General features: G+C 43.5%; 1 protein-coding gene across 4 annotated transcripts; it reads left to right on the top strand.

The window, feature by feature from the left end:
* The first annotated feature begins 74,332 nt into the window (after positions 1 to 74,332).
* HAO2 (hydroxyacid oxidase 2) lies at positions 74,333 to 135,506 on the top strand. 4 transcript variants are annotated; one of them, XM_030204012.1, is made up of 8 exons: positions 74,333 to 74,445; positions 81,567 to 81,720; positions 108,011 to 108,162; positions 110,615 to 110,754; positions 118,734 to 118,952; positions 122,741 to 122,899; positions 128,433 to 128,492; positions 135,159 to 135,506. In XM_030204012.1, the coding sequence occupies exons 2-8, from the start codon at positions 81,590 to 81,592 to the stop codon at positions 135,279 to 135,281; spliced, it is 984 nt and encodes a 327-aa protein (XP_030059872.1). In that variant the 5' UTR covers positions 74,333 to 74,445; positions 81,567 to 81,589; the 3' UTR covers positions 135,282 to 135,506. The 4 variants fall into 4 exon arrangements, with proteins under 4 accessions (XP_030059872.1, XP_030059870.1, XP_030059873.1 ...); XM_030204010.1 differs by having other exon boundaries at positions 74,335 to 74,445; positions 110,615 to 110,898; XM_030204011.1 differs by having other exon boundaries at positions 74,337 to 74,445; positions 110,615 to 110,898; positions 128,423 to 128,492.
* The last annotated feature ends 8,673 nt before the right edge of the window (positions 135,507 to 144,179 follow it).

Here is a 144,179-nt window from a genome sequence, read left to right as displayed (position 1 = left end):
ACTTAAAATTATAGGCATGTATTTCGCCAGCTATGCTAGTATTCTATTTTTAAAAATACACAACACACTGCTCCCCTGTTGCAGAATTGTCCTCCATGTGCAAACCTTTATGTCACTTTGGCAAAAAGGCCCTAAATGAGCTCCTGTAAACTTAGATAGGCCATGTATAGTGTGGTGAGCAAACCATACAGCTGTGGAGCTCTTTAATTGTCTAGATGGTAGATGCCCAGCCAGTCTAATGCATCATGACTTAACAATGGAGATTACAGGGGAAAAAATTAGGCATCCAGCATCAAAACCTTACAAGAAATAGACATACCCACACAACAGAAAAGCTTTGATATTAAAATATTTATGACCTAATAAGGTCAGGAAAAATGATACTGGCTATTAGCTATTAGAAAAGCCCTTTGTTGTTCAGCTTCAGTACATAACTGGAAACACATCTCTGCCTTGGAGCCAGATGCAAACATGAATAAGTAAGAACAAGGGGAAAATAGAGAACCCACATCATATTGTCTCCCCCTGCTGCTGGCTGAGAATGAGGGGTCTTGACACAAACCTGGGAAGGCTGCCACTTGCATTTATGTTTCCTTGTTGTCTTGGATTCATATTGCAGTGAGGTGCTGGTTTATTAACTGATTGCTTGGACCAGAGTTGTGTCTGAACAGATTTTTCCTTGATTGGGATTCCTTGGGAAATGTAGATATGCACCCAGATCCACTAGGAAAGTTCCATTGGATATTTCAGATTTCCTGGGGAAACTGCAGATTTCCATTAACCAATTTTTGAAATGTTTGTCCATCCCTGACTGGAACCTAGCTCGTACCCTCTTAAAAACACAGTTAGCACACAGCTTCAGTTATAGTTACTGCATTAAGGGCTGGATTCTATATAAGGCACCTAAAAAAAAACACGCAGTAAACATTTCCGCCTAAGTGTATTCTATAAGCAGCTCCCAGATTTAGGCACAGTATATAGAATACACTTAGTTGATATCCCAGTGCCTAAAACTATGCGCCTCCACTTACACCAACAAAAATGCTTAAATCCCAGCATGTAGATTTACGCGCACTGGGCCATATTCTATAACAACATGCATAAATTTGAGAACATCAATTTCCCTGCCCATAGCCATGTCCCTTTTGAACTGCATGCATTAGAATTTAGGTACAGTTCATTACAGAACATGCTTAGCAAGTTGTGCGCATAAATTCTAATTACTGCCAATTAGGCAAGGGGAAAGGGAAATGGGACTTGATATACCACCTTTCTGAGGTTTTTGCAACTACATTCAAAGCGGTTTACATATATTCAGGTACTTATGTTGTACCAGGGGCAATGGAGGGTTAAGTGACTTGCCCAGAGTCACAAGGAGCTGCAGTGGGAATTGAACTCAGTTCCCCAGGATCAAAGTCCACTACACTAACCACTAGGCTACTCTTGTTAAGAGCTGTTAAAACCGTGGATTGGCTTGTTAAGCCAATTAAGTTATGCACGTTGTTATAGAATACACCTGGAATTTGGTGCGGATCTCTAGGCTCGCTATATAGAATCCGGGAGTAAGTGCTTACAATGGAATGGAGCAGGAAATGGGTGGGTTATGAGTATAGACACTGCCTTGGAGTTAGCATGCAGTAAGATACAGTGCTGTATCACTGCTGCAGATAGTGCAGTGCAGATGCAATTACAGTGAGCTGCTGCAGCTAAAATCAGTCTTCCAACCCCCTGATTGCCACTCCTGGACTCCCCATCCTTACCTGACAGCACACAGCCCTACTATTCCTTGGCTCTTACCAGGAATTTCCCTGGTGGCTAGTGATGCCAGGATCAATCCCTTGAAGCTCCTACATTGTCAGCGTCTGTGTTTAAAATGCTAACTCTCACTTTTAGCAGTAGACTCATGGTACTACCACTAGGAGTAAAAACTGCAAAATAAGGAGTGCAAGCACTAATGTGGCACCTTTACCCTTAGTGTTAATATCATAAGACTACCACTCGGTTTCAGGGATACTGTTTTAAACTCAGGACATGAATATCCAGGGATCACTCCTGCTCATCGCTTGCCACTCAGTAACAGCCAGGGTTTTGGGGACTATATTGGAGATGTCACGGGGGGTGTCAGGGGTGGGAGATTTTAAAAGCAGCAATTGGGGATGGGGGGTTCTTTTAAACTGTAGCAGCCCATTGTACGTGCATTGTACATGAAGGGCAATTCTATAAGCTGAACACCCACATTTATTCCTGTTTTACCCTTGTAAATGTTTACAATAAAAACACCTTTGTGCATATGTGCAACATATCCACTTAAGTGCTAGCAGGACGCATCAGCACTATTGTGCAAATACTTGCTTAACTTACAGAGTGAGTTTGTGCAAGGGAGCATACACAGAAGCATAGCCAGGTTTCAGTGGCATTCCTTGGTCTGCTGCCACCCGGGGCGGATCGTCGCTGTGCACCCTTCCTCCAGATGCAGCATCATCTGTCCCCCCTGGGTGCAGCATGACACACACCCCGGGGCATCACCACCACCCCCCAGCGCAATATATCAGGGCTGCAGAGAGACATAGCCAGGAAGCCACAACCCGCCGCTCCCCCCACTCGCATTGCCGCCGCCCCTACCCCCTCACACACAGCCACTCCCACCTGTCCCCTTACCCTTCTGTGTTTGCCTCCAAGGGCCCAGGCCCAGCTCCGGCAAGCCACTTCCTGTGTGCCTGCTCCCACGGTCTGTCCTCTTCTGCTCCTTTCCGTGCAGGGAGTCAGGACCTGGATGATTGCATTAACGCGCTAATGCAATCATCCGGGTCGTGGGCGGCATGCAGGAGCAGAGGAGGACAGACCGGAAGCAAGCAGCAAGAAGAACCTTGCCGGCGCTGGGCCCGGGGTATTTTGCTCCCCGTTCCCCCCCCCCCCCTTTTGGCAGCCCTGTGGTATCAAATCAAAACATCAAATCAAATTTATAGAATAGTGTCTAAGTGTTACCACATGGATATGCAAAGGAGGTGTAATGATGGGAAGGACAGAGGCAGGTTAGGGACGTTCCCTTAAGATGTATGCAGTGTTATAGAATAATGCGGATCTGGGCCCAACTTGCACACTGAGATTTGCATCTGGTTTCAATTGGTGTAACTCATCATGCCCAAAATTGAGTGTGGATATCAGCACTATGTGCTGTTCTATAAAGGGTGCCCATCCCAGAACACCCTTTTTGCTCTCCTACTTTACCTGCTAACTTAAGCAGTTAGTGGACTGAATATTCCAAGTGACCGGTTAAATTCTGTCTCCACCCTGGACTGCCCTGGCACTAACCAGACAGGGCCCAGGGCAGACACAGTCAATATTCAGTGCCACTAACTGCTTAAGAGGGTCTTATACTAAGCCACAGTAGTATTTTTTAGTTTACGGGGCATCTCGACGTTTACCGCCAGCTGATTTCTACTGTGAACTAAAAACGCCACTGTGGCTTAGTGAAAGACCCCCCTAAGCGCTGCTGAATGTTGCCAGATGGCCAGTTCAGCAGAGTTTAACCGGGCAGGAGCCACTCTTACCTGATTAAACCTTTTTAAATATCAGGCCCATTTTTTTTGTTTCATTATTGTGTTTTGTTTTGTTGTTTGTTTGTTTGTTTTTTAATTTGTGTCTTGTTTTCTTCTACAGAAACAAAACATAAACAGCAAAGGAAAGCAAATGAATGAAAAAGTAAAATAAATCTTCAATGCACATCCCTAAGAGTATAAAGCCTTGCTGGATGGCTGTTAGATATCCATTAAATAGACCTGGATATATTGTTGCAACATGAGACAATGGCCGTAGCTGAATATGTCCAGAGATAGGTCTGTTACTTTTTAAAAGAACTTAAGTAAAAAGTAAAAGTACTGGCTTCAAAAGTAGGGCCCTGTTTACTAAGGCATGTTAGCATTTTTTAAAGTGCCTACAATTAGCACGTGTGCTGTGTAGGCACCTATAGGGATATTGTAGGCGCGTACACAGTTAGCACACGTACATGGTTAACGCGTGTTAAAAATGTTAATGTGCCTATAACGCATCTTAGTAAACAGGGCCCATAGTGAAGTAAAGTACAGCTCTTAAAACTACTTTTTTACTACAAAGTATTCTTAACAGATTAGGGGTATGTTTACTAAGGTGCGTTGGCGTTTTTAGCACACCTGTAAATTTAAGGCACGTTAAACGCTAATGCACCTATATATTTCTATGGGCGCATTAGCACTTAATGCATGTAAACCATTTACGCATGTTAAAAATGCTAACGCACTCATAGCGCCACTTGGTATACCTAGCCCTTGACTACAGAATTTACTATGTTTACAAGCAAGCTTCCAGGTCCTTCCTAGAAAAAAAACAACACCCTGAGCATTGCTGTGGGCAGAAGAACATTTCTTTCTCACTCTCTCCTGCATGCCATGTCTGACATCACTTGGAAAGCCTGTAGAGGAGGAGAAGCAGAGGGATGAAAAATACTTTTTTTAACTACTTTCCAAATTTTGTGCTTTGTTACTAAGTTCAAAAGTACAGCTTAAATGCAACTCATTCAGAATAAAAAGTATTGCACAAAAAAAATGTAACTCGTTACAAGTAAAAGTACTGCCAATTGCACTTAAGTACTGTAAGAACGTACAAGTACTACCCATCTCTGAATATTTCCAGAGAGTTGTCCATTTACACAGCTCTGGAATGTTGCAAAATGGAGAAATGGTGAGCGTCTGTTTCATATATTGTATAGGAGTAGCCTAATGGTTAGTGCAGCAGCCCAAGTACAGCAGGAACTGCATTCAATTCTCAAAGGCAGATCCTTGTATCTCTGACCAAGTCACTTAACTTTCCATTGCCCCAGGTAAAAAGTATCTGTATATAACATGTAAACTGCTTTGATTGTCTGTGCCCTGAAAAAGACAGGTACAAATCAAGTAAGGTATACACAAAAATGGCACATGTGAGTTTATCTTGTTGGGCAGACTGGGTGGACCATGCAGGTCTTTTTCTGCCATCATCTACTATGTTACTATGTTACTATGTAACCACAGAACGGTGATATATCAAATCCCATCCCCTTTTCCTTTCCTTATATATATTCCTCCTGATTCTGTAAAGGTCACCAAAAACTGTGCGTGCAAATTTAGGTGCATTCCTGATTTGTGTGTGCAATTTAATTGAATAACAAGCCAATTAGAATCAATAATTGACTTTTTTTAACAATCTAATTGTTGGCATTAATTAGATTTAATTGAGACCAACGCACATAAAGTTAGGCGTGGGATCCACACTTAAAATTTACGCACATTTAAAAAAAAGGGGTCATGGAAATGGAAGGGTCATGGTTGTTTCAGGGTGGAACAGGGGCATGGCTTCGAGTTACATACGTAATTACAGAATAATGGTGCACCGCACATAAATTTAGGCATGGGCATTCATACCACATTTTTGTGGATGCAAATGGCCACACCTAAATTTATGTATGACTTTCCTCGTAAGCGTGTATTCTATAAACTATGCCAAACCTGATTTTTAGGCGCCATTTATAGAATTTACCCCATTATGCCAGAGTCATACTCGTCTGTTATTATTCATTTTATCAAGGCCAGCGTAAACATTATGCAAATTAGGCAGACACCTAAGATGGTAGCTTCTGATGTGGGGCCAGCAAAGAGCAGAAGCAGTTAAAGCAAAACAATAGATCATGAGATCCAGACAACTTAGCAGTATGTACTTTTACGCACAAGGAAGGTGGTTCATTATCAAATAATCTATTGACCTGGATAAATAGCCATTAACGTAGATTTACACATAACGAAGACAGGGCATGCAAATCTATCTCATGCATATCCATTCTTGATATCCTGAAATGCTGACTGTCAAGGTGAATCCTGAAGAATGAGTGAGAAAGACCGCTTTAAGGAACAGGGAAGTGCTTCGTTTCAATTTCAGAATGAGGTAAGGAGAGGAATGAGAGAAACCTGAAATCAGAAACAATGCTTAAGCTAAAAATAAACATAAAAAATGTTATGGAATTTGAATAAAAAACAGCTGCAGTACTGACAAATTCCTAAAAAATGAGCACTATTTTAATGACCCAAACCAAATGACGTTTAGTTTAATGTATTTATGATTAGGAAATCATCAAACTCTGTGGGTCTGCACTGAAATATAAGTTATCATCCAATTAGACAGGACTAATCTGATTTTTTTCTCTTAATTTTCCATTTAAAGAAAAAGAGAAAAAAGACAGCAAACTAATGAAGAGTGAATGGTAAAGGATGGTACTGTAATTGAAAGCAGATTGGAAGTGCAGAATCTATGAATCCTGGCTGCACCAGATGCAAACACGGCAATGCTTTAATCATTGGAGCTGAAGATCCAGCCAAGCTGTCCACTTCAGAGAGCGCTCAGCTCTGTTATTTAATTACAAAGGAAATAGCTCACGTGGACACAAGGCTATGTGATGGTTCTGAGGACAAAGCCAAGACGTCAGCAGAGCTTTGAAAAGCTTCAATATGTAGGACAGGGCGTTTAGTAACGTGAGTAACATAGTAGATGATGGCAGAAAAAGACCTGCATGGTCCATCCAGTCTGCCCAACAAGATAAACTCATATGTGCTAATTTTTGTGTATACCTTACCTTGATTTATATCTGCCATTTTCAGGGCACAGACCATAGAAGTCTGCCCAGCACTAGCTCCGCCTCCCAACCACCAGCCCCACCTCCCACCACCAGCTCTGCCACCCAATCTCGGCTAAGCTTCTGAGGATCCTTTCCTTCTGAACAGGATTCCTTTATGTTTATCCCACTCATGTTTGAATTTCGTTATCGGTTTCATCTCCACCACTTCCCGCGGGAAGGCATTCCAAGTATCCACCACTCTATCTGTGAAAAAATACATCCTGACATTTTTCTTGAGTCTGCCCCCCTTCAATCTCATTTCATGTCCTCTAGTTCTACCGCCTTCCCATCTACGGAAAAGGTTCGTTTGCGGATTAATACCTTTCAAATATTTGAACGTCTGTATCATATCACCCCTGTTTCTCCTTTCCTCCAGGGTATACATGTTCAGATCAGCAAGTCTCTCCTCATATGTCTTGTATCACAAATCCCATACCATTCTCATAGCTTTTCTTTTCACCGCTTCCAAGGTCCTTATTCAAATATCTGCCAAAACAGGACATCAAATTTTAGGAGCCAAATTTCCATGGGCTGTGAGGCTATCCTATAAGAATATTTATGTGCACATGTGTTCTTATAAAATATTGTTGGTATGCCTACGTGTAGGCATGCACATTTACGCCAGGTCTGCCAAATGGTTGTAAATGGTTGTGCCAAAATGTGGCATTTAGGCATGTGGCTTACAGTATTCTGAGTAGCAACACCTAGGACATACTCATACCCCTCACCTATGACTGCCCCCTTGCATTTACACACAGTCCCCCTGAATCTATAAAAGGCGCCAAAAATTGTGTGCACAAATTTGGGCAAGTGCCCAATTGGCACGTGCAATTTAATAGAATAACGAGCCAATTTGTGCCAATAATTGGCTTTTTACTACTACTACTACTATTTATCATTTCTATAGCGCTACAAGGCATACGCAGCACTGTACACCATACACAAAAAAGACAGTCCCTGCTCAAAGAGCTTACAATCTAGATAAGACAGGTAAACAGACAGAACAATTAAGGGGAAGGGAATAAATAGGTGAGGTTAAAGGACAGGGCAAGTGAGTAGTGGTTAGGAGTCAAAAGCAGTGGTAAAGAGGTGGGCTTTAAGTTTGGACTTGAAAACGTCCAAAGACAGGGCTGGACGCACAGGCTCGGGAAGTCTATTCCAGGCGTGGGGTGCAGCAAGACAAAAGGAATGGAGTCTAGAATTAGTAGTAGAGGAGAAGGGGACGGATAAGAGAGATTTATCTATAGAACGGAGTACTCGAGGGGGGGGCTTAGTGAGAGACGAGAGTGGAGAGGTACTGGGGAGCAGCAGAGTGAATACACTTATAGGTCAATAAGAGAAGCTTGAACTGAATACGGAAGCGGAAAGGGAGTCAGTGAAGTGACTTAAGGAGGGGGCTAATGTGAGCGTAGCGACTTTGGCGAAAAATGAGTTGCGCAGCAGAATTTTGGACTGATTGAAGAAGAGAGAGATGGCTAAGAGGGAGGCCGGTGAGAAGCAGGTTACAATAATCAAGACGAGATGTGATGAGAGTGTGGATAAGGGTTCTGGTAGAGTGCTCAGAGATGCACTAATTACATTTAATCGGAGCATGTGCATAAATTTAGGTACAGGATCCACGCATGGCCTGAAAAGGAGGCGTGGAAATGGGAGGGTCATGGGTGTTTCAGGGCAGATTGAGGGTGTGGTTTTGAGTTACACACATAATTATAGAATATGGGGGCTCCAAGCGTAAATAGAGGCATATTTTTGGTGGTCCAAATGGCGGCACCTAAATTTACATGCAACCCCTCCGCTTAAGTGTTATTCTATAAACCACACCAAATTTTAGGCATGGCTCATGGAATACCGCTTAAGCAGGGGGGGGGGGGGGGGTTCAGTGCCAATTTTTCAGGCACTATTTATAGAATCTAGTCCTATGGGGTAATTCAGTAAATGATGTCCAAAGATAGGTGTCAGGATGATGTGCACTAAGCATGAATTTTAGAAAGGCTCCGTGTGAAATGCAAGTATTCTAGAACCCTGCCTAAATCCTAGGAACGCCCATGCCGCTCCCTTGATAACACCCCTTTTGGAATGAGGGTGGCCAGTGTAACACCGATTTTTTAAAAAGGTGATCCAGGAAATTATAAACCGGTAAGCCTGATGTTGGTGCCAGGCAAAATGGTAGAGACTATTATAAAGAAAAACATTACAGAGCACATACATAAGCATGGATTAATAAGACAAAGCCAATTTGTCTACTTTTTTCTGCTTTTAAGACTTCAAAACCCTTTATTCAAGAATCAGCATGTAAATATGAAAAACTTTTTTAAGGTAAATTAGCTTCTAGGCTGATCAGGCTGCTGAACACCCGATACCATAACTCCTGACGGGGACCCATTTCACCCACCGACTTTCTCAAGGGAGGTGTCACCAGTGGCGTAGCCAGACCTGAGATTTTGGGTGGGCCCACAGCTAATATGTGTGGGCATGCACTGTCTATATAAGTTTGAGCAGTGTCTCTTGGGATCCTACAAAATAATGCCTTAGAATTCACTTGATGCCCAACAGTTGCCCTGCATCAGTATAACCACATACATACTTAATGGAAAAATTGATATTTTTAAATATAATTACATTATCCCACAATCTCTCCACTGCAAAATGCTATACACAAACTTGTGCAAAAACACACTCATATCCTTACTAAATCATAACAGCACTAATTCCAAGGACAGGACGAGCTACAACCTTATGCTTGAAAAGGCAGAACTGTAATTACACTAGGCTCTAAAACACTAATATACTACCTCGTGAAAAAAAAAAGCAAAACCAAAAGGGCTGCAAATACTACATGCTAGCAGAATACTGCACCTTGATCACACATGAAAAACACATGACAACAGACATGACACAAGGAACTAGAAAACAAAAAATATGAAGGCAAAATACTGAACTGGAAAGTTAACTCAAGAAGTCAGACTCAGCATGCAGCAATACCAGAAAAATTTAAACTTACATGCAAAATATCACAGATTCACATTTCCAAAAGCTGACATATTCCAATTAATAAATTCTGAATAAAATACTTTTTTCTACCTTTGTTGTCTGATCTATTCGCTTTGGTCCCAGTGTCTTCTGTTTTATGCAGTGTCTTCTTTCCATCTGATATTTTTTCTCTCACCATGTCCACCATCCTCCTGTGTCCTTATGTGTCCTGTCTACCATCTGTAGCCCTGTCCCTATCCTTCCTCGAGTTTCAGTATCTGCCCTCAACGTGTTCCAAACCAGCCCTTAAACTCAGCAGTTTTCCCTCCATCCATATCCAGCATTTCTCCTCACTCCCCTCCATCCATGTGCTTCTACTTCCTCTGTCTTCCCTCCCCTCCATCCTTGTCCAACATTTTTCCTTCTCTTCCTTGCCCTCCACTCCATCCATGTCCAGCATTCCTCCTCTCTTCCCTCCCCTCCATCCATGCACATCTCCTCCCTGACTTCTCTCCCCTCCCTCCATCCATCCATCAACTCTCCATTCTCCCCTGCCCTCTCCTTCATCCATCCATACCCAGCAAATTTCCTCTCTCCCCTTTCCCCTCCCTCCATCCATCCATGTCCAGCAATTTTCCTCCTTCTCCTGCCCTCCGCGCCATGTCCAGCAATTTCTATTCTCTCCCCTGCCCTCCTCTCCATCCATACATGTCCAGCAACTCTCCATTCTCCCCTGCCTTCTCCTCCATCCATCCATACCCAGCAAATTTCCTCTCTCCCCTCCCTCCATCCATCCATGTCCAGCAATTTTCATCCTTCCCCTGCCCTCCGCGCCATGTCCAGCAATTTCTATTCTCTTCCCTGCCCTCCTCTCCATCCATCCATGTCCAGCAACTCTCCATTCTCCCCTGCCCTCTCCTCCATCCATCCATACCCAGCAAATTTCCTCTCTCCCCTTTCCCCTCCCTCCATCCATCCATGTCCAGCAATTTTCCTCCTTCCCCTGCCCTCCGCGCCATGTCCAGCAATTTCTATTCTCTCCCCTGCCCTCCTCTCCATCCATACATGTCGAGCAACTCTCCATTCTCCCCTGCCTTCTTCTCCATCCATCTCCAGCAAATTTCCTCTCTCCCCTGCCCCCTCCATCAATCCTTGTTGTCCAGCAATTCTCCTCTCTCCCCTGCCCATCCTGTTTATTTCAATTCCCTTCCCCATTCTATCCGGCATCTTCCCCACCCCCCCCCCCCTCAAAAGAACGAGAACGTGAATGCAGCAGCTCACAGGTTTGCTTGCCCTGTGTTTTGAGTGAACGGCGACGGCTGCGCGGAGGAGTGGAAACTAAATCGCTTCTTTCCTTACAATGGACTACATGGGCGGGCGGGCTGGCTGGCTCTCTTCCACTCCACTCCCAAAGTTGCAGCGTAAAAGCAGCGAGCCAGTCTCGACTCCGTCCTTCGCTTCCTGCCCTCTCTCTGTGCCGTCCCGCCTTCCTCTGATGTTATTTCCTTTTGGGTGGGTGGGCGCTGAGAGGGCAGGAAGCGAAGGACGGAGTCGAGACTGGCTCGCTGCTTGCTGCTTTTACGGCCGCTCGCCGCTGCGGACAACAAAATAAGTCGTCGTCGTCGTGGAACTTGGTGAGGGTCGCAAAAGACTGGGCGGGCCTGGGCCGAGATTGGGTGCACCCGTAGCTACGCCCCTGGGTGTCACAGGCATTTTGTCATATTCTTCTGACCTAAGATGGTTTGAAGAATATGAGAAAACACCTGTGACACCTTCTGTAGAAGAGTTTTGTATCTGTGAAAGTGATCATAGGTAAATTGTTCCAGACATATGCAGGTAGATATGCGAATAAAGAATTAAATAGTCGCTTATAATGCAGACCTTTAATCAGGGGATATAATAATAAAAGTCAGTCATGTAAACAAGAAAAATGTCTAGATAATGGTCTAACAAATTAACCACATATTCAAATGTGCAGCCCTACAAATTTGAAAAACAATAAATAATTCTATGTTGTTAATGAGCAGGAAAAAAAACAATCTGTGTTTTTTTATTTGCCAATCATACTGCACGCTATCTCCCAGATTCTATATATGGCACAGTGAGAAGCGCGCTTTAAATTAGGTGCGCAGCTAATTTATGCATGCTACTTAATTAAGTAGCGAGCCAATCAGTGATGATAATTGGCTGATAACCAATTATCATCACTCACTGGTAATAATTGGAATTTACACACACTTCTTTTTAGGCATATTCTAAAAAGAGGTATGTGTAAATTCTAACACATGTAACTGAAAAGGGATCGTAGCCACAAGAGGAGTGTGGGCATGTTGGGGGCGTTCTTCAAATTTACGCGTGTGGTTATAGACTTTAGGGGAACCGCGCCTAATTTAGGTGCAAGTATTTACACCAGATTTTCAATGGCATAAATGGCCACCACGCTTAAAATATGGTGCATTCCCCGGCCCTATGCGCTATTCTATACAACACGCCTAACTTTAGGCACATTAAATAGAATAGTGCTAAGTGCTTTTTTCAGATGCATCAAGATTTTAGACGCCATTTACAGAATCTGGCCCTAGTTGCAGAGAGAGTACACTCTTTCAGAAAGTGTGCGCATTCTTTCCCAATAATGCGCAAATCATCATGCATGTGTGAATTACCACACACATGCACACACTATCAGGAAAGAGTGCGCAGTCTTTCCAAGAATGCACTCTCCTTGCAAAGAGGGTGCACTCTTAACGACATGGCCATCGAAATGAAAATGAAGACCAACCAAAACAAAACAATGCTTCAAACAACACAGGAGCTGCTCACCAGAAGCACAGCCAGGTTGTGATGCCAGGAGGAGCGGAGAGTGGATTACGTAGGCGCACATGTGCACTGTGTAGGTGCGACAGACTGCCTGAAAAATAGTTGCTGTTAGAAGTCCGTTTGGGAGAGCGGTTGATCCCCTGGCACCTCACCTAGCTATGCCTCTGCGTCTCACCTCAACTGAAAACTGCGAAAACAAACAAAATTGGATCATCAGATCAGTTGCGTTCTGGTTTGTAAACAAGCCACAATTCACAGTTAAAGCTACAAAATTGTGAAGCAGATCAAAAAAGGGATATTTCAGCAGAAGAAAATATTTTGGGAAAGAAAACCATGCTAGTTTAGAATTTTTTTTTTAGATAGATAGATATTCTTTATTCAGGTAAACACAGTATTGCCCTTAAATGGCACTTAGCTGGCTACTCGCCAATTTTCAGAGCACATTTGGCATCTACATATGGCAGTGCGAATACCTGGAATATCTTTGGCAGGTTCCAACTTAACCGGCCAGTGCTGATTATCGGCTTGGCCAGTTAAGTTGGAACTGGCCAAAAATAAACCGGATATTTAATGCTGGTCACTGGAAATGGCCCAGCATTGAATATCTGGGCTCCCTGCTGACTGTGGTCTGAATATCAGGGTCTAGGTTTTTATCTGAGGCAGTAGAAGCTTGAGGGGCCGTTTTACAAAGGTGCGCTGAAATATGGCCTGCGGTAGTGTAGACGCTTGTTTGGGCACGCGCAGAATCATTTTTCAGTGCACCTGTAAAAAATGCCTTTTTAAAATTTTTGCCGAAAATGACATGCAGCAAAAATGAAAATTGCCATGTGTCCATTTTGGGACTGAGACCTTACCGCCAGCCATTGACCTAGTAGTAAGGTTGCATGCGGTAGCTGGGTGGTAATGATCTACGTGCATAAAATGCCGATTACCACCTGCTTACCGCCTGCGTGCCAGAAAATAAAAATATTTTCCGCCATGTGTAGCGGACACACGTCAAAAATGAAATTATCACAAGGACCACACGATAGCCGGGTGGTAACTCAAAATTGACGCTTGTTGGGCGTGCATAGGCACCTATGCAGCTTAGTAAAAGGGCTCCTAAGTGACTTGCTGAAGGCAGTGGGATTTGAACCAAGCTTTACTGGTTTCCAGTCTGGTGCTATAACCACTAGGCTACTTTTCTATGCGCTTTTAAGATTTGGAAATTCTTTACTTCATCATGAAAATCGTCAGGTATACTTATCTATCTATGATAGCATGAGCAGGTATGGGTTGAGGGACCCTCACAAACACAGCTAGGACATGGTTTAAAGTAAACTGAACAAAAAATACTTTTAATGGTGTGGTTCAAACAGAAATCATATAGCAGCCTGTTCCTTTCAAGGACTGCTAGCTCAATATTGCACCAAAAGAGGGTTCACAGTGTACAAAGAAAATAGCATTTAAATGTACTTGAAACAAACAGGTGAAATGGTTGACTTCCACCAAGCTATCAAGATCCAGAGTTCCAGTGTTCAAACAAGAATTTTGTTCTATTTTGGGCCATCTTCTAGTACTTTACCCTGAGTGGTGACTAAATACTCTGAGGTCTCTTTCTTTCTTCCCTGGACTTCTCTGACTTGTCTCCCTTCTGTGGTTTTAACTGCCCTGAGTGCAACATACCCTCCCTGCTAAGTACTTCAATGTCCAGCCTTTTAAGATGGTGAGAGAGTATTGTTAAAGGTAACTGGCAACTTCCTAGCGCTCCATCAAACTATCCATTTAGGGAGCAATTGTATAAGTGACTTTGGCCATTAATTTAGAAACCCTGTGTGTGATTTCCACATGAAAATGCCAGCATTCACAATTGTAAGCGGCATTCATTAAAACAGTACAATTTATAATATCAAAAGCTGCCAAAAGGTCAAACTGGAAAACTATAGCCTAATATCCAATACTCCATAAACAACAGCATGAACCTATAAGCCAAGCAGAGTTTTTAAACCCAAACTGTAATGAATGTAATTATGTTATGAAATTCCAAATATTCAGTCAGTTGAGTGGTCACTATTTCCTGTAAGATCTTCACAAATATCAGTATATTTGCCAATGGCTATAATTTGCAAGTTCCTCTTTACTCCCTGATTGATTTTTTAATAAATGGGTTAACATTGTATCCTACATACTATGGGTGGAAGAAAATCATTTTAATAAAGTAGAAGCTTCTTCCATATGTATCTTTCTAAAATTAGACCATATTCTATCAGTTGGAATTTGATTAAGATTATACCCAGTATCAGTAACAGCTTCCATAGCTGGATTTTCACCTTCCTGCAAAGAGTATACATGATTTTTTTATTTTTAATAATGTATTTTGAAAGTAATCAGCAAGTGAATTTGCTGTATGTAATTGAAGAGTAGAACTATCGAAGGAATTAAGTTCACCAACATTTGTAAGTTTATGAACTAGATGAATAATATTAATATTTCGCCAAAGTCGCTATGCCCATATCACCCCTCTTCTGAAGTCACTTCACTGGCTCCCTATCCATTTCCGTATACAGTTCAAGCTCCTCTTATTAACCTATAAGTGCATTCACTCTGCTGCTCCTCACTACCTCTCCAACCTCATTTCTCCCTACACTCCTTCCCAGGAACTCCGTTCACTAGGCAAATCTCTCCTAATTGTACCCTTCTCCTCCATCGCTAACTCCAGACTCCATTCCTTTTATCTTGCCGCACCTTATGCCTGGAATAGACTCCCTGAGCCATTACGTCAAGCTCCATCCCTGGCCGCCTTTAAATCCGAGCTAAAGGCCTACCTGTTTGATGCTGCTTTTAATTCCTAACCTGTCACCTGCTCGTAACCTTATCTTGTCTTCCTTTCTTTAATAATCCCTTTCCCCATATGTCCTATCTGTCTGTCCTACCGTTATCCCTTATTTGTCCTGTCTGTCTGACCTGATTTAGATTGTAAGCTCTTTTGAGCAGGGACTGTCTTTCTTCTTGTTAAAATTGTGAAGCGCTGCATACGACTGGTAGCGCTATAGAAATGATTTATAGTAGTAGTAGATGAAATAATTTTTTTTGGATCTAGATGATAACTACCTACCAAATCTGAATAATACATTTTTTTAGCCTCAAGTAATTGAGTTTTGTATGATTTAAGTGCCATTTTCTACACTGTTCTCAATTCAGTGGTGTTTCATTTTTATTCCCTCCAATGTTGTTCTAAACATCTACAGTTTTTTTATATAACAATACATTTTTATTGAACCGTGGGGAAGACCTTTGACTTTTAGTGGAAAAAAATATTTTATAGGGACAACAAGACCTAAAGTTTCTTGTACAGTTTCTTGCCGTTTGTTCAACATTCCTTGGGTAGCACCTTTAATTCCCTGCAATTGAGGAGCGATATGATTCCAAAATTGGTCAGAATTGATTTTACCTCTTGATTTATAATATATACTTTGATGATTAAGTTTGGTACTTGCAAATCCAATTGATGGCATTCTGACTCCAAGGGCCCTTTTACTAAGCTGCATAAGGCTCTACACGTGCCCAATGCATGCCAAAATGGAGTTACCGCCCGGCTACTGCTTGGCTTTTGCAGTAATTTCATTTTTGGTGCACGTCCGATATGCACGGCTGAAAAATAATTTTTATTTTAGGACACATGTATCGGATACGCGCCAAGTGGTATTTGGCATGCGTAGGTCATTACCGCCCAGTTACCACGTGAGACTTTACCGCTAGGTGAATGGCTGGCAGTACAGTCACAGACTCAAAATGGACATGCGGCAATTTTGATTTTGCCACATGTCCATTTTATGCAAAAAAAATTTTAAATGCATTTTTTATAGGTACGTTGAAAAATGATTCTGTGTGCACCCAAAACACGCATCTACACTACCGCAGGCCATTTTTCAGCACACCTTTGTAAAAGGGCCCCCAAGACTCATCAGAATAGGAAACATCAGATAGTGATTTATCTAAGTAGGTGACTAAATCCAATGGATGACCCTTCTCATGTTTAACAGTAATCTGTGCCAAATGGTACCCTGATGAAACTAAGAAATTACATAGGTCTGCTACATTTGAATCTGCATGATCTTCACGAAGTAAGTTAACATCACCTAAAAGAAAGCAATTATTAAAATTAAGAGTGGTTGTATTTCTGCCCATGAACTGAGGGGACAATAAAATAATATCTTGACAAAGAACTGCTAGTAATTTCACAACAGAATATTTTTATATTTATTGAAATTTTTTAGACAAGTTGTACTTTAATCCCTTTCCATGAAATGTACTTAATAATGAGACTTTTTAAAAAATCCTTATAAAACAAGCATATCCTCCCCCCCCCCCCCCCCCCCCCCATTTTCCTTCTTGTGGAAAATATAAGATTGTGTACTCTAATGGGCAAATATCAAACAGAATAGGATCATCTACTGTTTGTAACCATGTTTCAGTAATCAAAACCAAACCAGGTTGTTGATCTCCTATCCAATCATTGGACAATAGTAGTCTTATTACAAAATGAGGGTGCATTAATAGGTTGTCCAGGTATAGGAAGATAAGGAGAAGCGGTGCAAGTATCTGAAACAGACTGTGCAGAAGTTGGAAGGGGGTTGATAACCTATGGGTTTTGCTTCTACCATGCCTACGTTTATAACCAGTAATTACTTCAATAGAAACAGAGAAGCAGAAAAATAATGTAGGCAAATAAAGACCATTAGGCCTATCTTGTCTGTCTGTCCATGCATGTCATCTACTCTAGCTCACGATGCTGGAACTGAAAATTGGATTTTATCTGCCTATAAAATGTATAAATCACTGGGATAGGTCTAAAAATTAGTGGACAATTGAATTCACCACATTCCTCTAGGCCCCTTAATAGCAATATACTGTATGTGGAGGGGTATTTTTGATATGATGTCTAAGTATGGCTTTGGACCTTTTGCACAAAACATCCATATTCCGAAAAGGAAAGAAGGTCATTTTTGAAAAAGAAAAACATCTTTTTTTTCTTTTTTTTTTTCAAAAATACTGTTTTGAACAAGATTTTGTGCTTTGTATGTGTTTTTATTTCACCATTTAAAAAAAAAGTCCAAGTGAAAAACATACAAAATGAAGCCATTGGGATGTAGGAGGAGCCAGCATTTTTAGTAGACTGGTCCCCCAGACATCCCAGAACAGCAATAGGGCACCCTAGGGGGCACTGCAGTGAACTTCACAAAAATGCTCCCAGGTACACATTTCACCATTGCTCCCTCATCTTGTCTGCTGAGCCCCCAAAACCCACTACTCCCAACTGTACACCACTACAATAGCCCTTATGGGTAAAGGAAGAACCTATATGTGGGTACAGTGGGTTTCTGGTGAGTTTTGGAGGGCTCACAGTTCCTACCACAAGTGTAACAGGTAGGAGGCGGTAGGGCCTGGGTCCACCTGTTTGCAGTGTACTGCACCCACCACTAGACTATTTTAGGAACCTGCATGCTGCTCTAATGGACCTGGGTATAACATTTGAGGCTGGCATAGAGGTTGGCAAGTAATGTTTTTTAATCACATTTGGGGAGGGGGGGTGAAAGAGGGTCAGTGGCAACTATGGGTGTAAGAGGAGGTCATTCCCGATTCCCTCCAGTAGTTTTCTGGTCATTTAGGACACCTTTTTGTGCCTTATTCATTATAAAAAACAGGTCTAGCTCAAAACGTCTTAGTTTTAGTCATGGATGGTTTTGTTTTGTTCAATTATGGCTGAAAAATGTCCAAGTTCCTAAGTCTTAGGAACACCCAAATCCCACCCTTAACATGCCCCTGACACTCCCCCTTGAGATTTGGACGCACTGCTGAAGAACAGCATAGAAAAACATCTGAAAATAGGTTTCAAAAATACTGATTTGGATGTTTTTGTGAGAAAAACATCCAAATGCTGCTTTTTGCCACTTTTTAGATGTTTTTCTCTTTTGAAAATGAGCCCATAATAACCAGTAAATGACAGCAGATAAAGAAACACATGGTTCATCCAATCTGCAAAACAAAGGCAACGCTGCACCCCTCACTCTGTATAGGTTATAGTCATTCATACTTAAACACTAGTTGGCAATTTGCCATCCTGCCAACCATATATTTATTTATTTGATACTTGTATCCCACTTATCCATTTTTCAGCTCTATGTGGCTTATATAAGTAATAAACAGTACAAGGTAATGTATAATACATGTTATGAAAACTGTAAGAATTAAAGTTCTTGAAAAAGTACTGGCGAGGAGAAGGGTAGTTTTAATATAATGCAGTCCTGGGACAGTGTTTTATAACCAGAAGTATTGCTAACTGTATTTAACTTGCTAATCTCAACATTCAAATGTTTCACTATTACATTTTCAATAGTGAGGCATAGCATAGGTAAGTTTCGCAGTACTCCAGGGAACCTGCCTGTCCCTAGCCACTGAAAACACAATATTGAAGCAGCACCACCCACTGGTTGGAGGACTCCCGCTCAGTTTAGAGGGAACAGTGATCTGCTTCTTCCAACCTTTTGTGATCAATACAAGGAATCTGGAACCCACCTTTGGCTTGAGCCGTGTTTCGTCTTTAGGCTGAATCAAGGAAGCCCCCAGAAAATATTTCTTCTCAGCAGCATCCAAATGAAACTGCATTTTTGTTTGCTATCCATACAGCTAAAAAGTTAGAAACACTGTCCTTTGCTTAGTTACAGTGACTACAGCTTGTCATTTGGGAAGCAAAGGGATTTTGGATTTAGCTCCTGCCTTAAAGTGAGTTACAGTAGATATTTTCTTACAATCTAAGGGGTCCTTTAACTAAGCTACGGTAAAAATTGTCCTTAGCTCATCCTTACATGGGACTTTCCAGCGCAATAAGGTCATTTTAACCACAGCCGTAAAACCCTGATTTGTGCTAATGTTGCAAAACGTATCCTCTCTAGCTATTAGCACGTGGCCATTTTTAAAAATTACTGTGAGAGCACTTACTGCTACCTATTAAGGAGGTGGTAAGGGCTCCCGTGTTACCCCGTGTGCTAACTAGTTAGCACATCTACATTACTGCACGCTAACTGGTTAGTGCAGGAATGCCCACTCTCCACCCCTAACATGCCCCCCTCCAAATAAATAAAAAAAATAATAATTACCACACGGTTAGTACATACACATGGCAGAACTAATGCAGAACACTGTAGACCATTTTTGCTGTTTTAGGTGTATGTTAGTGGCTAATGCGGCATAGTAAAAAGGCCCCTAAGTTTGTTCCTAAGGGCTAAGTGACCAGTCCAAGATCAAAAGGAGCCATAGTGGGAGTTGACCAAGCTTTGCTGGTTCTCTGCCTGCTGATCTAGCCATTAGGCTACTCTTCCACTGGGTATGGGAACTGCCAGCTATCAGTTGATTTTCAAACACTGTTGTTCAAAAATGTGTGTTTTCATATTTTAAAAAAAGCTGTTCCTTTAAATTTTCTGGTAGTACAGCTCTTAGATGTGGAGGTGTTTTAATTTTTTCATCATATGTTGCATTGAGAAAGGCAGCATTATTAGCTAGGAGCATATGACAAGCTGTACTGAGTTACGATGAGGGTCCATCAAGCTGAGCATCCAGTCTTCATCGGTTGTAAATATGAGTTACATGTACCTGATAAATCCCAAAAAGTAGATCTCTTTCTTATAGCTCACTTCCAGCGATAGGTGATGGCTACCTGGCTAATCATTTTTTATGACCACTTCACTCATTGCTCCTTTTTCCAGATCACTTATGCCTATGTTAAACAGCTCAGGTTTCAGTTCAGATCCCAGAACCTTTCTACTATTGACCTTTCCTTTTGGAAAAACTGACCATTCAATCCTACTGTTTTCGGTCTTTTAACCAATTACCTATCCACAATAGGACATGGTTATTTACGGTTTCATCCATTTTGTAGTTTATACAGTTGGTAGGCCAAAAAAATTTGGTTCTTTTTCAGATTTTCTGAATTTTGTTTCCAACTTTCAGGGTTTGATTTCCCCCAATTCATTTTACACATTTCAAAGAGCTCAGAATTGAGATGTCCAGGTCAGAATGAGCTCAGTTTTGGTGGTATTTTAGAAAAGAATCTGCTGACACACAGCCTTTTCTAAAATACCTACAGGAATACAAATCAACAAGTAAAAAATAAATGGAGGAAACTTAGCAACTTACACCTAAACAGAGAGAGGATGGAAACAAAACTTGGCTGTTGAGGTGTTACGTTGGGCAAGACTAAAGGAACTAAGGCCAATGCAGGACAGATTTCTATAGTCTGTGTCGTGCAAATGGTAAAAGACAGATGTAGATTCGGCAACTATAGTATTTGGGAACTAAGGCCAATGTGGACAGACTTCTACAGTCCATGACCTGCAAATGGCAAAAGACAGATGAAGATCAAGTCTGTGTATTGCAGGGGCGTAGCCCCCACCCAGTTTTGGTTCAGGCCCACCCAGCAGTGGAGGCAGCGGAGCGGAGGGAGCAGGCTGAGCTCCGATCCCGCATCTGCCTCCCCAGCCCGCCACTGCCCCGCCCCCCGCCGTACCTTTAAATATTACAGTTTTGCTGGAGTCGCGGGCAGCCGGCATTGAAGACATCGGCAGGCTTACGCCGGTTCTAGCAGCCTTCCCTCTTCCCTCGTTGCAAGTCGGATGATGGCTCCGCCCTCTTCTGACGTATTTCCTGTTTCTACGAGGGCGGAGCCATCATCCGACTTGCAATGAGGGAAGAGGGAAGGCTGCTGGAACCGGCGTAAGCCTGCCGATGTCTTCAATGCCGGCTGCCCGCGACTCCAGCAAAACTATAATATTTAAAGGTACGGCCGGGGGGGGGGGGGGCAGGAAGGAAACAGGGCAGACGGGAGAGGAGGGTTGCTGCACATGGTGGAAGAAGGGGAGAGGAGGGTTGCTGGATGGAGGGAAGAGGAGGGTTGCTGGACATGGGTGGAAGAAGGGGAGAGGAGGGTTGCTGGATGGAGGGAAGAGGAGGGTTGCTGGACATGGTGGAAGAAGGGGAGAGGAGAGGGCAGGGGAGAGGAGGGTTGCTGGATGGAGGGAAGGGGAGAGGAGGGTTGCTGGACATGGTGGAAGAAGGGGAGAGGAGGTTGCTGGATGGAGGGAAGGGGAGAGGAGGATTGCTGGACATGGTGGAAGAAGGGGAGAGGAGGGTTGCTGGACATGGTGGAAGAAGGGGAGAGGAGGGTTGCTGGATGGAGGGAAGGGGAGAGGAGGGTTGCTGGACATGGTGGAAGAAGGGGAGAGGAGAGGGCAGGGGAGAGGAGGGTTGCTGGATGGAGGGAAGGGGAGAGGAGGGTTGCTGGACATGGTGGAAGAAGGGGAGAGGAGAGGGCAGAGGGAGAGGAGGGTTTGCTGGATGGAGGGAAGGGGAGTGGAGGGTTGCTGGACATGGTGGAAGAAGGAGAGAGGAGGGTTGCTGGATGGAGGGAAGGGGAGAGGAGGGTTGCTGGACATGGATGGAAGAGAGGGAAGGGAGAGAGAAGAAATGCTGGACATGGATGGAGGGAATGGAAGAATGAGGAAGGAGATGAGATGAGGGAAAAGGAAGAGAGAGGAGAAAAACTGCACATGGATGAAGAAAATAGGCAGAAGCTGGATCCACTAGACAGTCAGTCTGCAGAGGACCCAGCTTTTACTTATGGATATAGAGCAAGAAATGAAAAAGAAAGGAGGAAAGTAAAGAAATAAATGGAAAGGAAGCCCTGGAAACGGAGTTAAGAGGATAGATAGCAGCAGAATCGGATACTGGGCCAGCATGATCAGAAAAACAGTCACCAGACAACAAAGGTAGAAAAAAATCATTTTATTTTCATTATAGTGTTAGAATATGTCCACTTTGAGAATCAGGTGCTCAACATTAAAAGTTTATATTTATTTACTTATTTATGGCATTTTAATCCCACATTAAACATGAATTAAATTGGAACCTGGGATCATTAATTTTTTTTTTCCTGGAGACAGTAATGCATTGCCCCCCCCCCCCCCCCCCCCAGGCTCTCTCCCCGGCTATAGCCAGCTCTGCAATTTTGAGGGGAAGTGGACGGGGAGGGGGGGGGGGGAGATGGACGGGCGCAGCGGTGGACCGGGGAGAGAGCCTGTTGTTAAACATTTACCAGCACACCACTGTCTAGTGCCCACCCATCCAACCTGTTGGCCCCCCCAAAAATTGACTTCTGGCTACGCCACTGGTGTATTGTATATTACGTCATTAGAATGTGCTACAAGTGAGGGTGCTGTGCATCTCAAGGAGGAGGGGAAGACATCTTAATGTTGAAATTAGCAAGTTAACCAAAAGTTTTGTCCCAAGACTGCATCATATTTAACTGCCTACAGGTGTTTGGCATGATGGCAAATTGCCAACCAGTGTTTAAGCATGAATGACAATTACCTGCACAGAGTAATGAGTGTGACTCTGGCTGCCTTGTTGGCAGACTGGATGGACTGTGCAGGTCTTTATCTACCGTCATTTACTGTGTTACACATGATGTAAGTGCCAACATCTACAGATCTATATCAACCATTTTGTAAACCTATACATGTGAATGCTGCTAATTAAATACAGAGACCACAATCTATTGATTATCAACTAGGCGGGGGAAATAAACAATTGGGTTTAAGGAGCATAACTCCCTTAATCTCTCTGTAAAGGGCTGGCCAAAGTCATCACTTTTTAAAAATATTAGGTCCTACAGAAGCATTCTCTTTGTGAAATGAAAAATTCAAGTGTAGCTTTTTGGCGGGCCCAGGCCACAGCCAAACTATGCCCTGAACACACCCCCTTGCAATTTCTACATACTATGGACATCCATATGGAAATTGAATCCTTTATAAAATTGCCATTTATATGTGGATGAAATTCAAAAAGAAGACAAAGGGTCCAATATTTAGCCGGCAACTGACCACTGCTGGCGTTAAACCTGGAAATTCAACGGCAAGCCTTGTCTGGCATTGAATGTCCGGGTACAGGGAACCAGCTAAAACATAGCAGGTTAAGTACAATACTTGGCATTTAACCAGTTATGAAGAATCGCATAATGATAAGACTACATTTTATGCAGTCCTACTGATGTGGTCAACTTAACTGGCAAAGTGCTGACTCCACATCCAGAATGCCCCCAAAGTAGCGGTTTCCGGCATAAGCACTAACCATGCATTTCAGTGGCCCTATCTGGTTAAGTGCCGCTGAAGACACCTGGTTATCCCCGAAGAGGTGATTTAAACGGCCAGGAGCTGTTGTAATGGCAATTTGTGATATTTACCTTACGTGTTTCGTTTTCTTCATTAGCACACTGCTGGTATGTATGTCTTTGGGTCCCTTGTACTAAAGGGCGTTAAGCCCTGAACACACAGTTAGCGTGTGAAAACAGGCTACTGAACAACAATAAAGTGTTTTGTGGTATTTGTCTGGTTTTCTGCGTGCTAAAGTGTGCTCTAGTGAATTATCAAAAACATTTTTTAGAGGAAGGATGGTATGGGTAGAGAATGAACACAGACATGTCAGCCAGGAAACACGTTATACTTAAGGGCTAGATTCTATATATGGCGCCTGAAAATTCCACACAGAAAAAAAAATACGCCTGGAACACATTCTCTATAGTATGCCTAAATTTTATAGAATAGGCTTAAATTTCCACACGGTATATAGAATTATGCTGAGGCACCTATCCACATGACCACATTTAGTCATAGCCACTCACGCCATGTTTTACTTGGTGTAAATCCCAATGCCTAAATTAAGTGCACAGCAGGTGTATAGATTTTAGAAATGCCCATGTCCTGCTCATGGCCATGCCCCTTTTTCAACTAGGTGACTTAGGATTTACACACATCACGTTACAGTATATGCTTAGCGAGTTGTGCATGTAAATCCTAATACCAATTAGTGCTGATAATTGCTTGTTAATATCCAATTAACAGCACTGATTAGCTAGTTTAAACAATGAAGTTACATGCATTGTAAAATACGCTTCAATTTCCGCAAGATATATAGATTTCCAGAGTTACTGGCTAACATAGAGTTAACTCTAGGCAGGTACCACACACTGACAACATTAACACATGACTTGCACATTAAAATGATATAAAATGCTAAAAAGTGCCGCATTAGATTTGCCACATTAACTGTAAATCTTAACATATGTTAAAAAGGGCCCGTTTGATTTGAGATGAAATCATACCTATCCAGTGGTCCAATCTGAGCTTGCACTAGCAATATATAAGCAATGCTAACTTGTGTGACTCAACTTCACGACCGGATTAAGACATGCTGAAGCCCTAAACTAAGCCAAGTGTAAGAGATCCATTACTAAAAAATATAAATATAAAATAAAAATTAATTAATAAATTATAGATAGATAGATAGATAGATAGATAGATAGATAGATAGATAGATAGATAGATAGATAGACATTATTCCAACAATTTAGAAATGAGGTCTGGCAAGTAACTCAAACAAATTTAAGGTAGGTACACTGGTAACATATGCAGTTTTGATGTTCAAATCCAAGGCAATCAAAGTACCCCTGAAAAAAGAAAACACAATGCTACTGGATATACTGCTTTCAATTGCTACTCAAAGTGTTGGGATGCTGGAAAGACCATATTGAGTCACAGATACATTTTTGGTGTAATTCAGTTTGTATGATGTGGAAATGTGAAGCTGTAATAGCAGAAAGGATTAAATGCATCCTCCAATTCTTTAAATTATGGTTTCCTACCCAGGAATATCTTGCTCAGCCTGAGGAATAACATGGGATGGTAGCCTATTGGGGGAGGAACTATAACTGGGTGTAACAATGTAGGTGCCTAAACTATGCAGGCTGTGAGTCTATTCTGTAAGAGCACTTATGCATGCAAGCCTCTTATAGATTATGTCACAAACTCAGGGGAAGGTGAGGCCTTGGGCCATGCAGGAACCAGATAGTGGCAGGCAAGTTATTCGGGCTAGGCACAGCACTAGGCAAAGTACTAGGCAAGGCACATTTGGTCTGGAAATAGGCAGAGCAGATAAAGATTGGCAGAAGATATGGCAGACAGGACTTGACCTGAAGACAAGGCAGATGGGGCTTGAACTGGAGACAAAGTAGGCAGGACCTGGGCTGAAGACAAGGCAAACAGGACTAGGCAGGACAAGGTAGATAGGGCAAGACTGGACAAGGCAAGAAATGGATCCAGACGAGGCATGGCAAAACAAGGCAAGCAGGGCAAAGAATTGGATCAAGGCAAAGCAGGACTAGATCCAGACAAGGAAAGGCAGAGCAAGACAGGCAAAGCAAGAACTGGATCCAGCCAGCCCAAGAAGGACAAGGGAGGACTGGGAGACAAAGCAGGGCTGGAGCAGGAGACTGTCACGTTTTCAAAGCTGGAACTGGGTTTGTGAGCCCTTGGACCACTGCCGAGGAGCGGCAGTGGCAGGCAAAACCACCCCAGGCTAGAGACAGGGCAGAATCTCTGACAAACAGTTAGGCTTCACCTGCACCTGGCCACTTTTCATCAAGAGTTGAGCTCCAGGCTTCAGGTGGCCGGCAGGACTTAATGGACAGGGCAGGACTGGAAAACAGCTAGGCAGCACAGGGACAGCAAGCAGGGTAAGGATAGGCTAAAGGACAGGACTGAAAGCTGCGAGCAGCCACTGAAACAGGGAACAAACACAGCTAGACAGGAGACTGACTGAAAGCTGCAAGCAGCCACTGAAGCAGGGAACAAACACAGGTAAACCCAGAACTAGACAAAGACATACAAACAAGACACAAGACTGGGAAACAAGCAATACAGTAAACAATCAATACCCTAAACTAAACATAGACTAACTAGAACAGGCAAGACTTCAGGCAAGAACAAGAGCAAGGAAACAAACTCAGGCTGAAGTGCAACAAGCACCAACATACCAGGGCCTTAGACGCAATGCAAAGGCAAAGCAGAAAGGTTTCAAAATGGCTAATAAGCCCAGCAGCAGCTGAGACTCACTGCAACAATCACCAGGCAACTAAGGGTGCTGTGCAGGTTAACCAAAACAAGCAGGTCTGGAAGATCCGGACTGCACTAGGCTGAAATCTGGAACGGGTGACAACACGCAGACAATCTAATGCAGCCAGCACACAGAGACAGAGACAGAACTAACTTACAAAGAACAGACAGAAGCCAGCTCAGAAGCTGACCACAGGAAATAAGGTGAGTCTGAGAGGGGGCATGGCCACAGACGTGACAAAGACAAGGCAGGGCTGAAACAGGCAAGGCTGGAACTAGAAAACAAGGCAGGGCTGAAACAGGCAAGGCTGGAACTAGAAGACAAGGCAGGCAAGGCTGGAACTAAGAGACAAGGCAGGCTAGACTGGGACTTGGAGACAAGACAGGCTAGACTGGGACTTGGAGGCAAGGCTGGGACTTGGAGACAAGGCAGGCAAGACTGGAACTTGGAGACACATGAGGCAAAGCTTCTGGAAACCTGCTGCGAAGGCACTGAAGGGAACCAGAAATCCCCCTCAAATAGTCCCAAGACCAGAAGTAGAGTTTCCCCGACATCCTGGAGCTACTGCCGCACTGCCCCATAAGAATAGATCTTCAATGCACGTGCCTGCAGTAGGAGACCAGCACCCAGAAGCACCATGGTGCCCCTTGACCCCTGCAAGACGCTAGAGGTGGCCATGCCGGCATCCTGCCACAGGGAGAACCAAGGAATCCGACAGGGAAAAAGAGGCGCATCAGGGTGGGAGGCACGGCAGAGCCGTGACAAATTACAATCATAAATTTAGGCACACTTATGCCATGTAAATAGCAGGCATAAATGCTTGCACCTAAATGCGACTGTTATACACGTAATTTACGGTATTCTGTAGGTTAAGTGCATAAATGTTGGCCCTGCCCATGGTTTTCCCCCTGTAAACACTCCTTTGCATTTACATGCTAAGGCAATTGCGTGCATATGTTATAGAATACTGTTAAGCATGTGGCTTGTGCTTTACGTGCATAACTGTAACAGTTATGTACCTAAGTGCTAGTATTCTACAACTTACCTGTGCAATAGGCACCTAACTTTAGACAGCTGTTACAAAATGAGGAGGTTGGTTGTCTCATTTTCTTCTAATTGAGTCATTCTGATGCCCTCAACATTTTAACAATTGGATATTAAACATCCCATTATGTTTTCATGTTAAATATAGTTCATTTTTTATTGTATTATTGTATTATTTGTACACATCATGAGGTAAATTCTGCAATATGGTACCAAATGTTAGTTTGCTACTTCGGTGCCGAACTTCATCACGGAAAAGCATTCTAACAGGAGCAAGGTGCCAAAACGGGGCAGGAAGTGGCAGATCTGCGTAAAAAACACACTTTAACACCGATTTATAGAATAGCACCTAAGTGCTTCCGTGTGGATCTGCAAAGGGAGCAATGTCCATGGGAAGGGCAAGGTGGGACAGGGGCATTCCTTTAAAAATGTGCAGTGTTATAGAATTTGGAGGATCCACGCCCAATATGCACACTGGGATTATACCTTGGGTCGGTTGGTTTAACTCCTCATGCCCAAAGCTGAGCATGGATCCCGGCGTTATGCACTATTCTATAAAGGACACTCATCCTGGGATGCCTAGACTGCTGTTCAGTGCTGATTTTTTTCGAGACCAAATTTTGAGCACCATTTATAAACATTTTCCCATGTGTGTATGCTTAAACCTCAAACAATGTGAACTTTTAAAAATTGAAAGTTAATAATTGCTTTGTAGAGGTCCCTCAGAATCTGAGGATCCAAGCTGTAGCTTAGATAGCTTGTGCCTAAATATGCCACTGCTCACCTTATCAAACGAGTCCTCCACCCTCTCCTACTGAGCCTTATTCACTAGTCCTCCCACATGCAACCAATTTCATGTACTGTGTACCCATATGCATGCGTCTGTTTACTGTCCATTATTTCAACAGTCCCATTTACATTACCTCATCCAATGACTTTACTCCTATTGCAAAATCTGCTAAGTATTAGCATGAATTAATACCATCCACATCTGCAGCTGTCACCCGATTGAGCATTTCTGTTGTTGCCATTAGGCATAATGGTGTCCACTGGAGAAATCCTGTGCCACCAGCAGCTGGAGACCTTCAACAACTTCATTGATCTCTATGGCTGCAACAAGCCACAAACTTCTACAGTCATTACTCATTTCAGATTTTAAATGGCGCTGTAGCGGGGACCCCTTGGACATCGCCGCAGGGGGAGAGGGAAGATAAAGAAACCTAAATTGCAGTGATAACATTATCTCCATTTCTTTCCTTTGGTTTTTAATGGCTTTCATTTCTTTTATTTGAATTTTATTTGTAAATCATTTTGCTGTTTTATCGAAAGATGGTATAGGAAAAGAATGAATAAACAAACATAATTGAAATCCAAATTTCTCTCAGTACAGGGCATTGTTTTTGGCAATAAGTTTGAATTTTCAATATGTCTGTGGTACTGAGAAGAAACAGATTTGTTAACTGCATTTTTCTTTATATTTTACATCATTTTGATCCCATTTTAATAGATTGGCTATCTTTTCAGAAAAGAATTTATAATCAAAACTGAAACAAATATTTCTACAGTATTATTAGATACAGTTACATCCAGTTTCTCAAATGTACTCTATACATATTTTTTCAAGGTCTGAAGGCCATGCATATTGCACCGAGAATGCAGACAGTGTATAAATCAGAAAAATGAAACTAGATGCAATATATTCCAGTCAAAATTTATCCCAAATCTATCTCTCAAAAGCAACAACTCCAATGTAGTGTTCCCCAAGGCTCAATTCTTTCCCCGCTTTTATTCAATTTGTTTCTAAGTCCTCTGGCAGCTCTTATGCACTCTTTTGTCATCTCAGCTTATCTCTATGCAGAAAACATTCTTCTCATCTTCCCTACAAATTAATCTCTCTCAATTGCCCTATTACAGACCTGTCTTGGTGCAGAAGCAAATTGGCTCTTTGAACATCAACTTATTCTTAATAAGGATATAAACTGACATATGCTGGTTCTCTGGTTCACTGTCCCTCCCTCCCTCCATCTTCTCCTATCATTCTTTTTGGGTCTCATTTCCAAACAGTGTCATCATTTTGTTATTTAGGAGTTCTTTTGGACTCCTCCCTTTCATTTATACCTCAGATTTCCCACATATCAAAATTCTGCTTCTTTATGTTCCAACAACTGCGGACTGTTCACTGCTATTTTGATCATGACAACTTTCATACACTCATTCTCTTGCTTTTTACTTCGCGTCTCAACTATTCTAGTATAGTTTACACAGGTTTACCGCAGGTCACACTAAAAAGGCTATACAACCTTTACAAAATTTTGTAATAAGACTTTTACACCATGCTCGTCATACTGATCATATCACTCCTTTGCTTAAACGTCAACACTAGCTGCCCGTCAAGTTCTGGATCACTTACAAAATAGCACTTCTAACCTTTAAAGCTTTTCGAATTAGCATCCTTGACTATCTCTCTCGCCTCAGCATACCCTATTCTCCAATACTTTATTCAATAATGATCACCGTTTGGTCCTGCCCAGTCCCAAATTCGCTCACCTTAAAACCCACCAGACACTGTGTCTTTTTCTTCCTTTCTCCTCACATCTGGAACACGCTACTCCTTTCTCTCCGTAGTGACCTCTCGCTTAAATTCTTTAAGGCTAATTTGAAGACCTGGCTTTTTAGGCTTTCGGGGGACTGATAGGTCCCACAGGTTTCCTTAGTGTGCGATGGTTGAGACCGTTAAATGTATCTCAGTTTTAACCTTCTGCTCTCCTATTCTCTTATTTTATCGGTGTGAATGTTCACCTTTCTTGTCATTAATGGAGTTCCTTTCCTTTCTGTGATTTTAGATTGTATACCACTCTGCTCTGTCATGCCACCTGGAGTGGAATAGCAAGTTTTAATAAACCATAAACCATATTTGACCAAATTTTATGAGTGCAAAACTAACATTTATACCTGTACAAAAAAGCATAGACGCATGTGGCTTTAAACATTTTTTCAGGTGGAATAAACAGAAAATATTACACAATGTGTCATATAGAGACTTGCTGCATTCATTTCTATCAGAACAGAGAACAAGAGGGGGTGGGAAGGAGGGGGGTTCCTGGCAACTTCCTTCTGAAGAACAGGGAAAAAAACCATCAGTGCCATACAGACAGCTGTGCAGAGTGAAATGTAGCAAGACAAGAGGATTTTCCATCACTGGCTCATCAGCAGAGTGGAATTCCATCTGGGTTCTGCTGCTGTCTTCACATTTGACACAGCTTGATAAATGGACGAGGGCTTTCCAAAAAGCTATCCATTGCAGCCGTGCTGCCTGGGCAGTGCTCTCAGTGTCGACACTGTTTTGACATCATTCTCCTGAATGGCTCAGGCACGTGCACATAACCAGTTGGCAACATTATCGGCCCAAAGGACATGGAGGTCACTGCTCCTCTGCAACTACAGGAAAGTATTTAGGGTTTTTTTTTTTTTCAGTTACTACCATTTTCTGGGTCAATTTTCCTTCCTAACCCCTGTTTAGCATATAGCAGAGTATTGTCCTGGTCAATGAGCAGGAAGATATCAGGGTTGTGTTGTTCAGAAGGCAGCTCTGCTTTTCAGGCCTCTCAATGTGCATGCTAAGTAGCTCTGTGCCAATATGCAACAGTTTTCAATGTCAGTAACATGGTGAGAGTTGTTCACAGATTTTTGACGGATAAAGAGTATCTGGAAAATATATCCTGAACGTACAAAGATAAAGAATGAGGTCTGGTTCCCAGGTACTAAAACTATGCAAATTAAGCTGATTCTTAGACCCAGTGTATACAATATTCTTTCTGGATAATCTGAAAATCAGGCCCATTTGTAGGGAAAGTAGATGGGGGAAAGAGCCGCATGCTTGAAGGACAAGGCATTTCTCAATAGGCAAGACAGAATGCATTTGGCAATGCTCACAACCTTGAGGATAACAACCCCCCTCCCCAAGATGCTTGAAGGTGAGCTGGTGGGGATGGATGCATCTGACAATGTGTCGTGGTCCTGCATGGGAAGCTATTTGGTAGCTCTCCTTCAGCTCATGGCCCCAGCTTAAAAATTAATAAAGACCACTGTCCTAAACAAATCATCTTTTTTTTCCAAAGATGACAGGGTTATCTTTGGGAAAAATGGACAGGGGCACCAGAGCTATATCTACTAACTTCTGCCCCACATGCAACTAGGAAGCTTTAGGGGATGGGGGTTAAAGGTTGTTTTATGGCAAAAGGTGTTCTGCTGCCACTGTGGTAAACAGTCCCTGCTTGAACTATTTTTCAACATATACAAGGCCCCTGTGTTATTAGCTTGATGGCTCACCATGTACATTGCAAATATTTTGACATCTTATTTTAAGTTTTTCTGCTGGATAGTGTTAGCAAAGTCTGTAACAAGGGCAGCACTGGGCACAAGGTAGGTAAAAGTTTGTCCTGTCCATTGACTCCCTTGCTTGTCCAGCATGAGCCAATCCCTTTCTATCTCCTCATCAGGACTCTGCAGGCTCACCCAGGCAGGTTTGTGGCTCATCTCACTGTGCACACCTAATCCCATTTCTATATGTCCATTGGAACTTTGCAGGCTCACCCATGCAGGTTTGTGGCTTACCCCTCTGTGTACACTTAGTCCTCTTTCTATCTCCTCATCGGGACTCTGTCACTTCAACTTACCTGGTAATCTATCAACTAACAGCAGATGTAAGTATTACAATTCAGTTTCTATTAAAAGAAGCCCAGCGAACGTGAAAAGGCTTGCTATGTATTGTCTCAAAACATGAATACACACTACTGTATTTGTAGATTTTATTTTTAGCTCACACCTTCAGTAATAGTTCAAGACAAGTCTAAGCTTATAAATGAGGCAATAGAAGGTTAAGTGACTTGTTCAAGGTCAGAAGGAGTATCAGTGGGATTTACATGCTGACTTCCCTGGTTCTGAGCCCATTCATTAGAAACATAGAAGGTCTTAACAGATAAAGATTACTCAGTCAACCCATTGTGTCTACTATGCTGCCTCTGTCTTATTCAATCAGTGGTTGTCTTCCCCTTCTCATCACCACCCTCTTCTCCTCACTAATCTCCATGTGAAAACTTCTGCATACATAGAGATGCTCAGTAGAAGTATTCACCTCTGTCTGTACTATCTGCTTATTTATGGTTGATGTTTTATTCTTTGTTGCTGCACTTATCTTAACAGCATCTATTTAAAGAGCAAAGTAAAATTTACAAGACCCTACTTTGATCTCAGCAAGTGTTTTCAGCAAGTCACAGGTGGGAACATATGAGCAGGTGAAAAAAACCCTGACAGAAGTCAGCATTGATTACCTATATCCATAATGCTCAAGCTACACTTATCCATATGTTAGATATTTCTTTAATGTTTAGCAGTAGTTGTGGAGTAAGTGGACCAGATGGTCCAGTGTAAAGGAGAATGGTTTGTTTTACAGAGTCCAGTTTGGGTGTCCATGTTAGAATCCCCCATGTTGATGTATGTTGATACATTTTGGTGTGTAATCTTGCAAGACTAGAGAGATCAGAATACATTGAGAATGATCATATGGGTCAATTCTATAAATGGCCACCTATAAAAGGGCGCCAAGAGGGTACCTGGTAGCAACCTATTCTTTATAGTAACATCGGCACCTGATTTCCTTTATAGAATATTAATGTAACCACAAAAATACATTCTTTATATATTCTATAAGTTAGGCATGCAAGTGTGAGTGTTGACCATGCCTTACCATAATCCCACCCCTACTGGTGATGGTGATCTCTAGTGGTAGTGTCACAGTACCACAGGTAGAGGGGTCAAGCTTTATATGCCAGCTTGACCCCCTATCAGTAGTACCATAAGAATACCACTAGGGGTTGCCTGCACCATTTTGAATCCAATACTGACAGGGGCAAGAGCAATTGGGGATCGCCACTGACCTAGAACCTCCTAGACATCAGGGATTGCAAGAAGATAGTCCCGGAAGGAGAGGGCTACAGGAAAAAGGGATCTTTGGTAGGAGGTCCTCTAAGGGAAGGGGGGACTCTACGGGATGTGTTTGTTCAGGTGGGCTCTTTCATGGGGGAATTCAGGAGGACCCCTTGGGCAGAAGGGGGAGGGATAGCAGTTCAATGTTCTCAGAAAAGATGAATAAAGCAGCTCAGAAGTTTGATTGCAAGCTGCATTATTCATGTGCCACAGGGGTCACTAACCAGTAGCTGTCACGCCCTGCACCTGATTCAGGAAGCCACTAGAGTCCTGCAGCATGCTGTGCCAAGATCTTGTGAGTATTTACACCTGATTGCTGCACTTCCCTTTTATACCCCTAGATGGGGCACTGACAGATGACCTCACTTCCTAGCTAGGGATATATACAGGGTTGCCAACTTTTTGACAAGAAAAGCCTAGCACCCTGCAGTGCTCCATGCCCTACCCATGCCTCTCCATTTTCCAACCCCCATGCCCCGCTGTGCCCCATCCCTTGCCACACCTACTGCTGTACCCTTCTCCTGCCCTCCCCCTGTACAGCCAACTAGCTGCACCCTCTGCTCTCTTCCTCCCCCTAGGTCTAGCATCCCTCCTCTCCACTCCACAGGTTAGGCATCAATCCATTCCTCCTCACTCCCCACCATGCATATCTGAAATCAATTCTCTCCCTCAATCCCCTCTCCCCCACCTCCGTGCAGATTCCTATCCTCCAGTTACCCCCATAAGCACTCACATTTTCTGCACAAATTGGACTCTCTCCCTCTTCTTCTCATGCCCGCAGTTCTTCAAATAGTGAGTCGGCCGGCAGCAAGAGAGCACACTACTTCTGCTAGCCTCAGCGCTTCTCACTGCTGCGCTTCTGCTCACAGGAAGTTGCAGCACAGGAGGTAGGAAGCAGCAGAGAGAAAGCCTCGGGGCACCAGAAGTAGTGCATCTTCCCTCAAGCTGGTGGATTGCTGCCATGGGGAAGAAGAAGGGGAAGAGATATTACTAGATACTAGTTGAATTACCCTGGGAGCAGACGCGAGGCCAAATGGCAGAACACGATACTATTGATAGTGATGTTTCTCTATTTGGAATCGGAGATATTTCCTGTGACTAGGAAGTATCAAAATGTGGGTATAGGCATCCTTTAAGGTCCAGAAAGCATAGCCAATTTTGGTTTCTGGATCATGGGGAGAAGGGTGCCCAGGGAAATCATCCTGAACTTTTCTTTGACCAGGAATTTGTTCAGGGCCCTTAGGTGTAGGATGGGACGAATCCTCCTGTTTTCATGGGCATAAGGAAGTACGGGAATAGAATCCTTTCCCTCTTCCCCTGGTAGCACAGATTCAATCACATTGGCCTGTACAAGGGCAGAGATTTCCTCTACAAGTACGTGCTTGTGCGAGAGCTGAAGATGATGCTCTCGGTGGGCAATTTGGTGGTCTTTGACACCAATGCAGGGTTGTAACCAGACAGACTATTTGAAGAACCCACCAGTGGGAGTTTACAAGGGGCCACCTGTATTGGAAAATATACAGCCCCCCCCCCCCCCACCCCTACTGGTAGGTCGTCTGGGAAGATTACTTTGAGTGCAGCTATGCTCTCCTGGAGCCAGTCAAAAGCTTGTCCCTTGTTTGACTGGGGAGTTGGCTGAGGCTTCTGAGTTCGGGATAGTGAGACTGAGAGCCTGGGGGTTCTAGGCATGGCAAGAAAGTTGTCAGAAACCTACGCCTTTGAGAATAATAGGGTTGCCACCTAGGCCCATTCAAAAACCTAGACGAAGAGGCTGCTGGAGGTTGCCGAGACAGGATGGGGTTGGTATCAGTATGTTTATGAGGTCAGCCACCTCATCCACCTTGTCCCCAAAAAGATCATCTCCTTGGAAGATATGCCCACCAACCTCCTTTGAACCGCTGGTCTAGGTCAGAGACACACAGCCATGAAAGTCTGTGCATCCCCACACTCATGGCAGAGAGTCTGGATGCAATATCAAAAGAATCATAAGCACCCCCTGGCCAGATACTTCCTGCATTCTAGCTTCTGATTGGTCAACTGGTAAAGCTCTGTGGCCTGCTTCTGTGAGAGAGAGTTCACAACACTAAGAGGCATATTTTCAAAGCACTTAGCCTCCCAAAGTTCCATAGAAACCTATGGAACTTAGCCTCCCAAAGTGCTTTGAAAATATGCCTCTAAGTGTACTGCATATCAAAATTGCAAGTAAAGGCTTTTGTAGAGCTGGTAGGACTGGAGGCAGGTAATAAGCATCGAGGCCTGAAATGTATTTCTCCCAAACGAGTGTAGTTTCTGAGCCTCTCTACGGCAATGATGCCGGCAGGGATGAAATGTGCCCCCCCCCCCCCTCAGACCACGGTCTGGCATCTCCCCTTCCTCAAGTTTACCTTATTTCCCACTTCAAAGGTGGGTAGCAGCAGCAATCTGCGGCCCACCTCTGAGGGAAACAGGAAGAGTTACATCAGAGGAGACGGGCCACAGTAAAGAGAAGAGGCTGGTGCTGGCAGCAGGGCAGCATATGGGAATTGCTGCTGCTGCTGCCTTTTGAAAAATGGAAAAAGAAAGTGTGAAAGAACAGTGTGTTTTAAGCATGTAAACTGCCTAAATTAATTCTGAAGTGTATTTCTCTAGTTTGGCCAGCAGGTGGTGCATGTTTATGCTTAAAGCTGTTACAGAGGACTGACCTCTCTTTCTTTTAGTTAGCAGACAGATAATAGGAAGTGCCTTGCTTGGGTGTAACCAGATTTTTTCAAAAGTTGCTGTTCTGGGTTCTCATTGGCCTGGAGTTTGAAATTACCCAGCAATTGCTGGCTGTTGCTTCAGTTTCAGCCTGGGAGAAGAGAGAGAGAAAGCTCTTTGCTGAAGCCCTGTAAAAAACTGTTATATTTGATAACTGGTGAGCAGCTATATGTCCTGATCTCCCCTGGACTTTTAAGGAAGTAAACAAATGTTTAGTTAGTGTTATAATAGATCCATATTTCAGTTACCTGTTATTGTTCATTGTTCAATATATTTTTAAGACAATAAACAATTGTTTATTGCCTCTGCCTGTCTGGACTGATAAAGACTCCTGGTGGTTTGTGTGTTGGGTCTGTGAGGTCATCCTGGGAACTGTGGGGCCACTGAGAGTGAGGCCCCATTAACCTAGAAATCACTGGGGATAATTTGAGATTGGGAGACTCGCCCAGAGGCGGCCGTGACCCAGTCAGTGGGAGGAGGGTGCTACTGTAGAACACATGTGGCAGGTGCAGCAGGTGACCTGAGCTGTGCTGGGGATAGACCCTCTAAGTGGCCGTGGGTAACCCCAGGCGGGTGGCTAGGCATTTCGTGACAGAAGGTAAACTCGGGGAAAGGGGTGGAGGAAGGAAGGGAGCAATGCTGCTCCAGAAAAAGTGCCGCCTGAGGCCTCCGCCTCAGGTGGCCTAATGATAGGGCTGCCACCGAGCTGAGGCATGAGTCCTGGAGCTCCTAGCTCATTTGAGGGCGGATTTGACAACCAGAGAGTGGTGAAGCAATTGTGCCCTCTCAAATCCAGGAGTCTTCTGACTATGATACTGCATATCCACCTTCTTAGGCACTATCTGCACTGAGAGAGAAGATTCCCATTTTTTTGTCAGTGCATCTTTAAGGATAGGGTATAATGGTACTGTGACACCTTCCTTAGGAGATGACTTATTGTCCACAACAGATAATATCTCTGCCCTGTGTTCCTCCTCTGTTCCCAGCTTAAATGGGATGACTGAAGCCATCTCCTTAACAAAACCAGTGAAAGAAAGACCCTCAGGTGAAGATTTATGTCTCTCTTGAGGTGGGGAGGCATGAGAAAATACCCCATAACACTCCTCCTCTGAGAAGTAATGAAGGTCCTCTTCTGAGTCCCATGAGTGGTCCCAGTCAGACTCCTCACCATAATCAGCCCGGACTGAGTAAGTCTGTGCCTGCCCCAGCTCAGTGGAACCACGTCCATGCCCCAAAGAGCACTGAGGTACAGCCCTCCCTCAGACACCGGGGAAGCTTCCTTCCCTGATGTCAAGAGCAGTACTGCATGAATCAATGTCAAAGTCAACACCCTTCGAGACACCGGCACCGAGGATCTCTCCACAGGCATGTATGGAGCCTCGGGAACAATTTGGGCCTGATCTGCAGTTAGTGCATGCGCCCTTGATGCCTAAGTGGATTGAAGCTGCAGTATCTGCACCAGCTCCTCCCTAAGCATGACTCGGAGCTGCTCATTGAATGAAGGCATCAGCAAAGGCAGGGGAGCCAGGAGAGAGGCAGCCTGAGAAGGTGTCAGTGCCGAATCGGAAGCAGGAACCTAGCTGCTTGGAGACTTGCGCACCGTCACCTTTATCAAAGAGGGGAAGCACTCCTCCTGGTGCCAGTGCTTCTCAGGTACCGGCGATGCCAATGCCCTGGAGCTCCCAGCACTGTGCGTCAAAAGGATGAATGCTTATGCTTCTTGGGCTTCCCCCTGACGCTCAGCATCGTGGTCCTTTGGTGCTGAGGACAACATTGAACTCATACATGCCCTCAGTGTCAGCTCCGATGCTGACTAGTCCTGGGACCTACGTTCAGTGCCTGATGTTGAGAGGAGTGAAGACCTCCTCGATGCCAGTTCACTCCCAGTGGCAGTTGAAGTCTTAGCAGCCATCGAGGTCAATGCTTCCGGTGCCGTTGTTAATAAATCGACCTTCGAGGAGCAAAAATTCTCTCCTGCTGGATCTGCCATGCCCTCTGTGTCCTCAACCGCATTTGTAAACAGAGAGAACAAGAGTTAGGCTAATGGTCAGGCCCAAGGCACATGATGTGGGTCCATCACGAAAATCACCTGATTACACTGGGCACACCTTTTAAAGTCATTGGTGGTCTTCATGGACACTGAGAAAAGAATTGCGGCCAAATTAAACTCCTTAACTGTGAACTGTAAAAAGGAGCAGCATTCAAATTGAGGTCAGTGTTCTCGCCGAAGCGGGTGTAGCAACTCACAAAAAAGAAAGGAAACTTGAAGACCTGAAAATACTGAAAAACTTAAAAGATATAATAATTACGAAAGGGACAAAAATACTCGCACATGATAGCAATGTTAAAGCAGAGAAAAAATGCACTGAGAGGAGAACATGATGACACATTCTCCTTGCTTCATGGAAAAACAAAGACTGAGGGACCTGAACTCATACGTCAGGTGGGAAGACACCAGCACATGTACGATGGGATGCTGCTAGAAATTTCTACATTCATTTCGCTAGTCAGCATCCGCACCAGGCTCTATTGGATGATGCCATCCAGCTGTGAGAATACAACCAGCCTGCTTGTCCCTGGAGAAAAAAGTTTTCATGAAAATTATCTTAGCACTAGGCAGTCTACAGCAAAATCTAAGGCCTTCTTCCATATGATTGCCAGGGAAAGAGTTTAGATAAGCAAGGAAGTGTTGGACACATTTTATTTATCCCAACATTTCACTGGTAGCTTGTGAAAATAATCAGATTATTTTTGGATTCATCGGCAGTCACACTTGCTGCATCTGGTTTACATTTCTCTGATTTTAACCGGAAAGTGAAGGGCTCAAATTTTGGCTGGACTTGGAAATTTTTTCAGAACCCTGCAGCAACAGGAGCCAAGAGTCTGCAGTTTGCAAGTTCCTTAAATGATACTGACATCTAGTGGGGCAAAATTTCTGTAAAAGCAAAGGACCCATCATAAACACATAGAAATAATTAGATAAAGATCAGACTAACTGGAAAGAACTACAGAAATTAGGCCAAGTGGTTTCCTCTATTATTCCTGTCTTATGCAAGAGAAACCGTATTGAATAACCAGCGCAATCTAATGGGTCAGTTTAATTTCACTTTAATCATAGTACAAACAGATAAGAAAGTCTCTGCATCAGTTTAAAAAGGGTTAATCATGAGGGACTGTCATGTCTGCCAGCACTTACACATGGAGATGGAATACAACCTATTTTTTTCTCAGCCTTGGTTTTGAACCACCATCCCAATGCATTCTGGGATTGGTAGTCCCTGCTTCTTCCATTTGTCATCAGTAATACAGGGAAGAAGGGTTGATGTGTGGCTGAGTCTCCTTTCACAACCTGCCTTCACATCACATCCCTGGCCTGTGCATAATTGACCTTTGCTAACAAACGGGATGTGGCTGACCTATGAGAGAGGCAGGTATAAGATTAAAATTCTGAAGAGGCAGAGGGAGGGTGTGGGGGAAGGGCACTGGAAGGAGAGTGAGGGGGAAGATGAACTATGGGGAGGAGAAACTGTATTGGGTGGGGACAAGCTGAGGAAGCAAGAGACAGAGAGAGAGTGGGAGCAGATATTGGTCACACTGAGGCACATCATTGAAGGACTCTGTTCTCAGCTAGCTCTATCATCAAAAGGGTCTCCATTTGCCCAGGATGCTGGCTGCTTTCTCCATTGATAGTCCTGGCTTTCACACTGAAGTTTCAATGCCACAATGAGTGACTCCTGCTTGTAAAATAATGAAGCTCACTGGTCTAAGTGGTATTCCCAGGAATAAATATTCAATTCAATCACATTAATTAGAACACAGAATTATATTCTATGTCATATATCATTGCAAGTTGCCCACCTTCCCCAAACTATCCACAGCCCCTGCACAAATAAAAACAGATTTCAGAATGGAAACACCTTTGATCTGATATCCTCACTCATTCCTTTTTTTCTGTTTGAAGATGTTTCATGCCTTTTAAAATGTGCAAAGAATTAGAAATCTGGTTCCTTCCTCTCAACATCTCCCACCTCTTGCACCAAACCTTAGGAAGCAAGTATGGTTGCTGTCAAGCAACAGCTCAAATAAATTTGACTTAACAAGGCAATCTTAGAAACTAATGGTAAATGGTGATCAGAAAAGTTCAGCTAACCACAGAGGAATGCTTGGTAAGAATCCTAAAAGGAACTTTAAAACAATACAGGAACGTAAGACCTTTGAAGTCAGAATGATTAAATATTTTGACACCCACCAGACAGGACTTAACAAAGATCTGGGTTTTCTAGCCCATTATAAACCATAACATTCTAGTGCTTTGTCACCCTCTTATCACCATGCATATCTCCCTGTCCCTCATCCACCCGGCTCTCCCTGTCTCTCACCTAACCCACCCTCATCCTGTTAGACTGTCACTGAAATGCTTTGATGTTTCACTTATATATACTGTCATCTACCAACATTTGCTTATTTCCGATCTGATGAAGAAGGGATACCTTCGAAAGCTAATCAAAAAATGTATTATGTCCAATAAAAAAGGTATAATCTTATTTTCTTTTCCGTGTTTTAATTTTGTTTTATTTCTATTGATTATTCCCACAGAAACCGTCAGGCATGTCACAAAAATAAAAGAACTGTTCAGTGGGCAGTGTTAAAGCTCAGTGCTGAATGGACAAGGGAAAGGTACAGTGCAAGCAAGAGTATCCGAGCAATCTATGTGTACAAGGATGCAAAATTAATCCCTAAGGGACCCTTTTACAAAGGCGTGTAAGGGGCTAGGTGCATCCAGCGCATGCCAAATCAGCATTACTGCCTGGCTACTGTGTGACCCGGACAGCAATTCTGAATTTGGAGTGTGCCAAAAACACGCGGTAGAAAATATTATCTAGTTTCTACTGCATGGCGCTTACCCGGCAGTAAACGGCAGTGGATGTGAACTGCAAGCTTACTGACCTGGTAGCCATTTGAGACCTTACCGCTAAGTCAGTGGGGTGGCGGTAAGGTCTCAGGCTGAAAATGGACATACACTGGTTTTTATTTTGCCGCACGTCCATTTTCTGGCCCCTTAAAAAAGGCTGTTTTTCCAGGAGGTGGCAAAAACTGGCTCGACGAGCACCCAAAAGATGCGCTCTCACTGCTGCAGGCCACTTTTTGCCATGGCTTAGTAAAAGGGCCTCTTAGTTTCCTGCACAATCGTTTTGAGGTTTGGCCTAACAAATCCATGTGGTGCAGGTCTCTAATTGCTATATTGGCTCTGGGGGAAAAAACAAAATTCTTTGCAAGTTGTGATACTAGAGCTGCTACTACACCAATGTAGGGATCTTGCCAGGTATTTATGACCTGGATTGGCCACTGTTGGAAACAGGATGCTGGGCTTGATGGACCTTTGGTCCTTCCCAGTATGGCAATACTTATGTACTTATGTAATGTAAGAATTATCCAAAAATGTTCTTAAGAAGGATCCTTATAGCAGGGTTTCTCAACCCAGTGCTCGGGGCACACCAAGTCACATTGGGTTTTCAGGATATACGGAAATAATATGCATGAGACAGATCTGCACACTAACAAGCTTATTTTCGAAAGAGAAGGGCGCCCATCTTTCGACACAAATCGGGAGATGGGCGTCCTTCTCCCAGGGTCACCCAAATCGGCATAATCGAAAGCCGATTTTGGGTGTCCTCAACTGCTTTCTGTCGGGAGGATGACCAAAGTTCATGGGGGCATGTCGGTAACATAGCGAAGGCGGGACTGGGGCGTGCCTAACACATGGGCGTCCTCGACCGATAATGGAAAAAAGAAGGGCATCCCTGACGAGCACTTGGGCAGCTTTACATGGTCCATTTTTTGTTACGACCAAGCCTCAAAAGGTGCCCGAACTGACCAGATCGCCACCAGAGGGAATCGGGGATGACCTCCCCTTACTCCCCCAGTGTTCACCAACCCCCTCCCACCCTAAAAAAAAAATTTTTTTAATATTTTTTGCCAGCCTCAAATGTCATACCCAGCTCCATGACAGCAGTATGCAGGTCCCTGGAGCAGTTTTAGTGGGTGCAGTGCATGTCAGGCAGGCAGACCCAGGCCCATCCCCCCCACCTGTTAAACTTGTGGTGGTAAATGTGAGCCCTCCAAAACCCATCAGAAACCCATTGTACCCACATGTAGGTGCCCCCCTTCACCCCTTAGGGCTATGGTAGTGGTGTACAGCTGTGGGGAGGGGGTTTGGGGGGCTCAGCACACAAGGCAAGGGAGTTATGCACCTGGGAGCAATTTCTGAAATTCACTGCAGTGCCCCCTAGGGTGCCCGGTTGGTGTCCTGGCATGTCAGGGGGACCAGTGCACTACAAATGTTGACTCCTCCCACGACCAAATGGCTTGCATTTGGTCGTTTCTGAGATGAGCGTCCTCGGTTTCCATTATCGCCGAAAATCGAGGACAACCATCTCTAAGGACAGTCATCTCTCAGGTCGACCTAAATTTCACGATTTGGGCGTCCCCAACCATATTATTGAAATGAAAGATGGATACTCATCTTGTTTCGATAATACGGGTTTCCCGCCCCTTCACTGGGACGTGCTGCGAGGACGTGCTCAGGAAAACTTGGGCGCCCCTTTCGATTATGCCCCTCCACATCTCATTGGGTTTTCAGGATATCCACAATGAATATGCATGAAATAAATTGGCGTGCAGTTCCTTCTTGGTATGCAAATCTTCTTTGTGGATATCCTGGAAACCCAATGGGACTTGGTGTGCCCAGAGGACTGGGTTGAGAAGGCCTGCCTTATAGTCTCTAAGTTCATATTCAACATGGACTTGGAGCAGACTCCCCTGGACCTTTTCTTATTGGTGATATCGACAGATGACAGTTTGTGGAAGGGGAGAACTCTATCCTACCTTCTGGGTCCTGGGGAACTTAACCCTCCTTTGCCTCAGGTGCAAACAGACTGTGAGCCTTCCAGGGACAGAGAAATACCCAGTGTACCTGAATGTAACTCACCTTGAGCTACTGTTGAAAAAGGTGTGAGCAAAATCCAAATAAATAAATAAATATCACATGTAGTGATGTGTACCCATAAGGAGCACGGGAGTATGGCTGTTCCTGATCTCAAATCTTACTATTTGGCAGCTCAGGTCAGGCATTTATGGGACTGGAAGGGTGATGTCCAGTTGAAACCATATGTGCAAATATAACGATATTATCTTCATCCTCTTCCAGAGGGGGGAGTTCCTTGTGGGTCTTGGGCTTTAGCATGGTATCATGGCATTGTAATCCCATTCTTGAGCATGTATTGAAAATGTGGAGGCTGATGACTTGCAGTGTGCTGGGGGATTGGTGGTGGTCTTCACTGACTCCCTCTTCTTGCTCCTGGGAGGCGATGTGCCTCAATTTGATGTGGTTGTGGCTTCTTAGGAGGTAAAGGGGCTGATACTCCCCATGCAACTGTATGCCAATAGCCATCTCAAATCTTTTGAATTCCTCTGTTTTCTTTGCCCAAGACTGCCTTTACTTGTATTTGCACATTAGACACTGTGTCTTCAGATTTATATAAGGCTGTTATATCTCGCAAACTGCATTCATTAGAAAATTTGTGGTCACAGTCTGGACTCTCTAGAGGTTTAATCTCTGAGCTTTATAAAATAATTTGGGAGTATGGCTTCAAGTTGCTCCCATATATGCAAGTGTGGGCATCAGAGCTCTCTCTTACCTTTACTGACCGCCAATGAGAGGATATTTTGTGGACCTCTAACTCTTTTCAGTCTCAGCTCGATTTAAAGAGAATTCTTTGACACTCTTGTTGTGTTAGTACGTTACTCCCTTACAGGAGTCTGGTGGTAACCCTGAACTGCTGGAGGAATTGTGGTGCATCTGGCTCTTTGCCTCACATGTGGTGGTCCTGCCTGGTGGTATCAGCATTCTGGAATTCTGTTCAGGCGGCATTTTCAGGTATCCTGGGCATCTCAGTCCCTTTTACTCTGGAGGTATTTTATTTATTTATTTATATTTTGCTCACACCTTTTTCAGTAGTAGCTCAAGGTGAGTTACATTCAGGTACACTGGATATTTCTCTGTCCCAGGAGAGCTCACAATCTAAGTTTGTACCTGAGGCAATGGAGGGTTAAGTGACTTGCCCAAGATCACAAGGAGCAGCAGTGGGATTTGAACTGGCCACCTCTGGATTGCGAGACCAGTGCTCTAATCACTAAGCCACTCCTCCACTAAATAGTTATCCTCCTAATCTGGACCCCGCTGTCGGTAAGATTTTGAAATGTGACATTTCTGCTGCTCGTTTTGGGACAGCTGCTGACTGGAAGTCCTGTGGACCTTTATCTATGGGACAATGGCATCAGAGACTACACTTTGTGTTTATAATGAAACACCTGACAGCTGTTAAGCGGAATCAAGTGGACAAACCTGGCCACATGTGGACACTTTTTCAGAGTTATTTAGATTCCTAATCGTGTGGTATTTAGCTCTAAGGGAGAGTGTAGGGGGAGTGGGGATTTTGCTGTACTGTTATATGTATTGTTGCAGGATTATTTGTTTGTTTACTTTTCTCAATAAAAATTAAGATGAAAATGCTTCAGTTGCATTCCAAGTAGCTAAGTGTTGGAATGGCCTCCCCTCTTTTGTTATATCAGAGATGTGCTATTTAAAGCTTAGAAGACTTCTGGAAATTGGTAGATTTTAAATTAAATGTTAATGGGAACATTTTATCAGCATTCGTTGGAACTGGCTGGCATGTTTCCTCATATTGTTATCAGACAGAGATTCATGGTTTGCAGCAGAATACAAATATTTTTATTTATTAAAACAAAAATTATACCCCCCACCTCTCCTTAGGCAGTTTACGTGAAAAAAATACATAAAAATATGCACTTTAAAAAGCTATCTAGACTTGAAAGATCCCTTGAAAAATGTAAAAATGGACTTAAAACATTTTTATTCCAAAAAGCATTTGATTTATAAACAGATATGTGAGGTTAGAGCGAGGGTATTGGTCAACATTCTATAATGATCGGCAGAAAAACACATTCTGTTCTTTTTGGTCTTCTATTTTTATCATGGTGTAATTTTAGTTTTATTTTTCTTTTCTCTTAATTCTCTTTATGATTTATAATAATATGTAAACTGCTCAGATGTCATGCGATGGATGGTATATCAAAGCTAAATGAATTGTAACTGTAACAGGCTTCACCATGATAGCAAAATCAAAAACAAAAAACAGTCAGTTAATTCTCCCAGGACTCTCCAATCCCAAGACACTTTTCTGTTGAATACCTCGAGCAGAGGTACTTAACAGGCTTTTTACTAAGCCACGTAAGTGCCTATGTGTGCCCGTGCATCAATTCCAAGTTGCCGCCTGGTTACCACGTGGCCCGGGCAGTAATTTCATTTTTTATTCACGTTCACTATGTGCATCAGAAAATATTTTTATATTCTGGCATGTGGATGGTAATCGCCATTTGAACGTGAGTTGACCATTACCGCCCAGTTAACGCATGAGACCTTACTACTAAGTCAATGGCTGGCGGTAAGGTTTCAGACCTAAAATGGATGCACGTCAATTTTCATTTTGCAGCATGTCCATTTTCGACTCCCCCTCCCCCAAAAAAGGTATTTTTTATAGGTGCGCTGAAAAATTATTCTGCGCACAGCCAAAACATGTACCTACACTACCGCAGGCCATTTTTCAGTGCACCTTAGTAAAAGGACCCCTAAAACTGTCCGGGAGGATCCCTGCCAGTAAAGGTTTCAGAATATCCACAATAAATACATAAGAGATAGATTTGAATGTAGTGGAAGCAATGCATGCAGATCTATTCATTATGGATATCCTGAAAACCTGACTGCCTGGTGAACCCCCCCCCCCCCCCCCCCCCCCCCCCCCCCCCCCCCCCCCCCCCCCCCCCCCCCCCCACCAAGACTGTTCCTTCAGCTCAGCCTGGTTTGATTCCAAATGTGATCTGTGTTCACACCTCTAAACCTGATGCATCTGAAAGTTTGTAATCATGTACCCAGTCCAAAGAGCAATTTTTAATGTTTAGATATGCATGATTACAAAATTTGTGATCTGTTTCTCTATCTAAATGTTCACTAGTTTTCTGATATGCTTCAAGAAAATTTGGAAGCAAGCTTTTAAAGAAATTAATGTAAGAAATAAAAGTATATTTTCTGAGTTTAAAGTGAAATAAGTGACATTGAAAAAGGGTATTTTGATATTGAAAATGAGCTGAGGTGAGTGTGAAGGGTGTTTCAGAGATAGAATTGGGTTCCAAGAGATAAAAAGTGGGTTACAATTGAGAGTCTGTATGCTAAGGTATTAAGTAGACACATGGCTGCCTACTGTTTTTAGAATAGGGAAAAACAGTTGAGACTCATGTTGAGAGAGACTGGTAGAAGTGTGAGAGACTGTCATTTCTGCTGGTAGTTATTCTAAGTGAGAGAAACTATAAGGGTGTCAGGGAAAGAAATGTGCTAGAATTTAAAGGGGATTTAAGGGGAAATTGAAGGTGAATCTATTATTTGGAGAAAGAAACTTTTAGGCTGTGTCTGTGGAAAAGGTCTGTTATTTGTGAGAGTTCTGAGTTCAGTGCAAGGTTTGGAATCTGACTTCAGAATAAAGAAAATCCAGCACTGCCTGTGTATGAGTGTGCTGTATTCTCAAGATAGATCTGATAGCTGTGCAGGGAAATGTTATGTTTTTATGGGAAGTCTGTGAGATGGAATGTTGAATCACCATTTGAATATGGAATGGGTTACTGTGTGAGATCCCTGAATGCAGTGCAAAAGTCTTCTTCTGCAACAGTTTAGACTAGGGAAACAACAGTGAGAAATAGATTTTGTAGTGAGAAAACCTTTAACTTATTTTATTTCAATTAGAGAGTGTGGCCACAGTATAGAGAACTGATTAATTGTCACCAGAGTAGAGTTCGTTCCTGATCCAGCTCAGGCAGTTCTAAGGTTTTGCTTCCCAAATTATTTTCTTTATAAGTGAGGTTTAGGGAGAAGAGATCGGTGAATTGTCCCCTTAAGTGTTCCGGATGAGCTCCAACGCAAGAAAGACATCATCTAATTAAATTCAACTACAGCTAAGTGACATTTGCAAAGGGTGTTGAAGGACATATAGTTTTTTTTTTTGTTTACAACATTTTAAGGGAAAACTAAAGAACAGAACAACATCAAATATAAAAAATCCATGTTTTCCTGACTTGCCTAAGTGTTCTGGGTTCAAGTGAGATCCTTGCATAAACATCCATAATACCCATAAAGACTCAAATTCTGACATCAATAGCAAGGAAAGAGTATTGAAACAAATATCTGATTTTGATAAAAGACAATTTAAATAGTTATCTGAAAAGGTTCTTTTCTGCCTTTTTAGGTGATTTTGTTGAAAGAAACAGAAAAAGTTAAGGGTATACATGTAAAACTACATTTGAATGTTGAATATGTTATTGCAGTTCTATTAAGCCACACACTAATTGTGAATTTGAGTTTATTTGAATGAAAATTTGTTTGCATTTGTATTCAATAAAGAAAAAGATAATTTGCAAATCTGAAGGTGCGGTTCTTCCAGTTCAGGAACAAATCCTAAATTTAGCTTCTTTTCCTCCTTTATTCTTTGAGAGTAAAGGACAAGGTTAGTTTATTTGTTCCACTCCCTCGGCTGTGAGTGTGTGTTCCCTGGATATTCGCCACGACTACAACCATCAGGTATCTGGGAGCACATTACAGTCCAGCCGAGAGGGGTGGAAACAGATTTTGGCATAGTCGGCAGGATTTTTCCTGATTTGGGGGTACCTGTTGGATAAATTTTGGGGTTTATTGAAGTGAACTTTAGTCCTGCAGGTCTGGTACAAGCGGCTAAAGATTTGGAAGAATTCTGCCATTGGTAAATTTGGAAAAAAAAAAAATTTTCTCAGTGGTTGTGTATTATTTTGGGTAAGTGTTCTGAGTTTTTGTTCTTCTGGACATCTCTGTTTCTGAGGCAACCCCAGTCTTCATAGAAGAAAGAAGATGGAGGGTGAAGGAAGTCGTGCTGTTCCCCAAATTTTGACACATACAGTGGTTATCCCGCAAAATCGAACAGTACCGGATTTCTATGGATTCCCACGAGGTCCTGAGTAAAGGACGAGGTTAGTTTATTTGTTCCACTCCCTCGGCTGTGAGTGTGTGTTCCCTGGATATTCGCCACGACTACAACCATCAGGTATCTGGAAGCACATCACTACAGTCCAGCCGAGAGGGGTGGAAACATTAAGATGCATGTAAAGCATTTTTTAAAATCACCTTGCCATTTTTATGCAAGTTTTGGTTAATTTAGATTAATGTATCTTTTTTTGTTTTGTTATATTATTACATCTGCTAAAATATCAGCGCTATCAGATGAAAGTAGATGCTTCAGATTCCCATTTGAGCAAGATATGGTTTTGAAATAACTTTGTCAGTATTCGCCAATTGACCTTGCCAACAGAGATATTGAATTGAACTGCATTAAACAACCAGACAGACAGAAAAGGGAAAAGTGCCAACTTCTGTGGGTGCTGCAGCATTTGTGTCAAATGAGGTTAATGGAAGCCCTGCAAACACTGTTTTTCCTATGTTCCTTCACAAGACAATCAGTTACCTGCAAATGTACTTAAAGAAAGAGAAGTGGGAGGATAATTTAGACCTAGGCCACATGCAAGTAAGCCCGTGACAGCAAACACAGAACCACAGTAACATTTAAAGGAATGTTATTTTTCTAATTTCTCATATATTCAGAGGAGGCAAGAAACTGATTCAAGTCTCAGGAAACTGAGGGCCCCTTTTACTAAACCACGTAGGCGCCTACACGCGCCCAACGCATGCCAGAATGGACTTACCGCCCGACTACCGCATGGAACTTGTAGTAATTTCATTTTTGGCGTGCGTCCGCTATGCGCATCTGGAAAATAATTTTTATTTTCAGATGCGCGTAGCGGACACGCGCCAAGTGGCATCTTAAGCGTGTAGGTCCAGGTCCTTACCACCCAAATTCTTTACCGCTAGGTCTATGGCTGGTGGTAAGGTCAGAGACCCAAAGTGGACACATGGCAATTTTGATTTTGCCGCATGTCCATTTTTTGGAAGAAAAAAAGAGGCCATTTTTACAGGCACACTGAAAAATAATTCTGTGTGCACCCAAAACCCACGCCTACACTACCACAAGCCACTTTTCAGCACGCCTTTGTTATATTATGTTATGCCAGTTCTTGTATTCTGCCTGTACCTGTTCAGTTCAAGGATGGATTATGTTAATCAAGTGTTGAACTAGTCTATCCAGGAGCTACAAATTAACAAACTAGTAATTCCGCTCACTGGGCAAATCTCTCTTATCTGCACCCTTCTCCTCCACTGCTAATGCCAGACTCAGTTCCTTCTATCTTGCTGCACCTTATGCCTGGAATAAACTTCCTGAGCCGGTACGCCAAGCCTCATCTCTGGCCATCTTCAAATCTAAGCTAAAAACCCACCTCTTCGATGCTGCTTTTAACTCCTAAACCTAACCCTTCAACTGTCCCCTATCCAGGGCTTTTTTTGAGGGGGTACTCGGGGGTACTGAGTACCGGCACCTTTTCCAGTATCTTCTAAAATTGACCCATGGACCACAAGTTTTAATGAAAGAGCTCAGGCTCAAGACACCAATTCTGCCTTGTCATAGATTCTGTGACTGGTTGCAGGGGGCCTGGCTATTGTGGGGTGGGTCCCTCAGTGATCATCTCACCCCTGAAGGGTGGCCTGGCATTTGAGTACCGGCACCTTTTTTGCTAGAAAAATTGCACTGCCCCTATCCCTGATATGTCCTGTCTGTCCTAACCCTTATCCCTTACTTGTCCTGTCTGTCTGTCATAATTACATTTTAAGCTCTATCGAGCAGGGACTGTCTCTCCATGTTCAAGTGTGAAGCGCTGCGTACGTCCGGTAGCGCTATAGAAATGATAAGTGGTAGTAGTAGTAATATACTAAGCAGTGGATAAACCCGCCTTGCAGAATAAAAGAGCTTTTAAATGATTTCTAAATTGAAGATAATGAGTACAAGACCTCAAAAACAACGGAAGCTGGTTCCATAAGTTAGAAACTAAAGGGCCCTTTTACTAAGCCACGTAGGCGCCTACGTGCATCCAACATGCGCCAATTTTGAACTACCGCCCGGCTACCGCGTGGTCCGGGCGGTAATTTTATTTTTTACATGCGTCGGAAAATATATTTTATTTTCCGGTGCACAGCGCTAACTGGGCAGTAATCAGCATTATATGTGCGTTGACAGTTACCTCCCGGTGAACACGTGAAACCTTACCGCTAAGTGAATGATTGGCAGTAAGGTCTCAGATTCAAAATGGACGCACGCCAATTTTCATTTTGCCGCACATCCATTTTCAGCCAAAAAAAGGTATTTTTTACAGGTGCTGAAAAATGGATCTGCGCGCATCCAAAACACGCGCCTACACTAGCGCAGGCCATTTTTTCAGTGCACCTTAGTAAAAGGACCTCTGATATTGAATAGACAATGTGAGCTGTTTAATTGATTTTAAATTGTTATGTGTTGGACATCTTAGTTGAAAAAGATGATGGGCCCCTTTTACTAAACCGTGGTAGGCTCTATGCGCACCTAACGCAAGCCAAAATAGACTTACTGCCCAACTACCATGTGCCTTTTGTGGTAATTTCCATGCAGATTCTTTACCGCTAGGTCTATGGCTGGCGGTAAGGTCAGACACCCAAAATGGATGCGCGGCAATTTTGATTTTGCCGCATGTCCATTTTGGGCAAAAATTTAAAAAGGCATTTTTTGTACATGCGCTGAAAAATATTCCTGCGCATGCCCAAAACCCGCTCCCACACTACCGCAAGCCACTTTTTACCGTGGCTTAGTAAAAGGACCCCTATGAGTACTGTATCTAGTAGAGGACCCGTGTAACAAGGCTACTAGATTCATCATATAGTCAGGAATTTCCCCAGTAAGAATTTTAAAGATGGCAATGCCTAATTTAATCTGAATTCTCTCAGCAACAGTTAACCAATGAAAAGGTCCTTTTACTAAGGTGCACTGAAAATTGGCCTGCGGTAGTGTAGGCGTGTGCTTTGGACGCACGCAGATCCATTTTTCAGCGCACCTGTAAAAATGACTTTTAAGTATTTGGACCAAAAATGGACGTGCGTCAAATAGAAAATTGACGTACATCCATTTTGGGTCCGAGACCTTTACCGCCAGCCATTGACTTAGCGGTAAGGTCTCACGCGTTAACCGGGCAGTAGTGGTCTATGCACTTCAAATGCTTTTTACCGCCCGGTAGCGCCATGCGCCAGAAAATAAAAATTATTTTCTGGCGTGCATAGCGGACGCACGTCAAAAATGAAATTACCACCCGGGCCACATGGTAGCTAGGCGGTAACTCAGAATTGACGTGCATTGGGCACGCGTAGGCGCTTACGTGGCTTAGTAAAAGGGCCCGAAGTTTGGAGTAGTACGACTGAACTCAAATCGAGAAAATCCAAAAATCAATCTAAAAGCAGAATTTTGAACCAATTGTAAGTGGTGGATAAGTGATTTAGAACAGATAGCTAACATAAGATTGCAATAATCCAATTTAGGTAAAATTAAAGACAACCAAAATCCTGTAAATCTGCTCTTCATTTTGTACCCATTAATGCTTTGGTTGAAAGGAACTGTAGATTTCCCTTTTATTTTGCCATCATTAGGGTTTCTATCTCTTTCAACAGGAAAAATGTCACCTGGGCCAAGGACACTGGGAAACCGCTTATGCAACAGCATGGGTACTAGCAGTAACTTGATGGGGCTAAAGGCAGAGGTATCAGGTGCCCTAAGCAAACTTTCAGCCTTGGGTCCCCTCAATTAAGTTTCTGATTCCTAGGGGTTAAGTGCAGCTGCGGTTTCAGCTGCCACAGCCAGCCACTCCTCCATTCCACTCCTGTCATGACCTGCTTCTACTTGCATTAAGCAGCTAGTGCATGGTTTTGTTTTTGTTTTAGTTGTTTTTTTGGGTTTTTTTTTTAACCTTGATCTCTGGTTTTAATTGCAAATTAGGAAAAGAGACCTTATATCTACAGTATCTATTCATATATCTCTATCTATCTATCTATCTATCTATCTATCTATCTATCTATCTATCTGTCTAGATGGATTCAGAGATAGGTACATAAACACACACACACATAATGAGGGTAATCCAAAAGCAATTTGTCCACTCTCCCTGTAGGCAAAGGTAAGCACCGAAATGCGCGTAAGGGCCTATTCGCATCCAGAATGCGCCAAATCGGCATTACCGCCCGGCTACTGCGTGCCCCGGGCAGTAATTCCGAATTTGCCGTGCACCAAAAACACGCAATAGAAAATGTTTTCTATTTTCTACTGTGAGGCGTTTACCCAGCGGTAAACGGCAGTTGATGAGCGCTGCATGCTTACCACCCGGGTAGTGTGGGAGACCTTACCGCTACATCAATGGGTAGTGGTAAGGTTTCAGGCCGAAAATGAATGTGCGCTGGTTTTCATTTTGCCGCATGTCCATTTTTCTGACCCCTTTAAAAAAGACCCTTTTTCCCGGACACAGTAAAAAATGGCCCGATGCGCACCCAAAAGATACTCTCGCACTGCCGCAGGACACTTTTTGCTACAGATTAGTAAAAGGGCCCCTAAGTTTGTGTGCCCCTTGCTTCCCCCACAACCTGCCACCCTGGGCAACTGCTTAGTCTGCCTAGTGGTTATGCTGGCCTTGACTAAAGGCAGGAGCCCTCTCTGCAGAGCAGCTGGTGGATTTACACAGCTGCTTGGCAACATCTTTCGAACAATTCTCCAATTCATGCATTTCTCTTTATATTGCACAGTTTTATTTTGTTTGTTTTTTTGTTGTTGTTTTTTCAAAATATGTTTATTGATTTTTGATATGTAAAGATAAAAAATATATTGCACAGTTTTTATGCAGGTGAAATTTTAATCTATATGTTCAACAAAACAGTATAGGCCTGCATATAGGCAACAAATTTATGCTGTTTTTCTTCTTGTCTTGCTGATCTGTGTACAGCTGAGGTTCCCTAACTCAGCAATATATAGGGAAAAAAAAGATAAGGAATGAAAATAGAAATAAACATGGAACATGACAATAGATGAGGAACCTAAGGTCTATCTCTTCTTCCTAATTTCATTCCTAGTGCTGATCAGCTGGAGGACTGCATGTTTCTTTCAAGCTGATCTTAAACTTATTTGTGAAATCAAATAAAATAGTTGACAATTGAAAAATCAACCATTAGGAAAACATGCAAGACCATCTGATGACAAGTAATCCTGGATCCGCAGCATAGGAAGAAAAGAAACCCAGCCTCCTCCTTTGTAAAGTAGTGTATTGCTCTTCTAAAATATGGATTATAGTTATGCTTTGAAAGCCCAACCCAAAGTACCCATACAACACACCTCTTTGAAATTTTCTAAAACCGCTGCTTACACGTGTATCCTACCCCTTCTAAAATCTCCTAGGTCTATTGGTTTTGTGCCTCTCTAGTTCCATTACACCTTTGTGTAAAGATTCATGCAGGTCCCTCACTAGCCCCGTATGTTCCTGCCCCCAAGTTAGAGTAGATAGGAGCTGTATGACATCTGATTACCAAACACAGTGTGGAGATGGAGTCACTTTATGGAACCAGCAATCTTTATCCCTACCAGCAGACACAGTAAAATGCTGATGACCCGACATGGCTATGTTTCGGCAGAAAGATAGCCTGCATCAGGGGTTTGATGACATGAACAGCTGGTGAGAAAAGACAACAATCACATACGGACAATGCTCCAAATAACTACCTTTCAATGTTGGAATGACTGCACTTTTGCATTACTGTGAAGTGTTAGTTAGTCTCAACTAGCAGTGTTGAGCATTGATCAGTTTTGATCAGTAAAGGGCTCGGAAATTTCTAGCGCATGCCCACAAGAGCTGTGCAGTAGACGCAGCTCTTGTGCACATGTCCATTAAAGGGGGGAAAGCAAGAAAACTTTTTGGCGGTGGCTGGAAGTAGGAAGCAATAGGGTAAGCGTGTGGGGGAGAGAAAAAGCTGCTGCTGCCGCCTCAGTAGAAGTTAGGAAGCAAGTGTGGCTGTAAAAGTCACCCTGCCTCTAACAACTAAAACCTACCAACCGGTCACTAGGTTTTAGTCATTAGGGCAGAGAGTTTCCATGGACCATTGTTCTGAGAATTGCACAGAATTGCTAATGAGCTCATTTTAATACAAGCAAGCTCATTAGCTTAAGATTTTCTGTCACTGCTTCTGTGCACAATAAAGCAGTGTCTGAAAACCTCTGTGCATTAGCAGCAAAAAAAAAATGTTTCATTAGGTTGGCTAAAACCAGTCTAAATGAAATGTTACAAGCCCAGTTTGCTTTGAGCATTGGACCCTGAGAGCAAAGCAGAAAGAGGACAAGAAAGAAATATGAGTTCTGTGGGGTCCTGGGGTGCAGTCTAGCACTGGACCACCCCATGTCCAAGACACCTCATTTTCACCAATGCCAAAGGTAGAATGGAAATGAAGGGGTATATAACATAGGTATAGGAGAAAGTGGGATGTTTGACCACGGCAAAACAAAGCCTGGAGAGATGAATCTCAAGAACACTTGTTTATTGATGAAAAAAAGACTCGACACAAACGTTGTGTTTCGGCCGTAAAGCCTGCATCAGGAGTCTCGCTCAACGGTGTTCCGTAGGTCTCAAACGCCGACAAACAGCTGATGCTTGCGCTAGGGGACACGTAATGTGTTAGCCTGTGAAGTGGGTCTTTAGAAAGACCTTTTGCAAAGGAACTTGCTCGTAGACGAATAGATTGTTCGCATGAAGCATGAAATGGGGGTATATAACATACACATATTATAAAAAGATCCTCTAAGGTGAGGTTGGATATAAGCAGCACATTTTGAGTATCAGCAGAAAAGGTGCTGATACTCAAATGCCAGGCCACCCTTCAGGGGTGGGGTGATCACTGAGGGATCCACCCCACAATAGTCAGGCCCCCTAGAACCAGTCACAGAATCTATGACAAGGCAGAATTGGTGTGTAGAGCCTCAGCTTGATCATTAAAACCTGAGGACCATGGGTCAATTTTAACAGTGGAAAAGGTGCTGGTACTCAGTACCCCCAAGTACCTCCTCAAAAAAAGCCCCCGATATAGGAATGTGATGTTTTGTGCCTGATACATGAACTGCTTCATGACTTTTTTGAATGGAGTTTTTTTTTTTTTTTAAAGAACATCTCTGAATAGCTCATTTGGGTGAAGCTGCCTTGAGAGGTTGGTTTATCAAAGAAAGGGCCTGATATTCAAAGAGGTTGTTCTAGAAGCCTTATTCACAATTTCCATGGGGAATTCTGACATGTATACGTGGAAATCCATAATAGCAGAAATTGCAAGGGAGCATATTGGGGGCGTAGTTTGGTCATGGACAGGACAGGTCAGAAAACAACAAGCCCGATACTCAGGTTTCCTGACCGTCACTAGTGTTAAACCCAGAAATTCAATGTTGGGCCATGTCCAGGCTCTGGCATTGAATTTCTGGGTAGAGTGAGCCGGCTAAAACAGCCAGTTCAGTGTGATAATCTGCACTTAGGGCCCTTTTACTAAGCCGCATAGAGGGGAATAATTGAACGGCGCCGGCGATGTATTTTGGTGGCGCCGCAAACAGCTGGCCAGACCCGTATTTTCGAAAAAGATGGCCAGCCATCTTTTGTTTCGATAATACGGTTCCAGCCAGCCAAATGCCTTGGATTTGGCCGGGGTTTGAGATGGCCGGCTTCGTTTTTTAGCGATAATGGAAAGTTATGTCGGCCATCTCAAACCCCAGCCAAATTCAAGACATTTGGCCGTGGGAGGAGCCAGCGTTTTTAGTGCACTGGCCCCCCTGACATGCCAGGACACCAACCGGGCTCCCTAGGGGTCACTGCGGTGGACTTCAGAAAAGCTCCCACATGCATAGCTCCCATACTTTGGGAGCTGAGCCCCCAACCCCCCCCCCCCCAAAACCCACTACCCAGAAATGTACTGCACCCACTAAAACTGCTCCAGGGACCTGCATACAGCCTCTAGGACTTATTGCTGCTGTATAACTTTGGCACACCAGTTCACACCTGAAGACTAATCTCTCTGAAAAAGTCCTTTCTTGAAATAACCACATTTACTCACAGTTAACTGCAGATCAGAGGTTGTGCCCCACTGGCAAAGAGTCCCCTGGTACTAAGATGAGCAGTAGGTCAGAGCTGGCACAATGGTGTACAATGCCCTCTTTCAGCACCATTCAAGGTAAGAACTATGTTCTGTAATGTGGGTAACACAGGAAAGGGAACTAAAACGGGCTTACAAAAATGGCCACTACAGCATGGACTACAACAGGAAACAAAACAGGGCACACTCTGACCCAGTTAGCAGAGGGAAAAGCACCATGGGAGTAGAGCTCACTACCCTACACCCACCACAATGCATTGCTGATGTGACTCTGCAGTGCACCTAACAGAAAAGGTGTCACACTCACCCGAGAGCCAAATCACAACCAGGGAAAGGCTGTCAGAGGATAGAACACATTCTGCTGTCATGGAGGTGGGTACGGCATTTGAGGCTGGCATACAGGCTGGCAAAAAAGGTTTTTAGTTTTATTTTTTTAGTATGGGAGGGGGTTTCTGACCACTGGGGGAGTATGGGGAGGTCATCCCCCATTCCCTCCAGTGGTCATCTGGTGAGTTGGGGCACCTTTTTGAGGCTTGGTCGTGAAAATAAAAGGACTAAGTAAACCCGGCGAAATACTGCTTAACGCCGTTTTTTTTCCATTATCGGCGAAAGCCGGCTATCTGGTAGCCACACCCATACCTGCCCATGTCCCGCCTTCGCTTCGCCGCAGACACACCCCTTTGAACTTTCGCCACCGAGGCGACTGGAAAGCAGTGATGCTGTCAAAAAAAGCAGCTTTCGATTATACTAATTTGGCCGCTTTTCCGAGATCGCCGCCCATCTCCCGATTTGTGTCGGGAAATGGCCGGCGATCACTTTTGATTATGAGCTGGATAGGCGCTTACGCACGCCCAATGCGCACCAAAATGGCTTTACTGCCCAACTACCGCGTGGCTCTTACGGTAATTTCATTTTTTGTGCATATCCACTACACATGTCTGAAAAACAATTTTTATTTTTGGACGCCCGTAGCCGATGCGCGTAGGTCCTTACCACCCAAATTCTTTACCGCTAGGTCTATGGCTGGCGGTAAGGTTAGAGACCCAAAATGGACACATGGCAATTTTGATTTTTCCACACATCCATTTTCGGGGGGGAAAAAAAGAGGCCTTTTTTACAGGTGTGCTGAAAAATAATTCAGCGCACGCCCAAAACTCATGCCTACACTACCGCAGGCCACTTTTTACCACGGCTTAGTAAAAGGACCCCTTAGCTGGCTATGAAGAACTGCATAAAGATAGGTATGCGGTCCTATTTATGTGATTATCTTAACCAGTTAAGTGCATTGAATATCTGGGGTTAATTCAGCCCATGGCTGTCTGCAGCTTAAAAAACACTGACTGTCTCAGGCTACATATCTGCCCCTTAAATTCTAGCCACATCCCAAATATCACCAGAAGTCATAAAGTTAATCAGTTGCTTGGAAAGATTCAAGGTTTTCAGAGATCTAGAGATGGGAATAACTGGTGAGGTAATTAAATTTGCTGATGACACGTGGTTATTCAAAGTTGTTAAATCGCACGAGCATTGTAAAAAACTGCAAGAGGACCTTATTAGACTGGGAGATTGGGCTAATGTGAGCAAGTGCAAAGTGACACATGGAGGAAGGAAGAGTCTAAACTATAGCTACGTGATGCAAGGTTCCACATTAGGAGTCACCGCCCAGGAAAAGGATCTAGGTGTCATCATTGATGATACGTAAAAACCCTATGCTCACTGTGCAGCAGCAGCTAAGAAAGCAAATAGAATGTTAGGAATTATTAGGAAAGCAATAGAAAACAAAAATGAGAATGCTATAATGCCTTTGTATCCCTCCATGGAAGCCCGCACCTCGAATACTGTGTGCAATTCTGTTCACCGCATCTCAAAAAAGATATAGCAGAATTAGAAAAGGTACAGAGAAGGGCGAAGAAAATGATAAAGGGGATGGGATGACTTCCCTATGACGAAAGGCTAAAGCATTAGGGCTCTTCAGCTTGGAGAAGAGACGGCTGAGAGGAGATAATAATAGAGGTCTATAAAATACTGAGTGGAGTGGAATGGGTAGAAGTGAATTGCTTGTTTACTCTTTCCAAAAAATAATAGAACTAGGGGGCATGAAATGAAGCTACTAAGTAGTAAATTTAAGACAAACTAGAGAAAATATTTATTTATTTATTTATTTATTTGTAACATTTGTATCCCACATTTTCCCACCCTTTAGCTGGCTCAATGTGGCTTACAAAATACCGTAAAGGCGAACGCCAAGTCCGGTAGGGGTAAACAAATATAGATTGAAATAGGGGTCAGGCAAGGTTAGGGTATAAGGTACAATAAGGGTCAGGGCCGTGCCTAGGGTCTCTGGCGCCCCCTGCAGACTATCAGTTGGCGCCCCCCCCCCCCCCCCCATGTGGCACAAGATGCAAAAGAAATAGGAGCTGAAAGATGGAGCATCTTTGTGGGATTGCTCAACAAATAGATCACAAATAATTTTTTATGATTTTTAACCATGAAAATGATCGCTCACCACTTGCCACACTGAAAAGAATTGTCAGCAATATTCTTAGAAACAAATTGCTATACATTGCAAAATAAGATAGCAGATGTAAATTCTCAAAGTGGACATATTCCAAACGCTAAAATGAAAATAAAATGATTTTTTTTTTACCTTTGTTGTCTGGTGACTTTCTTTTTCCGATCATGCTGGCCCAGTATCTGATTCTGCTGCTATCTGTCCTCTTAACACCATTTCCAGGGCTTCCTTTCCATTTATTTCTTTACTTTCCTCCTTTCTTCTTCATTTCTTGCTCTATATCCATTTCCAGCAATTTCTCCTCTCTCCCTGGGTCCTGCCCTCCCATTCATGTCCATCCATGTCCATCCTTGTCCCTCTCTGCCCTTCCCTCCTCCATCCATAGCCAGCAATCCTCCTCTCTCCCCTCCCCTCCATTTCCAGCAATTTGTCCTCTCCCTGGGCCCTGCCCTCCCATCCATGTCCATCCTTGTCCCTCTCTGCCCTTCCCTCCTCCATCCATAGCCAGCAATCCTCCTCTCTCCCCTCCCCTCCCCTCCATTTCCAGCAATTTGTCCTCTCCCTGGGCCCTGCCCTCCCATCCATGCCTCTCTGCCCTCCCATCCATGCCTCCCATCCAGTGAGCCCTTCCCTTACCTCAGCTCCGCGCCCTGGGGCCTTTAAATCTTTTACCTCCGGTCGCAGCAGCGTCAGTGAAAGCACGCTGACGTCTCCCTTCCCTTCGTGCTCGTTGGTTCCCTCAGTGTCCCGCCTTCTTCTGACGTCAGAAGAAGGTGGGACACTGAGGGAACCAACGAGCCCGAAGGGAAGGGAGACGTCGGCAGCGCTTTCACTGACGCTGCTGCGACCGGAGGTAAAAGATTTAAAGGCCTCGGCAGTGCGGAGCTCAGGTAAGCGGCAAGGGTAAGCACCGCGGTGGCGCCCTCCAGAGGTCTGCGCCCCCCTGCGGTGCTTACCCCGCTTACCGTATCGGCACGGCCCTGATAAGGGTCAACGATAATAAGGAATATATAATGTCCAATACGATCTAAGGTTATGCTGTGTTGCAGAGTTGAAGCATTTAAGTAGGGTCAGTGGGATAGGCCTTGCAAAACAGCAGTGGCGTAGCAAGGGCGGGGCGGTGGGGGCAGTCTGCCCCGGGTGCACGCTGCTGGAGGGTGCAGAGAGCAGCTGCGCGCCTGTCGGCTCCACTGGTTCCCTGCTCCCTCTGCCCTGGAACAGGTTACTTCCTGTCCCAGTATAGCAACACTTATGTTCTTATGTTATGTTCTCAATTCTTTAGAGTCAAAGAAAACATGTGTGTTAGTAGAAAACGGCCATGCAGTTTTTAAATAGCTGATTTTGCTAGTTAATGTCCATGAACCCCTCTACAGATGAAAACAGTTAAGAACTCTCTACTCTTGTTATAAGAAATTCTACCCACTTCTCCAGCAATTAATATGTTGGAAGAAATGATTTATTTTGGGGAAAATAGCTCGAGAGCAACTCGCTACTGTTTATAATTTAAGAGCAAGCGCTGTATTTATAAGTTTTAGGATATTAATTTCTCCACCAATCACCAAAGGTGATAATTGCAATAAATTAAATATATTAAGTATATATATATTCAGAACACAAAGAGACCATATTTTTAGCTTCAAAAAGATTGATTTAATATACAATTGCACACGAGAGGTAGGTTTTAAGAGGAATCTTTACAGGTAATCTGTGCATAAAAATAGAACAAAGTAGCAGGTAGATCAAAAGTTATGTTACTTACAAGTCCTTGTTACACAGTATGAACAGTATTAGGTAAGCACATGTTTTAGGAGCAAGGCATCAGCGGACCCCAAAGAGAGCAGCAGTTTCCAAGAGAGGCAGGTTTCCAGAGGAGGCAGGTCCCAAGAGGAGCAGGTTCCAAGAGGAGCAGGTTCCAAGAGAGGCAGGTTCCAAGAGAGCGAGCTGGGCTGTTTCCAGGCCTTTTATAATGTTAGCAGAGAAGCAAGGTGTGTGCATGTCTTGGATATTTTGCAAGGCATTATGGTTAATGTAGTCTCATGTCTGCACACGACCCCTGAGTCCTGGTATGACATCACGAGACTTACAGTCTGGATTTTGCTGGCAAGTGTCTTTTGATGTCCTGTTCAGTCTCTTGGGCAGATACACATTACAAGTCCTTCCTTTCTGCACATGTCTGGAAGCTGATGGGAGGGGCAGATATACCTTTGACAAGCAAATGTCCTGTTTATGCTTCCTCTGAGTCCTTTGTTTTATTCAGGTGCCCACCTTAGTCCATCTTTTGTTAGGTGGGAGGGCAGAGGAAGCTCTTTTGTGTTTGTTAAGTGTGTGTAGTTAAAAAGGAATGGAGAGAGAGAGGCTTGAAATGAAACTATTCTCCAAAAGCTGCACAAACATATATCTTCAAAAGATACACAAATATATTGGTGTATATATAATCCAGCAAACATGCTACGTATTTCAGTAATAAACTGATACCATTACACTCTCAGTGTAAGAGGACTGTCGATTTTAAGCATATATTTTCCTGCTCTTCTGGTTTGTCTCTGTTTTACAATTCTGTGGCTGTTCTTTGAGTTATTGAATTATCCACAAATTGTGCAATGCCATAACTAATCAGTCACTAACAGTTCATGACCAACCAGTAGACAACATTCTTCGTCAGTGAGCTCTGTCTACAATTCTGTAATGCAAGATTTAATGTCCTTGAGACATTCTAAAGAAATTTGGAAAAATCCAAAGCAGCCACTTGAGATTATTCAAACATCTGAATTAAAATTTTCAATTTTTTTTTAATTTTCACCCAATTTGACTAATAAATATCTAACAGATTCCCCTTCATAAACTTGATTATGTCCAGTTATAGAAGTGCCCTGCTCATGTATAATTCTCATTTTTCAATGGAATTACATACAAATTTTTTAAAATGTATCCATCAACATTTATACTTGCTCCAAGGCATGCATGTCAGCTACTTGTCCATTTGGACTGAGGTCTCTATCGGTGATTGAGGGGGCTACCTCAAAAATGTCGATAATTCACACAGCTCCTTAACTGGTTCCTCTTGTATATGTAGTTTTTTACAATCCAGAACTTACACCTGTAAGTGACAGCAAATACAAGTGTCTGCCACAAGATCAGCACATACCCCCTAATTCAATAAGGAGCCCTTTTACTAAGGCGCGTAGGCGCCTAGGCGTGTCCAACACGCATCAATTTGGAACTATTGCCCAGCTACCGCGTACCCCAGGCAGTAATTCCAATTTTTAAGCGCGTCCGATACATGCGGCAGAAAATATTTTTTATTTTCTACTGCGTGGCACTAACCAGGCGGTAATCGGCAGTGTAGGCATGCAGACGATTACTACCCAGTTAACGCGTTAGACCTTACTGCAAAGTCAATGGGTGGCAGTAAGGTCTCAGGGCCAAAATGGACACACCCCAATTTTTATTTTGCTGCACATCCATTTTCAGACATAAAAAAAGGGCCTTGCAGGTGCACTAAAAAATGGACCTGCGCGTCTACAACAGCACAGGCCATTTTTCGGCGCACTTTAGTAAAAGGACCCCTAAAAGTGGCCAAAAATTCTGCATGCAAAGTTGGGCATGCACCCAATTTGCACATGTAATGTAATTGAATAAAGAGCCAATTAGTGAAAATAATTGGTTTTTTAACAAGCAATTATTGGCACTAAATTAAATCAATTAAAATGTACGCATATAAACTCAAGAACGTGATCCGCGCCTAAATTTTATGCATGTCCTGGAAAGGGGGACGTGTAAATGGGAGGGTCATGGGCATTTCAGGGCAGAGTTACATGTGCAATTATAGAATTTATGCGCAACCCCTGCATTTAAGCGCTATTCTATAAACCACGACTAACTGTAGGCATGGTTTATAGAACAAGCAGGTTTTATTCTGTGCCAATTTTTTAGGCACAATTCATAGAATTCACCCCATAGGGGCAGCTCTCTAAAGCACTTAGATGGAGACCCCCCCCCCCCCCCCCCCCAATGCAATACGGGGTACACCTTTTCTATAATGGCAATAACAAGCCAATCAGGTGCTGGCATGTGGAATGTTTACTTTCCCTGCCTCATGGAACCTTTAAAAAAATCTCTATTTTTAAAACCGGTTTTCCCATTGATTTCAATGGGTAAAATACATTTTTTATAATACACAGTAAAAATTACACAGAATTTCCATAAAACTTTTCCAGACACCCAAGCCATGTCAAGTACAATCCAGACCATATTTTAAAATTTAAAAATCATGCTGCATTTCCGCTTTACACATTTTCATTAAAAATTAAACCCCAAATTCAACAAAACTTTCCCAAACTCAAAAAAAAAAGGGTTAAAATACATGTGTGCTTGTGGACACCTCTGACAGAATTTAAAAATTTGCATTTTTGGCAATGCTAGACCCTCCATGTATAAACCTTCAAAAATATCAATTACAACTTTTTTTTGTTACGAAAACAGCCCCTATGACCCACCAAAATTACATCTCAGGAACCCATAATTATAAGAATTACAATTTTAAAATTAATCCCTGTGTCCCCAGCTATAAGCCACCAAATATGATCCAAATAAAATCAAATAAATTAAAGCCAAGGTCCGTAGACCTCCTACTTACATCCAGGGATGCCCCTCTGGCTACCTCTGCATCTTGTTCGGGTCCAGATGGACTCTCAATGCTGCCGGTGCTCCGGCGCAATTGTCTGCAGGAACCTGCTAGGTAAGCTTAAAAGTTTAGGCCTCGGCTTTACTTTGGGCCTACTGGAGCTCCCAGGTACTCATTTGCGCATGCACAGGAGCTCCAGCAGACAGGCCTGAAGCCGGCCATTTTCTTGCCGGCCTCCTATCTCTGCTCCTTATTTGAAGCAACGCACCTACTTGTGCCTGCTACATTCTGGCTCCCTCCTGTCCCCAGAAATGACCCATAACGGGTCCCTGCAAGGGTGAAGCTAGCCAGATCCAGCCCTGGAACGGCCCAGGAGAGCCCCGGACCAAACCAGGACCACCCAGCATCAGTTCAGAGCCCAGGTAAGCCCTTTCTTGTAAAAATAAACTTTTTTTTAACCCTTTGCACTGGAACAGGACCAGAACCAGAGCAGAAACCAGGATCCAACTGCAGGTAAGTATGTGCCTACTACCTTCTCATAAAAATCAATAAAGGATGCTTTCTACCTGAATGGTGGAGTCTCTATGTAACCTTATCTCTTTTGCAGGAACCTATTTGTTTCTAGATGACCCATGAAAAACAAAAGATGAATGAGTGACCCTGTCCCTGACTAAAATCCCAAACTCAGTTCCAGCACTGGGGTACTCCTTCACAGAGGCAGGTCAATTTCTCCCAGCCAAATGCTATCACCTACACTGCCAGCACCAATCTTTTCCTTCAGTCTCAGCTGCCTGAAAAGAAAAGGCCTGTCCCTGGCCTCTCTTCCTGTGACCTGATCTCCCAGGTACAGGTCACACAGGATGAGGTTTTACTCTGTCCCAGGCTCTTATCTGGTCATCCTGTCCAGCAGCCCTGACCAAACAAACACACTTTCAGCGCTGCTTCAAAATCTAGAATCTTGGGTCAAATATTTCCGCCTTGGTTGTGCTCCCTTATGGAGCTGTGCTTGGCAGCTTATAGGTAGGCTCTCCAGTGCCATGCAGCACTACCCAATAACCGGTGATTCAAAAATCCCTCTTGCAGAAAAGCTCAGAGAAACTCAATGAAAAGTAGGGAAAATAAAATCAAACCTGCTTTAAAGAGAAGGAGCTCAGCTCCAGTCAGCTTGCAGTGCTTAGCTCCTACTCCTGTAGTGGAACAGACTTTTCTCTCACAAAGCCTTAAAATTTACACTTAAAGTTCCCAAAGCATATATTAAATGGACTTTGGCAACAAAGTAAAAATAAAGAAATCCTTTTCCTAATCATTGTTTACCCCTAAGTCTTCCTTCAGCTCAGCTCTTTCAAAAAAATGTTACCACATTTGCTTATTTCCGATCTGACGAAGAAGGGCAACCTTCGAAAGCTAATCAAGAAATGTATTAAGTTATGTCCAATAAAAAAGGTATCATCTTATTTTCTTTTCCATGTTTTATTTTGTTTGATTTCTATTGATAAAAAAAAAACTACAGGAGAAAATGTTAAAAAAACACATCTTTCACACTCCACGAGCCCTCTCATACAAGGTTCAGTCACACAACGTCCAACCCAACTGTTTCCAGTGAGTGTGGACTCAAAAGAACCCTCTTCAGGGCTTACCCGTAAAGCAGCACTCTCCTCTCACTAGTGCTGTCCCTTAACTGCCTGCCACAGAACCTAGCCTCAGCGGAAACAACAATGTCACAGGATTCCCTGTATCTTCTGCAACCACATGGCTGCCTGAGGCCAGCACGAGCCCTGTTCAGCAACACAGGCAAAGCTCCAGCATTAGGAGACATTCTTCACCCGGGAGTCCGGGTGAGTTTTAAATTGTCTTTTTGTTGTTGTTGTAATCTGCTTTGATGCAATTAATTTTGCTAAAGCAGATTATAAAGTGGAATAATATCAAATCAAATGGAGCACATATGCATTCTGCACCTGATACTGACTGTATCAGTGCTTTTAAATATCAAGTCCACTGCTTTTGAGTCTCTCCACTCCCAGCAGGAAGACCAGGAACACACACTTCAGAGACCACAAGCTCATGGCTGCTGATCCAAGTATTGGAAAAAGGACCAGATAAGGCTGGGGGATCCTGCTGTCTTCCTACAGACTACTCCAGATTGTGTTCCAAAGTGAAAAAGTTTACTGAGAGTCCAGCAACATCAAATAGGTTGGAAAAACTATGAAAAGGGTGCACAGTACAAATTATTAAAAACTAGTAAAAAAGGCCCGTTTCTGTTTGAAAGGAAATGGGCGCTAGCAAGGTTTTCCTCTGAGTGTGTATGTTTGAGAGAGTGTATGTGAGAGTATTTTCAGAGTAACTGTGTGAGAGAGGCTTCTGTTCCTGCTGCTGTGCTGATTCGCTGCTCCCTGTATCATGGCTCCGCCCCTCTCCCTTCTACTGGCCAATCTGGTGTGGGTTGTGTGGCGTCACTATTATCTACTACATGAGGGACACCACCTCCGGTGGAAACAATGGCTCCAGGCAGCCTCAGAATGTTGGAGGTGAGAATTATTATATAGGATTACAACTACAGCTGCAGCAGTGATTCATTACCGAGATAGGTAATAAGAACATAAGGATCAGAACATAAGCATTGCCATACTGGGACAGACCAAAGGTCCATCAAGCCCAGTATCTGGTTTCCAACAGTGGCCAACCCAGGTCACAATTACCTGGCAAGATCCGAGAACAGTAAAACAGATTTTATGCTGCTTATCCTTGAAATAAGCAGTGGGTTTTCCCAAGTCCATCTTAATAACAGCTTTTGGCCTTTTTTTTTAGGAGATTATCCAAACCTTTTTAAAACCCTGCTAAGCTAATTGCTTTTACTACATTCTCTTGCAATGAATTCCAGAGTTTAATTACTCATTGCGTGAAGAAATATTTTCTCCAATTTGTTTTAAATTTACTACTTAGTAGCTTCATTACGCGTCCCTTAGACCTAGTATTTTTGGAAGGAATAAACAAGTGATTCATGTCTACCCGTTCCACTCCATTCAGTATTTTATAGACCCCCTATCATATCTCCCCTGAGCCGTCTCTTCTCCAGGCTGAAGAGCCCTAGCCACTTTAACCTTTCCTCATAGGGAAGTAGTCCCATCCCCTTAATCATTTTCTTTGCCCTCCAAACACAGGGGCCCTTTCACTAAAGTGCATATACGCATCCTACATGCATCAATTTTGAACTACCGCCCGGCTACCGTGTGGCCTGAGTGGTAATTTCATTTTTTACGCATGTCCACTAAGCACGACGGAAATTTTCCTATGCGTGGCGCTAACTGGCATTATATGTGCATAGACCATTACTGCTCGGTTAACACATGAGACCTTACTGCTGGGTCAATGGGTGGCGGTAAGGTCTCAGGCCCAAAATGGACGCGCTGTACGCCCATTTTCAGAAAAAAAAGGCCTTTTTTGCAGGCACGCTGAAAAATGGATCTGCGAGCATCCAATACATGCGTCTACACCAGTGCATGTCATTTTTCGATGCACCTTAGTAAAAGGACCCCACAATCTTCTTCAAACTTTTTGGATACTGTCACAAGATCTTAGGCCTTCCCAATGCTTTCCCTAAGAATTGTCACTCTTTTCCAATTGCTAAAATTTCTATCTCCTTTCTTCTTCACAGAAGAAACTCACACATACTTTTAGATTGGACAAATTTCTAGACCAGGTTTTTCTTCCTGGAGCTCTGGGATCCCCGCCTTCTTCTTGATGCTTCCTTCTGGGTCCTCACTATCTCTACTAAGGGCCAGGAGAGCTCCTTTTCCCTCAGGCCTCCTCTAGCCTCTGACTTCTTCACTCAGTGACACTGTGGTGCAGTGCCAGTGGCTTAGCCAAAACAAAAGCTGTGTCCTGGACTGCTCTACAGAATCACCGTTCCCTCCTTTTTTTGTGGGGATGCCTCCTACTCTTAACCCACTTGTGGGAACGCCTCCTACTCTTAACTCACTCCACTACACCCTCCATGGCACTGGCAGAAGTTCAAATGAAGGGCCCCCAAGCAGAGTGGTCCAACTTAGAACCACCTCCTTCTGCTTGGGCAGATTTTATCACTGCTCCCCAGGTCTGGAAAGTTCCCTGTTTTAAGAAAAGAAAATGTCAGACTGGGCCCTAGGGGTCTCTATATTAATTCTATCTATATATATTTTAGCTTGTAATCTACTGTACTGTGAGCTACCATGATATAGCGAGATATACCATTGAAATATATAACTATCAAAAGGCCAGTTTTGTAACAGTACATTTCTGCATGCAAAATACTGCTTTACCCATGGAAATGCCTTTTAAAATGACCCTCTTTGTGTCACCAGTGAACTTTAAGAGGATAATAGTCTTCTTTTCACCTCCCACCCTGGGACTTAAATTTGAGGGCATACAGAGCCCCACTGAGCAGGAAACTCAAACCCTAGTCTCTTGCAAAGACTTAATTTTCTTTTATTTCCCACCTGATCATCCTTGCCGTGGAATAATGTTGATTTATAGCTTGCTAAATCTGTTTTTTATTTTAAATGAATTGTGGAATCTAAGATATTGAAAGTTTTAGAGAAGCCAGAAAAACTATTTAACCCTTGCCAAGCTAGATGCACTGCTCTTCATTTTCTAGTGAGAGCTTAAAATGGATGTGGTGAGGTGGTCCTTGTTTATGAGTAAAGAAACCAAGAGTTTGTCAAGCATTAAGAATGGCTTTTGGACAGCCAATCGCAATCAGGCATGATAAAAGAGTTACTCCGTGAACATCTGGCAAACATCTGGAAGCACATCTGGTTTTCTACCACCACACGTCCCAGCAGAAATTTTCAACTCTTTTTTTCAGGACATCAACATTGTTTGGCTAATATAAATATGAGGCCTTCACCCATTACTGTATTTTTGGGGGCAGAAGTAAAATAATCGCCATGTAGGACCTATGTCTAGGAATTCTAGACATATAATTGCTATTTTTTTTATAATAGCATAAATGTTTTATGTTCTTGGGAATGAGTCCCAAACTACAAAATTACCCCCAAATTCTGGATAGGTCACCTGAAGTTAGGTGTGCAGTTTTGGGTTCAGATCGCAGGTACGTACTAAAGTAATTGACTAAATTGGTGATAACGCTCAATTGGTCTTAACAGCTAATTGGCACTAATTACTGGTTACACATGTATCTGCTCTGCACCACATTCTATCATTTGCATGCCTAATTCACCTCATGCACAACTCCAAAGGGGGTGTGGCCAAGGGAGCGCACAGATGTTCTCAGGATTTAGACACATTCCATTTCCACACTTAACTGACAGTAATTAGGTGTGAACATTTACACCAGCCTTTGACAGATATAAATGCTTGTGCCTAAAGTTAGGAGTGAAAATGACTTAAACTAGTATTCTATAAAGACAGTTCCACAGAATTCTATAAAGAGAATTCCATAGAATTCACGCTTAGCATTCATCATCCTGGTGCCTAACTGTGGGCGCCATTTACTGAATCTACCCCTAATGGTCAGATTGTTGGCTTAGCTTTTGGGGGGGGGGGTGTTGTTGTTGTTGTTCCAGTTGTTCAAATAAAGTGAAATGAATTATATCAGTCATTGCTCAGCTGCAGGGCTGCTGTGTCACTGCAACCTGAAGGTTCTTATCCTCCCTTAAATTTATCCCAAAAGCCATTTACCTCACTAAGAAGCAGCCCTTGTGGTATCACTATGTTCTCTCACTGTGGTTCTCAGATGTAATATTGTGATAAAGGAAAATTTCTATAGGGACAATTATTGATATGGATTGTGGTCCTTCATATAGGGCATCCAATACCCTTGGGATGGCCCTGCTAACAAGATGGAAAATATGTAAACCAATTCCTGCAGTCCCCTTCAACCACATCTGAAACATGCTGCAGGAAAAATCTTGCTGTAAGGAGGTGAGATGTGATCATTCTATTAATAACTTACTTGCCCCTTGCCGTCTGACTGCATTCGTTAATTATCCTAGGATGCAGCTGAATACCAGAGGTCATGTCCTCAAAAAAAACTAGAACTGAGATTTTCCCAGAACTGCCAACTCACTGCAGGCCCTGGGAGATGTCAGGTGAACCATTCTATCTGACAGCATTAAGCATGCTGGACTTTGTTGTCTTGCTCTTGCTAATTTACAATTCAAAAACAGATGTGAATAAAATAGGGCCAGCTCAAAACATCCTAAATGACCTAGAATTGTTCAGCAGGGTTATCTGTTCGCTAGGAATGTAGTGTTATGGAGTAGGGAAAACAAGCAGGAATCTCCAGTGTTAGATACAGAGTGTGGCAAAAAAGACAAAGGAGGACGACAACTGGAAAGCAAGTAGAGGCTGATGTGACATTATTGACACAGAAGAAACACAACTAAATAGATTCATTTGTTAGTTTGCTAAAATGGTTGTCTGCCAGAACTACTATAATATTAAAGCATTTTTCAGTCTAATGGGTCTTCTCTGCTATCCTGCTATCTCTCTTCATCTTTTCTTAAAATATTTACCAGGCACTTTGCTGTATTCTGTACTTGGCCACAAGAGGTTAGTGCGGGACTTGGCCTCTACTGTTGAGATGACCTGAGAGAAACCAGATTAATTCAAACAAGAAAGGCCCTGTAGATGGTGCTCTAGTCTAAAGCATAGGAAACAACTTTTAAAAACAATTGGAGGTGTTAAACTCAAGCCATATTATCTCTCCCTGAACACAGTAAAGGATCTTTTCCCCCAATTTTAGAGCACACTGCTCAGGCGCCCGCCCACCCCCCACTGTAAAACTTCAGACAGAGCCGACTTAAGGCATAGGCAGGCTCAAAAGTTATTGGGGGAGCCCTATCAGATGTGCTGAGGATTCAGGAGCCTTGGGTTGCCAACTGTCTTGGGGGTTTTTTAGGGTTATACAAATGTGTAAATTCCTGAGCTCGAAGTCAAAATTGGCTAAAGTGGATATTTTTCACAGTTTACCCCTCTGTAGCTCTCCACCCTCCCCTCTTCCAGTGTAGAGACTGTGGTAGGATCCAGCCAGTGGGAAGGCCTCTCTAGTCACAGGGAGGAGGGGTTGAGCTACACCAGCCAAGGGGCCAGATGCACTAAACTTTTTATTTGGCTGCTTCCATTTGTGAAACTTTTCTGACATGTAAAATTTTGTAAATATATATTCCACAGACACATCGTCCCTTGGCACCTCTGGTTTGTACCAGAGGCAAGGGAGGGTGAAAATGACTTGCACAACTTCTTTCGCTCTTAGCTCACTGCTGCAGAGCTGCCAAGTTACCCAGCTCCAGCAGGGAAACTTTTTGAACAGTCTGGTAGTTGAACTTACATGCCAATTCAATATGTTATTTGTAGTCTCTGATACTACCAAATTAAATCAGTGCATCAGGTCCTATAATGTACCAGGATAGGGTTGCAGAAATCCAGGACTAGTTCAGAAAGTGGTGTACCTAGGGTATTTGATACCCATTATTTAACACCCCCTCCAAAATCCAGTATTAGACATACCGAGAATACAAAACACTCAGGACCTATAGATCAATTCTACCATACCATAAGCAGTAATTTCTATGAGTCACACAAGGGTGTACCTAGGAAAAGAAAGCATCTTAAACACTACAGTGAGCACTAGAACATCAATTCACCTATTGTAAAACGAAGATCGTCAATCCTGCACAGTCAATGCCAACTGAAAGCCATGTCTTTTTCACAGACACAGTTACACCCTAATCCACTATAGAATAAGTAACCAAAAATTAAACTGAACCCCCCCAGAAGCCAGATTCTACATACAATTCAACACCACAGAAACAGAAAATGTCCCCTAGTACTGTGCAAAATATAAAGATAGCAGATGTAAATTTCACCACTTTACAAATTAACAAATAGAAATAAAACAAATATGGAAAATAAAATAATACCATTTAATGGACTAATACATTTAGCTTTCAGAGGCCAAAACCTCCTTCCTCAGGTCATAACAGTATACTGTTGACCTGAGGAGGGGGTTTTGTTCTCCGAAAATTAGTCAAAATGTATTAAAATTAGTCCAATAAAAAGATTGTCTCTGGTTTCTGCTTTCCTCATCTTCTCTTCACTCTCTTCTTTCACAGGCAGATGTGAGGTGCTGCATGCTGGAGCTGCGCTGCCGATTCAGATGTTTTTAAAATGCATTGCAGGGGGCCGGGTGGCAGAGAAAATGGGGCTGTCGAGGGAGCTGAGGGTAGGCAGGTGGAGACTGGGGACTGTGGCACCAGCTGCATGAATTACAAAACAGGACAGGGTGGGAGCGGAGCACCCCCCCCCCCCCCTTTATGCTTTCACCTGGGGTGGACCGCCCCCACTGCCCCGCCCTTGGTACACCACTGGTTCAGAATTTCTTTCCTTGAACTGGGGAACTTGGCAGCTCTCCAGCTCTAACCATGCAGGACCTGATGCACAAAACTTACCAGGCCAGCACTGTGTATTTTTGACAGGCTTCAGCCAGTTTAGCGAGCATAGTGTTCAGTGGGTGATGCACAAAGGGGTTCTGCAGGCTTTTTTCCATTCACGGCAGAAAACAGTGGGAATAGTATGCAAATGCATTTAAATAAGCTGATCAGTATTCAAATGTGCATTCAGAGGGATGCACAGCCGATTCCAAACGATGCACTGCAAGGACCGCCTACCTTTAGTGATCAAAATATAATGGGAGGTCTAGAGCAGCCATAATTTCTTCCGAGGCATGTCTTCTTCTCCTGCCCACAATAGAAGCACACCAAGGTGGCCTCAATTATTGCCACAAATAAAGAGAAGAGGCCACTTCAGCCATTTTAAGGAGGACAGCCCAGTGCTGCTGCGGGATAAACGATCCCTTTACACACAGTTACCTTGCACTGGAAGCAGCAATCTCTTCAGCAGCGGTGCAGGCTTTCTCCTCCTTTTTGCTTGATCCAAGGAAACCGCTGCTTGACTTCTGTTACAGGAGAGATTATTTGCAGAGCTTCAATGGGAAAAGCCCTTTGCTGACCAGGAGAAATCTGATTACGGGAGAGTGGACCTGGGGCTTGAAGGCAGAGAGGGGTTTGTTAAAGGGGAAGGGGGAGGTGCTTTAAATGCACCCCATAGCACCTTGCACAGAATCTGGGGAGGACAGGGGAGCTGTGGTGGTGATCAAAAAAGTTTTTTAAAAGAAAGCTACATACGGCTTCATACACACGGCTTGTATGCGTTTATGCATGTGCAGAGCAGCCATGCTTAGCGCTTGACTGTTCTGTACATGCGCAGCTTTGTGATTGGCTTTCCACTTACTGAGCTGCTTGCTGATTTTTGTGAGCAGCTCATTTGCATCCAATTTTTTTTTTTAGCACCACTTACTATTTCTACCTCGATAATTTTGACCGAGGTGGAAATGGCAAGCAGTTCCTTCCAAGGACTTTTGTGCATCAGCCCCTAAGCCTCTCCATTTGAGGCATGTGCACTGGGGCTCCCCCCCCCCCCCCCCCCCCCCCTCTTAGGCCTCTACTTACTAAGCTTCTTAGCTGCTTTATGTGGGAATTATCACATGCTAACAGCACAGGCCCACACTCATGGCCCACACTTTTTTGAATGTATACACTAGAGAATGACACAGGGACAAAGTTTGCCCCTGTCCCCGCCCCGTTCCCATGGGTTCTGTCTCTATCCCCACCCCATCCCCTCCGGTCTCTGTCTCTGTCCCTACCCTGCCCCATCCCCATGGGCTTTGACCTCATCTACAGAAGCAATGAACACTTATGATTTTATATTTAAATCTTTTTATTAAAGTATAAAAAGGAACAATATACTGTGCAACTGTTTATAAATCACAAACAGAAAACACTAAAAACAAGCAACTTGTCTTCTTAGAAGATGTGCTGGTAGCAGGAATGTACAGGATCCCCCATGCAAATTTTGCTAGTTATGAAAAGCATTTTTGCTTGTTTTTCCAAAAAGTCAAAATATCGTAGAAAATGACATGGGGACAAAGTAGAAAGAAGCGTTTTCCCGCCAGCTGAGATATTTTTTGGTGGTGATGGGGGGGTGGAGAACACTTGGTGACCACCCATTTCTTGCCTAGGCCCACCCAAAATCTGTTGTCTGACTCTGGCTAAGCCCCTGGATAATAAGTAAAATAACACTTCATAATGGTAGCCCAGATTGATAATTCCCCCCCCCCCCCCCCCAACACACTTGAATCATAGCTGCCAAACTGTAGATCATTGTTCAAGCTCTGCAAATGATTGGTCTAAAGTAAACTAAAGCTTAAGATTCATTGTCCCAAGTGCAAAATAAATACCTGTATATAATATGTAAACTGCTTTAGTTGTAAGCACAGAAAGGCAGTATATCAAATTCCATCCCCTTTCCAACCCATCCCCAAAGCCTCATATAAAGTTTATATATCAAATAGATTACTATTTAACATGGAGAAAACAAACAATCCTTCCCTTTCTTCTTATGCTATAAAACGACCAGTCTGATGTCAAATGCAAATAATGTTTCATGTTTCTAGGAAGTGGAAGTGACATGCATTGTTAAAAATTTAGGAAAAGTGCTGACTGTTCCCCTCTCAGCACCATTTATACCACACAAATGCCTTTTGCTTTTGTAATTTTGTCACTAAGGTAAGTTGTGCAATGGAGAAAGACCTTTGCAGTACCCGCTATCAACAAAAATTCCAAAACAAGCAATACATAGGTCACTGCCGGGTTAAGCTTTAATCCCTTCTGGCCCTTCACCTCAAAGCAAAAAAAAACAGAATGTAGTTCTGTGGTTAAAAAAAGAGTCATGTGCTGAGGCTGGCCCAGGCACTCAGCAGGTTTGTGTTTCAGTAGCTGGAGGGATCTTTCCAGGATCTGCAATTTTCGGGTGACAGCCAGGTGAGTCTTGCTGTTTAAATATCATGTTAAGGAAAAGGGCCAGGCAGTTGGTTTTGCAGCCCCTATGTCACCAATACTTGCTAGTTTTGTTGGCTGAGTGGGCTGGTTTTTTCTAGTTGTGAAAAGGAAGTGAGGCTCCCTGGCACAGTGTGGCAGCACTAACAAGGCTGAATTTAAGCATATGCAACTGAAAGCAGCCCAAAACTTGGGCCCTCCCCACTGCTTTCTGATTTTGGGTGGAGGGCGCAATCATCAGGATTAGATTAACCATTATGCAAACTAGGCAGTTGCCTAGAGCAGCAGCTTCTTGGGGAGTGGCAAAGAGCAGCTGCAGTCAGAACAAAATAACAGACCTGACAACCACAGAAACTTAAAGAGCAATCAGCAAATACATTACTTTCAAACAGCCCATTTACTTGGATAAATAGTCATTTGTCCATGTAAAGCTTTTGGAAATTGCCTTCATTATGTCTATTAAATATTAAACTTAATTTTCCATGTAAAGTCTGATGTTTACAGGATTGTTTTGGGATGGCTGATGTTGGGATAATCATGATTGTTGACTTTTATTATGAAAACCTCAGGGTGAGTGGCATAAAAGACAGTTGAGATGGAGCGGGAGGCTGAAGGTTTGCCTCGATTATCTAGGGCTAGATTCTATATATTGCGTCTGAAAATCCACATGTAATACATTTCCACCTAAGCATATTCTATAAGTGGCACCTAGATTTAAGTGCGGTATATAGAATATGCTTAGTTGACATCCCAGCGCCTAAAACTACAAGCATCCATTTACACCAAGGAAAACATGGTGTAAATACCAGCACATAGATTTAGTCGCAGAGGGGCATATTCTAAAACAATGCGTGTAAATTTTGGAACACCCATTTCCCTGCCCATAACCATGCCCCTTTTTGGCTGCACACATTAAAATTTAAATGCTGTGCATTGCAGAATACACTTAGCGAGTTGTGCACGTAAATTCTTGCCAATTATTGCTTGTTAAGTGTTGTTAAAAATGCTGATTAGAATGTTTAGCCAATTAATTTACGCATGTTGTTATAGAGTACGCTTGGATTTTGGCACAGAACGCTAGGTGCGATATAAGGAATCCGCTGGCTAATACCTTGCATTAGCCCTGGGAATCTGTGCCCCTTGTCTTGTCTATAGGCAATATAATCTTACATCTGGTTACGTATACTAAGGAGGCATGTTGTAGATACCCTTCATCACTGTGAGAATAAAGGAGGACATTAGCATATAATACCCTACCTCTCATATGCACTCAATGGAATTACTTGATATACATAAGCAGAAACCCCCAGATCCTATATACAGTGCTAAAAATCATGTGTGCAAATTAATTGAGTAATGAGCCAATTAGCACTGGGCACTAACAATCGATTATTGGCACTAATTGACAATTTGGATTTACACGCTTATCATACTAAGTGCTATTCTATAAAGATATGCGCATACATAAGTATTGCCATACTGGGACAGACCAAAGGTCCATCAAGCCCAGCATCCTGTTTCCAACAGTGCCCAATCCAGGTCACAAATACCTGGCAAGATCCCAAAAGTACAAAACATTTAATGCTGCTTATCCCAGAAATAAGCAGAGGAGTTTCCCCAAGTCCATTTTAATAATGGTCTATGGACTTTTCCTTTAGGAAGCCATCCAAACCTTTTTTAAACCCCAGTTGTATTTACCATACATGTACCTTATTCTACCATAATATCACCTTGTAATTGTTCATATCTTGTATTTGTTCATACCGGAATTGGTTAACGCCGTTTACGGTACTATGTAAGCCACATTGAGGCTGCAAAAAGGTGGGAAAATGTGGGATACAAATGTAACAAATAAATAAATAACCGCCTTTACCACATTCTCTGGCAATGAATTCCAAAGTTTAATTACACATTCAGTGAAGAAAACTCTTCTCAGATTTCTTTTAAATTTACTACTTTGTAGCTTCATCGACTGCCCCCTAGTCCTAGTATTTTTGGAAAGAGTAAACAGACGCTTCACGTCTACCCTTTCCACTCCACTCATTATTTTATATACCTCTATCATATCTCCCCTCAGCTGTCTTTTCTCCAAGCTGAAGCGCCCTAGCCGCTTTAGCCTTTCCTCATAGGGAAGTCGTTCCAACCTCTTTATCATTTTCGTCACCCTTCTCTGCCCCTTTTCTAATTCCACTATATCTTTTTTTGAGATGCGGCAACCAGAATTGAACACAATATTTGAGGTGCAACTGAAAGGGGGCATGGCCATGGGAGGAGCATGAGCGGGTCGGGTTGTTCACTAAATATGCGCACAGTATTATAGAATTCAGGGAATTTGCACCTAATTTATGCACAAGGATTTACACCAGGTTTCAGTTGATGTAAACCCTCACACCCAAAATTGGGCGAGGATCCCGTCACTACACGCTATTCTAAAAACATTGTCCAACTCGAAGCGCCATATATAGAATAGTGCTCAGTGCTCATTTTTTTTTCCATGCCCAGATTTGGGCTCCATTTATAGAATCTAGCCCAAAGTGTTTTATTTTTTTACTAGTAAAAAAGGCCCGTTTCTGACACAAATGAAACAGGCGCTAGCAAGGTTTTCCTCGGAGTGTGTATGTTTGAGAGAGTGTATGTGAGAGTGACTGTGTGTGAGAGAGAGAGTGAATGTGCGAGTGTGTGTGTGTGAGAGAGAGAGTGAGTCTGGGTGCGAGTGTGTCTGTGAGAGAGTGTGTGTATGAGAATGAGAGTGTGTGCAAGTGCGTATGTGAGACACAGTGAGAGAGAGAGAGAGTGTGTTTCACACAGATACAGTGTGTGCGAGAGAGAGAGTGTGTGTGTGAGAAACAGACTCTCTGTGAGACTGAGTGTATGAGACCAAGAGAGTGTGTGAGTGACTGTGTGACACATAGAGAGTGAATGTGATACAGTGTGAGACATGGAGTGTGTGAGAGACAGTGTGTGAGAGTGAGAGAAAGACATTGACTGTGAGAGAGAGAGTGTGTGACAAAGATACCTCCCCCCCTCTGGTGTCAGCCCCCCCCCCCCCCTCTCTGGTGTCTGAGTGTTACTGTGCAGGACGCTGAGCTCTGGCTGTGCTTCAAGGAACTGACCAATCCTATTTAATAGAATGCAACTCCAACATTCTGAAGCCGAGAAACCTCGTGTGGTTGGTCACTTCTGCTTGTGACGAACCCGGAAGTACATGATGTCAATTCAGGAGATGGATACAGAGAGCAGGAATGCCTCAGCCGTGCAGTCAACTTCAGAATGTTGGAGGTGCGTTTTATTATATAGGATGTGTAAAAGCTGTTCAGTGCCTTCTTGTGTCCTGGCTATGCATATCTCTCCTTCAAGTTGATGATAAGGGATGATTTGGACTTTCTGGTGTCATTTTGATAATTAAAGTCTATAGATGGAGAAACATGTTGGCAACAAGGTCAATACAAAGGCAAACTGACAGATGTGGGGGAGGAGTAATTTTGACTGTCTCCTCGTTTAATTCAGAGGTCATTTAGCAGAGCCCTTTATCTGGATAAATATTAATTGATGCAGGTATATTGGTTGACTGAAAATGGCCCTCCAGAATACACATACTTCTAATCACATTTGAGGGAGGTATTCCCAAGGACATGTTTTCTTTAGGATTAGAAAATAACTTCCATTTGTATTTTTAAAGCTACTATATAAGAATCCTTGCAGGACCCTCACTAGACCAATATACACCTGCATTCAGGACCATAGCAAGTCATAGTAAAGAAATGGTATATACCATCTGGTTACAACATTCCCCCTACCTGGGATAGCTACAGTAGTACTCCTGCCCTTATATGAGTCATGCCACCTAGTAAGTAGAGAGTTGCACGGGGACAAAAATTCCACCCGTCCCCACTGGAATCTCCTCCATCTCCACCCGTCCCCTCTACTAAAATAGCCTGACTTGTGAATAACCCAACTTAACAGTAGCCCATGTTGATAACTTTCACTCTCAGTGCTTATGGGGATTTCAATGCTATCAACCATATCCATAAATTTTTTTTAGTGCTATTATAATTGCTAAGCTAGCTTAGAAACACAAGGAAAGGATAGGTAGGCTGGCCTGACACTACACTTCTGCGGGAACTCTGCAGAACTTGTGTCTAACCCTGCGGACCTGAAGGGAATCCCTGCAGGAGTCCCGTGGACCTGGAGAGGATTCCCGCTAACCCTGTTCCCATGCAGCTCTCTACTAGTGAGTGTGTGGTATGATGTGATGAAAGCAGTGTGTGTTTATAGCTCATTTCTTAAGTACATAAGTAATGCCACACTGGGAAAAGACCAAGGGTCCATCGAGCCCAGCATCCTGTCCACGACAGCGGCCAATCCAGGCCAAGGGCACCTGGCAAGCTTCCCAAACGTACAAACATCCTATACATGTTATTCCTGGAATTGTGGATTTTCCCAAGTCCATTTAGTAGTGGTTTATGGACTTGTCCTTTAGGAAACCATCTAACCTTTTTTTAAACTCTGTCAAGCTAACCGCCTTCACCGCATTTTTCGGCAACAAATTCCAGAGTTTAGTTATGCGTTCGGTGAAGAAAAATTTTCTCCGATTTGTTTTAAATTTACTACACTGTAGTTTCATCGCATGCCCCCTAGTCCTAGTATTTTTGGAAAGCGTGAACAGACGCTTCACATCCACCTGTTCCACTCCACTCATTATTTTATATACCTCTATCATGTCTCCCCTCAGCCATCTCTTCTCAAGCTGAAAAGCCCTAGCCTCCTTAGTCTTTCTTCATAGGGAAGTCGTCTCATCCCCGCTATCATTTTAGTCGCCCTTCGCTGCACCTTTTCCAATTCTGCTATATCTTTCTTGAGATGCAGCGACCAGAATTGAACACAATACTCAAGTTGCGGTTGCACCATGGAGCGATACAACGGAATTATGACATCCTCACACCTGTTTTCCATACCTTTCCTAATAATACCCAACATTCTATTCGCTTTCCTAGCTGCAGCAGCACACTGAGCAGAAGGTTTCAGTGTATTATCGACGACGACACCCAGATCCCTTTCTTGGTCCGTAACTCCTAACGTGGAACCTTGCATGACATAGCTATAATTCGGGTTCTTTTTTCCCACATGCATCACCTTGCACTTGCTCACATTAAACGTCATCTGCCATTTAGCCGCCCAGTCTCCCAGTCTCGTAAGGTCCTTCTGTAATTTTTCACAATCCTGTCACAAGTTAACAACTTTGAATAACTTTGTGTCATCAGCAAATTTAATTACCTCGCTAGTTACTCCCATCTCTAAATCATTTATAAATATATTAAAAAGCAGTGGTCCTAGCACAGACCCCTGAGGAACCCCACTAACTACCCTTCTCCATTGTGAATACTGCCCATTTAACCCCACTCTCTGTTTCCTATCCTTCAACCAGTTTTTCATCCACAATAGGACTTTTCCTCCTATCCCATGACCTTCCAATTTCCTCTGTAGCCTTTCATGAGGTACCTTGTGAAATGCCTTTTGAAAATCCAGATACACAATATCAACCAGTTCCCCTTTGTCCACATGTTTGTTTACTCCTTCAAAGAATTGAAGTAAATTGGTCAGGCAAGATTTCCCCACACAAACGCCGTGCTGACTTGGTCTCAGTAATCCATGTCCTCAGATGTGCTCTGTAATTTTGTTTTTAATAATAGCCTCTACCATTTTCCCCGGCACCGACGTCAGACTCACCGGTCTATAATTTCCCTGATCTCCCCTGGAACCTTTTTAAAAAATCGGCGTTACATTGGAATCTTCCGTTACCACGCTCGATTTTAAAGATAAATTGCATATCACTAGCAATAGCTCCGCAAGCTCATTTTTCAGTTCTATCCGTACTCTAGGATGAATACCATCCGATCCAGGAGATTTGCTACTCTTCAGTTTGCTGAACTGCCCCATTACGTCCTCCAGGTTTACCGTGAAGTCAGAAAGTTTCTCTGACTCGTCCGCTTGAAATACCATTTCCGACACTGGTATCCCACCCAAATCTTCCTCAGTGAAGACCGAAGCAAAGAATTTATTCAATCTCTCCGCTACGTCATTGTCTTCCTTGATCGCCCCTTTTACCCCTCGGTCATCCAGCGGCCCAACCGATTCTTTTGCCAGCTTCCTGCTTTTAATATACCAAAAAATGTTTTTGCTATGTTTTTTTGCCTCTAATGCTATCTTTTCTTCGTAATCCCTTTTGGTCTTCTTTATGTGCGCCTTGCATTTGCTTTGACACTCCTTGTGCTGCTTCTTGTTATTTTCAGACGGTTCCTTCTTGAGTCTTTTTTAGTTGTGTCTTGAGTGAAGATCCCTCGACTCTTTGAGTTGTATCCAGTGTGAAGTGAATGTGACAGCACAGAGGTTTTACCTACCCCTTTGCCTGCCATTCATTCAAGGAGTGGAGCATCAGTTGAGTTAGGCCCTCAGTCCAAAAGGTACCAGGATAAAGAAGCCCCACTCAGGATTGCCACAGGAGGTTCTATGTACAAGATTATTTCTATTGGGAAGAGTCTGTGTAGAAGTGAATCACAGAAAGAAGAGATGTGGTTGACACTGTGCTGTTCCCACATGTATCCATGCATTATTAAATAGCTAGCTAAACCAGAAAAAGACTAGTTTTTCCTAATTTCCAACTGTTTATTGCAAATAAGTACAACAGATGGCTTAAAGCATGTAGATAGTTGAAAAACAAAAGTTCTACCCAGGCAGGAGGAGTCCCTGAGATTGGATGCTGATCAATTGGTTGGCAGACTGCCAGACTGAAGGGATTGATGTTGAGTGACTGGGGAGGTGGAAGCTAAACTTTGGTGGAAAAGGGATGTCTTTCTATTGACTGGATAGATGCAGAGTTCAATGCAGGAAAGACATGGTGGAAAAGAGAATAGTTGTCCAGAAGACAGAGACAGAGGTATCTGTTTGTCTTCCTTGGACTATTCTGTACTACTGTATTAGTTCTAATTATGTAGCATTAATTTTCAAGCATGGTATCAGCAGGAGCAGCATCTTAGCGCAATCTCTGATGCAGTGATAGAAAACAAAGCAATTAGGGAGCAAAAGTCACAACATCTTTTTCTTTATAGGCTCTTGATGGGGAGGTTCTGATATGTCCTTAATATGCTTGTCCGACTTTGAAGCATATGCCAGAGACCATCTGCCCAAGGCCACATGGGACTTCATCGCGGCAGGAGCTGATGACTCTTACACCAGAGATGATAATATCCTGGCTTTTAAAAGGTAAAGTTAATACTGCACAATGAAAAGAAAACTGTTCTCCCCCTGTGCAATAGCAATAGAACATAATGAGAGTCTGATTCTTAGATAGAGAATGGCAGTGGTTAGGGTAGTAGTGGACTCTGGTCCTGGGGAACTGAGAAAGTGAGTTCGATTCCCACTTCAGGCACAGGCAGCTCCTTGTGACTCTGGGCAAGTCACTTAACCCTCCATTGCCCCAGGTACAAATAAGTACCTGTATATAATATGTAAGCCCCATTGAGCCTGCCATGAGTGGGAAAGCGCGGGGTACAAATGTAACAAGAAAAAAAGAAGTAAGTCTTACTGAATGTAGCAATACTACCCTTTGGATGTCATCTTAGAAGCCTTGTACAGCAACCTATGTGATTTTTCCTCCTCCGGTGTCGCCTCAGGACAGACTGATGAGGATGAGGATCCTCCCTTAAACATACATTGTTTGGAGGGTGCTGTGTACGGCGAAGGGGGCTGCACGGCCTGGTCATAAACAGGTTTCACTATGGTGTCCAATAGTTTCCACAAATTCAAATGCTTCTCCCTGCTACGCTTTTTTGTTTTAGTGCTTTCTATCTATAGCTTCAAAGCTATCAGTTCCTCCTTATCAAAACTTCCTTGCTTGGGCCATTTAACACTCAAGACCCTAGTGCCTCTAACCCATTTCTTGTGAAAAATCAAAACTTCTTTTTTGCAAGAGGGGGCTTCCTCAGAGACCTGCAACAGCAGAAAGGAAATACAAGTAAATCAATTCCAAACACTTACCAATGTCGTTGTCTCACTCTATGTCCTGAGAACCTTGTCCATGTTCAGTTGCAAAAATAGGTCAGGAAATCTAGGATTCGCCGCTCCGGACATGTGCACCTGATCCGGTGCCCGGTGACCCAATTTCCTGGGTTTCGGCACAAAAGTTGTGTGGGTCACAACCAGAACCAGGATCACCTGGACCACACCCCAAATGTCCTACCTCAACTGATACCTCTTGGGGCACTTTCTGACCTGATCAGTTGGATCACAAAGAAAACTACAAACAAGAAAATCTGTTTATTCTTCAGAGGCATTCCAACCTGTTCTTGAGAGGTGCCTTATCTCATACATTGTTCTTGAGTGTGCCTTATCTCATACATTGTTCTTTAACGTTACTACTCAATCAAGGGTTAAAATACTCCTTCGCTTGGTCAATTATTACATTAACATCAAATACATATGACCTTTTCTCAATCGCAAATATCTTTATACAATTATTCACACTTCATAAACTCAATAAGTTACATTTCATTTATTCCTGCTTTAGAAACAAGAACAGATTAAACCTTGTATACAATTCAACTAATCTACATCCAATCAAAACTTCTCGACTAAAAATCAAACAAGATCACCCAATAATTGAATGTTTGTTCCAATCACAATCCGCTTACTGACAGCAGATGCCAAATCTTTATTCACTATGGACTCTCCAAGCGATACTCCAATTCTTCTACCACATTCGTGGTTAACTGTCAGTTTTTAGTCGAGAAGTGTGAATAATTGTATAAAGATATTTGCGATTCAGAAAAGGTCATATGTATTTGATGATACATTGTTCTTTGAGATATACTAGGAAAGTCACTTTTGGGTCAAAGATAGGGGATTTAAAAAATGTATTATCGATTAAAGCAAGGCTGAAAAGCAATTTTTAATATTTTCCATCACATTCGGTTCTTTGCATTTCAATTTTGCTTATACGGTAATGGTATAATAGAATAACTATGAGATATTTTTCGCATATAATGAGTAAGATAACAATTCCTTATAGTCAAAATAATGATTATGCAAAGTATGATTAAGATAGGATGAAACAGCAAATTTAATGCTTTGGTAGCTGAAGGTGAATGTCCAGAGAAAATGTCCCACCAATTATGGGCGGTAGCTTTTTGCAAGCATGAAGAAATGTCCACAAGTGTATCTCCAGTGAGAATTGTATCAATCTGGTGTTGAATCAGTTTTATTGCGCTTCTGCAAATATTGTTGTAAAAGTTCAGTATTTTGTATAGCATCTCTCAAAGGCTGTAAATGAAATGTCGGCTAGATTCAGTACTTGTGGATACCAATATAGGGTCAATTGTTGCTCCATATCAGGGGCGTATCTGCCTGGGGTCTCAGGGGCCTGGGCCCCCGCAGATTTTGCCCTGGACCCCCCTACCTCCAGCAACCCTCTCCCGCTGCCGTTGCTTACTTTTGCTGGCGGGGGACCCCAACCCCCGCCAGCCGAGGTCCGCTTCCACCTGCCGCTGCCTTAAAAACTACTTCTTCAGCCGGCGGGGGACCCCAAACCCCCGCCAGCCGCCCCGAGGTGTTTAAAATTCATCTTCGGCCTCCGTGGCCGTGCTGCTGTTGATAGGAGCTGTTGAATCCACTTCGGAGTCTGACGTCGTTGTACGTTGTACGTGCTGCCCTCCCTCTGTATGTGCCCCCTCCCTCTGGCTCTGGCCCCCCCTACTGCCGGAGTCCAGATACGCCCCTGCTCCATATCCGGTACAAAGGAATATAATTATCCATGCCACCATAAATGAGTGATGTTGGTAAAACAACCAGAAAAAGGATAAGATAAATTATATAAATGGGTTACATTGACATCATAAGAAGCTAAACAAATGTATTGAGCATTAATTTCAATAAACATACTAAATTAGCAGGGAGTATGGTCCAAGGGCAAACATTAATAGAATGCTGTAATAAACACGGTTCATATAAAGGAGAATGTTGTCCACAAATAGCCCCATTAATGGTATGTTGGCAAAATTCTAAGTTATCAGTAATATTACCTGTCCCAATATAATTTCCAGAAAAATGTGGTAACCAAAATTCATTAGCAAAAACAATGGGCAAAATTATAAATTTACACAAAACACGTTGCTTGGTTACATTGAAATGCACAATTTGCCCAGAACAAAAGAGGTCAGTACATATTACAGTATTTGGAATTATTAAAATCCAATTTGCGGAAGGAATCCACCGGTGAAAGATTCGCCTCCACAAATATTCAGAATTAGTCATTAAGTCATCCTGAGCCTTATTCCTTTGTATGAGGGCAAATAAATGCTACAACGCGCATGTAGTCCAATTCATAAAATATGTTATATTGACATCTACTTGTAAATGGGCTATTTGAGTATAATTGAAAAGGTTTAGAAAACTTTTATCATATTGTAAAGTCATCTGTTGTGGTTCAAACACCATTGGCATCCACTGAGCTTGCAAAGTAATAAGCTGATTAATATCAGTTCCAATACGCTTAGCTTTATACGCTAAAGTCTCAGAATCAATAGTATTTATTACTCCTGCACTTGCAGCAAAAGCTCCCAATAATGTATCATACCAAACTCGTTTAACTCTACATTTGGGCAGCTGAGGAAAAGTAATATTGAAATGAATAACATTCTTCTGATGATTTATAGCAGTATTTATACAGGTAGAAGGTACACAGACTAGGTTGTTAGTGTGTACCCTTGGATTTGAGTCAAGTATAGTAACATAATCAACCTACCAAGTACGGTTCTTGATAGGTGTAGCATTTACACAAAAAGGTGTATAGACATTTGCTAATGATACATTAGTAGTATAAATGTCCAGAATGCTTGCAATTTTAGGACAGCACTGTTGTATTGTCTGTCTGTGGTTTGAGCGAAACTTAGCAGTGAGAGTCATATTAAATTGACAACACCGGATCTGGGTGTTATTAGTAACCAGAGCAGAAAGTAATTGTTTATCTTGTGGTTGAACATAAGCTCGTTCATATGGCTGAACTCCTTTCCATAATCGTATGGATGGACTGTACAGGTCTTTCTCTGCCGTCATCTACTATGTAACTATCTAGCTCATTTTTGAAAGTGATCGCCGGCCATCTTCCGACAGAAATCGGGAGATGGCCGGTGATCTCCTGAACCCAGCCAAATCGGTATAATCGAAAGCCAATTTTGGCCGGGTTCAACTGCTTTCCGTCGCGGAGCCAGCAAAACATCAAGGGGGCGTGTCGGTAGGGTAGTGAAGGCGGGACGGGGGTGGCATGGGGGCCTGCTCATGAGATGGCTGGCTTTGCCCAATAATTTTTTTTAAAAAGCCAGGCTTGTAGAGCATTTCACCAGCTGTACTTGGTCCCTTTTTTTTCACAACCAAGCTTCAAAAAGGAGCCCCAACTCACCAAATGACCACCGGAGGGAATCGGGGATGACCTCCCCTTACTCCCCCAGTGGTCACCAACCCTCTCCCACACACACAAAAAAACTTTTTTACCAGCCTCTATGCCAGCCTCAAATGTCATACCCAGCTCCCTGATAGCAGTATGCAAGTCCCTGGAGCAGTTTTTAGTGGGTGCAGTGCACTTCAGACAGGTGGACACAGGCCCATCCCCCCCTACCTGTTACACTTGTGGTGGTAAATAGGAGCCCTCCAAAAAACCCCAAAACCCATTTTACCCTCATGTAGGTGACCCCTTCACCCATAAGGGCAATGGTAATGGTGTAGAGTTGTGGGGAGTGGGTTTTGGGGGGATTTGGGGGGCTCAGCACCCAAGGTAAGGGAGCTATGCACCTGGGAGCTATTTTTTTTTTAATTTTTAGAAGTGCCCCCTAGGGTACCCGGTTGGTGTCCTGGCATGTCAGGGGGACTAGTGCACTACAAATGCTGGCTCCTCCCATGACCAAATGCCTTGGATTTGGCCGAGTTTGAGATCGCCGGCATTATTTTCCATTATGGCTGAAAACCGATGCCAGCCATCTCAAACCCGGCGAACTCTGACATTTGGCCGGGCCTAATCGTATTAGCGAAAAAAAAAGTTGGCTGGCCATCTTTTTCGAAAATACGGTTGGCTCCGCCAACTTACAGCATCGACCCCGACGATGGCTGGCCAGCTATTTGGCCGGCGCCGTTCGATTATGCCCCATGTATGTATCTTTGTTCTTGTGAAAACCATAGTTACCACAGAGCATGCTCGATAAGCCGTGCATGTGTAATTGTCTTGTTTTCGGATTTCACTCTGATTCTTCTATTGCCAATCAGCTTGCCTTGTCTTTCGGTGGTAAGATGTAATCGTCCACCCGGGATAATGGCAATACCCAAAGACACCATAAGAAGGAGGATCATACTGACTCTTACAAGCAGGGGCGTAGCTACTGGTGGGCCTGGATGGGCCCAGGCCCATCCAATCACAGCTCAGGCCCACCCATTCTTTCTGGCCCTCCAATCAGCTGGCACAGCGGCAGTGAATAACAGCAGCCCTCTGTCCTAATCTGTCTAATTTTTCTTGCCTGAAGTGGAGCATGTAGTCTGCTTGAGCCTGTTTGCACCGGATCATGAAGACCTGCAGGCAGTAGCGATTTCATCATCTGAAGGTAGCACGGGGCCTCCTAGCTACATGCACGCTGACGAATCTGCAGCGTCCCGCCCCTTAGAACACAAACTTCCTGTTTCCATAATAAGGTCAGGATCCTGGAGGAGTCAGGATGGTGATCCGAGCTTGAGAGGGCGTCGGAGGAGTGCGCTGTAATTCTCCGATTTTTCTTTGAATTCTCTCACAATATGCCTCATACTAAGAGAAAGGGGGTGGTTAAGGGTTTCCAATCGTCAGCCCTCATACCTACCCCCACTCAGCAAACGCTGCGATGCTTTTTATCGCGCACCCCAGTTGGAACCGGCGAGAGGGACCCCGCAGTTGGAACGTCCGGAGGAGCGGCGTCTCCATTAGGGGCTGAAACATCGCTATCCCCGCCGGAACTTAGTCAACCGCTTTGTCCTGCTAATCTTCGGGCCATGCAGGAGGTCTCAACGGAATCGGAAGTCGGTGACCGAAGGGCCTCTGACGGTGGTGCACAGCCCCAAGCAGCAGAAGAGACGATCATGGAGCTCGCTGCTCCCCAAGCGGTAACCTTACAAACCATCTGGGCAGCGATACAAAATTTAACCAAGGCAGTTGCTAAAACATCCCAAGACACTGCTTTATTAATAAATAAAGTAGATTCTTTATCGCTGGCTTTGGAGACTGTTAAACAAGAAGCGAAAACTCAAAACATTCAGATACAAACTGATATGACATCTCTTGTTACAGATATGTTAATAGTGGATAAAATGAAAGTTGCTTCAAAGCTGGAACAGCTAGAGAACTATAATAGACGACTAAATCTTAGGATTTTAAATTTTCCTATTTCTATTGGAATTTCACCAATGGATTTTCTTAAGAAATATCTTCTTGAAATTCTGGCATACCCTCAGTCTGCTATTCCGCCAATTAATAGAATTTATTACCTTCCAGAATCTAAACAGTCTGAGGTGAATCCAATAGTTAATGATCAAAATCCTGAATTAAATCTTCAAGATATTTCAGCTTTATTGGAGGAATCTATTTCAGAAGTGTCTACTCGAAGGACTTTACTGATATCGTTTGTTTTTGAACAAGACTTGAAGGCTCTTTTGAAATTATACTTCAAAAATTCACAAAAAATATTTTGTGGACAAAAAGTGTGGATCTTTCCTGATGTGATGAGAACTACGCAGCATCGAAGAAGAACTTTCCTAGCTTATAGAGAAGAAGTTAGATCTTTAGGAGCTACCTTCTTGTTAGCATACCCTTGCAAATGTTGTATAAAGTACATGGGGAATAAATATATTTTCTTTGATCCAGATCAGCTTAAAAAGTTCATAGAAAATAAGAAATTGCCCAGATAGTTGGTGTAAAGGTTCTAAGGGAAATATAAAGATACAGAGGATTTGTGGATCAGGCCATTTTTCCTTTTACCTATATGTCATTAGACTCCTTATTTGAGTACTCCTCCCAAACTGATGGTGGTCTAAGGAAGCTGACTATTTGCCTTTAGTATATATTTTTTTTATTTCTTTACAATTGATACAAAGATTTTGTTGTTAATAATTCTGGCTATTACTACTTACTTTTGTAATTACTGCTGTGTTGCAACTTATACGTTTATTTTGTAAACTGTAAGAAACTAATAAAGAATAATTTAAAAAAAATAAAAAAAAATAAGGTCAGGATCCTGCACAATGTCCTTCTGATTCCTGCAACGTTCAGTGCCCGGCAACAATGTCTGGCTTTGCTAGATTGCGGTGCTGACCCTTTCAACAGCTACTTTGTAATGTAGGGTTGTTTCTTTAACCTTTTCTGGTGTAAATATTAGCGCTGATTGTGTGCTTTGTTTAATTCCCTATAATCCACGGTCATACGCCAGGAACCATCACTTTTTCGGACTGGCCAGACCGGATTATTCCAATCTGTGGTGGTAGTTTTAATCACCTCCTTCTCCATTAACTCTTTTATAGTTTTACAGATCTCAAGGTGCCCCCCTGGTATTCTATACTGTTTTAAATGAATAGTTCATGTGGCTGGGGGAATCTCTATTGGGGTCATTTTCACCTTTCCCACAGTAATTGGACGAGGTTGGATATAAGGTTTAACTCCAAATTGATACCTCCCATCTTCTAACGTTAATGACAATCCCTTTAATATATCTATGCCCAGTATATACTCAGGCACAGAGACAATCATAACTTTGTATTCCCTTTTAGGTAAATTTTCAATTTTTAATTCCACCCAGGTCTGTACAGCTTCAATTTGTTTTCCCCCCAATCCGGTAATGACAGCTTTCTGACCCTTAAATTTACGTGGATTCCCATATAATAAAGTGGCTTTTCCAACAAATTTCTATATTTACACGGGGCCACAAATCTAAACACGCTAAGTGGGTGGAAGCCTGGTCATTCTGTCAATCATATTTTCCTGTTTTTTCTTTTTAAAGATGCTGCACTTCTTTCCAGGGATACAAATCCTCATACCCCTGCCATTCCTATTCCTCTTTTGGGGGAGCGCTAGTACTAATTCTAGCAGTAGGGGTTCCGGCTTCAAGTGGAGGAGGAACTGATCTGTCGACATTTACCTGAGCTCGCTGACTGTGTACCACCTTGTCCCCATTTAATCCCAGCTTTTTAACTTTCCCTTTCCGCTTTTTTTATTTATACTGTGCCACCCTTACTGCGGCACGCTCTGCAATGGTCTGATATGTATCCAGCTTATCAGCTAACAATTTATTTTGACAATTAAGCATTACATTTTGACTACGCAAGTCACACATTTGTCGCTCTAATTCTGCAATTTTCCTATGCTGTTCATCAAGGTTCTGATGGATTTTCTGATAAGCGGTTAACAGAATCCATCTACGCCTTCCGACAGAATATTGTTCCTTCCCCCGTTCTTTCTTAAGTTTTTTGCATACATCTAACCACACCTAAGGGTTCTGACCCCTTTAAACAGGAGTCCCACTCCTCACACAAACCTGCACATTTTGACCACTCAGTGGCTATTATATCATATGGTACTACATCCCATCCTGGGATCTTAATAACACTCTCCACTTTATTCTTTCCAATTTTTTGCTTAAAAAATTCCATTCCCCTCTACGAATCCTGTTCACAGTGCCAACTACTGTATTGTTTCAGTATTGCAGCCTGCTCACTTGATCACCACAGACAGCTCAAAGACTAAAACACTACAGATTTTTTTAGATTCGTATTGGGTAAATGAAACTCTTTATTTGCACTTTAATTGGAGAGTGTATAAGTCATTATTGTTACTGCATCACAATGATTAAGAAATACACACGCTAATCGAGTACATTATTAAAGGAAGGCTATAGAAAAGTGAAATAAGAAAGATATATATACACACACACACACACACACACACATACATCATCACTGGTCAGGAATTACATCATTCAGGCCCTTAACTCATCAGCTGGGGTCCCGTTGCAGCAAAAAGCCCAAAGTCTCCAGACCAGGAACAAGTCTTTTCTGCACGATGCGTCCATCCACAGAATGAGCCCCAAGGCTCTGCTGCAAAAAACCCCCTTTTTATTAAAACTTATCTAGGTACGTGAGGATTCAGTCATATGCTCTCAGTTCAGGTAAACAAACCACTGGCCAGGTGGCTTATCTACCGAACCTCAAACATACCCTGCCTCCCTCCTGCACAAGCTGGCTTCAGAGGCATTCCAACCTGTTCTTGAGAGGTGCCTTATCTCATACATTGTTCTCGAGTGTGCCTTATCTCATACATTGTTCTTTGAGATATACCAGGAAAGTCACTTTTGGGTCAAAGACAGGGAATTTTAAAAACGTATTATCGATTAAAGCAAGACTGAAAAGCAATTTTTAATATTTTCCATCACACATGGCTTCAATCAGTTTTCCTCTGTTCCTCTTGGACAGGCTCTCCTTCGTCCCTCTAGGACAGACTCTCACTCTCCTCCGTCCCTCTCGGACAGGCTCCCCTCCGTCACAACCCGTGTGACAGGTTCCACAGTGGAATCACTTCGGAGTCACAAATTATTTAAACCCCTGAGGTCCTCACCTGACTCCTAAGATTACCTTAGGAGGATAAACCTTGGGCTTATCCCCAGTTAGTCAGTCTAATATGGCCATGAGCAGTCAGAGTAGGGTAAGTTCCTATACTGAAAACTCCGGTCTTCTACACAAAGAACTACAAAGGAAAGCAAGTGTATTTGTAAGTAATCACAAGAAGTTTTATTCCAAATTATAAATCTAATTAAAATTTATATCAGATACAAGCAATGAATTTGCTTGTATCTGATATAAATCGAGCATTATACCAGAAGATTGGAGGGTGGCCAATGTAACGCCGATTTTTAAAAAAGGTTCCAGAGGAGATCCGGGAAATTATAGACCGGTGAGTCTGACATCAGTGCCGGGCAAAATGGTAGAGACTATTATTAAGAACAAAATTACAGAGCATATTCAAAAGCATGGATTAATGAGCCAAAGTCAACATGGATTTAGTGAAGGGAAATCTTGCCTACTACTACTACTACTACTAACTAGCATTTCTAAAGCGCTACTAGGGTTACGCAGCGCTGTACAATTTAAACATAGAAGGACGGTCCCTGCTCAAAGAGCTTACAATCTAAAGACAAGAGAACAATCTAAAGACAAGTGAACAATCTAGAGGACGAGTGAACAGTTAATCTGATAGGGTGGATAGATTGGGGCATTCTATCTATCTCGAGTGGTTAGGCGCCGAAGGCAGCATTGAAGAGGTGAGTTTTAAGCAGAGATTTGAAGATGGGTAGGGAGGGGGTATGGCGTATGGGTAAAGGAAGATTGTTCCAGGCATAGGGTGAAGCAAGGCAGAATGAGCGGAGCCTGGAGTTGGCAGTGGTGGAGAAGGGTACTGAGAGAAGGGCTTTGTCCTTTGAGCGGAGGTTATGGGCGGGAACATAGGGGGAGATGAGGGTGGAGAGGTAGTGAGGAGCCGCAGACTGAGTGCACTTGTAGGTAAGGAGGAGGAGCTTGAATTGTATGCGATATCTGATCGGAAGCCAATGAAGTGATTTGAGGAGAGGGGTGATATGAGTATATCGGTTTTGGCGGAATATAAGACGTGCCGCAGCGTTCTGAACTGATTGAAGGGGGGATAGATGGCTGAGTGGGAGGCCGGTGAGGAGTAAATTGCAGTAATCAAGGCGAGAGGTAATGAGAGCGTGGACGAGAGTTCTGGTGGTGTGCTCAGAGAGGAAAGGGCAAATTTTGCTGATGTTGAAGAGGAAGAAGCGACAGGTTTTGGCAGTCTGTTGGATATGCGCAGAGAAGGAGAGGGAGGAGTCGAAGATGACTCCGAGGTTGCGGGCAGATGGGACAGGGAGGATGAGGGTGTTATCAACAGAGATAGAGAGTGGAGGAAGAGGAGAAGTGGGTTTGGGAGGAAAGACGAGGAGCTCGGTCTTGGACATGTTCAGCTTCAGGTGGCAGTTGGACATCCATGCCGCGATGTCGGATAAACAGGCCGATACCTTGGCCTGGGTCACCGCGGTGATGTCAGGTGTGGAGAGGTATAGCTGGGTGTCATTAGCATAAAGATGATACTGAAAACCATGAGACGAGATCAGCGAGCCCAGGGAAGAGGTGTAGATTGAGAAGAGAAGGGGTCCAAGGACAGATCCCTGGGGAACTCCAACAGATAGTGGGATGGGAGTGGAGGAAGATCCATGGGAGTGTACCCTGAAGGTGCGGTGGGAGAGATAAGAGGAGAACCAGGAGAGGACAGGGCCTTGGAACCCAAAAGAGGATAGCGTGGCAAGAAGTAAATCATGGTTGACAGTATCAAACGCGGCGGAAAGATCGAGGAGGATGAGGATGGAGTAATGACCTCTGGATTTGGCCAGGAGCAGGTCATTGCAAACTTTAGAGAGTGCTCTTTCTGTCGAGTGCAGAGGGTGAAAACCGGATTGAAGTGGATCGAGGATGTCATGAGAGGAGAGAAAATCAAGGCAGCGGCTGTGAACGGCGCGCTCAAGTAATTTGGAAAGGAAGGGTAAAAGAGAGATGGGGCGGTAGTTGGAGGGGCAGGTAGGGTCAAGTGAAGGTTTTTTGAGGAGAGGTGTGACAACGGCGTGCTTGAAGGTGTCAGGGACATTTGCAGTGGAGAGAGAGAGGTTGAGGATGCGACAGATGGCGGGGGTGACAGTATGGGAGATAGTGTTGAGTAGGTTGGTGGGGATGGGATCAGAGGAACAGGTGGTGCATTTCGAGGAGGAAAGAAGGCGGGAAGTTTCATCCTCGGTGATCTCAGGAAAGGAGGAGAAGGAGACCTGGGTAGGTTGGTTGAGGGAGAGGGTTAAAGGGTGAAGGGGAGGTGGTGGTTTGGTCGTGAACTCAAGGTTGATCTTTTGCACTTTGTCGCGGAAATAGTCGGCCAGTGATTGAGGAGAGAGAGAAGGGGGAGTAGGAGCGGGGGGCACTTTAGGAGGGAGTTAAGGGTGGTGAAGAGACGACGAGGGTTGGAGCTGAGCGAATTGGTCAATTGGGTGTAATAGTCCTGTTTTGCATGGAATAGGGAGGAGTGGAGGGAGGATAGCATGAATTTGTAGTGGAGGAAGTCTGAAAGGGTACGAGATTTCCTCCAGAGGCGCTCAGCGGATCGGGTGCAGGAGCGAAGGTAACGGATGCAAGGAGTCAGCCAGGGCTGGGGATTGGTGCGCTTTGTGGGACGGGAGATGGATGGCGCGAGGGTGTCCAAAGCAGAGGAGAGAGCGGTATTGTAAGCGGAGACCGCTTTGTCGACAGTTACGAAGGACGTGATGGAGGGGAGGAGATTAGAGATAGTAGATGATAGGGTGGAGGGGTCAATAGCCTGGAGGTTCCTGGAGGTGGTGGTTAAAGTTGGATGGGGTGGAGGGGGGGGGGGTGAAGAAGTGTGAATGTGATCAGGTGATGGTCGGAGAGAGGAAGAGCTGAGACGTGGAAATTGGAGGGTGAGCCGGAGGAGGAGAGGACGAGGTCAAGACAATGTCCGTCACGGTGAGTAGGGGTGGTGGAGCACAGCTGGAGGTTGAAGGAGGATGTTAGGGTGAGGAACTTAGAAGTTTGGGGGTCGGATAGGTCATCAGCATGTACGTTAAAGTCTCCGAGAATGAGGGACGGAGATGAGGGGTCAAGAAAGACAGAGAGCCAAGCATCAAAGTCGGTAAGGAAGGAAGGGAAGGATTTATCCGGGGGGCAGTAAATGACTGCCACTCTGAGTGGTAGCGGGTAGAATAGCCGGATGGAATGGGCTTCAAAGGATGGGAAGCAGTGAGATTGCGGTAGGTGGAGGGGTTGGAAACTACAGGAGGGTGATAGTAGTAGCCCAACGCCTCCGCCGTGGCCGATTGGGCGGGGCGTGTGGGAGAAGAGATAGCATCCATGGCAGAGGGCTGCAACTGAGGCAGAGTCTTCCGGGGAGATCCAGGTTTCGGTTAGGGCGAGCAGTTGAAGGGAGCGAGAGATAAAGAGATCGTGGGTGAGAGGCAGTTTGTTGCAGACTGAGTGGGCATTCCACAAGGCGCATGAGAAGGGGAGGGAGGAGGGGGGAAGGAGGGGAATAGAGACGAGATTGGAGACATCCCGGGATCGTTCACAAGGATAGGATGGGGACAGGTGGGGGGGACCCGGATTAGGGTTAATGTCTCCTGCGGATAGCAGGAGGAGGAGCAAGAGAGTGCGGAGGAGGGTGGGGGAGGTCGGGCGACGAAGGCGATGAAGACGGGGTGTACTTAGGAGGAAAGGGGATGGGTTAATGGCAGGAAGGAAGTGCCGAAGGTTGAGAGCCAGGAAGGAGGAGGGGAACGAGGGATGGTGAGGTGAGGGATGGAGGTGAATAGGGTATTGCGGTGGCGGGCAGGGTGGGAGGGCAGCGGGTAGTTCTAATGGTAGACAGTGGGAGTGGGGGGGAAAGAAGATTAGGAAGGGACAGGGCAAGGAAGAGAACATGGACAGGGGCCATAGGTAGTGACTGAGGTGTAACAGGTGACTATATAGTGACTGAGGTGTTAAGCAGTTAACAGGTGTTAATGGGTGAGTATGTAATGACTGAGGTATTAAGCAGATAGATAGGGCTTGAAGCAAGGTTTTGGGTTGGCGATTAGGTAAGTCAATGGCTGAAAAGCTAGCAGGCAGGTAGGTAAGTCAATGGCTGAGCAGGCAGGTTGATTGGCTAGCAGGCAGGCAGGAACAGGTGATTGGCTAGCAGGCAGGTTGATTGGCTAGGGGCTGGATCAGGCGGATTGAAACATGGTGGAGCAGATGGACTGGAACATGGTGGAGCAGATGGACTGGAACAAGCAGGCTGGAGCATATGGACTGGAGCGAGCAGGGGGATGCAGGGTCTGGCAGACTGGAACACGTTGGAGCAGCTGGACTGGAACACGCTAGAGCAGCTGGATCAGGCAGACTGGAACACGCTGGAGCTGATGGACTGGAACAAGCAGGCTGGAGCAGATGGATTGGAGGGAGCAGGGAGAAGCTGGGTCAGGCGGACTGGAACAAGTTGGAGCAGACAGACTGGAAGAGGCTGGGAGAAGCTGGAGTAGACGGACTGGAACAAGCTGGAGCCGATGGACTGGAGCAGCCAGGGAGAAGCAGGATCGGGCAGGCTGGAGTAGATGAACCAGCAGGAAGAAGCTGGATCAGGTGCACCGGAACAAGCCGGAGCCGATGGACTGGAGCAGCCAAGGAGAAGCAGGATCAGGCAGGCTGGAATAGACGAACAAGCAGGAAGTAGCTGGATCAGATGAACTGGAACAAGCTGGAGCCGATGGAACAAGCTGGAGCCGATGGACTGGAGCAGCCAGGGAGAAGCAGGATCAGGCAGGCTGGAGAAGATGAACAAGTAGGAAGAAGCTGGATCAGATGAACTGGAACAAGCTGGAGCCGATGGAACAAGCTGGAGCCGATGGACTGGAGCAGCCAGGGAGAAGCAGGATCAGGCAAGCTGGAGTAGACGAACAAGCTGGAGGAAGTTGGATCAGGTGAACTGGATCAAGCTGGAGCCGATGGACTGGAGCAGCCAGGGAGAAGCAGGATCAGGCAAGCTGGAGTAGACGAACAAGCAGGAGGAAGTTGGATCAGGTGAACTGGATCAAGCTGTAGCTGATGGACTGGAGCAGGCAGGGAGAGGCAGGATCGGGCAGGCTGGAGCAAGCTGGGGTAGATGGACCGGGGCAGGCAAGCAGGGAGAAGCTGGATCGCGCGGATCGGAGCAAGCTGGAGCAGCTGGACTGCCACACTCGCTGCCCTCAGAGCAACAGAGCAGATAGAGCGCTCGTGGAAATCTGCGCCACAGAGACTGAAGGATTCAGTCACTCACTGCCATGCGGATGCGGGCAGGCCGCGACCACGCGGCTGGTCGGGTAGTGTGGGGGTCGGGCCACTGGGCAGGTCGTGCCGCGAGGTCGGTGGACGAGCTCTCCCTTGTTTTATCCACCTGGGTCGGCAGCACTGGCCTGAAACGGTCCCGGGCAATTCCTGCCGGGGAGCGCGGTGGCTGTGGGCGAGCACACAGATCCGGCAGACTCGGCGACCGGCACTGCAAGGCCGCCTCGCACCCTGGGCCCCCACACCGCAGCGGGAGCGATGGAGAGCCGATCCTCGGATCCGGGTTCGCAGCGCGGCTCCCGGGGTCAGCGAACTCGGCCCTTGAGCAGCAGCGGTCGCAGCGTCAAGCCGAGCCGTATCTCCGTTCTCTCGGGGGATCGCACTGCAGTGGGAGCGCTGGAGGATCGATCCACGGACGGGTTCACAGCGGAGCTCCCCACAGTGCGTCCTACTAGTCGGCCATCTTGCTTTACTATCCTCACCAATCTACTACATTTCTTTGCAGGGGTGAACAAACATGTGGATAACGGTGAGCCGGTTGGTATTGTGTATCTTAAATGGTCAGTATTCTCAATGGAGAAGGGTAGTTAGTGGGTTCCCCAGGGGTCTGTGCTGGGACCGCTGCTTTTTAACATATTTATAAATGACCTAGAGATGGGAGTAACTAGTGAGGTAATTAAATTTGCTGATGACACAAAGTTATTCAAAGTCATTAAATCACGGGAGGATTGCAAAAAATTACAAGAGGACCTTACGAGACTGGGCGTCTAAATGGCAGATGACATTTAATGTGAGCAAGTGCAAAGTGATGCATGTGGGAAAGAGGAGCCCGAAATATAGGTACGTCATCCAAAGTTACACGTTAGGAGTCACGGACCAAGAAAGGGATCTAGGTGTCGTCGTTGATGATACGTTGAAACCTTCTGCTCAGTGTGCTGCTGTAGCTAAGAAAGCAAATAGAATGTTAAGTATTATTAGGAAAGGAATGGAAAACAAAAACGAGGATGTTATAATGCGAACGCACCTCGAATATTGTGTTCATTTCTGGTCGCCGCATCTCAAAAAAGATATAGTGGAATTAGAAAAGGTGCAGAGAAGGGCGATGAAAACGATAAAGGGGATGGGACGACTTCCCTATGAGGAAAGGCTAAAGCGGCTAGGGCTCTTCGGCTTGGAGAAAAGGCGGCTGAGGGGAGATATGATAGAGGTCTATAAAATAATGAGTAGACTTGAATGGGTAGATGTGAAGCGTCTGTTTATGCTTTCCAAAAATACTAGGACTAGGGGGCATGCGATGAAGCTACAAGGTAGTAAATTTAAAACGAATCTGAGAAAAATTTTCTTCACTCAGCATGTAATTAAACTCTGGAATTCGTTGCCAGAGAATGTGGTAAAGGCGGTTAGCTTAGCGGAGTTTTAAAAAGGTTTGGACAGCTTCCTAAAGGAAAAGTCCATAGACCATTATTAAACGAACTTGGGGAAAATCCACTATTTCTGGGATAAGCAGTATAAAATGTTTTGTACTTTTTTGGGATCTTGCCAGGTACTTGTGACCTGGATTGGCTACTGTTGGAAACAGGATGCTGGGCTTGATGGACCTTTGGTCTTTCCCAGTATGGCAATACTTATGTACTTATGTAAATGAATATCAGAAAGAGCTTTCATGTGGAGGAAGTTGTGCACAGCAGAGCACTGAGCTTCAAGTTTCTGTCTGTCTTGATTCTCTCACAGCCTTTTATAATGCATTTCCAGACATCTTACCAGCCTGTAATTTGTCCATTCTTTCTGTCTCCCCTTAATGCTATTTCACAAATATCCCTCCACACACCTTTTATTGCATATTTGTTTCAACCGCAATAAGTCACTTCTGCCATGTTTACATTCTTTAGTCCTCCGTAGCTCTTTTTTTACTCACCATCCTTTATCTGCACGTTTTCCCTAGAGGCCAAACCCTGTCTGTGGAATGTCCACTGTTTACACAGCATTCTATGGTTCACACACAGTTCACATCACCTCTTGTACTGGGACCGTTCCCTGCAGCTGTATAGCCTAGCAGTGACCATAGACTCTTTTTTTTCCTCAGAATTCTGCATATTCTCAATATAATATTTTGTTAGGGGATGTTAATTTACATCTTTAAAACTTGATAGATTCTAAATGTTACCAGTTTAAATTCTTTTGGGGGGCATTGAATTATGCTCTGCAACAGTCACAGTCCACTCATAATGAAGGACACCAATTGGATCTGTTAGCTTACACTGATATAGCTATACATAACTCTCCATTTGGTCTCTCATGTTTCTCTTGGTGGTCTGTTATTTGCACAGGGAGCTGCCCAGTTATCGGGAATCAAAGCCTAAAGAGAAATATATTACTGGAGGGGAAATAAATGCAGATTAATATGGGCTAAATTTCATCAATTTCAATTCCCAGACATTTATGAGGATTTTGATCTTAATTGGAAGGATTTTTATGAAAAGACTCTTAATGAAGGTGCCCCTGAATGTACTAAGTTTAAAATTGCCCTTAAGAGCAATGAATGGTTTGATTCAGAATTATTATGTCTTAAGCAAATTTGTAGGAGATTGGAAAGGAAATGGAAGAAAACTTTGGTTTTGGGTGTAAAGGCAATTTCTAAATATAAGGAAGTTTTGAATACTAAAAGGAAACTGATATTCTAGATTGATAGGCACAGATGTTTCTCACGTTAAAGCCCTATTTTGGTTAGTTTCTAGACTGACAGGCACCTCTCAAATCTCTCGGACGGCCATAGATATGGTTCCAACTGCAGAAGATTCGGCATTGTTTTTTCAGTCTAAAATTGTTAATGCTAGAACTTCTTTTCCTAATGTAGTCCAAGAGGTAGTTTGTGTCACTGATAGCAACCCAATTGAGATAGGAGGCAACAGGACGTGGTCAGACTTTCTATCTATTGACTGGTCCTTATTTACATCTCTGTTTCACAAATACTCTAAAGCTTATTGTATGCTGGATCCTTGTCCAGTGTCTTTGTTTGTGTCTCCTCCATTTGAATGTATGGTTCTTTTGTATTCATGGATTCAGCATTTATTATCTGTAGGTCTATTTCCAGGGAAAGTGGGTGGTGATATTGTTACACCTATTACAAAAGGTTCTAGAGAATCTAGTAGCTTGGTTTCTAATCATAGACCTGTGGCTTCCATTTCTTTTTGTCAAACTTATGGAAGGGCTGTTTTGTTTTCAATTGAATGAATATCTGTTAAAAACATAACATATTGCATTTTTACTCTGTCGGGTTTTAGATCCTGGCATAGCACAGAGACTGACCACCAAAAAGCAGGAAGGACAATTATTAAAGATAGATGAGAAAGGTGACAAGCCTCCAAAAATATGAAATTCCCATCTAAATATCGGAACCTAATAGCATCTTATCAATTTCTTCTAATAGCTTTTCCCCTATACACATACCAGTATACGTAGGGGCGTGCTCATCAGGCTTATTTTCGAAAGAGATCGCCGGCGATCTTCCGACACAAATCGGGAGATGGCCGGCCATCTCCTAAAACCGGCCAAATCGGTATAATCGAAAGCCGATTTTTGTACACACTCGCCGGCATTCCATTGTGGAGGCAGCTAAACTTCAAGGGGGCGTGTCGGCAGGGTAGTGAAGGCGGGATGTGGGCGTGCTTACGAGATGGCCGGCTTCAGCTGATAATGGAAAAAAGAAAACCGGTGATGACAAGCATTTGGCCGGTTTTACTTGGTCTATTTATTTTCACGACCAAGTCTCAAAAAGATGCCCAAACTGACCAGATGACCACCGGAAGAAATCGGGGATGACCTCCCCATACTCCTCCAGTGGTCACCAACCCCCTCCCACCCAAAAAAAAAAACTTTAAAACATTTCCTTCCTAGGAGGGGAAGCCAGTCGGCCAGCTCGTAAAAAAAAAAAAAAGGATCTTGCTGATCAGTTATGTTATGACTTACTTGTTCTGGAGTGCTGTATTTTGTGATACTGTTTTGAGAAATGTTCAAGAAAGACTTCATACAAATTTTAAAAAGTCCCTGCTGTTCATTTTTCCTTGATGGCAGTCCCTGACGTGCACTTCCCTTAATAGCCGTCTTTCTCTCCAAAAGTGCACTTCTCTCAATAGCCGTCTTTCTCCCCAAACAGGGAAATCAAAACAGTTTTTTTAGTAGTAACAGTGGGATTTGAACCAGCCACCTCTGCATTACAAGAGCCATGATGTAACCACTTGGCCACAGCTCCACTTACTTGGCTGTCCCTCCTTTTTGATTATACCCCTTCAGGTCTCTCTCAGCCAATCACAGTGCGTCAAGCTGTCTGTGAGTGGCTGAGAGAGACCTGGAGGGGTATAATCAAAAGGGAGGGACACCCAAGTAAGTGCAGCTGTGGCCAAGTGGTTGCATCACTGGTCTTGTAATGCAGAGATGGCTGGTTCAAATCCCACTGTTACTACAAAAAAAGCAGTGTGCAAAAACTTTTGATTTCCCTCTTCAGGGAGAAAGATGGCCATTAAGAGAAGTACACTTCTGGAGAGAAAGACGGCCATCAAGATAAAGACGGCTATTAAGGGAAGTGCATGTCAGGGACGGCCATCGAGGGAAAATGCACGGCAGGGACTTTTTTCATTTGTATGAAGTCTTTCTTGAACATTTCTCAAAACGGTATCACAAAATACAGCACTCCTGAACAAGTAAGTCATAACATAACTGATCAGCAAGATCTAAACATCCAGAAGTACCAGTGCACTACGAATGCTGGCCCCTCCCACAGCCAAATGCCTTGGATTTGGCCGGGTTTGAGATGGCCGGTTCCAGTTTCCATTATCGCTGAAAAACAAAGTCGGCCATCTCAAACCCGGCGATCTGTGGCATGTGGCCGGCCCCAACCGTATTATCGAAACAAAAGTTGGCCGGCCATCTTTTTCGATAATACGGTTCCGGCCAGCTGTTGCGGCGCCGCCAAAATAGATCGCCGGCGATCGATTTCGCCAGCGCCGTTTGATTATGCCCCTCCATATGTTTTCTTAGGACAATCACTGATTCAAAATCTTCAAAAAGACTGTCCAAATATATAATTATAGCATGTTTCTCATGTAGTGCAAAAAATGCCTCCAAGTGCTTTATAATATCCTTTGTGCAAAAAAGTTCTTCTTAAACTTTTAGAGAAAACTTTAAGAGTTAAAAACGGGACTCGACACAGTCCATGTTTCACCGAGGCTGTTTCAAAACACCCGCCAGTGAACCTTGTGAGTTGTTCAACAGTGACAAGCACCGTTGAAAACAGAGTCAATCTTAAAATTACTTATAAATCCAAGCAAAAGGAATACAAGTTGTTTATAAAACAGCTACTCAATTTGGCAGGTCCCAATAAATTCGTTTTGACTCTCTTATTCCTGTTTGGGCTGTCATTTGTACTTGATAAGCTCTTGGAGGCATTTTATGTTTAAATCTTTTTTATTGAAGGTAACACATATAACTAGTACAGTTCTCAAATAGAAACACAAGTACAGCATGTCCACATACTAACTGAGGTCACCATACAATTTTGCATTTTCTCCTCACCCCCCTCCCCCTCCCTCCATCAACTCAAACCTCATACATATTCAGCAATTTCATCTTTCCTACTCCAGCATTGTATTATCATCACCGTTTACAATCTTCCCCCCCATCCCCCTCCTTCCTCCCAACCCAACCCCCATTTCTACCCCTTTTTTCCCTTTCTCTCCCTTCTATCCCCTTGGGACTTGTGCTCTTATAGTCCAAGAACCCCCCCCCCCCCCCCCTCCCGGGGATGTCCATTAAATAAACATTCTGTACCTTAGGCAACCCAAAGGCTGCTCCAAGGATCATTTGATATGTCTAGTTAAGGAGCAAACTACGCCCTCTGGGGCTCAGGACCCTCAGATAGGGATCCCAGATCTGTGTGAAATATGTGAGTTGTTTCAGGGAACCCTTCGCCGCCTTCGCCTCCCACCTTGCCAGCAAGTGTACCTGGTTCCTCCAATGCCAATAAGCTGGTGGTTCCGAAACTGTCCAATACTGTAATATTGTTTTACGAGCCACCAAGCTTATCTTACGACACAAGAAACGCGCACTCCTTGATTGAGTGCAAAAAGCCCTTTCCGTATCCAGAACATACTGATCCCATGTTCCCGTCACCGGTGTCCCCAACAATTTAACCAGAAATCTCCTTATTCTCTCCCAGAAGTCTCTCACTCCTGGACAGGCCCAGAAGGCATGAAAAAGTGAATGGGGAGAATGACCGCATTTAACACATTTGGCCCCCTGCAACGAGCCCGTGTGGGACAACTGCTGTCCAGACATATAAGCACGCATGACCACCCTGTATCCACATTCCCATAATCTCTCATCTGATATGAGGGCCGGGATGCCCCGCAATGTAGACCCAACATTCTTGGAGGCATTTTTTTCACTATATGAGAAACATGCTATGATTATATATTTGGACAGTCTTTTGACGATTTTGAATCTTTTGAATCAGTGATTGTCCTAAAAAAACATATCTTACCACAACATCACTTTGTTCACACCGGAGTCTGCAAATGCCTCTCCGGTACTATTGTAAGCCACATTGAGCCTGCAAATAGGTGGAAAATGTGGGATACAAATGTAACAAATAAATAAATAAATATGAGCACGTCCCTGCACATACTGTTATGTGTATAGGGGAAAAGCTATTAAAAGAAATTGATAAGATGCTATTAGGTTCCTATATTTAGATGGGAATTTAATATTTTGGGGCGTATAGCACAGAGATTGTTGAGATTTCAATTCTTGATAAAGCTTAGCACATAATGAGTGCTTAATGGTAGTGAACCGGTACTCTCATATCACCCCTCTCCTCAAGTCGCTTCACTGGCTCCTGATCCGCTACCGTATACAGTTCAAGCTTCTCCTAATGACCTTCAAATGCACTCAATCTGCAGCCCCCCATTACCTCTCTTCCCTCCTCTCCCCCTATGTCCCCACCCGTAACCTCCGCTCTCAGGACAAATCACTCCTATCTGTACCCTTCTCCACCACCACTAACTCCAGACTCCACCCCTTCTGCCTCGCATCACCTTATGCCTGGAACAGACTCCCCAAGCCCATACGCCATGCGCCCTCCCTGCCCATCTTCAAGTCCTTACTCAAAGCACATCTCTTCTCCCTTGCTTTTGGCGCCTAACCACCTTCCCCATTCATGATACCTACACTGACTACATAGCTTGTAACCTTTAGATTGTAAGCTCTCTTGAGCAGGGACTGTCCTTCCCCATGTTTTAACTTGTACAGCACTGCGTAACCCTTGTAGCGCTATAGAAATGCTAAGTAGTAGTAGTAAAGCTCTTGTATTACAATTTGATCTCTCTTCAGCATTTGATTTAGTGCACCACAATATTTTTCTCTTTGAACTTAATTGTATTGGGATTGTAGGACTAATACTACAATCCTAATGAAGGTTTGCATGTTGGTTTTCTAAGTGAGAGAGAATATAGATTTCTGAATTATGCGAATTTTAAAATCTTTATCTTTTATTTATTGCCTAAGATACAAAAGAATGAGCAACGTCATCTGGGTCGCCCCATAGTTTCAGAGAGAGATTCTTTGTTATAGAGATCTTGTAAGTTTATTGATAAATGCCTATAGCCCTCCCTAGTGGATGTGAAATCTTTTGTTAAGGATTCCACACATTTTCTGCAGATACTGAAAGCTAAAGAGGAGACATTGTTATCTACTTGTCTCCTAGTGACTTTTGATGTGTGTTCTTTATACACAAATATACTGTAAGAAAAAGGGCTGATAGTTATATCTGATTGTCTACAACAGCAGCAACAGCGTCCTCATCAGATTCATATAGAAACTGAGTGAGATTGCTATGAGTAGAAATTATTTTATTTTTAGAGTTACCTTTTATCAGCAGGTATCGGGAATGTCAATGGGTGCTTCTTTTGCATCTATGGTGGCCAATTTATTTATGGCTGCCTTTGAAGAATGATAGGTATATTCCTCTGTATTTTTTGAGTGCATTTATTGGTTGATTTGATTCATGGACGACATTTTTTGTCTATGGAAGGAGTCCATTGAGTCTTTACAATCTTTTTTTTTTTTACTTATTTTAATAATTGTCATTAAACTATTAAATTTTGAAATGCAATTTGATGCGGAGAAAATCACATTTTTGGATGTACACGTGCAGAAGTTTTCTGCTGGTTTTCATACGATTGTTTTATCTTTAAAAAAAAACTATAAGAATCCATTGCTTCACTTCTCTAGCATGCATCCTGCTTATTTGAGAGTTAATATCCCGTTTCCTCAGTTCTTCCAGTATTGGAGATTTGTGGATCTAATGAAGATTATAAGCTGAAGGCACAAGATCTAGGTCATAAACTATTTCAGAGAGGTTATCCTTAGAAGATGATTAAACATGTTTCTACACAAGCTTATTTTAATCCTCGAGAATCTCTGCTGCAATATCGTGTTAAAACATCATGATGAAGATATTCTGCCTTTTGTGATGAGATATACTACGGCTTCACAGAGATTTAGTAAAGTGATTAAGAGGCACTTTCCAGTACTAAAAGCATATAGCTGTTTTAAACATGTGAAATTCCTGTTGTCCTATCAATGCAATATGAATTTGGGGGACAGGTTGTGTCTGAATGAAGTCTGGTTGAGGACGGGTCAAACGGTTAGGAGGGGCCATTGAAAATGTGGCCACGGCTCTCTGTATGCTCGATTATGTTGGAAAGGACAGTTTTTGAATCTAGTCGAGCTTGTAAAAGATGTGTTGTAAGGAGTGTTGTGGGTCTACTGCCATGATTTATTTGATCCAGTGCCCATGTGATCTCCTCTATATTGGTCAAACCTCCAGAGCTTTGAAGACAAGATTAATTAAACACAGGTCTTGCCTACGATTGGGTAAGATGGAAGCCCCACTTGTACCAGACTTTAACATCTGCTGCATGACTTTAATTCCTTACGATGTACTGTTTTGGAGCAATTGCCTAAATCACAATGTCGAGGTGATTTCAAATAGAGAGGTGTGGTAGCCATGTTAGTCCACTCTTAAAGGTTATCAATAGAAATCAAACAAAATAAAACATGGAAAAGAAAATAAGATGATACCTTTTTTATTGGACATAACTTAATACATTTCTTGATTAGCTTTCGAAGATTGCCCTTCTTCCTCAGATCGGAAATAAGCAAATGAGGTAGCAGATAGTATATATGAGAGAAACATCAAAGCATTACTTTGACTGTCTGACAGAGTGGGAGGGTGGGGGTATGCATGGGGACATCAAAGCATTTCATTGATATTCTAACAGAATGGGTGTTGGTAGGTGAGAGGAGGGTACTAAACAGAGAAATAAACAGAGAATTACTTATGTTTTATAATGAGTTAGAAAACCCAGATCCTTATTAAGTCCTGTTTGTTGGGTGTCAAAATATTCAATCATTCTTATTTCAAAGGTCTTATGTTCCTGTATTGTTTTAAAATTACCTTTCAGTATTCTTACTGTGAAATCACTGGTGCAGTGTTCTGGTCTAGTGAAGTGTTGGCCCACAGGGGTGGGGGCCTGACTGGCACCAGCTATTTTCATGTGATGTCTGTGTAGATTGAATCTTGTCTTAAGCATCTGGCCTGTTTCTCCAATATAGCATCCTTCGTTACATTTCTTACACTGAATGATATATACCACATTGGAAGATGAGCATGTAAAATAGTCATGTAAAATAGAGGTGATTTTAGAAAGTGTCTGAAATAGAGAGAACAATGCTGGATATATTTTTTTGATTCAGTAGAACCTAAAGGTTTGAATATTTGCATTGAGTGGTCTGCCTTCTTCTGATGAACATAACATCTGGCAAAGATGTTATGTGAGTTGCCTATCAGAGTTTGTTACGTATGAACATTTGGTCTTCTGGGAGTTTTTAATTTTTTGTGGCTGGGAGGCTTGGAGGGGCATAATCGAACGGGGCCGGCCATCTATAAGGGCGGCCATCTCTAATGACGGCCCCATTAAGCGGCGTACCCGACTGTATTATCGAAACAAGATGGCCGGCCATCTTTCGTTTCAATAATACGGTCGGGCCGGCCAAATCTCAACATTTGGGCCACCCTTAGAGATCGCCAGCGTTAGAGATGGCCGCCATTGGTTTTCGCTGATAATGGAAACTATTGGCGGCCATCTGAAACCCGGCCAATTCCAAGCCATTTGGTTGTTGGAGGAGCCAGCATTTGTAGTGCACTGGTCCCCCTCACATGCCAGGACACCAACCGAGCACCCTAGGGGTCACTGCAGTGGACTTCACAAAATGATCCCAGGTGCATAGCTCCCTTACCTTGGGTGCTGAGCCCCCCAACCTCCCCCCCCAAAACCCACTCCCCACAACTGTACAACACTACCATAGCCCTTAGGGATGAAGGGGGCACCTAGATATAGGTATAGTGGGTTTCGGGTGGGTTTTGGAGGGCTCCCATTTATCAACACAAGTGTAACAGGGTTGAACAGTGTATTGTTATGTCTGATAGTTGGAGTAACCCATTCAGAGTTCTGCAGGGTTCTCCGCTCTCGCCCACACAGTTTAAATGTTTTTCTTCATTTACTAGGTTCAGTATTGACAAGAGGTTATTTTACTCATTTATGCAGATGATATCACTTTGATGATTCTGGTTTACTTTACCTTAGTTCAGGCAGCCCCAGTATTACAGAAATGTACAGCATTGATAATTTCCTGGATGTTACAATATAAATTGATAAAACTACGTTTTTATTTTTTGATAATTAGGATCTATTATTAGATCATATGATGATAGATCAGACCAGGTATTCACTTTTTTTCTTTAATTAAGTTTCTGGGTATTTATTTAGATCAAACTTTGAATTTCATACTAGTACTTTGGTTGAAAATTAATTTGTTCTTTTAAGAAATCTGAGACATGTTAGAAAATTCTTTGAATTTGAGCAGTTTAGATAGCTGGTACAATTACTTCTACTGTCTAAATTGGATTATTGAAATCTCATATACTTTTGTGCTTCAAAACAAGTTGTTCGAAAATTGCAGACTGTCCAGAACACTGCTGTAAGATTAGTTTTTTCCTTGCAGAAATATGATAAAAATTTCAATGTATTTTGTAGAGCTCCATTGGCTACCCGAAGAAGCAAGGATTTTGTTCAAATTTTCATGTGTACTGTATAGGATCATAAATGGTTAATGCCCAGAGTATTTATTACATCATTTGTTGTTCACAACTTCTATTATATCTAGAAGAGCATTACATAATTCTCCCTTTGTTTTTCCTAATTCATGAGGTGTTAAAAGATTGAAACTGTATGAAAAATTGCTTGCTTATCAGGCTCCCAGAACTTGGAAAGAATTGCAGCCATGTTTTAATATTTTATCTAATTTGAAGACAATGCTTTTTAAGAAGTTTGTTTTGATGTGACTCCCAAGTGTATGACTCAGTTACTCTTTCTAGTTTTGTAAACCGCTTTGAACATTACGGTATTAGCTGTATAGAAATACAATATAGTGTAATGTAAAACCTAAATGAAATGTGGCCTTCTTCTCATTACAGAATCCGTTTGAGACCTCGGATGCTGTGTGATGTATCTGTGATTGACACAAGCACCACTGTCCAGGGCATGGAGATCCCCTTCCCCGTAGGGATTGCCCCAACTGGTTTACACTGTCTAGCCTGGCCGGATGGGGAGTTGAGTACATCCAGGGGTAAAATATTCTAGAACTCTTCTTATTAATTTAGTGAAGCTTGGAGCAGTGCCCTTTGTCAGTTTGGGTTGAAATGTCAATTTCTTTGTCTTTATGGGGATAATTGTATAAAGGCATTTTTACACATCTGTAGCCATGTATGTCTTTTAAGAGGCCTTTTATAAAGTACTAACTATAAATGTATGTGCCTTGTCAAGAAGGTGCATACTGTGCTGGTAGGCATAGCTGGGGACACAGTCTTGGTGGAGCACAGGCAGTGTTCACAATTATGCGCATTGATTCTGAAATAATTTAATCAATGTACGTAGTTGTGAACTTTGCTCATGAATATTTACAGCTGCTCATGTGTGCTGTTCAAAGGCCCGTAGCTGACAGTAACATTAAAAGGCTGTCTGTACTGACTGTTCAAACGCCAAGTGCCACCCCTCCCCACCTCACCCCCTCCCAAAGCTTGCCGCCCAATTTCGGGTGCCGAAAAAAAATCTGCACAGAGCATTATTCTATTAACGGCACTCCGAGTTGTGCGCCATGTATATAATACCACTTAGAGCTGATTTCCGTGCCAAACTTTGGGCGCGAGGATTTACACCAACTGAAACCTGTAAATCCCGGCACATAAGTTAAGCATTGATCCCTGGTATTATCTAATACCGCATGCATCTTTAGTGAACGTTCCCAACCCCCTGGGCCAAGCCCCCTTTTGAGTTGCGCTCTATAAGATTTGCGTGCAGATTTTTATAGAATAGCGCCAAGATGTGCACGCAAATCCAAATTGTTGCCAATTAATGCCAGTAATTGATAGTGTCCAATTATTGGTGATAATTGGCTTGTTAGCCAATTTAGTTACGTTCACATCTCAGAATAACATGCAATTTTGCACACATGTATTTGCACACCATTTGTAGAATCTGGGGTTAGCTTTCAGAATTGCACACACAGGTTATAGAATATTGCCAGTTGATCACGTAGCTTAAATGGCTACTTAGATGTGAATTAACACTAAAAACCAATAATCTGTGATTACTGGAGTTAATTGGCCTTAAATTGCAGTGACATTACACATACGCACTATTCTATAATGTTTAGCTTCCAAATGCTATAGGACCAAATTCCCTACTGTATATGGCGTTGAAAAAAGAGGGCTAAGCGTTATTCTGTAAATGGTGCTCCAAGTTGGGTGCTGTTTACAGGATATCACATAGCACTGGGATCCGCAACTAATTTTTAAGTGCGAGGATTTACACCAGCTGAAACCTGATGTAAATCTTCGCGCCTAAATTAGGTGCAGATCCCCCAAATTCTATTAACATTATCCGCATTTTTAATGAATGCCCCTGACCCACCCACCCACCCATGGTCCTCCCATGGCCATGCCCTCTTTTTGGATCCACATGTAAAATTTTACTTATCTTTATAGAATGGTACCTAGGAAGATGTGCATGTAAATTCTATTTTTTACCAATTAGTTCTAATAATTCATTATTAGTGCCCAATTATTGGTACCAATTAGCTCATTAGTAAATTAAATTATGTGCACAAATTGGGCTTAGCACGCATCATCCTAGCACCTAACTTTACATAAGAACAACCATACTGGGTCAGATCAATGGTCCATCTAGCCGAGTATCCTGCTTCCAGCTGTGGCCAATCCAGGTCACAAGTACCTGGTAGAAGCCCAGTTAGAAGCACCATTCCATGCTACCAATCCCAGGGCAAGCAGTGGCTTCCCTCACGCCCATTTCAATAGCAGACTATGCACTTTTCCTCCAGGAACTTGTCCAAACCTTTTTTAAACCAGATACACTAACCGCTGTTACCATATCCTCTGGCAGCGAGTTCCAGAGCTTAACTATTCTTTGAGTGACAAAATATTTCTCCTATTTGTTTTAAAAGTACTTCCATGCAATTTCATTGAGTGTCCCCTGATCTTTGTACTTTTTTTGAATGAGTGAAAAATCGATTCACCTCCCCCCGCTCCACACCATCCAGGATTTTGTAGCCCTCAATCATATCCCCCTTCAGTCATTTCTTTTCCAAGCTGAAGAGCCCTGACCTCTTTAGCCTTACCATATATAAGAGCAGTTCCATCCCCTTTATCATTTTGGTTGCTCATCTTTGAACCTTTTCTAATTCAGCTGTATCTTTTTTGAGATATGGCAACTTTAGCCAACCTTTATAGAATTTCCTCTTAAATGTGCACTTTCAGTTTATTCATGTATGTTTGTGTGCTTTGTCTTTGTGTCTTGACTAGACTGTCTCTTCAGAGGTAATTTTTATAATCACACGCATTAGCAAAAGTTAAGGCAGGTCTATGAGATAGTTAAAGTGAAAGTGTGCACATATTTTCACTTTGAAAATTACCCCAAGATATAATACATTGATTCTTGAATGAAGATTTGAAGATGTGTTAAATAATAATCTGTACAGTTTTCATTCTTTCTTCCTCTTGCAGCATCTGATGCTATGAACACATGTTACATTGCCAGTACCTACTCTACCTGCTCGGTAGAAGAGATTGCGGCTGCTGCTCCCAAGGGATTGCGTTGGTTCCAGCTCTACATCTATCGTAACAGGAAGCTTTCAGAGCAGCTGGTGCGCCGGGTGGAGGCTCTGGATTACAAGGCTCTAGTTCTCACCGTTGATTTACCATATACTGGAAAGAGACGGAATGACATTCGAAACAACTTCCATTTGCCAAAATACCTCACAATTAAGAACTTTGAAGGCGCCTTTGAGGTTTGGCAGCATGAGAATGGGAGGCCATCCAGATAAGACCTGTTAAGGGCAATTCTATAACTGGGCACTTAGTTATGCGCCATTTGCATGCATAAGTGTACATTAAACAGGGACTGTGTAAGTAGCAGCAAATTGATTAAGTGCTGTTCTATAAGGGTGAACATAAGTGGCATAGCGTATAAATGCAAGGGGTGTTCAAATGGATGTTGCATAGGAGGGACAAGGGCGGTGCTGCAACTTATGCACATGACTTACAAAATACAGTAAATTACGTGTGCCGTTGTCATGTTTAGGCACCTGCTTTTATGGACCTTTACAGCTGTTGTAAGTGTGGATGCCTAAATGTTTGGCGCACCAACGTTGAGTTATGCTTGTATTATATAAAAGCATCAGGGTGCCCAGCTGCAATTATAAAATAGGCTCTTACCACAGCATTGGGGGCAATAAATGGGGGGTGCCCACTTATAGAATTGCTCCATTGTATGTTGGTGCTCATTTTCAAAGCACACAGACTTACAAAGTTACATGGAGAGGCATTTTCGATACGATGTCTAAGTCGGACTTTGGATGTTTTGTGCTAAACGTCCAAAATCCGAATAGAAAACATGACCATTTTCAAAACCTCAAAACATCTATCTTTTTTTTTTTATACCATTTGTAGCAAGGTTTTGTGCTCTGTGCATTTATCTTTTCAGGCCATTTTTGGGGGAAAAAACATTCAAGTTAAAAAAGTAGAGAGTTAAGCTACTGGGATGTAGGAGGGACCAGCATTTTTAGCAGACTGGTCCCCCAGACATCCCAGGAGAGCAATGGGGCACCTTAGGGGGCACTGCTGTGGACTTCATATAAATGATCTCAGGTACATATCTCACTGTTGCTCCCTTATCTTGTCTGTTGAGCCCTCCAAAACCCACTACCCCCAACTGTACACCACTGCAATAGCCCTTATGGGTTTAGGGGGCACCTATAAGTGAGTAAGGTGGGTTTTGGGGGGCTATGTTTCCACCACAAATGTAGCTGGTAGGGGGAGGTATGGGCCTGGGTCCAACTGTCTACAGTTCACTGCACTGACCACTAGACTGCTCCAGAGACCTGCTCTAATAGACCTGGCTGTAACATCTGAGGTTAGTACGTACTATTTTTATTCACATTTTTGGGGGGTGCGATGGGGTCAGTGACCACTGGGGGAGTGAGCAGGTCATCCCTGATTCCCTCCAGTAGTCATCTGTTCATTTAGGGCACTTTGTATGCCTTATTCATTCTGAAAACAGCTCTAGACGTTTTCATTTTGTTCCATTATAGCTGTAAAACATCCAAGTATTAAGCATGTCCTAAACCCATCCTAATCCCATTTTCGAAATGCCCCCAACACGCCCCTTTGTGATTTGGACGCACTGCAGACAAAATGTATAGATAGATGTCTAGAAAACAGGTTTTGAAAATACCATTTAGAAGTTAATAATTAAACTCTGGAATTCGTTGCCGGAGAAAGTGGTGAAGGCGGTTAGCTTAGCAGAGTTTAAAAAGGGGTTGGACGGTTTCCTAAAGGACAATTCCATAATTCGCTACTAAATAGACTTGGGAAAAATCCACAATTCCAGGAATAACATGTATAGAATGTTTGTACGTTTGGGAAGCTTGCCAGGTGCCCTTGGATTGGCCACTGTCGTGGACAGGATGCTGGGCTCGATGGACCCTTGGTCTTTTCCCAGTATGGCATTACTTATGTACTTATGTTATCCATCCAAATGATTTTTTTTATGTTTTTCTCTTTTGAAAATGAGCCCCGTGGAGGGGCATAATTGAATGGGGCGCCCAAGTTTTCATGAGATCGTCCTCGCAGGACGGGCCCCGCGAAGGGGCGGGGAAACCCGTATTATCGAAACAAGATGGGGGTCCATCATTCGTTACAATAATACGGTCGGAGACGCCCAAATCTCAACATTTAGGTCGACCTTAGAGATGGTCTTCCCCAGTTTTCAGCCATAATGGGAACCGAGGATGCCCATCTCAAAAACGACCAAATCCACACCCTTTGCTCGAGGGAGGAGCCAGAATTCATAGTGCACTGGTCCCCCTGACATGCCAGGACACCAACCGGGTACCCTAGGGGGCACTGCAGTGGATTTCACAAATTGCTCCCAGGTGCATAGCTCCCTTACCTTGGGTGCTGAGCCCCCCAAACCCCGCTCCCCACAACTGTACACCACTACCATAGCCCTAAGGAGTGAAGGAGAGAACCTACATGTGGGTACAGTGGATTTCGGGTGGGTTTTGGAGGGTTCACATTTACCACCACAAACGTAACAGGTAGGGGGGGATGGGCCTGGGTCCGCCTGGCTGAAGTGCACTGCACCCACTAAAACTGCTCCAGGGACCTGCATACTGCTGTCATGGAGCTGGGTATGACATTTGAGGCTGGCATAGAGGCTGGCAAAAAAAAATCTAAGTTTTTTTTTAGGGTGGGAGGGGGTTGGTGACCACTGGGGGAGTAAGGGGAGGTGATCTCCAATACCCTCCGGTGGTCATCTGGTCAGTTTAGGCACCTTTTCACGGCTTGGTCACAAGAAAAAATGGACCAAGTAAAGTCGGCCAAGTGCTCGTCACAGACACCCTTCTTTTTTCCATTATCAGCCCAGGACGCCTATCTCTTAATCACGCCCCAGTCCCACCTTCGCTATGGTGCCAACACACCCCCCAGGAACTTTGGTTATCCCCGTGACAGGAAGCAGTTGAGGATGCCCAAAAACGGCTTTCGATTATGCCGATTTGGGCGACCCTGAGAGAAGGATGCCCATCTCCCGATTTGTGTCGGAAGATGGGTACCCTTCTTTTTTGAAAATAAGCCTGATAGTGACCTATGCAACCTTGTAAGTCTGTGTGCTTTGAAAATAAACCTCTAAATGTTTCTTTAGCTTTGCAAATTACTCAAAACACTAGGTGGTGCCAAAGAAATTCCTAGGAACTATAGGGTTAAAAAAAAAGGCAGATCTCATCCTGTGATGAGTTCTTTATAGGTTTGAAAAGGGAAGCTATGCAGTAGGGATGTGCATTGATTTGTTGTTTCGTGTTATTTTTATCCCAAAACAGCAGGGAAAAAAAACCTCAAATTTTGAGGTATGTGAAGAGTGTAAGCTCTTTGCGAAGAGTACGCACTATTTTCAATATTGAATCTGCTAGCCACATAAGTGCTAATATTTGAATTTTGCAAGGTGCTCATCATATAGATTTTGTCATAAATGTGATATATGTGATATACAGCCAAAGATGTATCCATATGTCATGAGTAGGTGCCAGTTGTATTCCAGGAACAGGGCCTAAGTTATACACATAAAAATGATTTTCAGCTGGTCTACATATGACTTTTCCTGATATGTCAAACTGAAGAAATAGAAAGCCTGATCACCGTATCTTAACAAAGACATAGCAGAATTAGTAAAGGTTCAAAGAAGAGCAACCAAAATGATTAAGGCATGGAACTCCTCTCATATGAGGAAAGGCTTAAGAGGTTAGGGCTCTTCAGCTTGTAAAAGAGACATCTGAGGGGGGATATGATAAAGGACTACAAAATCCTGAGTGGTGTACAATGGATTAACGTGAATCAATTGTTTATTCTTTCAAAAAGTACTAAGACTAGGGAACACTGAAAGAAGTTACATGGCTAGCGTATCTGGTTTAAAAAAATGTTTGGACAAGTTCCTGGAGGAAAAGTCCACAGTCTGCTAGTGAGATAGACATTGGGGAAGCCACTGCTGTCCCTGGGATTGGTAGCATGAAATTTTGCTACTCTTTGGGATTCTGCCAGGTACTTGTAACCTGGATTGGCCACTGCTGGAAGCAAGAAACTGGGCTAGATGGACCATCGGTCTGCCCCAGTATGGCTATTCATATGTTCTTATGCGGATAACTGATTTGTATAAGGTTAGGACCACATATTCAACAGTCTAACGTTATGCAGTCGCCTTCCCACTCAACATTGCTTCCAAAGTAGTTTTCCAAACTTGTTTTATATTGGAATAATGCATTTTGTTCTTCAAGAGTTTAATGGTTGGGAAATTTCAAGGGTTTTTTTTTTAACATCATTTTTATTGAAGGTGTAGCATACCTCACAGCAAAAACACAAAACAAGAGAAAACAATATGATAGAATTTTACAACTTAGATTAGTAAACCCTCCCCCAGAGAAATCCCCTGCCCTCCACCCTCATGACCCACCCCTATAACAGATGGTGAAACATACAAAAAGAAAAATTAAAAGAGTGGTATATGGACATAGGAGAGGGGACAGCATGAAAAGCAAACATGTTAATCAGTCAAGAGGGTATGGCAAATTCGTAGAGAATCACCAAGGTTCAGATTCAGAAGGGCAGAATATCGGAAAATGCTTCCAGAGGGATACATATTTAATTTAGATCACAGAGTGGCTACTGGCATAATACAAGAGTTCATAGGAGGCGAGTTCCTTCATGCGGATTTCCCAACTACAGCAGGGAGGATCATCAGACAAGGTCCAAAATTGTAGAATAACTTTTTTGACCAATAGTATGGCCAGAAAGACAAATTTGAGTTGGCCCTTGGACAAACCCTGATCATCACCCAGGAGCAGCACTTTATAGTCCCACTCCTGTTCCATGTGCAGCAAACCCCTCAATATCACAAACAGTTTGTTCCAGATAGTCAGGCCCACTGCATTCCAAGAACATATGCCATAGAGTACCCTTGGCCACATGGCATTTAGTATAGCTATCCTCAAACCACAATGCCAGTCACAGATCTCATACTCTCATCAAATATGACCTAAATTGAGTTTCCTGCAATGAAGCATCTTTAGCTTTCTCAAAGAGCCCCTCGAATTGTTTGTGTAGGTCTGGGACAGTCATGGGGATCTGTAGCTCCTGAGACCATGAATTCACCAAGTCAAGTAAGAGTTTATCGGCCTGGTGAGCCCTGATCACCTTATACCAGTAAGAAAGTTTGTTGTGTATTTAGTGTTAGAGGCAGTAGTTTACTAATAGAGCCAGTCTCCTCCCTAAGACGCCTGCAGTGAGAGGATGTAGTGGCATAGTTGTAGGTAAGGGAAGTAATGTTTTGAGGGTCAGGACCAGGCCTGTTGAAGCTGTGGAAAAGTAGGTACACTCCCCCCTGCCCACCCCCATAACTGCAGCAATCATAGTGATACCCCCCCCCCCCCCCCCCCCCAAGACTGAAACACCAAGGTGCCCATCCCAGGGAGAATGTTTGGATTGTGCTGAATGGGAAGAAGGGGAGAGGCCCCCACAGACTTGTCATCTGCACCAGCCCCAGACACACCGGAAAGGGAGCAAGAAAGAAGGAAAGGTATTGGAGCCCAACCCATGGATGTATGCCTGTAAGGAGACTGGAGTCATACAGCTATCAAGCAGGTGCGCCAGGGAGTATTTCCTGGAGGAGAGAGCTGCTTCATGGATCCACATGAGTAAAGTGGCCACATTTTAATACCGTAAATCAGGAAGCCCCAAACCCCCTTGCACTTTAGATAACTTTAACTTGGGTAGACCGATCCAAGCTGATTTATTGTGCCATCCTTTTTGGTGATCCACAGATGGGGGATTTGTAGAGGATACAGATGTTTCGGAATCAAGACAATTTTAACTAGAGCTAATCGACCAAGGAGGGAGAGAGAGAGGTTCATCCACTTCTGACACAATTGCCCCACCTTTCTAATAGTATTGGCAATGTTTAATTTGTATAGAGTGGTGTAGTCAAGGCTGAAAATAATGCCCAAGTATTTCAGTTTGCCTTTGGCTAGGCCGACTCCCAGAGTTTTCTACAATGTTTCCAGTGGGGTTCCTAGGCTGGCTGACACCCGGGGCAGATTGCTCATGCGCCCCCCCCCCCCCCCCCCCCCCCCCGGTGAAATTACATCCCCCCCCCCCCCCCCCCGGGTGCATTTTTACCTGCTGGGGGGGGGGTGCCGCGCGCCTGTCGGCTCCGAGTCCACTCGTTCCCTGCTGCTCCCTCTGCCCCGGAACAGGAAGTAACCTGTTCTGTGCAGAGAGAGCAGCAGGGAGGAAACGAGCGGACTCGGCCAACAGGTGCACGGCACCCCCCCAGCGGCGTGCACCTGGGGCGGACCGCCCCCACCACCCTCCCCCCTTGGTACGCCACTGCATGTTTCTCCCTGTCAGGGGTTGAGGGGGAGGGCTTCAATTTTGTCATAATTGATTTTAAGACCTGTGAAACAACCAAACAAGTCTATTATGGCCATGATTCGTGCAAGAGTGCGATCTGTGTGGTTCATATACAAAAGCATTTCATCAGCAAACATACTAATGCGGTATTCCGAGGTACCCATCTGAAGGCCATGGGCCAGATTGTCTGCTCTTTTAATCACGACTCAAGGGACAGGAGAACAATAGTGGGGAGAGGGGACAATCTTGTCGGGTGCCCCACTGCAGCTCAAAAGCCAGGGTGAGATCTCCATTAATCAATAATCGGGCGGTAGGATTGGTGTAGAGAATACAAATCCAGGTGACAAAGTCCACCTCAATTCCATATTGTGGGTGTGTTTGGAAGAGATGGTCCCATGATACCATGTCAAAAGCTTTTCTGACATCAAGGCTCACAATCATCACCCTAGCCTTAGGGGGGCTCTTGGACTGCATCACCATCAGCACTTTAAGGAGATTCATAAATGTATAGTGACTAGGAACAAAACCCACCTGGTCCTCATGTATCAGAGTGGGCAGAAAGTTATTCAATCAGGCCACTAGTATGCTAGCTAACAACTTGTTGTCTTGGTTGAGCAGTGAGATAGGCCTGCAGGAGCCAAGCTGGTCTGACACCCTCCCAGGCTTAGGCAAAATAACAACGTGGGCTTTATTTCATTCAGGATCCACTTTGGGCACCGCAAGTAAAGCCCTGAAAAAACAATGAAGTAATGCCCCCAAATTTTGTAGTACTCAGGGCCAAGCCCATTGAGCCCCAAGGATTTGGCTAGCTTGAAGATCTTATTCACTTAGATGATTTCCTCTATAGTAATGGGGGTGCTTAGTTGTCATCCCTGTTCCCCTGAAAGCCTAGGGAGAGCTAGGTTTTGGAAAAAAAACTGGTCCAGTTGGCCACAGCTTCTGGCTTCGCCGAGTAGAGTGACTTGTAAAAATGTACAAATTGAGTGGCAATATCCTCATTTTTTATATAAAGATTACCTTATCTGTCTCTGATGTTAGTGATGACATGCTTTGTTTTACATGAACGAGTAAGATTCACCAACAACTTGCCTGTTTTGTTGCCCCATCTATAGAAAGTAAACCTTTGAAAGAATACCACGCTCTTGGTTGAAAGAGCTGATTAAGCCTAGATTTTAGGTCCTTCAGCTTCTGCTGCAGAGAGGAATTCTGGGAGGCAATGTGTTTAGGCCTGGAGTCATGCAACTACCTGATCAGAAATAGAATTTCTCCCTCCTGTTTCTTTTTCTTCCAGGCCAAATAGGCCAATATGTGCCCCCTCATCACACAATCCATAGAGTGACAGGAGAAATGTCTGTGGTATCATCGAGTGAAATATATTCCTTCCATTTCTTTTGTAAATAAATGTGAAAATCGGGGTCATGATATAAGGAGGAAGGCATGCGCCAGATTCTTTCATTATTAGTGGGAATTAATTGGATTAAAACTGACCTGGTACTGATTCCCATGCGGCAAATGCAACGAAGTCCATTCAGTTCCTATGGGCTTCGTTGCATTTACCGCAGGGGAAATCAGTATCGCAGCTTTGTAAAAGGAGCCTCAAGTGTACAAAATAGTTAATTAGAACATGTTAATGGCTTGTATTGATCACTCTATCCTGTTCTCGTAGGGATATGATGGCCCTGAGGATTATGGTGTTCCGATTAACACCTTGGATCCATCTGTCAGTTGGAAAGACATATATTGGCTACGGAACTTGACTAGACTTCCAATTATTCTTAAGGGGATTTTGACAAAGGAGGATGCAGAGTTGGCTGTGGAGCATGGTGTTCAGGGGATTATTGTGTCCAATCATGGAGGAAGGCAACTAGATGGAGTGCCTGCCACAGTAAGTGTAGATTTCCCTTGTCCTCACTGGATACTGGCAACACTGCCTCATGAAACTGGATGTTCCTCTGCAATACATGGGTCTAGAAATTTCAAAGTTGCTAGAAGGAATTTCTAAATTAATTAAAAATAATCTCAGCCAGAGCCTTTGAGTTTAAATTCTAGTGTAAATATAGAACTTCTTAGGGGCCCTTTTACCAAGCTGCAGTAAAAAGTGGCCTGCAATAGCGGGGCACAGGGGATTGCTGCGTACCCAGTCCACTTGTTACCTTAGCTGGGAAAAGGCTATTTTTAAATTGATGTCAGTAATGGCCACATGCTAATTAAAAAATTAGCGCGTGGCCATTAGCATGTGAATCCGTACTGCCACCTATTTATGAGGCGATAAGTGCTCACTCGCTACTCCCATGGTAACTGGGCAGTGTGCAGCAATGACCATGCACTGTCTGATTACTGCTGGGCACGCTTGCTCCCCACCCTCCACGCTAGAAAATGTTTTATTTTCTAGCACAGGAAAAGGCATGCAGGGCACCTGGGCTTGCCCAGCAGTAGTGCTGTTTTGCCGCACCCTACCACTCTTTTGTAAAAGAGCCCCGTGGAGGGGCATAATCAAACGGGGCGCCCAAGTTTTCCTTGGGACGTCCTCAGAAAACAGCCCCGTGAAGGAATGAGGAAACCCATATTATCGAAACAAGATGGGCGTCCATCTTTCGTTTCAATAATACGGTCGGGGATGCACAAATCTCAACATTTAGGTTGACCTTAGAGATGGTCGTCCTTAGAGATGGTCGTCCCCGGTTTTCGGCGATAATGGAAACCGAGGACGCCCATCTCAAAAACGACCAAATCCAAGTCATTTGGCCAGAATTCATAGTGCACTGGTCCCCCTCACATGTCAGGACACCAACCGGGCACCCTACGGGGCACTGCAGTGGACTTCAGAAAAAGCTCCCAGGTGCATAGCTCCCTTACCTTGTGTGCTGAGCCCCCCAAAACCCATTCCCCACAACTGTACACCACTACCATAGCCCTAAGGAGTGAAGGGGGGCACCTACATGTGGGTACAGTGGGTTTGTGGTGGGTTTTGAAGGGCTCACATTTACCACCACAAGTGTAACAAGTAGGGGGGATGGGCCTGGGTCTGCCTGCTTGAAGTGCACTGCAGTACCCCCTAAAACTGCTCCAGGGACCTGCATACTGCTGTCAGGAAGCTGGGTATGACATTTGAGGCTGGCAAAAAATGTTTTTAAAGTTTTTTTTAGGGTGGGAGGGGGTTAGTGACCACTGGGGGAGTAAGGGGAGGTCATCACCAATTCCCCCCGGTGGTCATCTGGTCAGTTCGGGCACCTTTTTGAGGCTTGGTTGCAAGAAAAAATGGACCAAGTAAAGTTGGCCAAGTGCTCGTCAGGGACGCCCTTCTTTTTTCCATTATCGGCCGAGGACACCCATCTGTTAAGCACGCCCTAGACCCGCCTTCGCTATGCTTCCGACACGCCCCCATGAACTTTGGTCATCCCCGCGACGGAAAGCAATTGAGGACGCCCAAAATCGGCTTTTGATTATGCCGATTTGGCCAACCCTGAAAGAAGGACGCCCATCTCCCGATTTGTGTCGAAAGATGGGCGCCCTTCTGTTTTGAAAATAAGTCTGTTAATGTCTTAATTAAGAAAAGATACATTTTAATCAAGTTATTTACAAGTCAGTTGCTGTGGATGTGGGGCCTCTGTGGTGTCATAGCTCATATACATAATACTTTTTGTTGAATCAGCATAAGAATCATAATTTGCAAACAAATCCAGAACTAATAATTAAAGCCATGATGTACTTTCAAAACTGACAGGTCAATATTTAGCCCAAATGCTGGCTGCAGCTATTAAATTAAATACTGACATACAGCATCACTCAGTACCCAGATAGTGGCATAAAATATCTTTGTTTCATTTAACCACAATGGCCGGCATTTTAAAACACACTGACCACAGCTGAACATTGACCTGCCAGTTTTTTAGAGTAAGTCATGCATTTTAAGGTTGAGTGGCATCATGCTTACATTCTATAAATTGTAGTGGTATATATTACTAACTAGGGATGTAGTTATCCATGTGGGCTACCATTAAAACATGTAAATTTATCACTAAGTCATACTATTATATCACAGGCCCCGTTTTATGCAATAAGACCTAGTTACTTATGCATGCAAGTAACAACGCTTACACATATATGTAGTAGATTTCACACACTTGCGCATCTGTAAAGAAAGGATTAGGGAGCCAACATCCAAAACAAACTTTTGCAAATGGACGTGGTTTTGAATGCCAATGAGGTAAGCACAATTCCCCCCTCAAGCACTCCTCTAAACCCCAGGTCAAAACAAGAGGTTAGCTGTGCATGACTCCTAGCAGATATAAAATGCTGATGGGTAAAAGTGTTGCTGTATATTTGTTTTGCCTTATCAAATGCAGAAGTTCTTTTATATTGTGAAGGACTCCCCCAAACACAGAGCATTTAGAGGCCCTTTTACTAAGCTGAGTAAGCATCTACACGCGCCCAACGCGTGCCAAAATGGAGTTACTGCCCAGCTACTGCGTAGCTCTTGCAGTAATTTCAATTTTGGCACGCATCCGATACGCACGTCCAAAAAATATTTTTTATTATCAGACATGGCCAAGTGGCATTTGACATGTGTAGGTCATTACCGCACGGTTACCGCATGAGACTTTACCGCTAGGTCAATGGCTGGCAGTAAGGTCTCAGACCCAAAATGGATGCGCTCCAATTTTGATTTTGCCGTACGTCCATTTTTGGCAAAAATTTTAAAAAGGCCTTTTTTACAGGTGCACTGAAAAATGGACCTGCGTGCGCCCAAAACCTGTGCCTAAATACTGCAGGCCATTTTTCAGCACACTTTAGTAAAAAGACCCCTAAAATCCCTGTGCACTGCCACATATACATGGAGGGGCATAATCGAAAGGGGCCGCCCATCTCTAAGGGCGCCCATCTCCAGGAACAGCTATGAAAAGGGGCGATCCCAATCATATTATCGAAAAAGATGGGCAGCCATCTTTTCTTTCAATAACACGGTTGGAGCCAGCCAAATGCCTAAGATCTGGGTGGATTTGAGATGGCCGGGCTCGGTTTTCGGCGATAATGGAAACCGAAGGCGGCCATCTCAAAAACGAACACATCCAAGGCATTTGGTCGTGGAAGGGGCCAGGATTCGTAGTGCACTGGTCCCCCTCACATGCCAGGACACCAACCGGGCACCCTAGGGGGCACTTTTAAAAATAAAAACAAAACATTAAAATACCTCCCAGATGCATAGCTCCCTTACCTTGGGTGCTGAGCCCCCCAAATCCTCCCCAAAACCCACTCCCCACAACTCTACACCATTACCATAGCACTTATGGGTGAAGGGGGGCACCTAGATGTGGTACGCCATTGGAAGTGATGTTACAGTTATCCAGTCCAATCTGTTATCTTAATGTCATGTACTTCTGGAATGTTTCCATTACCCACTATCAGAATTAAAGGGCCCTGTGTTAAAGTATAGAATATTCTACATGATATGAACTTAGGGCCTTTTATGAAACCGTACTCGTGGTCCCCTATTGGTATTAGGTGCATTCACACTTGGATGCTGTATAACAAGTTTTTTGTTAACACTATACAATATATTGTGTATGATTCACAGAATTTTTTTTTTAAGAACACTTTAGTTCCAAAACAAATGTACCCACTATATTTGTCTCTGGTTGAGATCACTGCATAATTATAGCTCTTTCCCTTTAGATAGATGCCTTGTCTGAAATTGTGAACGCAGTACAAGGGAGAGTAGAGGTGTATGTAGATGGTGGTATTCGAACAGGAAGTGATGTATTAAAGGCACTAGCATTGGGAGCAAGATGTGTCTTCGTTGGACGGCCAGTCCTATGGGGCCTTTCGTATCAGGTAAAAGAGAAGACCCCTGTATGTGTGTGCTGTAATAAAACTGAGTAATGACTAATTTGAAGATATTTATAGTGGATAAGGCCACTCACATATAAGACCTTGTTTTCAGGGGTGCCAAAACCCACTGCCCACAACTCTACACCATTACCATAGCACTTATGGCTGAAGGGGGGCACCTACATGTGGGTACAGTGGGTTTTGGGGGCGGTTTGGAGGGCTCCCATTTACCACCACACGTGTAACAGGTTGGGGGGGGGTGGGCCTGGGTCCACCTGGGTGAAGTCCACTGCACCCACTAACAACTGCTCCAGGGACCTGCATACTGCTTGTGATGGAGCTGGGTATGGCATTTGAGGCTGGCATACAGGCTGGAATAAAAAGTTGTTAAAGTTGTTTTTTTTATGCTGGGAGGGGCTTAGTGACCACTGGGGGAGTCAGGGGTGATCATCCCCAATTCCCTTCGGTGGTCATGTGCTCATTTAGGGCACTTTTTTGGGACTTGTTCATGAAAAAAAAGGGTCCAATAAAAATGACCCAAATTCGCGTTAAAAACGCCTTTCTTTTTTCCATTATTGGCCAAAGGCGCCCATCTCTCCTCGGCCGATAAACACGCCCCAGTCCCGCCGTCGCCACGCCTCCAACACGCCCCCATCAACTTTGCCCATTTCCGCGACAGATTGCAGTTGAAGACGCCCAAAATCGGCTTTCGATTATACCGATTTGGGCACCTTTGCAAGATGGGCGCCTATCTCCCGATTTGGGTCGAACTCTGGGCGCCCATCACTTTTGAAAATAAGGCTGAGTGTCACATCTTGTACAGTTGTAGTGGGCCTGCTTAGGAGAAGGAAGAACAAGTCGGTGAGAATCTAATTTATGGAGAGACCATGTGGGAGTATAAGGGATAACCATGGAAGCAAGATAAGGAGAGAAGCAAGAATGGAGAGTCTTGAGAGTGATACAAAGAATTTTAAACCAAACACAGAATTTCACTGGGAGCTAATGCAGTCTAACTAACAGGGGAGATACTAAATCTACTTTGCAAGCCTTACAAAGAAAGCTGGCAGGAGCATTTTGAAGAGTCTGGAGCTGCTGAATCTGATAAACTGGCAGCCTAGAGTAAACTGAATTATAGTAATCCAAATGAAAGATAACAAAAGCATGGACCAATGTATACAATGACAGAAAGCAAAGAAAATTTGAGATTAAGATGATAGAGAGAAAGAAAAACATGATGGAGAACAAGGGAGACATGATCATCAAATGAGAGTTTGGAGTCTAAAATAACCCCTAAGTAGCGAAATGAATCCACAGTGGGAAAAGGAGTTCTGAAGAAAATTGGGGCCAATGATGGCTTAGTGAAAGGACCAGAGATCCAGCAAGTTACAAGAATAATTGTGTTAACAAAACTATGTAAGCCACTTTGAGCCTGGAAATAGGTGGGGAAAAGGTGGGATACAAATGCAATAAATAAATAATAATTTTAGAGGAATTAAGAACAAGTTTCATTAGTTAACCATTGAAAATTGGAGTGGAGGAGTGGCCTAGTGGTTAGGGTGGTGGACTTTGGTCCTGAGGAACTGAGTTCAATTCCCACTTCAGGCACAGGCAGCTCCTTGTGACTCTGGGCAAGTCACTTAACCCTCCATTGCCCCATGTAAGCCGCATTGAGCCTGCCATGAGTGGGAAAGCGCGGGGTACAAATGTAACAAAAAAAAAATGGCAGCTAAGCAGGACTGAAGCCAACTCAAATTAGGCTGAAATGGGGAGGTAGTTAAAATCAGGAGTAAATAAAAAAAAAACTTGATGTTAAAGTTTTGGGTCAATGTAGCAAAGGTCTTAGAAAGATATTAAAAGGAGAGAATACAGCCCTGTGGAACCCCACAAGAGAGAGGAGTATCAGGAGACAGAGATGACGGGGTAGTAGCTGAGAATGAGTGTGCCGTAAGAAAAGTAGTAAGCCAGGAAAGTACTATACCAGAGAATCTCAAAGATGCAAGACATTAACATTCCCAGTGTTCTTCTCAAAACATTCCACGCACACACCCATACTTGTGCCTCACAGTATCCCTAAAATTGCCCCACAATAAGCACTACTCTCAAAAGAAACAGTCCCTGGTATTCATTCATACGTATGACAGATACATCTCAGATTTAGTACTGTTCATGTATCTACTACTACTACTTAACATTTCTAGAGCGCTACTAGGGTTACGCAGCACTGTACAGTTTAACAAAAAGGGACAGTCCCTGCTCAAAGGAGCTTACAATCTAAAGGACAAAATGTCAAGTTGGGGCAGTCTAGATTTCTTGAATAGTGGTTAGGTGCCGAAGGCGACATTGAAGAGGTGGGCTTTGAGCAAGGATTTGAAGATGGGCAGGGAGGGGGCCTGGCGTATGGGCTCAGGGAGTTTATTCCAAGCATGGGGCGAGGCCAGGCAGAAAGGGCGGAGTCTGGAGTTGGCGGTGGTGGAGAAGGGTACTGAAAGGAGGGATTTGTCTTGAGAGCGGAGGTTACAGGTAGGGACGTAAGGGAAGATGAGGGTAGAGAGGTAAGGAGGGGCTGCAGATAGAGTGCATTTGTAGGTTAGTAGGAGAAGCTTGAACTGTATGCGGTACCTGATCGGAAGCCAGTGAAGTGATTTGAGGAGAGGGGTGATATGAGTATATCGGTCCAGGCGGAAGATAAGACATGCAGCAGAGTTCTGGATGGACTGAAGAGGGGATAGATGGCAAAGTGGGAGGCCAGTGAGGCGTAGGTTGCAGTAGTCAAGGCAAGAGGTATCTGTGTGTGTAGCCCTTTTTTATTGTTTTTTGTTTTGTTTTTGCTTGCTTTTTAAGGTTTGAAGTCACATTATAATATTTTGTGGTAATTAAAATTAGGATACTGCTTCAGTTTTTTTTTTCTATGGGCCAAGCAATTAGGAGCAATGTGGGGCTTTTAGAATAGAATACTTGCCAACATTTTGTAGAATCATAACTGCCTCTTAGAGACATCATAATATTCTTAAGACGACATACATACATGCACACAATTGTGTCTTCCAAGCCATTCTTCATCATCCACCACACCTTACTTCATTATTACCTGCTGCTAAAGGTCATACCAGCCATTTAAGGAGGCAGCCACACCAGGCAAGAATGAATGGGTATCACTCCTGCCCTTAGAACCTCACTAGAGTACCAACATTCTTCAAGGCAGACCCGGGGGAGGGGGGCTACGGGAGTGGGAGGGGTGGGATGGGCTCAGTTTTCCTTCTTGCCCTCAGGGGTGGGGGTGATTATGTGCTTCCGAGGAGAACATATACAATGAATCTTCATAACACAGCAACTAATTTATCCATATTTATTCAACCAAATTCTCTCTCTTTGTACATAATGTAGCTCATGGTTTCCCGAAACTGTCCTGAAGACCCTACAGCCAGTGGGTTTTCAGGATATACATAGTGACTATGCTGGTCTCCAATGCATGCAGATTTATTTTATGCAAATTCATCTGGCTGTGATGTCTTTAGGACAGGTGTAGGAAGCTCTGCTGTGGCCTCTTTATTGCTGTTCCTGCAACTCATCTTGCTATACATGATGGGTTTAGGATTCCTGGCAATTAAAGCTTAGCAGGGATGTTCCTGGATTTCTGTGTGATGTTGATTCATAATGTACACCTCAGGAAGTTCTGCACAAAAAAAAAAATAGAAACTTATACACATTTTATTTTTTTAAATGTTAGTGCAGAATTTCTCTATTATAAGGGCTGGCACCTCCTTCCCCAGGCATGAAATACCCTCCCACCCCCACCCCCACCCACCACTATAGGAGTTTCCCCATGTACCTTCCTACAAACCTCCACCCCATTCCTATAGTGTGAATGCACACACCTCATCAACCTTTCTCCAGCCCCCCACCCACTCCATCTATCTTTTTTCCAGCCCTTCTCCCTGCATGCACACACACACACACACACACACACACACACACACACACACACGCACATTCACCTTTCTTCCAACCCCCACATACCCAATCACCTTTTTTTCTAGTCTCCCCCCCCCCCCCCCCCCCCCCCCCCACACACACACACATACTCCCTGTAGCTTTCCCTGCACACTCACTGCTCTGGTATGGCAAGAAGAAGAGCTGCACAGCATATCAGGCTGTTTCCTGCTCCTCTGCCTTCCCGGACCCAACTGTTCCTTTAAGCTTCATGGCTTCCATACAGCGCACAGCTTAAATGAATCACCAGAGACCAAGGTGGCAAAGAAAAAGCAGCCTGATTTGTGGCTCTGCAGATCCTACTCTTGCAATGCTGGAGCAATAAGTGTGCTGAGAGGGAAGGGAGGCAGCCAGAAAGAGAATATCTGTGCCACAAAAGCAGATTGCACAGAAGTCTGCATGGTAAAGGTAGAATTCTGCACAGTCTGCAGAGGTGGAGAATTCTGTGTAAATTTTGCATTTTGCAGTAGTGCAGAATTCCTTCAAGAATAATAGTGGGTGATGCTGATGCTCATGTCTATCTCACAGTGTTCAATTAGGTACCAGAAGGTAGTATTTTGCAGAGATTGAAAAGCTCAGGGATAAGGGGCCATCATAGGAAGCTGAGGGGAGACACACTTAAAAGGAATGTGGGAAATGCTTTCCTACTGAAAAGATGGTAGACACATGAAGGACTACTACTACTACTACTACTATTTAGCATTTCTATAGCGCTACAAGGCATACGCAGCGCTACACAAACATAGAAGAAAGACAGTCCCTGCTCAAAGAGCTTACAATCTAATAGACAAAAAATAAAGTAAGCAAATCAAATCAGTTAATGTGTACAGGAAGGAGGAGGGTAGGTGGAGGCAAGTGGTTACGAGTCAAAAGCAATGTTAAAGAGGTGGGCTTTCAGTCTAGATTTAAAGGTGGCCAAGGAAGGGGCAAGAGGTAGGGGCTCAGGAAGTTTATTCCAGGCGTAGGGTGCAGAGAGACAGAAGGCGCGAAGTCTGGAGTTGGCAGTAGTGGAGAAGGGAACAGATAAGAAGGATTTATCCATGGAGCGGAGTGCACGGGAAGGGGTGTAGGGGAGGACGAGTGTGGAGAGATACTGGGGAGCAGCAGAGTGAGTACATTTATAGATTAGTAGAAGAAGTTTGAACAGGATGTGAAAACCAGCAGAGGTGATAGGAGCCAAAACAGAGGCAGAATTCAAGCATGCATGAGATGAGTTCAATTCCCACTTCAGGCACAGGCAAGCTCCTTGTGACTCTGGGCAAGTCACTTAACCCTCCATTGCCCTATGTAAGCCGCATTGAGCCTGCCACAAGTGGGAAAGCGCGGGGTACAAATGTAACAAAAATAAAATAAATAAAATAAGCACCAAGGGAGTTTAGTGGCATCAGGAGAAAGATGGTCACAAATCAAGTAAAAATATACAAATGGGCAGACTGGATGGACCAACTAGCTTTTTTCTGTCAACATCTTCTGTGTTTCTCTGATCACTAATGATTCAGCAGATCAATTTTAACACTTGTCCCCTTTTTATATGAGGGCGAAGAAGGAGTTCGAAAGATCCTGCAAATCTTGTGTGATGAATTTCGCTTGTCGATGGCCCTTGCAGGTGAGATATTTATTGTCTGAGATGAGCTGATTTTCCGTATTACCTCTGTAGATTTGTGAAAACAAATCTAGGGGGGAAAAAAATCTTGTGCGTCTATATGCATAGCATTTTGCAGTGTATTATTACTGTTTGTTATTCCAGATAAGGGATTTGCAAGGTCATGGCTTCTTATCTACATTCTTTTCTGATTTTTATATCATGAATCATTGATGTGGAGTCTTCTGTTTTTTTTCTGTCTCTTATTTTTATCTCTGTTCCTCCTCCTTTACCTCTGCTGCAGCACCACTGTGCTGGGGAAAGGCCAGTCTCTTAGCAGCAACTTTCCTCTTGAAGTAATGTTAGCACATGACTGACCAACCTTTCAGCATTCATAGGGCCTGCAGCATCCCATCTCATAAGGACATAAGCATTGCCATACTAAGACAAACCAAAGGTCCACCAAGCCCAATATGCTATTGCCAACAGTGGCCAATCCAAGTCACAAGTACCTGGCAAGATCCCAGAACAGCAAAACAGATTTTATGTTGCTTATCCTAGAATATGCAGTGGATTTTCCCAAGTCCATCTTAATAAGTTTGATTCCCACTTCAGGCACAGCTCCTTGTGACTCTGGGCAAGTCACTTAACCCTCAATTGCCCCAGGTACAAATAAGTACCTGTATTTGTAAGCCGCATTGAGCCTGCCATGAGTGGGAAAGCGCGGGGTACAAATGTAACTAAAATAAATAATGGCTTAGGGACTTTTCTTTTAGGAAATTATCCAAACCTTTTTTAAACTCTGCTAAGCTAACTGTTTTTACCACATTCTCTGACAATGAGTTCCAGAGTTTAATTACTCACTGAGTGAAGAAATATTTTCTCCGATTTGTTTTAAATTTACTACTTAGTAGCCTCTTTGCATGCCCCCTAGTCTTAGTATTTTTGGAAAGAGTAAACAAGCGATTCACATCTGTCCGTTCCACGCCACTCAGTATTTTATAAACCTCTATCATATCTCCCCTCAGCCATCTCTTCTCCAAGTTGAAGAGCCCTAGCCACTTTAGCCTTTCCTCATAGGGAAGTTGTCCCATCCCCTTTATCATTTTCATTCCCCTTCTTTGTACCTTTTCTAATTCCACTATATCTTTATTGAGATGCAGTGATCAGAACTGCACTCAGTATTCGAGGTGTGGTTCCACCATGGAGTGATACAATGGCATTATAATGTTCTCAGTTTTGTTTTCCATTCCTTTCCTAATAATTCCTAACATTCTAGTTGCTTTCTTAACCGCCGCTGTACATTGAGCAGAGGGTTTCAACGTAACATCAACGATGACACCTAGATCCTTTTCCTGGGCTGTGACTCCTAATGTGGAACCATGCATCATGTAACTATGGTTTGGGTTCCTCTTTCTCACCTGCATCACTTGCTCTAATTAAAAGTCATCTGCCATTTGGGTGCCTACTCTCCCAGTCTCATAAGGTCCTCTTGCAATTTTTCACAATCCTCTTGCGATTTAACAACTTTGAATAACTGTGTCATCAGCAAATTTAATTACCTCACTAATTATTCCCATCTCTAGATCATTTATAAATATGTTAAAAAGCAGGGGTCCTAGCACAGACCCCCTAGGGAACCCCACTGTCTACCCTTTTCTATTGAGAATACTGACCATTTAACCCTACTCTCTGTTTTCTATCTTTAACCAGTTTTAACAGCACGACTAGAAAAAAACCCCATTTATCTAATGAAGCAGATTGTATCCTTTCTATCAAACAGAAGAATAGAATCCTCTCAGACTTCTCAACAGAAGATGAAATGGAGATCAAAGCTCACAGTTACTTGTATCCTCAACAAGGGCCCCCTTGTTTCACTGCAAGCTGCGTCAGGAGGAGGAAGAAACTTAAGATTCAGTTCTGTGTGATAGAAAGGATACAAACTGCTTCGATAGATAAGGGGGGGGGGGTTCTAGTCACGCTGTTCTGTGGAACTGTTTTGGCTATGCCCTTATGATTAGTTACATTTCTCCTTTTTTGATAGGCCACCCACCACTTTTTGTGATTTTTTTTTTGTATTAACCATGACCGTTTTTTTTTTGGGGGGGGGCAGTGTTTTTCCCTCTCTTTCTTTTTGAGTCTGGAGACCACTGCTCTTGGTTTCCGGTGCATGGTAGGAACCTGTGATAGTAAAGTCCAAATGGGGTTTGTGTTAAAAGTCTACAACCTTTCCCTGGATTATTGAGGTTCCATTTTTTTATTTGAAAAAATTTAGAGATAGTGGTGAAGGCCTCTTCAAAATGGAGTGTTGAGCAAAATATTTTTTTGTATATTAATTTTTAGATTTTGTTGCTTTTCATTTTGAGATACTTTGATTTAAGAATTTTTGGGAGGTGATTAGTGTAATACTGTATTGGGACTGATGCTTTTTAACATATTTATAAATTATTTGGAAATGGGAACAGTGAATAAAGTAATCAGATTATAAGGTAACACAAACTTATACAAAGTTATTAAATTGCATGTAGACTGAGAAATTGTGGGAGGGCCTTGCCAGACTGGAAAACTGGGCATCCAAATGGCAGGTAAAATTTAATGTGGTCAGGTGCAAAGAGATGCACATTGGGAAGAATAACCCTAATTATAGCTATACAGTGCTAGGTTTCACCTTATAAATCAGTGCCCAGGAAAAGGATCTACGTGTCATTGTGTAAAATAAGTTGAAATCTTCTGTTCAATGTGAAGCAGCTGCCAAAAGAGCAAAGAAAATGTTAGACATTATTAGGAAAGGAATAGAAAATAAAACAAAACATACCATAATACCTCTATATCGCTCCATGGTGCAACTGCACCTTAAGTAGTATGGTTGATGCATCTTAAAAAGATATAGCAGAATTAAAAAAGGTATAAAGAAAAGTGACCAAAATGATAAAAGTGGTGGAATGATTCTCATATGAGGAAAGGCTTAAAATGTAAGAGTTGTTCAGCTTGGAGAAGAGTCGGCTGAGGGGAGAAATGATAGAGGTCTCTAAAATCTTGAGTAGAGTGGAACTGTTAAATGTGAATTGATTAAAAGTACAAAGATTAGGGGACACATCATGAAGTTACAAATACTTTGTCGCTCAACTCATAGTTAGGTTGTGGAATTTGTTGCCAGACGATGTAGTAAAAGAAGTTGTTATAGCTGGATTTTAAAATGGTTTGGATAAATTCCTGGAGGAAAAGTTCATGTTAAGGTAGACATGGGGAAAGCCATTGCTTATCCCTGGGAGTAAGTAACATGGGATCCTGCTAGCTACTTGTGACATGTATTGACCACTGCTGGAAGCTTCATAGACCTTTGGTCTGACCCAGTATTACAATTCTTATCTAGTTTAGTCACTGCAGTAACAGTTCTGATCTGGGGGCCATACACTAGGGCTCCTTCCAGAGCCTGGCAATCGTGATCTTTGAATCTAGCCACTAGATGACTCTCTTGCATGATGACAATGCAGAACCGGCCCAGGGATATCTCACACTCTAGGTGAACCTTCAGCCATGTATCCTCCACCAAAGGGCAGCTCAAGGCCCTCCCTCCATATCCCCTTTCCTTCCTTACCTCTCCATAATCCAGGATCTCTCTGTTTCACTATCTCCCCCCCCCCCCCCCAAAGTGTTCAGCATCTCCTCTTTCTTACCTGCCCTCCCCCACCCCCTCCAACAAGGTGTCCAGCATATTCCTTTCCCGAGATGTCCAGCAACCCCCATGAATTGTTCAACTGTTCCCTTCCCTACCCTTCCATGGCAGTGCCAAGGCTGCTGTCAGCTTGTTTAAAGAAGCCTCATCTGTACATGTTCAAGGCCTTCTGGATCCTGTCCCCTCCAAAACAGGAAGTTTAGACTGGGTGGGACCCAGCAGGCCTTGAGCATGTGTGGAAGCTGAAAGCCCTGCAACGGCCACAATAGTGCTTCTGTAGACAAGCTAACATACGTCTCATTGCCCCCTCCCCCCCCCCAAAAAAATTGTGTCACCCTAAGCAAATGCCTAACCAGACTGGATTATTGCAACATTTACCTAGGTTTCCTGCGCCATGTGCTCAAAACACTTAAGACCTTGCAAAGCACTGCCATCAAGCTTCTCTGTCATGATAAAAGATCTAATTATGTCTCTTTCCCCCCCCCCCCCCCGCTCCAAAAATGTCACTGGCTTCCCATTGATCAAAGAATTATTCATAAGCTCTTAACCCTTACCTTCAGAGCCTTTCGGATGGGTGTTCCACAGTATCTATTTGATCTCATCATTCCTTATTCACCCAAGCGTTTGCTCTGATCCCTTTATGACTACCTCCTGCTCCTTCCAAACCCTAAACAAGCCATTCTTGAATCCATTAAACACTGTGTATTTTTATTTTGGTGCTCCTTCCTATTGGAATTCCCTTCCTCGTGAAATTAGATCCGAACTATCATACAAAATATTTAAACCGGCCATCAAGGCTTGAGTGTTTCACAAGGTTTTCAACACTAAGTAGGATGGTTTGCTGCTAATGGATCCGTCACTGCTCCCCTTTCATACTACTCTCTGTCCCTTTTCCCCTACTAAGTCTTTTCCCTCTCCCCTCTTACCCTCTCTGTTGTTAGAATGTTATTTTTCTAGAATGAATGTAAATTACTTTCTTGTCAAACATTGTAGTTCCTTTCCTCCTTTTCAAATATATTTGTTTTTATTGTATACCACTTAGATCTACCCGTTAGTTAATGGCGGTATATCATGTTTCTCTAAATAAATAAATCTGGTCAGTCTATCCCCTCTAGAGGCCATCTAGCAGACACAGAGAAAGGAAGACCCAAGTCAGGAACCAAACCAGGCTGGATTTCTGTACCACTTTTATTGTAATACTGTGGATTTGGCGAGTATATCCTTGTTTGGTGCTAAGTGTTTCTTTGATAATGGCCTGAATTCAACACTTTGTGACTTTTTGTTCATAGGATAATGAGGCTTGTGTTAATCCCATTAAGAAATCAATCTGTCTTTTACACAGAAACGTTCAACTGGCTTGGTGGCTCTGTAACACTGCAATGCAGAGGACTAGGGTTCAGTTTCCAAATTAGGCCTTCCATTCCCTTGGCTAGCTTGGGACTGAGGAGACTACAGGACAGGGGTGTAGATACCATTGAGCAAGCCTGGCAAAATGTCCTGGGCCGCCTGAAGTTGCACCTCCTCTCCCCACCCACACACCAGGGTCCGACCGCACCAGCTCACCCCCCCCCTGCGGGGCCAACATCATACCAGTTCTCCTCTCGCACAGGTGCAGCATCACTCCAGCTCCCTTTTGCCTGGAGGAAGTTGTATCAGAGAGGCTGGACATGCACAGGAAAGGCCCCACCGGCCAGAGAGGCAGGTTTCAGTGCTCTCTCTGCCTTACGTGGAGGACCGGCGGTGGGGGAAGCTGGAGCAATACCAGACCCACGCAGCCACAGAAGGGAGGGGAGGGAGATAAGAAGGGAAATATGCCGGACCTGGGTATAGGGGGAAGGGAGAGGATGGGGATGGAGAGATACCAAACTGGCTGGTGGAGGTGGGGCAGAGGGAGACCTGGAGCAAAGAGGCGGGGTAAGAGGGTAAAGATGGTGAACCGGAGCTGGGAGAGCAAAGGGGAGCAGAAGGGAGAGAGAAAGAGACACCTGGAGCAGGAGGGGGGAGAGAGACAGAGAGATGCTGCACCAACAAAGAGATGGAAGAGAGATGTCAGACCTTGGAGGGTCAGGGGTGCAGGATGAAGGGAAGCTGGCCATGGGAGGGACAGGGATGCAGAAAAAGTGCTGGTCCTAGAGGGGACAGGGACACCGAGCAGAGATACTGAACATGGGGGGGGGGGGGGGGGTGGTGGAGGATAGGGACAGGGACACAGAGAAGAGATACTGGACAGGATGGATAGGGACACACAGAAAAGATAAATGCTGGACATAGAAGAAATGTCAAAAGAACAGGAGACCATGAAGAAAAGCAAAAGAGAGATACTAGGACCAAAGCAATGCTCAGAAAAGAAAGGTAGAAGAATGGTATTTTTTTCCCTAATGTATTAATTGTAATATGTCAGCTTTGGGAAATGTGCATCCTCCCTCCCTCCCCCTGCACTACCTTAGGAGCAATGGTGTTATAGGGGGGCCATCGGAATGTTTCTGCCCAGGGCCCATTCAGTCCTAGCTACTCCACTGCCACAGACACAGTGTTCACAGTCCTCAATAGACAGGCAGGCCCAGTCATTGTGCAGTGCCCAGATTCAGGGCCATGACTGCAGTATTTCTGAAGAAACCTGGTGTTTGACCCCTGGATGAAGACTGTCACTTCAATGACTGGACTACAAGATCATAAAAAGGGGGAGAGCCCCAGGCAGTTGCAATGGAAGTTTCGTAGTACCAGGTTACTGTCCTCTTCCTGATTCAACTGGAAGCCCAGAGGAACATGAGGGAACTACTAGGCCACCCCCCCACCCCCCCCCCCCCCCCCCCCCCCCACACACTCAAGAAAAAAATAGAGATGCTTAATAGCTGGAATGCTGTAATCTGACATTCATGTGTTGGCACTCTGTGTACTTGGTGCTCTAGAAATTGTTCAATACACCGTGATAATGTAGTCTTCTGTCCCTGTGCTAATGATGCAACAATGGTGCCTAGCTAATGCTAAACAATTTTTTTTAATTATTATTTTAGGCTGCAAAAATATCTCTGCAATCAGCCAGAACCTGGTGCAGTTTTCCAAGCTTTAGAATTTTACCCAACACCAAAAAAACTGCAAGCAGGGAAGAAAGGGCAACAGAAGAAAGGAAGCATTAATTCCAGCACCTGTTTCCATTCTGTGTAATGAAACATGAACTGTGAACAGTAAAAAGGTGGTTCTTCCAAAATGAATATGTTTGAATGATTTTTGTGTTTATAAATCAGTTTAAGGCAAGGTCAAACACAGCACAGAGGATCTCAACTCCAGCTTCCTAGAGCATTTCTTGTATTTCTTAATGGAGTAAAGAGAACTACAAATCCCAGAATACTTTGGTATGAGTTTAAACGAGAGCAGTCCAAAGAATTAAATTAAAAGGAACTAGGGAAGCTGTATAACACACAGCTCTGCAATATCACTGAGCAGACTGTAAGGTCCACATACTAAACTGCAGTAAGCACTGCAGAAGTAGCCCGGTACATTTTTTTTTCTGACAATATTGGTCCACATGTAAACGAGTTTCACAACATTATTTTTGTGGTGAAGCCAGCACAAAAGGTGCATGTTATTCCAAGATTTACAAAACAAATCAGCAATTTGTGCAATTTTCTGTATGTAGGTTTACTACAGTATGTGAAAAGATTCTCCATCTCATTAGCAAATTGTGTTGAATGAAATGTAATGCCTCCACTTCCATAATTCATCAACAGATGGCAGTGCTGAGGCACTACACCTGTTCACTTGTTCTCTGAAATCTCTTCCTTCACTTCATTTGACAAGAAGTATCTGTATAAAAGACTATTTTGCTATTACTTATGAAATGGAAGCATGCAGTGAACATTAGTCAGAGCGGCTTAGGCAAAGAAAGATGAGTGGAAGGGGCAAAAATGGAAAGAAATGAGTGAAAGGGTAGTATAGAAGGGCGAAGCAAGGAGGGAAGGTGGAGGAAAGAGGTAAAGATTGAGAGAAGTGGGGAGATAAGGAGCAAGGCGTGGGCGGAGACACCAGCGGTGCCACATTCATAAGCTGGAGATTTATTAATGCTTTGCTCGACATCAAAGACCAATTATAATCTATAAATAGAAAATAAAATTCCTTTTTCTACATTTGTTGCCTGATTATTTTATTTTTCTAATCGTATTGGTCCTCGCCTCAGGTTTCTGCTTTTCTCTGTCTTCTCTTTACTCTCTTGCCAGGGTCCCTTTGGCCTTTTGGTATTTTTTTCTCTCTCAATGTCCATCATTCATCTTCGTTTTGCATCCATATCCATCCTGTAGAGCATGTTCCCTCTGTGTTCCTGCTTCTATCCTCATGCCATGTTGAGTATCTTTCCACTCTGTGTCCTTATTCTTGCCCTATTCAGCATCCCCCATAGTGTCTATACCCTTCTCCCTCTGTCCAGAATCATCCCTCTGTGTATCTATCCCCACACGTGTCCAGCATTGCCCCTGTGTCTCTATTCCCCCTCCGCATGTTCTGCATTGCTCCTCTGATTCCCTATCCATCCCCATGTCCAGCTTTTCCCCTCACTCTTCCCTTCCTCCTGCCCCCCTTTCCCCAGGCCAGCATTACTCCATGTCTCTTCTTCTCTCCTCCCTGGAGGCCAGCATCTCACTTCCTTCCCTCCTGTCCCCCCTCGGGCTAGCACCTCTGTTCCTTTCCTTCCTTCCCCCCCCCCCCCAAGGCCAACATCTCTCCCTCTCTCTGCTGTCCCTCCTGTCCCCTTCCCTGGGGGTCGAGCAAATATCCCTTTCTCTTCCTTCCTTCCCTCCCCCCACAACAGTCCAGCATCACTCTTTCTTTCCCCTTTCCCTTCCTGAGGGCCCATAAGATATCCTTCTCTCCTACCCTCCTCCCACCATGGGTTCAACATCTCCTTCTCTGCAACTCCCAGCATATCTTCTTCCTCTTCTCCACCATGCCAAGTACAGCATCTCTCTGCCTCCTTGCCCGCAAGACCTGGCATCTCTTCCTCCCCTCCCAGTCCCAGCATCGCTTCCTCTCTCCTGCCCTTGCAGAGTGCGCCAACCTTACCTTTGCTCGCCACAAAGGACAGTGCTAAAGTCCTTTGTGGTCAACACAGGCCCCTTCCCTCTCCTACATACCGCCTGCTAGAAACATGAATTTATGTCAGAGGAAGCAGGCATACACTGGCCAGAGACAGTATGTCTTTAGTGCTGCTGGCTTCAAAGGACAAGGGCACGGTTGGTGAAGGCTATGGGGGCAGGAGAAAAGAATCAATGTAGGGGGGGAAGAGTATGAGATGCTGGGAGGGGAGAAAGAGAGTTATGCCACACCACAGGGATTGGGAGCAGGGAGCCAACACTCACCAATGCATGTGAAAAGGGCATTTAGTCATGTCAGCTGGAGAAGGCCCAAATGTGTGTGACTTGGCATGTCTGGTGTGCATAAGAAATCAGGAGTGGAATAAGAGGAGAATGGAAGAGTATAGGTGGGATAAAAGAAAACAAGGAAAAGGTGAAAACAAAAGAAATGTAACCCATAAGATAAGCAAAAGAAATAAGATAACAGGATGGAAAATTGTATTTTATTTTTTGTTACATTTGTACCCTGTGCTTTCCCACTCATGGCAGGCTCAATGCGGCTTACATGGGGCAATGGAGGGTTAAGTGACTTGCCCAGAGTCACAAGGAACTGCCTGTGCCTGAAGTGGGACTTGAACTCAGTTCCTCAGGACCAAAGTCCACCACCCTAACCACTAGGCCACTCCTCCACTCCATTTTAGAGAAATGCTCAGAATAAAATGGGTAATATTTAAAAAAATGTCAGGGGAAGATGAATTAATAAGGAAAGGCTAGAGAAATGAAAATAAATCTGAATAAAAAAAGAAACATATACACAGGATTGAAAATATTTTGTTGTTTCCCCATCTGCAGCTAAAACTAAATTGGTGCAAAGGTTGAAACCAGCAGAGGCATACCTAGGAGAAAGGGGTGGAGACTGAGACAATGATAAGAGTGTGTGTGCATGTGTGGAAAAGAGCATGCATGTGGGGGGAGGGGGGGAAAGAAATGTAATCAATGTGCATTTGAGTGAAGGGGGAGAAAGTAGTGTAAATGCTCACGCCTAGAATGGGGAAATACCCATTTAATTTATAGTATTCTAGAAGTTATGCTCATCAGCGTGTGCCCTACCCATGCTCTGCCCATGTTACGTGGTAACATAGTAAGTGATGGCAGATAAAGACCTTAACAGTCCATCCAGTCTGCCCAACAGTAACATTCATTAATTATCAATTCAAGATTAAATCAAAAATGAATACGAGATTATATACTTAATCATGGTCTTTCTTTGGTGTTTCTGGGACATGGACTGTAGAAGTCTGCCAGCTCTGTCCTTATGTTCCAACTATTAGAGTTGCCATCAAAGCCCAATCCAGCCTATCCAAATCTGTCATGTCATTTGTGAGAGACAGACTGTAAAAGTCTGCCTGGCACTGTCCTCATGTTCCAGATTACTGGAGTCTCCGTCAAAGCCCTCTCCAGCCCATCCTCAACTGGATTGCTATAAGCGGGACATACACTGTCTAAACCAGCCCTGCACCAGCCTTAATTTTACAGTCAGAGTTGCCATCTAAGCACCACTTGACATGAAAACATACATGTAACCCTTTAAGTTTTGTTTTTTTATATCATTCATTTTCTAATTAGAGATCCTCTATCCCACACCTTTTTTAATTCTGCCACCTTTTTTTACCCTCCTCCTCCTGCCTCAGGAAGGCATTCCAGGTATCAACCATCCTCTCCATGAAAAATAGTTTTCTGACATTACTCCTAAGTCTTACCACCCCACAACCTCAATTCACGTCCTCTAGTTTTACCATTTTCTCTTCTCTGGAAAATATTTGTGTGTATATTAATACTTTTCAAGTATTTAAACGTCTGTCTCATACCTCCCTTCTCCCTCCTCTCCTCTAAGGTATACATATTTAGGTCTTCCAGTCTTTTCTCATATGTCTTTTGGCCCAAGCCCCATACCATTTTTGTTCCCTTCCTCTGGATCGCTTCAAGTCTTCTTACATCTTTAGCAAGATACAGCCTCTAAAACAGAACACACCAATACTCCAAGTGGGGTCTCACCAACAACTTGTACAGGAGCATCAACACCTCCATTCTTCTTTTGGTTACACCTCTCCATACAGCCTACAACCTTCTGGCTACAGCCACTGCCTTGTCACACTTCAGATCCTCATCACCCCAAGGTCCCTCTCCCTGTCTGTGCATATCAGCCTCTCACTGCCTAACACGTAGGGCTCCCTTGGATTTCTACTCCCTACATGCATTACTTTGCACTTCTTTGAACTGAATTTTAATTGCCAAACAGACCATTCTAATTTTTGCAGATCCTTTTTCATGTTTTCCACTCCCTCCAGAGTGTCCACTCTGTTACAAATCTTGGTATCATCCACAAAAAGGCAAACCTTACCTTCTAACCCTTCAACCATGTTGCTCACAAATATATTGAACAGTATTGGCCCCAGCACCAATCCTTGAGGCACTCCACTACTCATCTTTCCTTCCTCCAATTGAATTCCATTAATCACCACCCTCTGGCATCTTGTCTGTCAACCAGTTGCTAATCCATTTCATCACTTTGGGTCCTAACTTCAGCCTCTTGAATAAACTTATTCAAGAGCCTCCTATGAGGAACCATGTCAAAGATTTTGCTGAAATCTAAGTAGATTACATCTAGCGCACATCCTCGATCCAATTCTCTGATCACCCAGTCATAGAATTCAATCAGATTCATTTGTCACAATTTACCTTTGGTAAAACCTTGTTGTCTTGGATCTTGGATAATTGGATTCCAGGAAATTCACTATCCTTTCCTTCAACATCGCTTCCATTACTTTTCCAATAACCAAAATGAGGCTTACTGGCCTTTAGTTTCCAGCTTCTTCTCTGTCACCACTTTTGTGAAGAAGGAATAAATCCGCTGTTTTCCAATCCCACAGAACCTCTTCTGTCTCCAAGGATTTATTAAACAAATCTTTAAGAGGACCCACCAGAAGCTCTCTGAGCTCCCTCAGTTCATAAATGCTTTCTTCAGTGAACGGTGCTATGTCCAATTCCATTCTCATATTTACCTTTGCCAGTCAATTCCTTCTCCAGGATTTTTTTCTGTCAACACAAGTATTTGTTTAGCAGATTTGCTTTTTCCTCAACATTCTCCTCATAGCGGTTCACAGCATCTTTCAGATGTGAACATCCACCTACAAAGAATGCACTATCAAAGATATGTGTATAATTACAGAATAGTGTTTAGCTAGATTATTGTCATTTACATGCAAATGTATTTACATGTGTACATAAAGGATTAGAATAGCAGCATGTATGCATGAAAGTGCTGCCTAAATCTACATGGCTCCTCAAAGTTACTTCCTAGTGTCTTTGAAAACTGGCTGCCAGATGAGTCATATGTTTACTGAACACTGGTAAATATATAACTCCTTTGAATATTGACCCCTAGTATCTCCTTAAGTCACTTCATTGATCAAACTCCTATTGACTTACAAGTGCATTCATTCTGCAGCTCTTCAGTACCTTTCCACTCTTATCTCTCCCTACACGTCTCCCCGGAAACTCCATTCACTGGGTAAATCTCTCTTAACTGTACCCTTCTCCTCCACTGCTAACTCCATTCCTTTTATCTTGCTGCACCATATGCCTTGAATAGACTTCCTGAGCCGGTACGTCAAGCTCCATCTCTGGCCGTCTTCAAATCTAGGCTAAAAGCCCACCTTTTTGATGCTGCTTTGAACTCCTAACCCTTAGTCACTTGTTCAGTACCCATGTTTTATCATTCCCACCTTAGTAATTTATCCCTTATTTGTCCTGTTTGTCTGTCCTAATTAGATTGTAAGCTCTATTCAGAAAGGACTATCTCTTCATGTCCAGTTTACAGCACTGCATACGTGTAGTAGCGCTATAGAAATGATTAGTAGTTGAAGTCATCACTACAAATCTGTAGATTTGATGGGGTAAACAAAACTGCCTCTTGTGACAAATGACCTTGGCAGCAACCTTAATATTACTGGAAAAGAATTTGAAGTAAACTTATTCATTTTTCTTTCACAGAAAGCACGGCAGTGGACCAAAATGGTTTCAGTAAAGTTTAACAAAAAAGATGCCCTTTACAGACAAAACCCACCTAAATAATGTGGTTGATCATGCAAATAGAGGAGTTCTCATTTTACACAGGATGTAGGTAGGTAAAACAGACGTGCTCTCTCTACAAGACAGCCTTTGAAGAGATGCAAAGAGGCTCGGTGTAATAATGTGGTTTCTGTTGAACAGCACTGTTCTGACCTGACTTCAAAGGAGGGGTTCCAGTCTGAGAAAATTAGAGCTGAGCTTACCACAAGAGCTCAATATCTCATTTATCAGAAAGCCTAGAATACGAATGGTGAAGGTATACCAAACAAGGTGCAACCATCCAGCATAACAACAAGAGATTGTTCACCAATTTGGACAGTTTATATGACTAGGAGGGCACTATATAAATGAAATAAAATCAAATGAAATAAAACTAATGAGTTTGTGCAAAAAGACTTATTATTCTAGCTACATCCATGAGAACAAACTGATCTAATGCCAATTTTGAGATAGTCTCATTAAATGACTAATAAGTCCTTATAGACAGACCAATATTTCATTAAAAAAGATCACTCACTTGAAGAACAATTCTATGAAAAAGCGCCTAGAATTAAGAATCTAGAGAGTGGCTATTGGGAACCTATTTTATAAAGGAAAGTAGGTATTTACTTTCCTTTACAGCAGCCTCTCCTAACTCAGATACCTTAGCCCTTAATTGGGGCCCCAGGACTCAAACCACTTACAGAACCATCCAAAAAATTCTGCTTCTAAGAATTGCTCAGATACTGATTCTTTAGTAAAGGCACATACTCACAGGTCTTGTCTACTGGGCCCTCTCTAACTCAGGGAGACTTCACCAACCGACCCTTCCTCTCACACTCCTCTTGGGGCAGGATCCTCCTTTCCATCAGCTAGTCACGTCTGCTGATCTTTCTTTTAGCTTTTAGGCTATGTTGGTCAGGAAAATGTCCTTGGTTCGCTGGCTTTGGGGTAATATGCAAATTAGGCTCTATTCCAACCTCAGTTTACGCAAATTCTATCAATGATTAGCCTCTTCCCAGCTCAAGTGTGGGGTTTGTCACTCCTCTCACATAGTTCTTATTTAGCATGCAGTATGGGACTGAGCCCCTTTTGTAGAGCATTGGAGTCCTAATCCAACAGCCACCTCCCCTCAGACAGGACTTTCACACACCATCACCTTACGGTCCTGTCCTCCACCCACAGCTACTAAAGTCTTATACAAAGTAAATATTCCTGTACACCGCTCCCTGTGTTACATGAGCAATTCAAGTCCCTGCATTCCTGGCAACACAAGTAAATACCTAGTCTCTGGTCCAGCTTCCTAGACCTTTCCTTGTAGGCTCTTGGCTTCTGGGTTCTCAGCCTGTATTCCCCAGCTTTCTCTGGCTCTCCTTAGGGGTCCACACCCCTGAATTCTCAGCCCATACTGGTCATCTGATCAGGCTTCTGGGAATCTTTGTCTTTACCAGTTTTCCATCCAGCTTCCTCTGGCTCTCCTTAGGGGTCCATGCCCCAGGATTCTCAGCCCATACTGGTCCTCTGGGCTACTGGGAGCCTTAGTCTTCTCCTCTGATCAGGCCCCTTCCCTTCTGACTGCTTTCTTTCAGGGAGTGTTTTTTAAAGGGCTGCTAATTGCCAACCCCACCCCTTCTAGGCTCCTCCCTCAGGTTCTAGAAAGGTCCAGAACTCTCTCCACTGTGCCTACTTCTTAAAGGAAACTATTTCCTTCCCTCTGCCATGGGCCCTCCCTGTCTCAGCTTATCAAGGGTAATATCCACCCCTCCCCCAACCATCTGCGTCTGCATTGCCAGTGAGCAGGGCTCCCTCTAGTGGCCTCTACAGAATACAAGCTCCTTCAATATTAGAGCACCTTCTAGTGGTCTCTTCCAGGCTAAGCAGGTCCCTTCAGCCTCTAAGCGCCCTCTAGCAGCCTCATTACAACAAGGCACTGTCTATATTCAACACACTGGGCACACCTAGTCCCATTGGAGTTAGATTTGCATGTAATTTAGGTGTGCCCTGAGGACTGGATGGGGCATGGCTGTTTTATATATATATATATATATATATATATATATATATATATATATATATATATATATATATATATATATATATATATATATATATATGTATGTATGTGTGTGTGTGTGTGTGTGTTTATGCAGTTAGACGAGAGCACTTATGCCACCATAAAGCTGGTATACAATGTTCACACCTAAATATCATAGATACACACGTAGTGATTCCTACCCGCACTCCACTCAGACTCTACCTATGTGTATAATTACTTCTCAAATATGAACTAGGGAAGATATGCATGTATTTACAAAATAACGTGTAGCTATACTTTTGGTATTTATGTATGTATGTGCACATATGCCAGTATTCTAGTCATTTACACATATATTTGGTGCGTAAATGTTGGCACTCATTTTAATCCCTAGAAGGGTATCCTTCTAGTGGTGGATGCTTGGAATGCCCTCCCGCGGAAGGTGGTGGAGAGGAAAACGGTAACAGAATTCAAACATGCGTGGGATAAACATAAAGGAATCCTCCTCAGAAGGAAGAGATCCCCAGAAGCTTAGCCAGCGGTGGGAGGCAGGGCTGGTGGTTGGGAGGTGGGGATAGTGCTGGGCAGACTTATACAGTCTGTGCCAGAGCCGGTGGTGGGTGGCGGGGCGGGTGGTTGGGAGGTGGGGATAGTGCTGGGCAGACTTATACAGTCTGTGCCAGAGCCGGTGGTGGGTGGCGAGGCGGGTGGTTGGGAGGTGGGGATAGTGCTGGGCAGACTTATACAGTCTGTGCCCTGAAAAAGACAGGTACAAATCAAGGTAAGGTATACACAAAAAATGGCACATGTGAGTTTATCATGTTGGG

This window comes from Microcaecilia unicolor, chromosome 5, assembly GCF_901765095.1.
Source record: "Microcaecilia unicolor chromosome 5, aMicUni1.1, whole genome shotgun sequence".
Classification (NCBI taxonomy): domain Eukaryota; kingdom Metazoa; phylum Chordata; class Amphibia; order Gymnophiona; family Siphonopidae; genus Microcaecilia; species Microcaecilia unicolor.
The sequence above is the reverse complement of the archived record's forward strand: the minus strand, read 5'-3'. Positions and strand labels throughout refer to the sequence as shown.

Excerpts from the sequence above, each read along its gene's own strand:
- HAO2 (XM_030204010.1), top strand. The coding sequence starts at position 81,590 with ATGTCCTTAATATGCTTGTCCGACTTTGAAGCATATGCCAGAGACCAT. Across the intron at positions 108,163-110,614 it reads GGAGTTGAGTACATCCAGGG|CATCTGATGCTATGAACACA; the intron begins GTAAAATATTCT and ends TTCCTCTTGCAG. Across the intron at positions 118,953-122,740 it reads TAGATGGAGTGCCTGCCACA|ATAGATGCCTTGTCTGAAAT; the intron begins GTAAGTGTAGAT and ends CTTTCCCTTTAG.